The following is a 144,179-nucleotide window of genomic DNA, read 5'->3' on the forward strand; positions in this document are numbered from 1 at the left end:
AATGACAAGTACAGTAAGCAACACTGTCACTGTGCTTCATATATATGTGACTGACATGTTTCTATCTATCTAATCTATGTGTGAAGCTCTATTCTTTCTGTTATAAATTGTCGGGTACCGGTGTATGCCGCTGATGAATTGCCGGCTTTTCATGTCATTCTACATTATTCTTAGTTGTTTTCCTTCATGTAGAATTAACCTACAAGGAAAGAAAGGGTTTATTTTCATTCCGATATTAGTGTCCCATTGACTTGCATTGGTTTCCGGTATCGGAATCGGCGATATCCGATACTTTTTGGGTATCGGCCCGATCCAATCCGATACGATATTTCCTGATATCGGAAGGTATCGCTCAACACTAGTAATGAAATCTATTCATGGCTATGTTTGTATGGAAGTAGACCATGGTGGCCCAAATCTATTAGTTACTCTTGCCCAATGAGATCTAGTCATGACTATGTCCATAGGGAAGAAGACCATGTTGGTCCAACTCTACTGCTTACGTTTGCCCAATGAGATCTAGTCATAACTACATTCATATAGGGGAAGACCATAGTGGCCCAAATCTACTAGTTACTCTTGCCCAATGAGATCTAGTCATGACTATGTTCGTATGAAGAAGATCATGTTGGTCCAACTCTATTGGTTACTCTTGCCCAATGAAATCTAGTCATGGCTATGTTCGAATGGAAGAAGACCATGATGGCCCAAATCTATTGGTTATTCTTTCCCAATTAAATCTAGTCATGACTATGTTTGTGTGGAAGAAGACCATGTTGGTTCAACTCTATTGGTTACCCTTGCCCAATAAGATCTAGTTATGACTCTGTTTATATAAATAAGACCATGTTGGTCCAACTCTAATGGTTACTCTTGTCCAATGATATCTAGTCATGACTATGTCCATATGAAAGAAGACCATGTTGGTCCAACTCTATTGCTTACTCTTGCCCAATAAAAGCTATTCATGGATATGTTTGCAAGCAAGGAAGAAGACCATGGTGGCTCAAATCTATTAGTTACTGTTGCCCAATGAGATTGAGTCATGACTGTGTACATATGGAGAAAGACCAAGGTGGCCCAAATCTACTATTTACTCTTGCCCAATGAGATCTAGTCATGACTATGTTCATATGAAGAAGATCATGTTGGTCCAACTCTATTGGTTACTTTTGCCAAATGAAATCGAGTCATGTCTATGTTCAAATGGAAGAAGACCATGGTGGCTCACAGATTACCTACGTGGCTAATGGACTTGGTTCTGCAAATTGATTTGCACCAACTCTAATTCTAACTTTTGAATTAGCAGGTAGAGACAAAAGATCGAAAGTCAGGGACATGAGGAACATCCTAGTAATACCAAACCTGGTTGTTCCACCTCTAGGTACCTACCATCTACTTTGAGCTACAAGGACCAAACCCATAAAGCCATAATACGCCTTGATAAATAGAAATAAATAATATCACATTTCTATGATTTACTGTAATTGATACTAAGTCATACTAAATGGTGCAGTGCCATTAATTAACACTTAGGCTTCAGAAATGTGCCTTAAATTGGTCATGTTTTCAATGTTATTATTCCTCTCCCACAACTAAATGGATCCTGGACATTTTTCTTGCCCGTCTCGGCTTGGTTTTATGCTTCCTACTTGAATTACGGAATATGTTTCCTCCCAAGACTCTAAAGCAGATACTTATAAAAATTAAAATCAAATTAATTTGTCTACATTAATCTCAGTAATGACTGTCTAGAAGGCACTGAGCCGCACATTCAGAATGCACTTTACATATTATTAAGGACAGGAAACATTCCGCTCACCCCTTCGCCCATGACAAATGTTTCTAAAGGAAGTAAACTACGGGCTGACAAAATAGATACTCGTTAGCAAAAAACATGTCAGATAAATCTTTAGTACTATTTTTAGAAAGTGGATTTGTCAAGTTTTGGACTAATACTTGGTTGGACGTAGAAATCACTTAATGAAATATCATTAGACGCTACTGAAACGTGACTGCGTACATGCTACGGGTCCGGACGTCATTGCCTAGTTTCCTGGAAGCTCACGTCACGGATCAACTCCTATATAAGAAGACCACGGTGGTCCAACAACCTTGGTGCACATGTTTTAGAATCCAGCCCATGGTGTAAAACTGTCTCTAGCTAAATGAGATCTTGTCATGGCCATGTCTCTATGCAAGGAGATCATGGTGGCCAAACAAGGCAAATATTTTGTTGCCTTGTGGTTTCAGTTCCAAACCATGCCGTAAAATTCTTTCATGCCTGATCACAACTAGTCATGACCATGTTACTATGTAAGAAGATCATTGTGGTCCAACCCAACTCGTTTTCTCTTGCTTATTATGATCTAGCCGTGGCTATGTTCCTATACAAGACAACCAAGGTGACCCAAATCTATTGGTTACTTTTGCCGAATGAGATCTAGTCATGGCTATGTTCTTATGGAAGAAAATCACTGGTCCAGGCCTCTTATTTTCTCTTGCCCAATGAGATCTAGTCTCAACTATCTTCCTATCGAAGAAGATCATGGTAGCCAAAACCTTTTGGTCATTTTTTATTCAAATAAAAGCTAAACACGGCTATGTTCCTATAGCAGAAAATCAATGTGGTCCAAAACTCTTGTTTTTACTTGCTCAATGAGATCTAGTTAAGGCTATGTTCCTATCAACGAAGACCATACTGGCCCAAACCTTTTGGTTTATCTTATCCAATGAGATCTATTAATTGTTACAGTGTTACTATTGCAGTTGAAGCCTCTTAATTTTCCTGGCATAACTAGATCTAGTCAAAGCTATGTTCCTATTGAAGATGACCATATTGGCCCAAACCTTTTGGTTCATTTACTCAAATGAAATCTAGTCATGACTATATTCCTATAAAAAAAAGGTCATTTTGGTCCAAGCCTTTTATCTTCTCAAAGAGAAGAGATCTAACCAAAGTGGTCAAAAATTCTTTGGAAGAAAACCATGGGTGCTGAAATCTTTTGAATTTTCTTGATTAATGGGACCTAGTCATGGCTATGTTCCTATCAAACACAATTACTGTGGGCCAAAGCTTTTCATTTATCTTATCAATGAGATCTAGTTGTCAAGCCCATGCTACTATTGTGGTCGAAATTTCTTCATTTTCCTTGCCCAATGAGATCTAGTCAAAGCTAAGTTTCCTATTGAAGATGACCATGGTAGCCCAAACTGTTTGGTTATTGAGACCAAGTCATGACTATATTCTTATAAAACAAGATCATTTTGGTCCAAGCCTTTTATTTTCTCTTGCCTAATGAGATTTAGTCATGGCTATGTTTGTATTGAAGAAGACCATGCTGGTCCAAATCATGTGGAAGAAAACATTGGTGGCCCAAATCTTTTGAAGTGTCTTGATCAATGAGATCTAGCCATTGCTTGGTTTCTCTGAAGAAGACCATAGTGGTCCAAATTATTTAATTGCAAATGTTTTTGCACCTTTTGGTTTCGATTCCAAAATTGACTCTTGCCCAATGAGATATTTCCATGTTTATGTTCATACGGAAGAAAACTAAGGGCTGTCCAAACCCTTTTGTTTTTTATTGCTCCGTATGATATAATTATGAATATTTTTTTGGTAAGATGAGCATGATGGCCCAAACCTCTTGGGTTGTCTCAATTAAATCTATATTGCTGTGTTTCTACAAAAGAAGAATATGACGGCACAAGACACCTCTCCACATTTCTAAAGTACTAATTTGAAGCCTCTATTTCAAAGCATAAAAGAAAAATTAGAGATGTGATCATCAGCCAAAATGTCATATTATAGGGGCAAAACTAGTATACTGACTTAGTACCTCTTGCATAAGGGAACAAGAAATCTACAGAGAAGTTGGAGGAACCAGAAGAAATGTTTAGCTTCTCTACGACGGATGGAAAATAATTGTGCCATCTTGTTCTTTGATGGACCCTTGGTTGCATTTTTGCTTTAGATCTCCTCAATGTTTCCACTTGATCTTCATGTAAGGATACAAAGATTTCACATTAGCCATGACGCCAAATTCTTCTCTCCTTGTACTTGTTATTTCCATGGTCTTGGAACGACAGATATGCAAAATTGGTAACGTCTACCAATATAAGTTTTACTCATTTGACCCTGACATGGTCCTGACCACAGGACCTTCAGCAGCCATTTGGAATGAAATTAAGTTCTACTAATATCATCTTCAATTTTACATTTCCATTTTTTAAGTGGTTCTGTGTCAGGATATTGCCATTTTATGGTGTCCTCAAATCTTTCAGAGCCAAAAACAATTACGAGAACGTCAATAAATGTCATTTTCTGGCTCAAATCACATGCCGAGTCAGTGGGGAATGCAATATATCAGAGACGGAGAACATTGAGCGAGTGCATGGGGTGCCAATAAAATCGTTTCTACTGGGGACTAATGTAATAATAATGGTCATCGTATTATTGGTCATTTTGCCTGAAAGCCAATTGAGGTATTACAGGTTTGTATGAGCTTGTGGCATTTAAAGGAAATGTCTTGCTAAGTCTATATAATTAGGGTTATCATTTTGCAAAAAAAAAATAATAATTCGACCTGAATTTTGGAGAGTACTGGACATATAAAGGCTTTCAGTCTGTTACAAATGATCATGAGTGATTTTGGTTTAGAGTTAGTGTTGTATATAAGCAAATATTGGGTCAGAAAAAATAGATGAGGTCCAGCTGCCTTACTATTGTGGGTGCTACAACTGCCACCCAACCATTGGTGGTGGCATCAATATTTTGTGGGTGCAAGCAGAAAACAGAGGTATGACAGCAGGTAGGGGTTGTAGATGGGACACATAAGTGAGGATGTCCTCCAGCAAACCATGAGCCCCATTGCGCCTAGGTATAAGGCATCCATGCATATTAGTTTAATGTCGGACAGACTCGGTAGGTGGGACCGGCTGACCCTCTAATGTGCACTGAGGTGTTCAAATATCTGTCGTCAGGAGACAAAAGGATTGGGCTTTGGAGCATGAATGAGTATGGAGGTTTAGGATGAATAGCTGCAGTATTCCAGCTTTTTAAAGTGTATGGCTGGCTCTGGTTACTAAGAACGTTAAAAAACAAAAGACCAAAGAGATAAATTCATGATTGCAAGCCCTGAAGCAAACCAAGTGGATGTTCCATTGAAATCAATGGTTATGGTTGTCCTCCGGAAGACAGGAGAGATAAATTCATGATTGTCAGTCTTGTAGACAATGAAGTGACTGCTCTCTATTGAATTAAATGGGTATGGTATCCTTCAAAAGAACAAAGAGATTGTTTTAAGATAGCCAGTCCTGTAGGCCAGAGGTCCCCAACCGCCGGTCCGCGGACCAGGACCGGGCCGTTGGGGTTTTTCAGCCGGTCCGCGGGGAGAGGGGGCCCCTCCAGCCTCCAGCAGGGCCGCCATCAGGGCATGACTGCCCTGACTCCAGTATGGGGCCCGGCCGGTAGGAGCCCCCTCGGAGCCCCCCTCTTGTGCGTCTCTCTCCTCGTGGGGCCCCCGGCCGCATGCTAAGCGCCGGGTCCGGGACATCTTAGCGCTGCGCTGCTGCGGCAGCACCTTCATGATTCCCCTGACTTCCGGTCATGTGACGGCGCCGTCACATGGCCGGAAGTCAGGAGAACCTGGTGTCAGCGATTTGGACGAGCGCCAAGATTCTGCAGGGATCGCATGGGGGTAAGTATAACAAGTTTTATTTTTTTTTAAATACAATTAACTAGGAGTGGGGGGAATGGGAGATGCACATGGGGGGAGGGGAGAGATGAGAGATGCACATGGGGGAGGGGAGAGATGAGAGATCCACATGGGGGGGAGGGGAGAGATGAGAGATGCACATGGGGGAGGGGAGAGATGAGAGATCCACATGGGGGGGAGGGGAGAGATGAGAGATGCACATGGGGGAGGGGAGAGATGAGAGATCCACATGGGGGGAGGGGAGAGATGAGAGATGCACATGGGGGGAGGGGAGAGATGAGAGATGCACATGGGGGGAGGGGAGAGATGAGAGATGCACATGGGAGGGAGGGGAGAGATGAGAGATGCACGGGGGGGTGAGAGATGCACGGGGGGGATGAGAGATGCACGGGGGGGATGAGAGATGCACGGGGGGTGGATGAGAGATGCACGGGGGGGTGAGAGATGCACGGGGGGGATGAGAGATGCACGGGGTGGATGAGAGATGCACGGGGTGGATGAGAGATGCACGGGGGGGTGAGAGATGCACGGGGGGGTGAGAGATGCACGGGGGGGATGAGAGATGCACGGGGGTTGGATGAGAGATGCACGGGGGGTGAGAGATGCACGGGGGGGATGAGAGATGCACGGAGGGGATGAGAGATGCACGGGGGGTGGATGAGAGATGCACGGAGGGGGATGAGAGATGCACGGGGGTGAGCTGTACATGGGGGGGTGAGAGATGCACATGGGGGGGTTATGTTTACATAACTTTGTTGCCTTATGAAGGGCGGGGGGGGCCCCCAAAAATTTCTTGCACAGGGGCCCACTACAGTCTGTGTCCGCCCCTGGGATGAAGTAAATGCAGCTGAACAGCAGCTGTCAGGACAGCTGCCCTGTCCTGCTGCAGGGCGTGATGGGGCCTCAGTGATGCGGCTCCTGGCACAGCACATTATGTGGGGCTCCTGGCATAGCTCCTGGCGGGGACCTGGTCTACACTATATGATAAGTATGCACTAAACTCCAAATCCCTCCATTACCCCGCCCCCATATGACCAAAGCCCCGCCCACCCCACCCCCTCCTTGCTGGGCCATGGAAAAATGATCTTGCTTCAAGCCGGTCCCTGGTGCAAAAAAGGTTGGGGACCACTGCTGTAGGCAACAAAGTGACTGCTCTCTATTGAAATGAAGGGGTATGGTATCCTTCAGAAGACCAAAGAGATCATTTTATGATAGCAAGTCCTGCTGCCAACCCAGTGGCTGCTCTCTATTGAAATCAATGGGTATGGTGGTTCTCTTTCATGATTACCAATCCTGTAGGCAACCAAGTGGCTGCTCCATATTGACATGATTGGGTTTGGTGGTATGTTGGAAGATGGAAGAGATCATTTGCCAGTCTAATAGGCATCCAAGTGGCTGCTCTCCATTGAAATCAATGGTTATAATGGCCCACCGAAAGACCAAAGAGATCGTTTCATGATTGCCAGTCTTGTAGGCAGTGAAGTGGCTTCTCGCAATTGAAATGAATGGGTATTGTGGTCCTCCAGAACACGGAAGATATCATTTCATGATCGCAAGTTCTGCAGCTAACCAAGTGGCTGTTCTCCATTGACATCAATGGTGGTCCTCTGGGAGACCAAAAAGATCATTTCATGATTGCCAGTCCTGAACGCAACAAACTGCTTGCTCTCCATTGAAATGAATGCTTATGGTCTCCTCCAAGTCAAACTATTCACCAGCAATGATCTTCATGAAACCAGACTTTCCGTGAATTGGTAAGGTGGATATCCACCTATGAATTATTTGAGATGAGTCCAAATGAACTACACATAGCACCCTACTTTTGGCATATGGAAAATGCTCCTGGAATAACATATTCAAAGGCCAATGATGAAGGCCAAAGTATTGACCTTTTGGCCTCCGTTGAGCAAGGATACCTCAATATACTTTTCTCAACTTTATTGGAAAATGGAGGTATGGTCTGAAGCATACGCCCCCATCAGAGGGCACAAATGTTGTGTGCAGAAAAGCCTAAGATATGGTGACAGCACGTGGCTTCCCGAGGGCCACCTGCCATAACAATTCTCCTTCCTGCCTTACAGTCTTATAACAAAGTGAACACTTTGCAGAACTGTCTGGGTTTTTATGGGATTACTGAATAATTCATAGTGTTTGACAATGGATTATAAAAGATAAGGAAATATTATTTGTAATCTCGCTGCGTGTATCATTAGTGTTTCCGTTTCCCTACATTGTTATTGTTTCATAAGCTCGGCATCGCCCGTCGTAATGTTTGCAGAATTTTCTGCAGCCCAAATCACTGTCCCTTCTCATTCGGAGTGTGTGATTTTCTCTCATATCGATTCTGCTCGACGGCGTGAGCTTCCATTTGTTTGTAAAGGTAATGATGAATTTGCTCAGTCATGACGGGAATTGTCTTCGCAACAAAAATTGCAAGAGACCGCATTACCATAAAGTCTTACTGAACGACGTATTACATTACTGAGTTTCATTTCTTGTAGTTGTCAAAGTCCGTTGGGTACTTTTCTGCCCGGAAGAAGCTAAGGTTAAGAATACCTAAGTATGGCAGCCTAAGCCAAGGAGTCAAGTTGTGCAATTGGCGAAGGGACCCTATGTATTACCATTAGATAGATGAAGACCAAACCAAAGCACTGAGTCTGTCACTCCAGTGACTCGCATGGTTAGTAGGCGCCGTCCTACTCATTTTGTTCGCCGCTCTGCTCCTCTCAATGTCAGGCCGTCTCACTGAGTTGGTTTTTGAAACTCCCAGAACTGCTGCATCTTCCTGCTGCCTCCACCTGGCTATGGGGAGGCACGGCCAGACTCTGCAGGAATTTAACCCTGCTATGTCCTGCAGCGTTTTACTTCCCTGGCCTATCCCCTGCCAGCAGGGGATATATTGGGCAACTCCTCCCTCCACACCTTGCCTAAACTTAGGTCCCTAATTTCAGACTGTTTCTAGTTTCCTGTCTTGGTGTATTCCTCTTTTGACTCTCCTGTTACCTACTTGTCTTGTGTACTGGTTTTGTCTGACCTCTCCAGTCCTGACCCCGGCTTCGTATTCTGAACCTGTGCTGCCCGCCTTGACCTCATACTTCCTGACCACATCTCTGTTTATTCTCTCTGTGTTGACCCTTCAGTCATTTTCTGCAGGTCTGCGCACTGCCCTGGAGTGGCACCTGAAGACTACCTTAATGGCCCAAGCCTATCCTCACCATCAGATGCTCTAGTGAAGACCAGGTAGCCACTTAGTCTCACCCCTCTTGGGTAAGCCGGGCCCGTGGCGCAGTGGATCCACATCCACCCACATCACAGTGTCTAAGGAATTTTCAGATCTAAACTCTTTCCAGATGCTACAGACTTTGGAAAAACCCAAATAGTAGTCACCAAATGGTGGAAGATACTTGAGAGCATCCACAGCTCATCTTTTGATTAGTCAGCAATGATGGCAAGATGAAGTCACGCCAGGACGGCTAATCAAAAAAAAAAGGGTGCAGATGCTGAGAGGTTGGAGACATTTCTCAGATCTACTGTGCAACAGCCATTAAAAAAGTTACTAAAAAAATAGGTCATTTTTTGAAGATGCATTCCCTTTAAAGGGCTGGATATTGCCGTGAAGTATATCGAACCTAAATAGATGACACTGACGAAAGTTTTCTTCTAGAGGAGCACTAATTTTGAGGAAGGTAAGTGATGGGTTTTCAAAAATGTGTTATTGAGCCAAGAAACATATAGCAACGTCCCTGGTAGTTGCTCTTACTTCACCTTCATGGCCTCATGAAGACCCTGAGGCCAAACTGCATCGGTAGTGACCTCTCTAGTTTTACATTGATAAGGTGGATAAGAACAAAAGTCATGAAAATTAGAACTTCAAGGAGTCTCCTGTAGATCGGATACCAATATAATAAGCTCTTAAGGACAATTGCCGCAACATCCAGATACCAAGTACGGTAAAAAAGTCATCTTCATAAATAAATGATGAGTTCGGTGACATCACACATAGGACTCGCTATTTTTTTATTCTGTTGCTATAAACTAGACAGGTTCTTCAATAATATAAAAATTGCATTGATTTTTTTTGCAGAAACTGGACAACAACGTCTCAACAACGGAAGAAGAAACAGGTTTCCAAGATGAGATATGACTCGTCTACAAGATGGTCTCTGGCTGCACTTGCACTGGTCACTCTGGTCATAGGACGGACCTCTTCGCTCTTTGGTCCACACTTTGTAAAGCTTTGTGTGTGTGGCACCCCAGGAGTCTGGTTGCCACATTGGGGGTGATGCCATGCCTAGAAGCAAGGAGAGGTCCCCTTATCAGGTAAAACCAGCATCCAACACATTTCCTGGCTCCAGACCAGAAGGGGGAGCTCTAACCCGGTTTCAGGGGAGCTTCCCCTTTAAATTGGAGCCCGGAGGCGGGGGTTAGGAGAGTCAGTTGGAGTGAGAAAAGTCAGTTGGAGACGGGAGAGAGACGAGGGAGAACCTGGGGAGGGGAGCTGTGACCAAGCTCGCCCCAGAGAAATGCGCCAGAAACCGGACACCGGAGTCCGTGGTTGCTCTGGTACTGAAGTACCGGCAGCTAAATCCAGATGGCAGGACACTGCAGGTCTCCTGGCCCCACCAAACACCCGGCGGCTCAGCAGCATACTAGAGCCCGGAGCCGCCACGAAGGAGCAACACCTGTAAAAGGCTCGAGCTACCTGCCATACGGGCTAGGATTTAACGATTGCTCAGGAAAGAGGGCCGCAGCATAGCTTTAGGCAGCAGGGCCAAAGAGGACAGCGCAGAAGGAAGGCCTACAACCCCACCTGGCGAGGTGGATCTCCAAATTGCTTCTAGGCTGCCCGGATCTACATTACCTTCTGTTACCATTGTCACCGTCTGCACCATCAAACATCAAGTAAAGGTAGAGGAAACCACCATTCCTGTGTCATCTGGTCATTATCTGCACCCTCAGTCCTGCACCCCAACATCCACAATCCCCTATATAAACAGTACCGGTAGCCCTGGGACCCCGCTCTACCAGTGGGGAGCAAATCCATCCCAGCTGCGTCACCAACGGCCCCAGCGGTCTCTTTCAGCAGCGGCGGCCACCTATAGCCGCATACCACTGGTGATGTCACAAAACTTTTCCCCTAAACAAACTATCCTTTTTTTTAATGACCGCCTAGGGCCCCGGACCGGGTCATACCCCCGTGACAATCCCAAGGAACCGACTGACCCGGTGGAGAGTACCCCATGGTCCTAGGGGGCTCGTCATGTGCTCCACAGTCACAATCCATTTATACTTGCTATGGGCGTGACTCTCTCAACATGGCGGCTTTCCCCTCCATTCCTTACAGGTCGCCCCATATTTCTCAGAACGGATCAATTGCAGAAGTGATCTCCCCTGCCCGCCTTTCCTCTGCCCAGTCACACTGGTTCAACTAGGGCATGGCACCCACTGCCTCCTCTCACCAGCTATTAAGGAGGATATCTCTATGGAGGCTCTACCATCTATAAGCCATCATTCAAGAAGAAAAATACAATCCCTAATGACATGATCCTTTCCCCAAATTAACACCCTTCTTGCCTTTTCCCCATCTTTTCCCACCCTGTTTTTTGCCCCTCCACCTCTGTACCAATATATTTGAATGAGGAAACCTCTCAGACCTACCAGTTTTTAGAAGGTCTCAGACAGGTCGTGCAGGGCAAAGAAGATTTGCTAACTCTTTCGGAAGTTCAGGAGGTCTTTGGTCAGACCTCATCTGGAATACTGTGTACAGTTTTGGGCACCACATTTTAAAAAAGACATTGACAAACTGGAGCAAGTTCAGAGAAGAGCGACCAGAATGGTGACTGGTCTGCAAACCATGTCCTATGAGGAACGGTTACAGGATCTGGGAATGTTTAGCTTGCAAAAAAGAAGACTGAGAGGAGACTTAATAGCTGTCTACAAATATGTCAAGGGCTGCCACATTGTAGAAGGATCATCTTTATTCTCATTTGCACAAGGAAAGACTAGAAGCAATGGGATGAAACTAAATGGGAGGAGACACAGATTAGATATTAGAAAAAACTTTTTGACAGGGTGATCAATGAGTGGAACAGGCGGCCACGAGAGGTGGTGAGTTCTCCTTCAATGGACGTCTTCAAACAGAGGCTGGACAGACATCTGTCTGAGATGGTTTAGTGAATCCTGCATTGAGCCGGGGGTTGGACCAGATGACCCAGGAGGTCCCCTCCAACTCTAACATTCTATGATTCTGTGAGGTCTTGTCATTATACCAGGAGACTCAGGAGAGTTTTCAAACATTTTTTAAGTTAACGTAAGGAGGGTCTAATCATACTTTCCTCTCGTTGGTACTATTCTTTGTGGCCAACCAAGGAACTCTATTGACGTACATTGACTTTGATGAGCCTCCGTGAAATCATGGGGGTACCCAACTTTAGGACAATGTCTGATCTTCTGACCTTAGGGAGATATATAGTCTGTGTAAGGGGATGAATGAGTGAGAAGACACACACAGTAATGCCTAAACCGAGTGTCTGCAAGTGAACATCATCATCAGCTGACCGAAGATGATAAGAAAAGAGAAAGCAGAGAGAATTGCACTAGCAGGAACTGAAGAGCGAAATACATGTCCCCTGAGAGAAAAGATTAAAGGAGACACCAGGTCAGGTGACAGCTGTGGCACAGTTAAGAATTATACAAAGCCCAGGAAGGCAGAGAAGGGGAGGAGTTAACTCCTGAAACTGTAGCAAGACAAACGTGTGAGCAATGGAGTTGGCTTATTGCCGCCATTATGAGAGACCAGACCTGAACGAAGGCCCGAGAGACCAGACCTGGGTGAAGACCTGAGAGACCAGACCCGAGTGAAGACACGAGAGACCAGACCTGAGTGAAGACCAGAGAAACACCAGACCCGAATAAAGACCTGAGAGACCACACCCAATTGAAGACCTGAAGACCAGACCTGAGTGAAGACCAGAGAGGCCTGGCCCGAGTGAAGACTCAAGAGACCAAACCTGAGCAAAGACCCGAGAGACCAGATCCAAGTGAATACCTGAGAGACCAGACCAGAGTGAAGACGCAAGAGAGACCAAAGCCGAGGGAAGACCTGAGAGATCAGGCCCGGAAGTGAAAGACCCAAGTTGGGAGATCTGAGTTGTGTGAGCAGGGCCAGAACCAGGAGAGTCGAGTGGGCTGCAGAAGAGGGAGCTGTATTACTGTGTTCTTATTGTGCCATAATTTACTGTATTGCCACTGTTCACTTCTATCTTTGATATTGTGCCGTAGGCACTAGAGATATATTTATTCATGTTAAATAAATAGTTGTTGGTTAAGTCCACTGTCTCCTCGTTCTCTGCGCTGTTGCATCCGTGTAACTGTTACCATCTGCAACCTAAAATATCTAACACCCTACGAGCAAAATTAGCACAAGGTTATCCATGGAGAAGTAACCTGAAGATTCTGAGGTCCGATTCAAAAGGCCCCTAAAGGACTGTGCAGATATTGCAGATTTGTTGCTGTTTTGTTGCGTTTTTCTCTTCACCGATTTGTCACAAAACCTAAAGGATTTCCTGATGCCAGCAAAGTGAATAAGAATCCTGAAGTTTCATACACACGTTGCTTATTTTTTCCTTGCAGATTCGGTGCAGATGTAAATCTGCAGCATATCAATTCTTTCAGTGTTTTTGCTGCAGATTTTACCCATACTAATGAGTAAAAAACGCACCAAAACACATAAAAACGTGTCAAAAACATAAAAAATGTGCAAAAAACGTAGAAACACGTATCAAAAACACATAAAAACACGGTAAAAACACATAAAAACTCATCAAAAAGACATAAAAACTGTAGCATCGGCGTCTCTGCCCCGTTCTAGGCAGAGACGCCGTCCCTCTCACCTCCCCGCTCCTGGCGCGGCGTCCTCCAGCGCTGCTCTCCCCGCTGCTTCCGGCGCGCGCTCCTTCCCCGGCAGTGTGCTTAGGGCGCGCGCGCGCGCGCTCCCCATCTCTTAAAGGGACCGCGCGCGCCGTCCTAAGAAGTCCCCGGCCAATTGCCGGAGGACCTCCCATATAAAGGGCACCTCCTCCAAAATGGAGGTGCCCGAGCAATGTTGTTTGCACCTGTGTCTCACCTGTGCTTCAGCCCTCAGGTCCCGTTGCCAGTTACCTGCCAGTTACCTGCCAGATTCCTGCCAGCTTGCTGCCTTTGTCCTGCCTGATATCCAGTCACCTGCCTGCTAGCCTGAGGTCCGACGGTCTGCCTTCCAACTCCTGTCAGTCTGTCTATGGACCAGCTTGCCCGCTCACCTGGGAGCGCACACCTGTTACCTGCCTGCTAGCCTACCTGGAGGCTCCGCCGTCACGTGCTGTGACCATCTGCCTTTTCAGAGACTCCTGCCCGCTCACCTGGGAGCGCACACCTGTTACCTGCCTGCTAGCCTACCTGGAGGCTTCGCCGTCACGTGCTGTGACCACCTACCATTCCAGAGACTCTCGCTTGCTCACCTGGGAGCACACATCTACCATCTGCCTGCTAGCCTACCCGGAGGCTCTGCCATCACAGGTCGTACCTACCCTTTACCCAGAGACTGCCCCGGTCACTTGCCGTAACTCCCTGCCCGTTCATCCAGAGACTGCCCCGGTCACTTGCCGTAACTCCCTGCCCGTTCTTCCAGAGACTGCCCCGGTCACTTGCCGTGACCTCCTGCCCGTTCTTCCAGAGACTGCCCCGGTCACTTGCCGTGACCTCCAGCCCGTCCACTCAGAGACTGTCCCGGTCACCTGCTGTGACTGCCTGCCCGTCATCCCTGATTGCCACCCGCTCCCTTACAAGGACCGCCCCCTTGTATAGTAGCTCAGAGGTTCCGCCTCCCAGACCCGTTACAGTAACACGGTAAAAACACATAAAAACTCATCAAAAAGACATAAAAATGCATCAAAAACACATAAAAACCCAGCAAAAACACATAAAAATGCATCAAAAACACATAAAAAAACACATCAAAAAGACAAAAATGCATCAAAGAAACATAAAAACGGGGCAAAAACACATAAAATGCATCAAAAGCACATAAAAACACATCAAAAAGGCATAAAAATGCGTCAAAAACACATAAAAACACAGTAAAAACACATAAAAACGCATCAAAGAAACATAAAAATGCGACAAAAACACAAAAAATGAATCAAAACATAAAAATGCATCAAAGAAACATAAAAACGCGGCAAAAACACATAAAAATGTATCAAAAAGAACTTAAAAAGGTGTGAAAAACAAATAAAAACGCATCAAAAACACATAAAACGGGACAAAATCACACCTATTTTACGCTGCATTTTTCCTGCCAATAGATGAAGAAATGGTGCAGAAATTTCTCACACATAAAGGCTTGTTCACACACTTTTCTTTTTTTGCATTATTGTCTCTGTTTTAGTGCCAAGTTTTTATATATTATTTATTAGCTTTTTTGCATATTTTATGTTTTACAACAGACCCTAAGGCTATGTTCACACATTGTGTTTTTGCTGCATTTTTTTCTGCCGCAAAGTCTGATCTCTTGCCAAGAGGTTTGTTGAGGATTTTTCTTGCTTTTTTGCTTGCTTCTTGGTGCATTTTTTGCTGCGTTTTTTTCACTGTCCTTTTGTCTCTTTATGCATGTACATAAAGTTCAGTGAAAAAATAATAATTTTATTCTGGTTTTGGCACAAAAAATGCTGAAAAACCTGACACCTTAAAGAAAAATGCTAAAAAATAAAAAGGAAAAAAAAAAAAGCCGTACCAACAGCATTAGAAACATTACAGTTTTTTTCACACTTTTTTAACATTACGTGACTTTTTTTTTGCCACGTGTTGCTTTTTTCATGTTTTTTTTTGCTATTAAAAAAAGCATGCATTTAAAATAAAAGAGCAATATGAAAGAAAAAAAAGCTTTAAAATCATTTTTTTAAATAAGAGAATAAAAAAAAAAAGGACACCTTAAACAAAGACGCCTACGGAGAGATGGCAGACAAAAAAAAAGAAAAGTAAAATGGCTCAAAAATAGCAAAAAAAAACAAAAATGCTGCTTTTTTTACACTTGAATAATTTGCTAAAAACTGTAAAGTAAAGCGAGACATTAAAAAAAAAGGAATTAAAATGTCAGTGCAAAACTCCAAGTGTGAACGCAGCCTGTAAGGGGTGTAACATTAGAGGGTGGTCCCGTGTACGGAGGTCGCTCGTCACGGCTGCTGCTGTTGTTCTTAATAAACAAAAAACCTTGACAAAAGTCCAGAGATGCTAAAAGCTGTGAAAAGCCTGGAACGCGTGAGCGTCAGCAGCCAGCGGCCGGGAGTAAAGCCCAGCAGACAGCACTGGAAGCCAGGAGTCAGCTGAGATCAGACAGCGCTGAGTGGCAGGGGTAGTGACCGTGGGTGTGATTCTGAGTGGGACTCGACCTACATTACGCTGCTCGACCTGCACAGCTCTGCCGTTCTCTCCCCTTGCACTTTTCCAAACAGTTTTTGTAATATTTTCCTGCCTAGACATGACCTCGATATTCCACCGAGCGACGCTCAGAAGAGAGCCTGCGGACGACAGCGATATGTCGAGCGAGGAAGAGCCGCTTTTCCAGTCTGGTCCTCACGATGGGAGCAGAATCAACGTGAGTAAACTACTTTTTTTTAAAAAAAAAAAATTACGTTTTATCCTGAGCGTCTTCGTTCACGAATATAATCCTAGAAAGGCAGTAAAGACTGACACAAAAAGCAGATAAGTTGAGTTAAAAAGTGTTTCTGGAATTGGAAAAATAAAAAAAAAAGCATCTTCAGGTTGCTCGTGGTCAAGCAGCTCTATTGAAGTGAGTGGTGAAGCCGCAATACCACACACAGCCTGTAAGACTGGGGTGGCGCTATTTTTCTAAGAAGGCAGTTTTTGAGGGTTTTTTTTTTAAAAAAATTTGCTGATGTTTGTACAATTTTATAGTACTTTTGTTAATAAAAAAAAATAATAATGCAATTTTTGATCTCCCATCCAAGTGAAAGGGGCTATGAACTGCGGTGACCTCTCCCCTAAGAGCAGCTTGCAATGGGCCCCTGTTCTCAGGGTAGATGTGGGTGCAGATGTCTTTGTTACATCTTGGAAATTGCTTTTATTCAGTTGCTGTAGATGTGTAAAATGTAAAAAAAAAAGCAAAGAAATCTTGACTTGAGCTGCGTCCCGGAGAATAAAACATGGCGTCCTCTAAGTAGATGCATCAATGACTCTGGGAAGTGAATTAGTAAAGATTCCAGATAATTCCATCTGACAGTCGCTCTATGAAAAGCTTTAACCTTGTCGTTTTCATCAAGGATTAATCTACAATAAACCTAATTGTTACAATGTGTCGTCAGGTCAGCGCTGGAGAGAAGGCTCCGGGGCCGGTGTGCCGGAGAGGCAGGATCCTACATGGTGGCTTATAGGCTTCTTGTATACAGATGTGTAACATTAGAAAGGTTGGCGGGAATGGGACTTATAGGAATAGTCCCACCTGGACTAGAGCCATCCCAATAATCCGCAGATCACCGTATGGGCGGCTTCTCCCCGGTGTCTGCAGTTTTGCGGCGTATGAATAATTTCCACATCAGTGCGGTAACTTGAAACTCACACCAACCACCATTTATAATACTGGCGTCTTTCTGTGTACCTTATGAGGTTTTTGAGGGGTGTAAGGCAGCTACCGGACATATAGTTGATGGGAGGTATGTGTCACAGAGAGGACTGTCCTCTGTGATGTAATCCTGGTGTTGCTCTAGTGCACATAGCACTCAGAGGATTGTTTGGTGCATCCCGGGCCAGGTTTTACGGGCAGCCATGAGAGACGGGCGGGTCTGGCTGCGGTTAAGGCTCCTTTGTTTGACACATGGTCTGTGTATGGAGGGAGAAGGCCTCCCGTGTGTTGTTATCTGCAGACTGAGCCAGTGTACTTGATGCTATCCAGCCTGTGTGCCCACAGGAGTGGCTAATAAGAGACTTTGCCTAAATAACTGTTTTCTTTATTTTGCCTGCACTAAAGGCTGTTTGTTTTCATTTTGCTTATGGACGGTTTATGAGGCAATAAACCAGCATGGACATTTAAATGAAAAACGCTCCCTGTTTAGCTCCCCCCGACGCACCCAAGTGAGTAGAAACCCCACAATTGGTGTTAAAAGTGTGGGCAGTGTTCCCAGCAGAACACTGTGTGACTACTACAAGACATTTTGCATTTCCTGGGTGAAGTCTGCCACAAGCCAGCAAGCGACGCCAGACAGAATGGAGGAGCTGCTTAAACATCTGATGCAAGCGCAGCAGACACAGCACCAGCAATTGTTACAGCAGCAACAAATGGAGCAACAGGAGACCACTAAGCTGCTTATGCAGCAGACCCAGGTCCAGTAGTAGCAGCAATAGGATCAGCATCGTCAACAGCAGCAGCAAATCGAGTTACTCGCAGAGGTAATTCGTGGCACGGTGACTGCTCCGACAAGGTCAGTGGAAGATTTTTCCATCCGAGCAGTGGGCCGAGGTGCTGGCGCCCTACTTGACGCAGGAGCCCCAGAAGGCTTACTCTAACTTGGCTTTGCAGGACACCAAGGAGTATGGCAAGCTGAAAACAGAAATTCTGGCGCGCTTGGGGGTGACAATGACTGTCAGGACACAGCAGGTCCACCTCTGGGCGTACTGTGACAAACCCCCTCGCTCCCAAATGTTTGACCTTCTGCACCTGGTCCAAAAATGGCTGCAGCCGGAGTCCTCTACCTCTGCGCAGATGGTAGAGAGAGTGGTGATGGACTGGTTTGTGCATTCCCTGCCAAGGCCTATACAGACTTGGGTTGCCCAGGGTGATTCCCTGAATGAGGATGAACTGATCGGACTGGTTGAGAGGTATCAGGGGGTTGAGGGTTCTTTGGGAATGCAGCCCACTCCATACTGGGGATCCCAACAGGGGGCGGATGCCCAAAAGGGGGTGGGGCGTACAAGGTTCAAAGGGACGGGGGAGGTAATGCCAAAGGTCCCTACTGGTGATATCATATGCTGGAAATTCTATGGCTCGGGCCATATAGCCGCCCGTTGTCCCCTGACCTCCGAGCAAATGGACTGCAGCCTGGGATGCTGCTGTTCATACTATGCGTATCTGGCCAGCAGTGTGAACTGTCCACCCAGCGAGGGCCACGAGCTTGTCCCGTGAAGATAAATAGTTGGCAGGTAACTGGACTGCTAGACTCAGGGAGTCTGGTGACCCTTGTGAGGGCCACACTTCCTCTCCAGCTGATCCCAGGGAAGAAGGTTGACATCCACTGCATTCATGGTGATGCTAAAGACTATCCTGTGGCCAGAGTGAACATTGAAACGGCCCACTGTACTGAGTCCCATGAAGTCGGCATCGCCCAGGACTTGTTGAACCCCATTATTATAGGCCGGAACTTTTGTTTGTTTTGGGATCTGTGGGGGAAGGGTTCAGGGTGCGGTGGCTCGGATATGAAACCGGCTAAAGAGGTATCACTACGCCCAGAATCAGACGGGTTTCCCTTCTCTGTCTTTGTGGGCAATGAAGAGGCAGTGTCCCCTGAGACCGACATTCCTGAGTTAGGGGTGACCGAGAATTTTGGGATCTCCCAACCTAGGGACCTAACTCTGAGGGAAGCATTTAACAATGTCACAGTCATAAATGGGATTGCACAGGAGCCGAGGGCTGACAGAAGATTTCCCTATTTTATGTTGAGTGAGGAATTGTTGTACCGAGATACGAAAGTGAGGGAGTAGCTTGTTGAACAGTTATTGGTGCTGGGGCCCTATACACGGAGGGTGTTGGACATAGCCCATTCACATATCTTGGGTGGCCATCTGGGATTGGAAAAAACTCAGGAACGGATAATTCAGAGGTTCTATTGGCCCAGATGTCACCGGGGAATCTTAAAGTACTACAGGTCCTGCCCTACGTGCCAGTTAACCGCCCCCACCTCTCACTTTCAAAGTCCCCTTGTGCCATTGCCCATCATTGAAGTGCAGTTTGAGAGAATTGCTATGGACTTGGTTGGTCCCCTGGTTAAATCTGCTCATGGGCATCAATATATATTGGTCATCCTGGACTATGCCACATGCTATCCTGAAGAGATTCCCCTGAAAAACTCCTCGGCAAAGTGTATAGCTCGCAAATTGGTCCATGTTTTTTCCTGGACAGGATTACCAAGGGAGATCCTGACTGACCAGGGAACACCCTTTATGAGTAAGGTGATGAGGGAATTACGTAAGGCCCTGCAAATCTCCCAACTGAGGACATCATGGAGAGGTTCAAAAAAAACCCTAAAGAGTATGCTGAGGAAGGCCATAGAAAAGGACGGTATAAATTGGGACTGTCTCCTACCATATCTGTTGTTCTCTATCCAAGAGGTTCCACAGGCCTCCACTGAGTTCTCCCCATTTGAACTCCTGTATGGCCGACATCCGCAGGGTCTCCTTAATATAGAAAAGGAAACCTGGGAATCTGAAGTCACAGCCCACAGGAGCGTCATCAAGCATGTTGCACTGATGCAGGAGAGGACTGCGAAGGTGATGCCCATCATAAAAGGACATCTCCTCCAGGCACAAGAGATTCAGGCCAGGGTCTACAACCGGTCAGCCAGAGTGAGGCAGTTCAATTCTGGAGACCAAGTCCTCGTGCTAATTCCTACCATGGAAAGTAAATTCTTGGCCAAGTGGCAAGGGTCTTATGAGGTGGTGGAAAAGCTTGGGGAAGTGAATTATAAGATTCACCAACCAGGAAGACGTAAACCATACCAGATCTACCACCAAATCTCATCAAGCCATGGCAAGACAGAGAGCCTGTTGAAACTTTGTGCTTGCTGGTCAAGCCAGAAGGTGAGGTTGGAGGAGTCACAATGGCGGAGAAGCTGACGAAGGCCCAAAAACAGCAGTGTCGGGAATTGCTGCAGAAGAACAGGGACCTGTTCTCGGAATGGCCTGGGTGCACAAAGGTCATAGAACATGAGGTTCTGATGGAGCCACATGTGCGGGTGAACTTAAAGCCCTATCGAATTCCTGAGGCCCAACGAGAATTAATCTCCAAGGAAGTGGTGCGTATATAGAAACTCGGGGTCATTGAGGAATCCAAGAGCGGATAGTCGAGCCCGATTGTCCTGGTTCCAAAACACAATGGCGAATGGAGATTCTGCAACGACTATGGGAGGTTGAATGAGGTCTCCAAATTTGACGCATATCCCATGCCGCGTATCGATGAGCTGATCGAGAGACTTAAGCCAGCAAGGTACATAACCACCTTGGATTTATCGACAGGATATTGGCAGATCCCCATGTCACAGGAGAAAACTGCATTTTCTATGCTGGAAGGTTGATTCCAATATGTCCGGATGCGGTTTGGACTGCAGGGGGTCCCAGCCACCTTCCAGAGGGCCATGGACCGTATCCTGGCACCCCATAAGAAAAACGCCGTGGCATACCTGGACAATATTGTAATCTTCAGCCCAGACTGGGGAAGTCATCTGGAAAAGGTCCAGGCAGTGTTTGATACTATTAGGAAGGCGGGGTTTTCAATAAATCCAAAAAAATATGCCAAGGGGAAAGAAGAAGCCAAATACCTGGGATATGTAGTGAGTAGAGGCGAGATCAAACCCCAAACCAGTAAAGTGGATGCAATCCAAACCTGGCCAAGACCACTCTCAAAGATTCAAGTGAGAGCCTTTCTAGAAATCGTGGGATACTACAGGAGGTTCATCCAAAACGTTGCCATGATGGCCACACCCCTGACTGACCTCCTCAAGGGAACGAAATCAGCATTGGCCAAATGAAGTGCAGAGGCAGAGATGGCCTTTCAAGAACTAAAAGAGGCTCTGTGTAAGCAACCAGTTCTGATTGCCCCTGAGTTCAAGAAAGAATTTATACTCCAGACAGACATCACAGATGTCGGTTTGGGACCAGTCCTTTTTCAGGAGATACAAGGGGAGGAGCACCCGGTTCTTTACCCAAGTAGGAAGCTATCCGCATGTGAAATTAATTATTCCATCATAGAAAAGGAATGCTTGGCCATAAAGTGGGCTGTGAACATGTTATGTTACTATCTGTTGGGACATAAGTTTAAGTTGGTATTAGACCATGCCCCACTCAGGTGGATGAGGGAGAAAAAAGGGAAAAATGTTATGGTTACCCGCTGGTTTTTAGCCCTACAGGATTTCAGCTTCGTTGTGGAACATAGAGTTTGGAAGCTAAAAGCTACATGGTAATGCCGATGCCCTCTCGAGAATCCTCTGTCTAGAAGTAGAAGGTGCCAACCCCCACGACTTTAGGCAGAGGGGGGAGGTATGTAAGGCAGCTACCGGACATCTAGTTGATGGGAGGTATGTGTCACAGAGGTGGTTGTCATCTGTGATGTAATCCTGGAGTGTTGCTCTAGTGCACATAGCACTAAGAGGATTGTTTGGTGCATCCAGGGCCAGGTTTTACAGGCAGCCATGAGAGATGGGCAAGTCTGGCTGTCTACATTCTTCATCCCCGGGTGTAGTTAAGAGGTTAAAATGGAGTCCTTTGTTTGACACATGGTCTGTGTATGGAGGGAGAAGGCCTCCCGTGTGTTGTTATCTGCAGACTGAGCCAGTGTACTGGATGCTATCCAGCCTGTGTGCCCACAGAACTGGCTAACTGGAGACTTTGCCTAAAGGCCTGTTTACTTTGTTTTGGCTGCACTAAAGGCTGTTTGTTTTCCTTTTACTTATGGTCAGTTTATGAGGCAATAAACCAGTGTGGACATTTCAATGAAAATGCTTCCTATTTGCCTCCCGATGCACCCATATAAGTAGAAACCCCACAGGGGTCATTTGGCCACTTGAGGTGGTAACTTCTGAATGACTTCTGCATACTTGCCAAATTTTGCAAAAAGGGTGAGGTTTTGGGAAACCACCCAAAGTGAGCATTCCTGGGCGTTTAGGTGTCAGACTTGGTTCTTCCAGGGGATTCTAGAATGTAGGTAAGAATACCTTTGCCTGCGTCCTTGCCTATGAGTAGGTACTGTGTACTTGGGCCCTAATATACCAATCCTATAAGGTCTGCTTCTTATTTTTGGCAACAATGGCATGGCGAAAAAATGGTGAGACAACTTTGTATTGTCTTCAGTTGACAATGCAAAAATGCAAGAGCGTGCAGATCCGTCTTTGCCATCATTCGGCCCAGATTTGTATTAACATATAATCATCTTGAAACTCCCACTGACCAGGAGAACAAAGGGGCTTCTTACCCTTCATGGTAGTATAGGGTCTGGAGAAAATGCTAAACTGCACCTTGCTTCTTGTGCACAGTGGGTCACCATCATTCTTATACCACTGGAATATCTAAAGGGCATTATTGGAAAACCCCTAAAACTCTTTAGGATCCTCCTGTTATGGGTGTTACTCTTAATGACCCAGGATTTTTGCACTTCCCAGCATCTGCTCCATCAGAATGCATAGTATGGCTCGTGCCCCGCCTGCACCATACTATTACAGAACAAGACGTCAAGAGTTTTACAATATCTCCAAAAATTGTAGGACATGGATGAGAAACTTGAACGTTTGCAATGGTAGTCACCTAAAAGTAGCACACAATTGGCCTCTAAAGACCAGGTATCCGGGAATTGTTAACCTCTAGCTACACACTGGTACCTAAGACTTTTCAAAAGTAGTTATACAATATGCAGATAGTTTCCCAAGTTCAGTACTCGGTCACTGGACAAATGGTATTTGGGCAATGTATGTCTGCATTGGACAACAACCAATCTACAGTTAGTTCAAATTAGTGGAATTTAGCACAAAAGCGACCAATGGAAGATGCATAAATGGAAAATTTTAAGGGTTCCCTACTTATATTAAATCAAGCAAAACTTTTTGATGAGAGCCTTAATTCACTCTTTAGTATATTTTTCTCATTCTTTTTTTCCTTTGTTATTTTTGCTGACTACGATGGTGACAATCAAAAATGATTTTCAGCTTTGCCAAAGCAAAATATCCAGGTGGACGGAATCCTGCCGAGCAATCAGCTACATTTTGTCTTGCCAGGATTACAGAGCCCAGGCATACAATGTAATACATGGCTAAGACGGAAATGTTTTTGGATACAAAGTAGTAGCAAATATTTGCCAAGACATCACTCATGAAAAAAGACCTTCATTAAGTAATGTCAAACCTTTTCATGGAAACACTGAAGGTGACAATGGTCTACACATTCATATCTAGAGTGGTCAGTCACCGCTGAAGGCAAGGTCTTGCACAGATTATTGCCACTTGTCTCTGAAGGATTTCTAAAGAATTATTACAATCAGAAACACCTTTTCTTTAAAAGAACTTCCCTTAAAAGTGAATAAACATTTAGCAATACGGCACCATTCAAGCTGTTACAGTTGATTAGTCTGAGAATTTTGGTGTAAGGCTCTTCTCCCGAGACTGATCAAATGGAACTCAGTTGACCTTAGTTAAATTCATTTCAGTCTAGTTGAGTTGGGTTGGGTAGAACTGACATGGTTTAGATGGATGAGATAATTTTACTTGGATTGCATTAAGTTGAGCTGGATTGAGTTGATTTAAATTGTGTTTAAATTGTTTTGAGTTGCATTGACATAAGTTATATTCAGCTAGGTTGAACTAAGTTTGGTTCAGTTGGATTAAGTTTGATTGAGTTAAACAGAACTTAGCTGCATTGAGTTGAAATTAGTTGGGTCTAGTTGTGTTTAGTTGGATTGATTTTGATTTAGGTTGGATTCAGTTGGGTTGAAAAAAGTTGGTTGATTTGGGTTGTGTTAAATTGAGTTGTGTTTAGTCGGTATGAATTGAGTTGGTTTCAGTTGTGTTAATTTTGATCTAGTTGGATTCAGTTGGGTTGGGTTAAATTGTGACAAGTTGAACTGAGTTGGGTTCAGTTGTGTTGTATTGGCTTGATTTGGATTCAGTTGGGTTGAATTGACCTAAGTTTGACTTAAAACTAAAATAATTTAACCCGGATTGTTTAAATTGAGTTAGTTAGAAATTAAGGATGAGCAAATCTGACAAAATTCGAATTCAGCTCAACTTATTCTGGGAAATTTAATTTGTATTTAATTAATTCTACTGGAGTGAAGTGGGCCTGTGTGTCAGGACAAGTGTTGGATGGGTGAATATATGTTTATTTTTTAAGCCCTTCCCAGCCCTCTATAATCAAGTAAAATTAAGTTGAATTCGGTTTAATATAATTGGGTTTTGTTCATTTGAACTGAGTTGGTTTCATTTGGTTCAATTGGAGTAATTTTATTGAGTTGAGTTGCATTAAGTGGAATTGAATTGGGTTCAGTTGTGCTCAGTTGGATTGGTTTTGATTGAGTTTGATTCAGTTGGATTGGAAACAGTTACAGAAATGTAAATTGATTTGGATTCATTTGTGTTAAGTTGGATTGAGTTGAATTCAGTTGGGTTGAATTGAGTTGTGTTAAGTTAAAAATAGTTGGGTTTAGTTAATTTGAATTGAGTTGCATTGACTTTCAGCAAGTTGGATTCAATTGAGTAAAACTAAGTTTGATTAAATTTTAATCATTTGGATTGAGTTGGATTGCATTGGCTTGCATTAAGTTTAATTGGCTTCAGTTGGGTTAAGTTGGATTGGTTTTGATTGAGTTTAAAGCAGTTGGGTTGAATTGAGCTGAGTTGAGTTTAGTATAGTTGGGTTTTGTTAATTTGAATTGAGTTGGGTTCAGTTTAGTTGTGTTGGGTTGAATTGACCTAGGTTGAGTTGGACTTATTTGACTTGGATTCTTTTAGGTTGAGTTGGTTAGAGTTTGATTGAGTTGGGTTCAGTTGAGTTCTGTTGAGTTGAATTGACCTAGGTTGGGTTGGACATAGCTCATTTGACTTTGATTCTTTTAGTTTGTCTTGGATAGAGTTTGATTGAGTTGGGTTCAGTTCAGTTGAGCTGTATTGGGTTGAATTCACCTAGGTTGAGTTGGACTTGGTTAATTTGGCTTGGATTCTTTTAGTTTGACTTGGATAGAGTTTGATTGAGTTGGGTTCAGTTGAGTTCTGTAGGGTTGAATTGACCAAGGTTGGGTTGGACTTAGTTCATTTGACTTAGATTCTTTTAGTTTGTCTTGGATAGAGTTTGATTGAGTTAGGTTCAGTTGAGTTCTGTTGAGTTGAATTGACCTAGGTTGGGTTGGACTTAGTTCATTTGACTTTGATTCCTTTAGTTTGTCTTGGATAGAGTTTGATTGAGTTGGGTTTCAGTTGAGTTATGTAGGGTTGAATTGACCAAGGTTGAGTTGGACTTAGTTAATTTGACTTGGATTCTTTTAGTTTGACTTGGATAGAGTTTGATTGAGTTGGGTTCAGTTGAGTTCTGTTGAGTTGAATTGACCTAGGTTGGGTTGAACTTAGTTCATTTGACTTGGATTCTTTTAGTTTGTCTGGGATAGAGTTTGATTGAGTTGGGTTTCAGTTGAGTTCTGTAGGGTTGAATTGACCTAGGTTGAGTTGGACTTAGTACATTTGACTTGGATTCTTTTAGTTTGACTTGGATAGAGTTTGATTGAGTTGGGTTCAGTTGAGTTCTGTTTGGTTGAATTGACCTAGACTCAGTTGGACCTAGTTCATTTGACTTGGATTCTGTTAGGTTGAGCAGGATAGAGTTTGATTGAGTTGGGTTCAGTTGAGTTCTGTTCTGTTGAATTGACCGAGGTTGAGTTGGACTTAGCTCATTTGACTTGGATTCTTTTAGGCTGAGTTGGATAGAGTTTGATTGAGTTGGGTTCCGTTGAGTCTGGTTGATTTCATTTAACTTGAGTTGAGCAATTTCCCAGAAAGTCATTTTACAATCTATCATTCAGCACCATGTGGGACTCCCCTGTCAAAGTGGGGAGAGCCCTCTCCTCATGAATGCTGACTTTGAGCCCACTGTATTCTTTCATCACTTCAATTATTCCAAATTAATCTAAGTATGATTATTATTAAATTGTCGATTATTTGTAATTAAGTTGTAGAACACTAGTTGGAAGTCAGTCTGCCGCACTTCTTTGGTCACGTAACGTTGGGTCTCTTGTCTTGAAGACTCATTCCAACGCTTGCAAAGCTCCACAAAGTATTGAGTTTAGCTTCTCTTTGCAGTACATAAAGTGTAATATACATTGAGGTAATCACTCCAGTGCACATTAGTGTTTTTCCCCTTTGGCAAGCTTACATTAAACAAAGAACAGATTGTAGTTTCATTTATTGGTATATAAATAATTCAGCCTCGGGCTACTTTCCATCATATCATCCAAGACACAGTTCATTGAATATGAGAGACCGCCTGAGGTCTTGTGCCAGGAACGTAAATACATTATTAACATCAAGACAACAACAGCCATTTCCTGTAATACATCACAGAGAACCGTGCGACCAAAGAATTATAGAAACATTCGTTTAGGGCGTCCACAATTATCATTTCACTGATCGACCCCTTCTTAGATCGGCGTTGTCGATGTTAGGAGTTAAAAAAAGGGCAGATTTAGCTAAATATGCAGTACTACTTATGACCACCGGGGGCAGTGCAGAACCATTCAATTGAATCCAAAGTGAAGTCTATTCTAGGGCAGAATTCCCACATACCTCCCCCCTCTGTGCAAAGCTGAATATATGGTTTGCATTTTCATAAAGGCTCCTGTATGCACACAGGGTACATAAGAGACAGTAGAAGATTACATCTCTGGTCCCTATTTACGCAGGTGGAGGGGAGCAAAGAGCATTACGCTAAATGATAGCAATCACTTAGGATCTGAAGCCGCTTCTAATATGTATTTATGCTGCAGGTGTCTACGATAACAATGCTGTCAAATAACTACTCTGTCTGTCATATCGCCCGTGATGTATTCAAACCTAACAAATCACCGTCAAACCTTAGAATGGAAATTGTAGCTTAGAACAGTTTATTACATGGTGACATCAAATCAACAGATTTTACATGTCTGCTATAAAAAAAAAGAAAATATTCACAATTATATCAATGTGTCTGCCTTAATTTTATCAATAACAGCGCCACCCATGGCTGTAAGGTTGTATTTGGTATTGCAACATGAAAAAGTCCAGGAGTAGCTCATTAATATAAATAGTATAGATTCACGGATACACATTAGATGAACAAACTATTTTTTATTGTGTGTCCCAACCCTCCCCCATCAGTAGATGTTGGGGAAAGAAGGACCAGATGGAGGTAGACATGCACGCTCAGCTAACCGAGCGTACATGCGTATGGGAGGTCAGGACTGGAGGAATAGTCATCGGCCACAGGAGCGTACGGCCAACGGTGTAAAACCATAGAAGGAAGGTCGTGTAGCGAATAAATATGAAATGTATCGAGGATCGATTGCTGCAATTGCTTTCATTGGACAATTTAAGGGAAATGTCCTAATTGTACAGGCAATAGAAAAGGCAGAAAAAAAAAAGATGCGGACCCTTACTGAACCCCCTATAGGTCTAAGGCCCAGCCGCACAGACTTAAGTATAAAGTATCACCTAGATTAAAGGGAAGCCCTCATCACAAAATGACCTATTGTTTAAATCAGTTTTTTGTGTTACAAATAGTTTAAAAAAATGGCAGTGTCTTCTTTCCATTACACAATATTATATATCAAAAAACAAAATTAGTAACTTTGCAATTTTCTCATTGGGCACTGAGGCTATTTTAGACTCATACTCCCTCTCCTTTCAGCAATTTCATAATCATCAGAGACTGGATTGTAATGACTGATAACACCTCTATATACAGTAGATAACACAGGATCCACCATTCACAATAGGTGATGTCACAGCTCACCTTCTCCTCCTGTACAATGACTGACAACACCTCTATATACAGTAGATAACACAGGATCCACCATTCACAATAGGTGATGTCACAGCTCACCTCCTCCTCCTGTACAATGACTGATAACCCCTCTATATACAGTAGATAACACAGGATCCACCATTCACAATAGGTGATGTCACAGCTCACCTCCTCCTGTACAATGACTGACAACACCTCTATATACAGTAGATAACACAGGATCCACCATTCACAATAGGTGATGTCACAGCTCACCTCCTCCTCCTGTACAATGACTGATAACCCCTCTATATACAGAAGATAACACAGGATCCACCATTCACAATAGGTGATGTCACAGCTCACCTCCTCCTGTACAATGACTGATAACACCTCTATATACAGTAGATAACACAGGATCCACCATTCACAATAGGTGATGTCACAGCTCACCTCCTCCTCCTGTACAATGACTGATAACCCCTCTATATACAGAAGATAACACAGGATCCACCATTCACAATAGGTGATGTCACGGCTCACCTCCTCCTGTACCATAACTGATATCACCTCTATATACAGTAGATAACACAGGATCCACCATTCACAATAGGTGATGTCACAGCTCACCTCCTCCTCATGTACAATGACTGGATAACACCTCTATATACAGTAGATAACACAGGATCCCCATTCCCAATAGGTGATGTCACAGCTCACCTCCTCCTCCTCCTGTACAATGACTGATAACACCTCTATATACAGTAGATAACACAGAATCCACCAATCACAGTAGGTGATGTCACAGCTCACCTTCTCCTCCTCCTGTACAATGACTGATAACACCTCTATATACAGTAGATAACACAGAATCCACCAATCACAGTAGGTGATGTCACAGCTCACCTCCCCCCCTCCTGTAGAATGACTGATAACACCTCTATATACAGTAGATAACACAGAATCCACCAATCACAGTAGGTGATGTCACAGCTCACCTCCTCCCACTCTTTTCACAATGACCTTTTCACACGCTCATTAGATGCTTCCATACAAAAGATGGGATCTGTGTGTGTTCATTGCTGCTAATGTACCAGTGCATTTCTTGAAACAGCAGGGAATTTGATTCTAAAAAAGCCCCGGTGGCCGGTGTGAGAATAGCAGGATTTCTGTTTTTTTTATTTTCAACATAGATTGTGATTTGTAAAAAATTAATTAAAAAAAAGAAAAAAAACATTGCCAAAAATCCCATTTTCTGATAGTTAGCTTTCCTTTAAGATCTTCACTATGACCTGACTGAGCTTTGAGAGCAGAGCACAGGAGGACGCAGGATCCCGTCAGGTTGTCCTGTGAGTCACGATATCACTGAGTCTCCGGACTGTCATAGAGGGAACATCGGGTAACAATACGTCTCTCTGAGAGCAACATCTGGTGGAGCCTGAGACGATGAATCACCCCAAGATTAACTAATACAAGGAATGAACGGGAGTGTGAATTATTGATGGGGACATGGTGTAACCCTCACATCTCTCTGCAGGTGATAAGGAACATCAACACATTCGCCAGGACTAAGACATTGGCGCAAGGATTTCTAGACATGGCCCTTTTCACGGCAAACGCTTCCCAGATGAAACACCTCCTACAGCAGGGACCGGAGACACCGTTTTATTATTTCCTCTTCTCACTTCTGGTAAGTCCATTGTAGGACCTTTGTGATCTAGTCTGAGGTCTAATGCCCAATGTCCTTCCTATAACTTCTTATTCCAGGCTTGTATAACTTCGGCAACTCTCATTCTGTTCCCATCATTTTGGAAATATTGGCCCGGGAGTCCCATTCCACTGTGATGTTTAATCGAGGCTTAGACATTCTGGATTTTCGGCATTTTAGTAATGATGGATATGTTTGTCCTAAATACCAACCAGAGCATGGAGGTGGTCATCTCCATCAACATCATCTGATGGTAATCCCAACGACATCACTGGTGGGCATTGCCCTAAACAAAGGCAATGCCTGTTGACCCATGGGGCTTTAAAGATGTCGTCCTATCAAGACAACCACTGTCCATATGCCACATTACTGCACATGCTCATCGGAAAGGGAGAGCAATGCTCTACAAAACAGAAATTGAGGCTGCACTGTAGAAGCTTCTGGCAAACATGCTTGCTGACCCATGGGGCTTTCATCTAAATGGCCACCATGTAATTCTACGTTTCCACTGCAGCATCCCTCACCGGGAGCAGACAGTGCGTTTTGCATCCTAGTCCTGGTCTTTAGCTGGTTGCATCCTTGGACCTCACTACTGCTCTTCCTGAGCTATAATTGTCAACCTTCACATCTAAGCCCAAAAAATTTCCAAGTTAGATCTTTACAACACCCCTTCTCGACTCTTTTGTGCCTCCTTCATGGAAGAAACCTTCTGGAAGCTTGGCTTCAAGAATATTTTAGAAGGTTTCAGCAGAGCCTAAGAAATTTGGAAAAGTCTTTTGGAAGTCAAGGAGGTCTGTACTCCTTTCAGGACATCCTAGAAGAGTTGTCTTCCTTAGGATAAATAATGACTAGGAAGTAGTGTTGAGTGAGTATGAATTGTTAACCCCTTCGGAAAGCACGCTAGGGTGCTCGCCGAGTATTTGAGGCATGCTCGGCATTGATGAAAGTGTCTCCGCAGCTGCATGTGTCACATCTGTCAGACGCCTGTGACATATGGCCAGTCATGACCCGCTGTTGACCCTCTGATCTTCTGGAAGCTCAACTTCAAGAAGGTTTTAGTAGGTTTCAGCGGACACCAAGAAACTTTCCAAGTCTTTTGGAAGTCCAGGAGGTTTCCACTTCTTTCAGAACATCCTAGGAGAGTGGGCATTCTTAGGATAAATGATGGCTAAGAAACCTTCGTCCAGATTTGGCCAATCATCCTTGGCCAGTCATGAAGCTATGTTGACCCTCTGCTCTTCTGGAAGCTTGGCTTCAAGAAGGTTGTAGTAGGTTTCAGGGGAACCTGGGAAATTTGCCAAGTCTTTTGGAAGTCCAGGAGGTCTCCACTTATTTCAGGACATCCTAGGAGAGTGGGCTTCCTTACAATAAATGATGACTAGGAAGCCTTCGCCCAGATTTGGCCAGTCATGAGACTTTATTGACCCTCTGGTCTTCTGGAAGCTTGGCTTCAAGAAGGTTGTAGTAAGTTTAAGGGGAGCCCAGGAAATTTGTCAAGCCATTTGGAAGTCCAGGAGGTCTCCACTTATTTCAGGACATCCTAGGAGAGTGTGCTTCCTTACAATAAATGATGACTATGATGCCTTCGCACAGATTTGGCCAGTCATGAGCCTTTGTTGACCCTCTGCTCTTCTGGAAGCTCGGCTTCAAGAAGGTTGTAGTAGGTTTCAGCGGAGCCCAGGAAATTTGCCAAGTCTTTTGGAAGTCCAGGAGGTCTGTACTTCTTTTAGGACATCGTAGAAGAGTTGGCTTCCTTAGGATAAATGGTGACAAGGAAACCTTCGCCCAGATTTGGCCAATCATCCTTGGCCCTCGGCTGCCCATTACTATAAGATACAGTGATGGCTGGCTCAATATTGGCCCCTGTGGGTTAGTTGGCCCTTTACTAAGGCGAGATACACATTTTTCCTCCTTTCTATCCTCCGTATAATCTTCTCAGCTCCTAGTAAAGCACAGATTCATGGATCAGAAAGAAAAAAAGCTCCCGCCGCTTGACGAGAGGCGTCGTAATGGAAACGCATTAAAATAAAGTAAGTTTTATAGCCGGGTATAAAAATATAACATCTCTTAAATATTTATCTGCCTTTGATGGAGCCAGATTCTTGATTGTGCCATGAAATAAGCTCAATACGTTGACTTTACCATCCGACGCCCGGTGCATATGACCCTTCTACAAACACTTCAATCAGATCCGACAGAAATTTCCGGCATCGGAGCATAAAACGACGCAGGTTATGGCGGCGGAGGGTGTAAATCACTGACGGTTCACTCTGTAATTAGACAATGGTTGATTGCCAGTTTTACACATGTACTCATAATGCAGAACCAATTAGAAAGGCTTAGTGGAAAGGCATAAGTACATTGAAATAATCTAGTCATTGTCCCCCTTGGGCATGATTTAGCAACTAAATATTTCCGCAGCCTTTAATGTGACGACTAGCCGTGGAAACACAGAATACATAATCGTGTGGGGTGTTTGTACTGGAAACAGTCACTTTAATCAAGATAAACAGCGCCATTCCTGGGAGGACGCCGGTGCGTCTCCAAGCGCCATCATTGTACTGTACACTTTGTCTTCCCGGGCATCACAAAATGTAAGAGCTCTGTTAGCTGTCAGTGAATGGGAAGACCCTCGCCTAGTCCCGGGCTGCGTCAGCTCCTGCCATCCTTGGATCTTGTATTTGTAACATGAGATCTCGGCCAGAGAACGCGCCAGAAGGAGCAAGGAGCGAGGAGATCGCCTGTCTCCAACTGGTGGGCTCCGGCTCCAAGCCATGACGGTATAACTTAGGGATGGCACTGCTAGGTGGCCTCTGTGTGTCATTATTACGGGTTTATAATATGCTGTCATTCAGTAGTCACAGTATGGCAGTATGATGTGACCACTGTATGGAATGATTAAATATTAACAGTACGGAAGTAATATGAGGTCACTTCCTATATGGCACTGTTATATATTCACAGTATGGTAGTATTATGAGGTCACTTCCTATATGGCACTGTTATATATTCACAGTACGGAAGCAATATGAGGTCACTACCTATATGGCACTGTTATATATTCACAGTATGGTAGTATTATGAGGTCACTTCCTATATGGCACTGTTATATATTCACAGTACGGTAGTATTAGGTGTCCTCTTCCTATATGGCACTGTTATATATTCACAGTACGGTAGTATTAGGTGTCCACTTCCTATATGGAACTGTTATATATTCACAGTACGGTAGTATTAGGTGTCCACTTCCTATATGGCACTGTTATTTATTCACAGTACGGTAGTATAAGGTGTCCACTTCCTATATGGCACTGTTATATATTCACAGTACGGTAGTATTAGGTGTCCATTTCCTATATGGCACTGTTATATATTCACAGTACGGTAGTATTAGGTGTCCACTTCCTATATGGCACTGTTATATATTCACAGTACGGTAGTATTAGGTGTCCACTTCCTATATGGCACTGTTATATATTCTCAGTACGGTAGTATTAGGTGTCCAATTCCTATATGGCACTGTTATATATTCACAGTACAGTAGTATTAGGTGTCCACTTCCTATATGGCACTGTTATATATTCACAGTACGGTAGTATTAGGTGTCCACTTCCTATACGGCACTGTTATATATTCACAGTACGGTAGTATTAGGTGTCCACTTCCTGTAAGGCACTGTTATATATTCACAGTACGGTAGTATTAGGTGTCCACTTCTTATATGGCACTGTTATATATTCACAGTACGGAAGCAATATGAGGTCACTACCTATATGGCACTGTTATATATTCACAGTATGGTAGTATTATGAGGTCACTTCCTATATGGCACTGTTATATATTCACAGTACGGTAGTATTAGGTGTCCTCTTCCTATATGGCACTGTTATATATTCACAGTACGGTAGTATTAGGTGTCCACTTCCTATATGGCACTGTTATATATTCACAGTACGGTAGTATTAGGTGTCCACTTCCTGTAAGGCACTGTTATATATTCACAGTACGGTAGTATTAGGTGTCCACTTCCTATATGGCACTGTTATATATTCACAGTACGGTAGTATTAGGTGTCCACTTCCTGTAAGGCACTGTCATATATTCACAGTACGGTAGTATTAGGTGTCCACTTCCTATATGGCACTGTTATATATTCACAGTACGGTAGTATTAGGTGTCCACTTCCTATATGGCACTGTTATATATTCACAGTACGGTAGTATTAGGTGTCCACTTCCTATATGGCACTGTTATTTATTCACAGTACGGTAGTATAAGGTGTCCACTTCCTATATGGCACTGTTATATATTCACAGTACGGTAGTATTAGGTGTCCATTTCCTATATGGCACTGTTATATATTCACAGTACGGTAGTATTAGGTGTCCACTTCCTATATGGCACTGTTATATATTCACAGTACGGTAGTATTAGGTGTCCACTTCCTATATGGCACTGTTATATATTCACAGTACGGTAGTATTAGGTGTCCAATTCCTATATGGCACTGTTATATATTCACAGTACAGTAGTATTAGGTGTCCACTTCCTATATGGCACTGTTATATATTCACAGAACGGTAGTATTAGGTGTCCACTTCCTATACGGCACTGTTATATATTCACAGTACGGTAGTATTAGGTGTCCACTTCCTGTAAGGCACTGTTATATATTCACAGTACGGTAGTATTAGGTGTCCACTTCTTATATGGCACTGTTATATATTCACAGTACGGTAGTATTAGGTGTCCTCTTCCTATATGGCACTGTTATATATTCACAGTACGGTAGTATTAGGTGTCCACTTCATATTTGGCACTGTTATATATTCACAGTACGGTAGTATTAGGTGTCCACTTCCTATATGCCACTGTTATATATTCACAGTACGGTAGTATTAGCTGTCCACTTCCTATATGGCACTGTTATATATTCACAGTACGGTAGTATTAGGTGTCCACTTCCTATATGGCACTGTTATATATTCACAGTACGGTAGTATTAGGTGTCCACTTCCTATATGGCACTGTTATATATTCACAGTACGGTAGTATTAGGTGTCCACTTCCTATATGGCACTGTTATATATTCACAGTGCGGTAGTATTAGGTGTCCACTTCCTATATGGCACTGTTATATATTCACAGTACGGTAGTATTAGGTGTCCACTTCCTATATGGCACTGTTATATATTCACAGTACGGTAGTATTAGGTGTCCACTTCCTGTAAGGCACTGTTATTTATTCACAGTATGGTAGTATAAGGTGTCCACTTCCTATATGGCACTGTTATATATTCACAGTACGGTAGTATTAGGTGTCCACTTCCTATATGGCACTGTTATATATTCACAGTACGGTAGTATTAGGTGTCCACTTCCTATATGGCACTGTTATTTATTCACAGTTCGGTAGTATAAGGTGTCCACTTCCTATATGGCACTGTTATATATTCACAGTACGGTAGTATTAGGTGTCCATTTCCTATATGGCACTGTTATATATTCACAGTACGGTAGTATTAGGTGTCCACTTCCTATATGGCACTGTTATATATTCACAGTACGGTAGTATTAGGTGTCCACTTCCTATATGGCACTGTTATATATTCACAGTACGGTAGTATTAGGTGTCCATTTCCTATATGACACTGTTATATATTCACAGTACGGTAGTATTAGGTGTCCATTTCCTATATGGCACTGTTATATATTCACAGTACGGTAGTATTAGGTGTCCATTTCCTATATGGCACTGTTATATATTCACAGTACGGTAGTATTAGGTGTCCATTTCCTATATGGCACTGTTATATATTCATAGTACGGTAGTATTAGGTGTCCACTTCCTATATGGCACTGTTATATATTCACAGTACGGTAGTATTAGGTGTCCACTTCCTATATGGCACTGTTATATATTCACAGTACGGTAGTATTAGGTGTCCACTTCCTATATGGCACTGTTATATATTCACAGTACGGTAGTATTAGGTGTCCACTTCCTATATGGCACTGTTATATATTCACAGTACGGTAGTATTAGGTGTCCACTTCCTATATGGCACTGTTATTTATTCACAGTACGGTAGTATAAGGTGTCCACTTCCTATATGGCACTGTTATATATTCACAGTACGGTAGTATTAGGTGTCCATTTCCTATATGGCACTGTTATATATTCACAGTACGGTAGTATTAGGTGTCCACTTCCTATATGGCACTGTTATATATTCACAGTACGGTAGTATTAGGTGTCCACTTCCTATATGGCACTGTTATATATTCACAGTACTGTAGTATTAGGTGTCCATTTCCTATATGGCACTGTTATATATTCACAGTACGGTAGTATTAGGTGTCCACTTCCTATATTGCACTGTTATATATTCACAGTACGGTAGTATTAGGTGTCCACTTCCTATATGGCACTGTTATATATTCACAGTACGGTAGTATTAGGTGTCCACTTCCTATATGGCACTGTTATATATTCACAGTACGGTAGTATTAGGTGTCCATTTCCTATATGGCACTGTTATATATTCACAGTACGGTAGTATTAGGTGTCCACTTCCTATATTGCACTGTTATATATTCACAGTACGGTAGTATTAGGTGTCCACTTCCTATATGGCACTGTTATATATTCACAGTACGGTAGTATTAGGTGACCATTTCCTATATGGCACTGTTATATATTCACAGTACGGTAGTATTAGGTGTCCACTTCCTGTAAGGCACTGTTATATATTCACAGTACGGTAGTATAAGGTGTCCACTTCCTATATGGCACTGTTATATATTCACAGTATGGTAGTATTAGGTGTCCACTTCCTGTAAGGCACTGTTATTTATTCACAGTACGGTAGTATAAGGTGTCCACTTCCTATATGGCACTGTTATATATTCACAGTACGGTAGTATAAGGTGTCCACTTCCTATATGGCACTTTTATATATTCACAGTACAGTAGTATTAGGTGTCCACTTCCTATATGGCACTGTTATATATTCACAGTACGGTAGTATAAGGTGTCCACTTCCTATATGGCACTTTTATATATTCACAGTACAGTAGTATTAGGTGTCCACTTCCTATATGGCACTGTTATATATTCACAGTACGGTAGTATTAGGTGTCCACTTCCTATATGGCACTGTTATATATTCACAGTACGGTAGTATTAGGTGTCCACTTCCTGTAAGGCACTGTTATACATTCACAGTACGGTAGTATTAGGTGTCCACTTCCTATATGGCACTGTTATATATTCACAGTACGGTAGTATTAGGTGTCCAATTCCTATATGGCACTATTATATATTCACAGTACGGTAGTATTAGGTGTCCACTTCCTGTAAGGCACTGTTAAATATTCACAGTACGGTAGTATTAGGTGTCCACTTCCTGTAAGGCACTGTTAAATATTCACAGTACGGTAGTATTAGGTGTCCACTTCCTATATGGCACTGTTATATATTCACAGTACGGTAGTATTAGGTGTCCACTTCCTATATGGCACTGTTATATATTCACAGTACGGTAGTATTAGGTGTCCACTTCCTATATGGCACTGTTATATATTCACATTACGGTAGTATTAGGTGTCCACTTCCTATATGGCACTGTTATATATTCACAGTACGGTAGTATTAGGTGTCCTCTTCCTATATGGCACTGTTATATATTCACAGTACGGTAGTATTAGGTGTCCACTTCCTATATGGCACTGTTATATATTCACAGTACGGTAGTATTAGGTGTCCACTTCCTATATGGCACTGTTATATATTCACAGTACGGTAGTATTAGGTGTCCACTTCCTATATGGCACTGTTATATATTCACAGTACGGTAGTATTAGGTGTCCACTTCCTGTAAGGCACTGTTATATATTCACAGTACGGTAGTATTAGGTGTCCACTTCCTATATGGCACTGTTATATATTCACAGTACGGTAGTATTAGGTGTCCACTTCCTATATGTCACTGTTATATATTCACAGTATGGTAGTATTAGGTGTCCACTTCCTATATGGCACTGTTATATATTCACAGTACGGTAGTATTAGGTGTCCACTTCCTGTAAGGCACTGTTATATATTCACAGTACGGTAGTATTAGGTGTCCACTTCCTGTAAGGCACTGTTATATATTCACAGTACGGTAGTATTAGGTGTCCACTTCCTATATGGCACTGTTATATATTCACAGTACGGTAGTATTAGGTTTCCACTTCCTATATGTCACTGTTATATATTCACAGTATGGTAGTATTAGGTGTCCACTTCCTATATGGCACTGTTATATATTCACAGTACGGTAGTATTAGGTGTCCACTTCCTGTAAGGCACTGTTATATATTCACAGTACGGTAGTATTAGGTGTCCACTTCCTGTAAGGCACTGTTATATATTCACAGTACGGTAGTATTAGGTGTCCACTTCCTATATGGCACTGTTATATATTCACAGTACGGTAGTATTAGGTGTCCACTTCCTATATGGCACTGTTATATATTCACAGTACGGTAGTATTAGGTGTCCACTTCCTATACGGCACTGTTATATATTCACAGTACGGTAGTATTAGGTGTCCACTTCCTGTAAGGCACTGTTATATATTCACAGTACAGTAGTATTAGGTGTCCACTTCTTATATGGCACTGTTATATATTCACAGTACGGTAGTATTAGGTGTCCTCTTCCTATATGGCACTGTTATATATTCACAGTACGGTAGTATTAGGTGTCCACTTCCTATTTGGCACTGTTATATATTCACAGTACGGTAGTATTAGGTATCCACTTCCTATATGGCACTGTTATATATTCACAGTACGGTAGTATTAGGTGTCCACTTCCTATATGGCACTGTTATATATTCACAGTACGGTAGTATTAGGTGTCCACTTCCTATATGGCACTGTTATATATTCACAGTACGGTAGTATTAGGTGTCCACTTCCTATATGGCACTGTTATATATTCACAGTACGGTAGTATTAGGTGTCCACTTCCTATATGGCACTGTTATATATTCACAGTACGGTAGTATTAGGTGTCCACTTCCTATATGGCACTGTTATATATTCACAGTACGGTAGTATTAGGTGTCCACTTCCTATATGGCACTGTTATATATTCACAGTACGGTAGTATTAGGTGTCCACTTCCTATATGGCACTGTTATATATTCACAGTACGGTAGTATTAGGTGTCCACTTCCTGTAAGGCACTGTTATTTATTCACAGTACGGTAGTATAAGGTGTCCACTTCCTATATGGCACTGTTATATATTCACAGTACGGTAGTATTAGGTGTCCACTTCCTATATGGCACTGTTATATATTCACAGTACGGTAGTATTAGGTGTCCACTTCCTATATGGCACTGTTATTTATTCACAGTACGGTAGTATAAGGTGTCCACTTCCTATATGGCACTGTTATATATTCACAGTACGGTAGTATTAGGTGTCCATTTCCTATATGGCACTGTTATATATTCACAGTACGGTAGTATTAGGTGTCCACTTCCTATATGGCACTGTTATATATTCACAGTACGGTAGTATTAGGTGTCCATTTCCTATATGGCACTGTTATATATTCACAGTACGGTAGTATTAGGTGTCCATTTCCTATATGGCACTGTTATATATTCACAGTACGGTAGTATTAGGTGTCCATTTCCTATATGGCACTGTTATATATTCACAGTACGGTAGTATTAGGTGTCCATTTCCTATATGGCACTGTTATATATTCACAGTACGGTAGTATTAGGTGTCCACTTCCTATATGGCACTGTTATATATTCACAGTACGGTAGTATTAGGTGTCCACTTCCTATATGGCACTGTTATATATTCACAGTACGGTAGTATTAGGTGTCCACTTCCTATATGGCACTGTTATATATTCACAGTACGGTAGTATTAGGTGTCCACTTCCTATATGGCACTGTTATATATTCACAGTACGGTAGTATTAGGTGTCCACTTCCTATATGGCACTGTTATTTATTCACAGTACGGTAGTATAAGGTGTCCACTTCCTATATGGCACTGTTATATATTCACAGTACGGTAGTATTAGGTGTCCATTTCCTATATGGCACTGTTATATATTCACAGTACGGTAGTATTAGGTGTCCATTTCCTATATGGCACTGTTATATATTCACAGTACGGTAGTATTAGGTGTCCACTTCCTATATGGCACTGTTATATATTCACAGTACGGTAGTATTAGGTGTCCACTTCCTATATGGCACTGTTATATATTCACAGTACGGTAGTATTAGGTGTCCATTTCCTATATGGCACTGTTATATATTCACAGTACGGTAGTATTAGGTGTCCACTTCCTGTAAGGCACTGTTATATATTCACAGTACGGTAGTATAAGGTGTCCACTTCCTATATGGCACTGTTATATATTCACAGTACGGTAGTATTAGGTGTCCACTTCCTGTAAGGCACTGTTATTTATTCACAGTACGGTAGTATAAGGTGTCCACTTCCTATATGGCACTGTTATATATTCACAGTACGGTAGTATTAGGTGTCCACTTCCTGTAAGGCACTGTTATTTATTCACAGTACGGTAGTATAAGGTGTCCACTTCCTATATGGCACTGTTATATATTCACAGTACAGTAGTATTAGGTGTCCACTTCCTATATGGCACTGTTATATATTCACAGTACGGTAGTATAAGGTGTCCACTTCCTATATGGCACTGTTATATATTCACAGTACGGTAGTATTAGGTGTCCACTTCCTGTAAGGCACTGTTATTTATTCACAGTACGGTAGTATAAGGTGTCCACTTCCTATATGGCACTGTTATATATTCACAGTACAGTAGTATTAGGTGTCCACTTCCTATATGGCACTGTTACATATTCACAGTACGGTAGTATTATGAAGTCACTTCCTATATGGCACTGTTATATATTCACAGTATAGTACTATTATTGTCCACTTCCTATATGGCACTGTTATATATTCACAGTATGGTAGTATTAGGTGTCCACTTCCTATATGGCACTGTTATATATTCACAGTATGGTAGTATTATGAAGTCACTTCCTATATGGCACTGTTACATATTCACAGTACGGTAGTATTATGAAGTCACTTCCTATATGGCACTGTTATATATTCACTGTATAGTACTATTATTGTCCACTTCCTATATGGCACTGTTATAACTTCACATTATTGTTAACTAGTATTATGTGACCACTGTCTACATGGTACTGTTATATACAACACTGAATGTAACAGTATAAGACACTGACCATATTCAGACCCGCAAATCAGCAGGCCGATCAATAATCGTGTACTTATTATATGGACCAATGTGGAATGGCAGACCATTCGATAAGACACATAAATAAAGAGAACCACCGAATGATAGGTCCAATCGAACAAAAGTAATTAATTAAATACCTTTATTAGAGTTATGGTTAAAGTGACACTACATGCACAAGGAAAGCCGCATTACAGTGACCATACAATGTTGTTATATTGCAATGTGTGCTGGACTATAGAATATGCTGGTGAATACCAGGGTAGGTAAATACAAAACAGATGATCAGTTATACTATAGATGGAAAAAAGAGGAGCAAAATACTGGACCCCCTGACGAAAGACGTGTGTCCGAAACGCGCGTCGGGGTTACGCCGCTTGGTGCCGTTTACATACGCTGGACCAGTGTGCAGGTATATACTCTTAACTCTTTTATGATCTGAGTCAGTATTTTGATTACCTTGATTATTACATAGATGTGTATGGGGCACATGAATGGTCATTGATATGGAGTACATAGGAATTTTCCTCTCCATATTGTTAAATATGAATACATGATTTGGCCATTCATATGCTACCTGGAGTTGTTTATTTGGTGATCCAAACCTATTTTGCTCCTCTTTTTTCCATCTATAGTATAACTGATCATCTGTTTTGTATTTACCTACCCTGGTATTCACCAGCATATTCTATAGTCCAGCACACATTGCAATATAACAACATTGTATGGTCACTGTAATGCGGCTTTCCTTGTGCATGTAGTGTCACTTTAACCATAACTCTAATAAAGGTATTTAATTAATTACTTTTGTTCGATTGGACCTATCATTCGGTGGTTCTCTTTATTTACATGGTACTGTTATATATTCACAGTATGGTAGTATTATGAGGCCATTTCCTATATGGCACTGTTATATATTCACAGTATGGTAGTATTATGAGGCCATTTCCTATATGGCACTGTTATATATTCACAGTATGGTAGTATTATGAGGCCATTTCCTATATGGCACTGTTATGACTCCATTATATGCCAGTATTATGTGAACACTTTATGGCATGGATATAAACAGTTTGGCAGTAATAGGAAGGCACTAACAGCCGCCATCTATTACTGATCTTTCATAGTACTGGGTTTCTTATATGGGTAAAGGGACCCTTTAGACCCCCGCTAGGCTCCAGGACCCTGGTGAGAATGCAGCTCATGCAGCCGGACTATATGGCAGTGCTATGCATCGGTATGTCAGCATTATAGCGGTAGTATATGATGGCCCTGTTATACTGCATCTTCATAGTGCAGAGGTCTTGTGAGCGCACAGGTCCCTGGGTTATGTACATACTATGGCAATATTTTTCCAGTATGACTCTCAAAATTGTTTATCCTGAAAAATGGGTTGGGGCCCCTCCACACAAGCTCTGCCCAGGACCCTCCGCCGACCTGCTAGTGGTATAATCCACGTAATGGCCACCATGCTGGCTAAGAAATTAACCAGACAAGAGTTATGGATTTTGGTAACTACTGTAAGCGCAGAGTATTTAAGCAGATTTTTATGCTGGAGGAAAAAGTTTAGTGCATCGACCTGAAGTATGTAACTAATGAAAATATCATCCCGTCCGTGTCAGGGGGCAGCTGGACGTGAGCTCACGTGGCCTCTAATGAGCCTAATTAGCGACATTTACATCTCTATGACTGCGGCTCGGCTGTAATTGCTTTGTCGGATCTCATCTTCCTCACTGTCTCATACGAGGCGGGAGCAGCGGCCGTCTCACGTGCGTCGCACTCTCACTTCCTCAAACTCTTCTTGCTTCATTGGAAAGTCGAGAAAACGCACAGAAAGCCACAAGGCGATTAACAGATTAATTAACGGCTCATACCTGGCACATCGCATGGAGGAGAAGACTGCGGAAGCTGAGGTTCCGGGGACTGGGGGGTTCATTGCTCATCTCCTACATACCCTGGTGCCCCCCTCGTGTATTTATATGGGTAGTGGATGGTCTCTCTCCTTTGACTTTTCATAGGGGCTCCTAAAATTCCCAAGAAAATGAACCACTGGGAAAGGAGAGGTGGCCGGGCATATGGTCTCTCTCCTTTCGATTTTCATGGCTTCTCCTAAAATTCCCCCAAAAGTGTGGCACTTGGAATGGAGAGGTGGCCGGGCATATGGTCTGTCGCCTTTCACTTGGAATAATGGGTGCTCCTAAAATTCCCAAGAAAATTAGTCACTGGGAATGGAGAGCTGGGCACACATATGGTCTCTCTCCTTTGACTTTTCATGGGTGCCCCTAAAATTCCCAAGAAAATTTGCCACTGAGAATGGAGAGGTGGACACACATATGGTCTGTCGCCTTTCACTTTTCATGGGTGCTCCTAAAATTCCCAAGAAAATGAATCACTGGGAATGGAGAGGTGGCCGGGCATATGATCTCACTCCTTTGACTTTTCATGGATGCTCCTAAAATTTCAAAGAAAGCGTGCTACTGGGAATGGAAAGGTGGCCGAGCATAAGGTTTCTCTCCTTTCACTTTTCATGGGTGCTACTAAAATTCCCCCAAAAAACGCCACTGTGAATGGAGAGGTGGCTGGCAGCCGTGGTTATGGTTTCTTTCCGTTCACTTTTCAGGGGTGCTCCTAAAATTCCCCCAAAATTGTGCCACTGGGAATAGATAGATGGTCACACATATGGTCTCCCTCCTTCCACTTTTCATGGCAGCTCCTAAAATTCCCAAGAAAATGTGTCACTGGGAATGGAGAGGTGGCCGCACATATGGTCTCTCTCCTTTCAATTTTTATGAGAGCTCCTAAAATTCCCCAAAAAATTAACCACTGGGAATGGAGAGGTGGCCGCACATATGGTCTCTCTCCTTTCATTTTTCATGGCAGCTCCTAAAATTTCCAAGAAAATGAACCACTGGGAATGGAGAGGTGGTCGGGCATATGGTCTGTCTTCTTTCAATTTTTATGGGAGCTCCTAAAATTTCCAAGAAAATGTGTCACTGGGAATGGAGAGGTGGCCGCACATATGGTCTCTCTCCTTTGACTTTTCATGGGAGCTCCTAAAATTCCCAAGAAAATTAACCACTGGGAATGGAGAGGTGGCCGGGCATATGGTCTGTCTTCTTTCAATTTTTATGGGAGCTCCTAAAATTTCCAAGAAAATGTGCCACTGGGAATGGAGAGGTGGCCGGGCATATGGCCTCTCTCCTTTCACTTTTCATGGAAGCTCCTAAAATTCCCAAGAAAATGTGTCACTGGGAATGGAGAGATGGACACACATATGGCCTCTCTCCCTTCACTTTTCATGGGAGCTCCTAAAATTCTAAAAAAAATATGAAAGTTATCAAATTTGCCAAACAATTGCCCAGTGCCCACCACTGGGGAAGGTGAGGAGGTGGCGCATGCGCAGCTCTACTTCATTCACTTGTAGGACAGTTCTAATATATTGGAGCTCCATTTCCAATGATTGGAGAGGGCCGAACGCACTTCTACTTACAGCGGAGCCGCATTGATGGGGGGGTCCGAGAATTGGCTAGGCAATAAATGTCCAAGATGGATCAACCCTTGGACGTTATCTCAACTCAACCAGCTGAGTTGAGATAACGAAGCTCGAAGCTGAAAGTTAATATACAAATGTCTCTTTTCGCCCTAGAAAATATTTGATATCCTGACAAAAAAAAGTCTTTACATTTCTTTATTACCCGAGTAACTCAACCTCCAAGATGTCGCCTCCGAGGAGATCAAGCGAAGGGGACTTTTAGCAAAAAAAAATATTGTACTTTACGGCTCTAGTTTACAACCAGATCAATTATCGCGGCATACTTTAGGAATCTGAGAGAAATTAAAAAGGGCACGTTGGCACGGAGCTAATGTAATTAGCCATAAATAGAGCGGGCATTAATGACAGTAAATATAATAGTTACATAGCGGAATGATTTTAGATGGGACATTAAAATCTGTTCCTCGATTTTGTCAAGAATTATATCACCAGACTCCCCCCATTCATTACCGGCCGCCAAACCCATTCAGAGGCGAACGGCCATTTCATCGGCATAAAAATCACGTTACAACGTTACCAAATTGGAATTTTAAATCTTGGCCGTCATTAAACATGAAAGCCGGATGATAAAGAATGGAGTCCAGGAAAAACATCGCCCTGTCCCCGGGCTGAGAGGCCGTCTACTGGTGACATCCAGAATGTGAAGATACTAAAGGGGCGACCATTATTAGACGCCATGGGGCCATCATCAGGTCACCCGGTCACAGAGGCTGTGCCTTCTCCTCTGTACATGAGTAACGTAATGTATGAATGGTGAGTGCAGCTCTGGAGGATAATACAGGAGGTAACTCAGGATCAGTAATGTAATGTATGTACACAGTGAATGCACCAGCAGAATAGTGAGTGCAGCTCTGGAGGATAATACAGGAGGTAACTCAGGATCAGTAATGTAATGTATATACACAGTGACTGCACCAGCAGAATAGTGAGTGCAGCTCTGGAGTATAATACAGGAGGTAACTCAGGATCAGTAATGTAATGTATATACACAGTGACTGCACCAGCAGAATAGTGAGTGCAGCTCTGGAGTATAATACAGGATGTAACTCAGGATCAGAAATGTAATGTATGTACACAGTGACTGCACCAGCAGAATAGTGAGTGCAGCTCTGGAGTATAATACAGGATGTAACTTAGGATCAGTGATGTAATGTATGTACACAGTGACTGCACCAGCAGAATATTGAGTGCCGCTCTGGAGGATAATACAGGATGTAACTCAGGATCAGTAATGTAATGTATGTACACAGTGACTGCACCAGCAGAATAGTGAGTGCAGCTCTGGAGTATAATACAGGATGTAACTCAGGATCAGTAATGTAATGTATGTACACAGTGACTGCACCAGCAGAATAGTGAGTGCAGCTCTGGAGTATAATACAGGATGTAACTCAGGATCAGTAATGTAATGTATGTACACAGTGACTGCACCAGCAGAATAGTGAGTGCAGCTCTGGAGTATAATACAGGATGTAACTCAGGATCAGTAATGTAATGTATGTACACAGTGACTGCACCAGCAGAATAGTGAGTGCAGCTCTGGAGTATAATACAGGATGTAACCTGGGATCAGTACAGGATCAGTAAGCGCCCTGACTTATGTCGAGAATCCCTCCAGATTGAGCCATTGTAACACTAACATCCTATTGGAAAACTCCTCATACTGCAATTCCCTGTTTGGTGCCTTATCTGCTGTGTATTGCTCATTATATGAGGGCTCCGTTCCCCGTGCATCCTCCGCATTCAGTATATACATATATTTGATATGTCTCTGTCAAGTTTCATATGTGCCGCAGCCTCTAATAACAGATGGCAGCCCATTCCCCCTATCATGGCTTAATGCATCGTGCTAGGATTTTTTTGCCGTCCCCTCCTCCCCTCCTTGTGCTACTTAGTCCGAACATATTCAGAGCGTCGCTGCCACATTGATTTAGCGCGTACGACTCATTTTCTTGTCTATACACATTTCAGCGGAGAAACATAAGAAGCCATTATGAAGGGGACTGTATATATACTTTACATAAAAATGACGGCTGTGTCTCGGAGCCGTACCCGGCTGTGATCTCACCGTCCTTTCTTGTCACAACATTCGCTGCGCTCGTGGCAGCTGGCGGAAAATATCTTAACTTGATATGAAAATGTACAAATGAAATAACTTGAAGTTCACAGCAAAAAGCAAAGGAGTGAGATCCTGGGAAATAGGACGTCAGCTCCGACTTTTGTGGGAGTCCAGAAGAAGCTACTGAGGTTCTCCTTTGGGCGAAACAGCTCCTCTCAGCCAATAAGAAGCATCAAAAATGCTTGTGGGCGTGTCCCAAGTAGTGTAACCACTCCCACGAGGAGCAATCCCAATTCTTTCTAACTTGCTAATCTGAAGTGACTAGTTAGACAACTTTCTTTACCTATCAGATACTTGGCAAAATTTGGAATTCAGCCAATCAGGAGCAGAAAAATTGTGTCCAAATTAAGTAAGAAGTCATTTAAACACTCCCATGAGGAGCAATCTCAATTCTTTCTGACTTGCTAATCTAAAGTGACTAGTTAGACAATGTTCTTTACCCATCAGACACTTCTCAGAAGCCTCAAAAATGCTCATGGGCGTGTTCTAATTAAGCAGGAAATAGTTTAAATACTCCCATGAGCAGCAATCCAAATTCTTTCTAACTTGCTAATCTAAAGTGACTAGATAGACAACTTTGTTTAACTATCAGATACTTGTCAAAATTTGGAATTCAGCCAATCAGGAGCAGAAAAATTGCTAATAGGCGTGTCCAAATTAAGTAAGAAGTAATTTAAACACTCTCATGAGGAGCAATCTCAATTCTTTCTGACTTGCTGATCTAAAGTGACCAGTTAGACAACTTTCTTTACCCATCAGATACTTCTCAAAATTTAGAACTCAGTCAATCAGGAGCAGAAAAATTGTCAATGGGTGTGTCCCAGTTAAGCAGAAAACAGTTTAAACACGTCCGTGAGGAGCAATCCCAATTCTTTCTGACTTGCTGATCTAAAAGTGACTAGTTAGACAACTTTCTTTCCCATCAGATACTTCTTAAAAAGTTTGAACACAATCAGAAACATCAATAATGCTCATGGGCGTGTCCCAGTTAAGCAGGAAGTAGTTTAAACACTCCCACGAGGAGCAATCCCAATTCTAACTTGCTAATCTAAAGTGACTAGTTGGACAACTTTCTTTAGCCATCAGACACTTCTCAAAATTTTGAACTCAGTCAATCAGGAGCAGAAAAATTGTCAATGGGTGTGTCCCAGTTAAGCAGAAAGTAGTTTAAACACGTCCATGAGGAGCAATCCCAATTCCTTCTAACTTGCTAATCTAAAGTGATTAGTTAGACAACTTTCTTTACCCATCAGATACTTGTCAAAATTTTGAACTCAGCCAATCAGGAGCAGAAAAATTGCTCATAAACGTGTCAAAATTAAGTAAGAAGTCATTTAAACACTCCCATGAGGAGAAATCTCAATTCTTTTTGACTTGCTAATCTAAAGTGACTAGTTAGACAACATTCTTTACCCATCAGATACTTGTTAAAAAGTTTGAACACAATCGGAAGCATCAAAAATGCTCATGGGCGTGTCCCAGTTAAGTAGGAAGCAGTTTAAACACTCCCACGAGGAGCAATCCCAATTCTAACTTGCTAATCTAAAGTGACTAGTTGGACAACTTTCTTTACCTATCAGACACTTCTCAAAATTTTGAACTCAGTCAATCAGGAGAAGAAAAATTGCTCATGGGCGTCTCCAAATTAAGAAGGATGTCATTTAAACACTCCCGTGAGGAGAAATCTCAATTATTTCTAACTTGCTAATCTAAAGTGACTTAGATAACGTTCTTTACCTATCAGACACGTCTCAAAATTTGGAACTCAGCCAAAAAAGTATTCTAAATGCTCATGGGCGTGTCTCTGTTAAGCCGGAAGTCATATAAACACGCCCATGAGGAGCAATCCAAATTCTTTCTAATTTGCTAATCTATAGTGACTCGTTAGACAACTTTCTTTACCCATCAGACACTTTTCAAAATTTGGAACTCAGCCAATAAGAAGCATCCAAAAATGCTCGTGGGCGTGTCCCAATTAAGTAGGAAGTAGTTTAAACACTCCCAAGAGGAGCAATCCCAATTCTAACTTGCTCATCTAAAGTGATTAGTTGGACAACTTTCTTTTGCCATCAGACACTTCTCAAAATGTTGTACTAATGAGCTGAACCCTCATATTGAATCAGGTGGACATCCCCTTTAAATTTTGGTTAAGTGGTGACTATTTTATCGATTGCCATCATTTTTCTGTTCATGTAAGAAGAGGTTGGTATCACTATACCCTTGACTTGCTGATTTTAGTTCATGCCTGTATTCTGGGACATTTTTTTGTACAACACTCTATGGTGTCGACCCTCTGTTGTTCCTCCTGGAAACGTATAAAAACATAAAATATCTGGGTTATACCAATTGGGGAGGGTGTCTATAGCTTGTAATACTGTCCAATCAGTGCTTGCTGACTATGTAGATACAGTCCCCTCCCCTTTGATTAGAAGGAATGGTAACGCCCATGTGTCAAATTACTTTACAGCAAATGAACGGCACAATGCAGAATTATTAGAAAAGATGTTTTAGATCTTTTTTTTTTTTTTTATGGAAATGCAAAAAGCAACTAAAGCAGACATGTGGGGGGTGCAGTTACACCCACGCACTGGATGCTACAATAAATGGCACATGGTGGGTGGGCGACCCGCTGCAGATTTTGCACTGGGAGCCAGGAACGGTTACATGACTTATTCAGCTCTGCTACATCTGTATATCAGAGAGGCGAACTCCCGGCACAGATTCATCGTGGCACCATCGATTTACCACCAGGAGCTATGTCAGCTCTGCTACATCTGTGACGAATAGATCTAGAAATGACATTGCATCCTGTTATTATTGCATCCCATTGGCGGCCCGTCCCTGTTCTGCGTTCCCACCGATGTTATTGTCTGCGCCGTAAAGGTTAAATAATACAATATAAAGTGATTGTTGGATCTGACACGTTGTAATATATTCAGCCATTTGCCGTTTTCCAGAAATATATCCGTGTTTTGTTCACATAAAGGATATTGTGTGACTTAATTATGCTGGTGTCAGACGCCGGGGACATGGCTGTCGTTTCACAGAATCAAAATGAATAATCACGAATGACAGACAGATGCCAATTACATGCTGAAATATATCGAAATATAATAATGTGCACAATAGTGCCGCAATACAGTGAGAATTCAACCGTGCAGCCGCCAGAGAATTCAACGCCCCTGATACAATACACCGGGCACGTCAAGATGAGAAACTAGAAATCTGGACGATGGCAGAGAAATTAGCCCAATAATACTGCTATACTATGACATAGTGTAAATGAATGATATATTGACTTTATAATAGCGCCACAGAGTAAATACAGTGACTGAGTAATACTACCATACAGTGCGTAAATTATACTACGGTACAGTATCTGAATATCGCCATATAATACTGAAATTATACTTTCATACACTTACAGAATTATGCCCCCACACAAAGACAGAATAATGCTGCCATAAAGTGATTAAATAATATTATCATACAGTAACTAAATAATGCTGCCATACAGTGACTATTTAATGACTAAATAATAATTCCATACAGTGACTGAATAATACCTCTATACAGTGAGTGACTTATACTACAGTATTTAAATGTAGCCATATATATGCATACTGTGATACAGATACAGAATAATGTCACCCCACCGCACAAAGACAAAATAATACTGCCATACTATGACATAGTGTAACTAAATAATGTATTGACTTTATAATAGTGCCATACAGTAAATAACACTGCTATACAGTGACTGTATACTAATATGCTATAGTACAGCATATGAATATCGCCATATAGTATTGAAATTATACTGTTATACTGTTACAGAATAATGCCACCACACAAAGACAGAATAATATTGCCATAAAGTGATTAAATAATATTATCATACTGTAACTAAATAATGCTGCCATACAGTCACTACATAATACCACTATTTAATGACTAAATAATAATTCCATACTGTGACTGAATAATACCTCTATATAGTGAGTGAATTATACTACAGTATATATATATACACACACGCACATACTGTCATCCGGTTACAGAATGATGCCACCACACAAAGTCAAAATAATACTGCTATAAAGTGAGTAAGTAATACCTCCACACTGTGGCTGGATAATAACATCACACAGTGGCAGAATAATAATGCCATCAATTGATTAAATATTATCATATTAGAGTAACTAAATAATACTGCCATACAGTGACTAATACTATACAATAACTAAATACATACAAATAATACCACCATACAATGACTTAAGTAAATGATACTTTTATACAGTAATTAAATAATACCACCATACAGTGACTGAAAAATACTGCCATACAATGATTAAGTAATAATGCCATAAAGTGGCTACATAATGCACCTATACAATGACTAAATAATAATACCATACAGTGACCGAATAATACTGCCATGAAGTGATTGTAGGATACTACAACTCAGAACCTGATTAATACTGACAGATAGTAACACAACTATATTGATAAACAGTTACTGAATAATACCCTTATACTGTGACTACATAATACTGCCATAAAGTGATTAATATGGCCATACAGTGACTGAGGAATCCGGACATACAGTGGTTATTACTACCAAGCAGTGAGTGAATAATGAAGCAATACAGTGACGACATAATGATAGAAAGAACTCGAGAAGAAGAGAACAAGATGAAATCTCCAAGGATCTGTTGCCAACTTTGTTTAAAAGAAAGGCAGGAATCTGACCTCCTAATGTGCCGTGAAACCAACCTCATACCGCCATATAGTGAATAAATAAAACTGCCATACAATCTGTCACTAAATGGAAACAACCCTGGAGAGCCGAATTAGTAAAGGGGCTAAAACCAACATCCTTAGGGATAAGGAAGAATGAAGAGAATCTAAAGTGATGAAGGGGAAGAGAAAACTCAAGTCATAGGAGTGGTATGAGATTATACACAGCGCCACCCTTATATCTAGGCTGTGTCTGGTATTGCAGGTCATCCCCAGATTGGCCCATAGAATAGAGTGCTGTGGTCTGATTTATGGTGTGAGATTTGGGAACTTTCCCGGGGTGTTACTTGCAGTGACCCCATTTAAGCCTCACCCCTTATCTCTGGCGGGGGCATCCACCCTGCACATAGAGGGGTCCACCTGTGCGCTGCCACCTCCCATCTGCCTATCATTGCTTCCTTACAGTGTATCTCGGTTCTCCTGCAGCTGATTGTGGCAGCGCTTCTCATCTACAAGGGATCCAAGAACATAGAATGTGACGACCCCGAGCAGCGGCTGAGTGACAGGTACGAGGAAGAGGGGACTGTGCCGAATATCGAGATACAGAGATAGAGGGATAGAGAGATAATAGATAGATAATAGATAGATAGATAATAGATAGATAGATAATAGATAGATAGATAGATAGATAATAGATAGATAGATAATAGATAGATAATAGATAGATAGATAGATAATAGATAGATAGATAGATGATAGATAGATAATAGATAGATAGATAATAGATAGATAAAAGATAGATGATAGATAGATGATAGATAGATAATAGATAGATAATAGATAGATAGATAATAGATAGATAGATGATAGATAGATAATAGATAGATAGATAGAGGGATAGATAATAGAGAGATGATAGATAGATAGATAGATAATAGATAGATAGATGATAGATAATAGATAGATAGATAATAGATAGATAGATGATAGATAGATAATAGATAGATAGATAATAGAGAGATGATAGATAGATAGATAATAGATAGATAGATAGATGATAGATAATAGATAGATAGATAATAGATAGATGATAGATAGATAATAGATAGATAGATAATAGATAGATGATAGATAGATGATAGATAGATAATAGATAGATAGATAATAGATAGATAATAGATAGATAGATAGATAATAGATAGATAGATAGATAGATAGATGATAGATAGATAGATAATAGATAGATAATAGATAGATAATAGATAGATAGATAGATAATAGATCGATGATAGATAGATAGATAATAGATAGATGGATAGATAATAGATAGATAATAGATAGATAGATAGATAATAGATAGATAGATAGATGATAGATAGATAATAGATAGATAGATAATAGATAGATAATAGATAGATGATAGATAGATAATAGATAGATAATAGATAGATAGATAGATAATAGATAGATAGATAGATGATAGATAGATAATAGATAGATAGATAATAGAGAGATGATAGATAGATAGATAATAGATAGATAATAGATAGATGATAGATAGATAGATAATAGATAGATAATAGATAGATAGATAGATAATAGATAGATAGATAGATAATAGATAGATAGATAGATAATAGATAGATAGATAATAGATAGATAGATAGATAAATAGATAGATAGATAATAGATAGATAATAGATAGATAGATAGATAGATAGATAGATAGATAGATAGTAGATAGATAGATAGATGATATATAATAGATAGATAGATAGATAATAGATAGATAGATAGATAGATAATAGATAATAGATAGAGTGATAGATAGATGATAGATAGATAGATAGATAGATAGATAATAGATAATAGATAGAGTGATAGATAGATGATAGATAGATAATAGATAGATAGATAGATAATAGATAGATGATAGATAATAGATAGATAATAGATAGATAGATAGATAATAGATAGATAGATAATAGATAGATAGATAGATAGATAATAGATAGATGATAGATAATAGATAGATAATAGATAGATAGATAGATAATAGATAGATAATAGATAGATGATAGATAGATAATAGATAGATAATAGATAGATAGATGATAGATAGATAATAGATAGATAATAGATAGATAGATAGATAATAGATAGATAATAGATAGATAGATGGATAGATAATAGATGGAGATAGATAATAGATAGATAGATACATAATAGATAGATAGATAGATAATAGATAATAGATAGAGTGATTGATAGATAGATAGATAGATAATAGATAGATGATAGATAATAGATAGATAATAGATAGATAATAGATAGATAATAGATAGATAGATAATAGATAGATAGATAGATAATAGATAGATAGATAGATAGATAGATAATAGATAGATAATAGATAGATAGATAATAGATAGATAGATAATAGATAGATAGATAATAGATAATAGATAGATAGATGATAGATAATAGATAGATAGATAGATAATAGATAGAGTGATAGATAGATGACAGATAGATAATAGATAGATGATAGATAATAGATAGATAGATAATAGATAGATGATAGATAGATAATAGATAGATAATAGATGATAGATAATAGATGGATGATAGATAGATAGATAATAAATAGATAGATAGATAATAGATAGATGATAGATAGATACTAGATAGATAGATAGATAATAGATAGATAGATAGATAATAGATAGATGATAGATAATAGATAGATAATAGATAGATAGATAATAGATAGATAGATAATAGATAGATAGATAGATAGATAATAGATAGATAATAGATAGATGATAGATAGATAGATAGATAGATAGATAATAGATAGATAGATAGACAGATAATAGATAGATAATAGATAGATAATAGATAGATAGATAGATAGATAATAGATAGATAATAGATAGATAATAGATAGATAGATAATAGATAGATAATAGATAGATAGATGGATAGATAATAGATGGAGATAGATAATAGATAGATAGATACATAATAGATAGATAGATAGATAATAGATAGATGATAGATAATAGATAGATGATAGATAATAGATAGATAATAGATAGATAATAGATAGATAGATAATAGATAGATAGATAATAGATAGATAGATAGATAATAGATAGATAATAGATAGATGATAGATAATAGATAATAGATAGAGTGATAGATAGATGATAGATAGATAATAGATAGATAGATAGATAATAGATAGATGATAGATAGATAATAGATAGATAATAGATAATAGATAGATAGATAGATAATAGATAATAGATAGAGTGATAGATAGATGATAGATAGATAATAGATAGATAGATAGATAGATAATAGATAGATGATAGATAGATAATAGATAGATAATAGATGATAGATAATAGATGGATGATAGATAGATAGATAATAAATAGATAGATAGATAATAGATAGATAGATAGATAATAGATAGATAGATAGATAGATAATAGATAGATGATAGATAGATACTAGATAGATAGATAGATAATAGATAGATAGATAGATAGATAGATAGATAATAGATAGATGATAGATAATAGATAGATAATAGATAGATAGATAGATAATAGATAGATAGATAGATAGATAATAGATAGATAATAGATAGATGATAGATAGATAGATACATAATAGATAGATAGATAGATAATAGATAGATAATAGATAGATGATAGATAATAGATAATAGATAATAGATCGATGATAGATAGATAGATAATAGATAGATGGATAGATAATAGATAGATAATAGATAGATAGATAGATAATAGATAGATAGATAATAGATAGATAATAGATAGATAGATAATAGATAGATAGATGGATAGATAATAGATGGAGATAGATAATAGATAGATAATAGATAGATAATAGAGAGATAATAGATAGATAGATAGATAATAGATAGATAATAGATAAATACATAATAGATAGATAGATAGATAGATAATAGATAGATGATAGATAGATAATAGATAGATAATAGATAGATAATAGATAGATAATAGATAGATAATAGATAGATGATAGATAGATAATAGATAGATAGATAATAGATAGATAGATAATAGATAGATAGATAATAGATAGATAGATGATAGATAATAGATAGATAGATAGATAGATAGATAATAGATAGAGTGATAGATAGATGATAGATAGATAATAGATAGATAGATAGATAGATAGATAATAGATAGATAATAGATAGATAATAGATAGATGGATAATAGATAGATGATAGATAGATAATAGATAGATAGATAATAGATAGATAATAGATGATAGATAATAGATGGATGATAGATAGATAATAGATAGATAATAGATAGATGGATAGATAATAGATAGATAATAGATAGATAATAGATAGATAGAGATAGATAGATAGATAATAGATAGATAATAGATAGATAATAGATGATAGATAATAGATGGATGATAGATAGATAGATAATAAATAGATAGATAGATAGATAGATAATAGATAGATAGATAATAGATAATAGATAGATAATAGATAGATGATAGATAATAGATAGATGATAGATAGATGATAGATAGATAATAGATAGATGGATAATAAATAATAGATAGATAATTTTTCATGTGTATAAATAATTGAATTAAGAGTTAATTTCATGGACATTAATATAAAAGTGCCGCCATGTAGCGCTGTTACTAGGTTCAGTGTTAGATTTTCTTGCACAGTTCATCTGGTGATCAGTGAAGCCCCCGCTAGGTGTTTGTCAGGTCTCTCCACAACAGGGGGCTAATAAGAGAGCAGACTGACAGATCCACGACTCTCTTTCACCCCCCATAGCTCAGGGACGAGGGGGAGAGACAGAAAATACAATTATATCCCTGCCTGTACTAAGTGATACTCGTCCTCTACAACATCAGCACCAGCTGCTCATACTGTGGAGAAGACGTGATAACTGCCCCCCGCATCCCCCAGTGTCACCCCAAATGTCATTATCCTGTACCCCGAGTGTCAGCGTCATTATCCTGTAACCCCGAGTGTCAGTATCCTGTACCCCGAGTGTCAGCGTCATTATCCCATACCCCGAGTGTCAGTGTCATTATCCTGTACCCCGAGTGCCAGCGTCATTGTCCAGTACCCCGAGTGTCATTATCCTGTACCCCGAGTGTCAGTGTCATTATCCTGTACCCCGAGTGTCACTATCCTGTACCCCGAGTGCCAGCGTCATTATCCCATACCCCGAGTGTCAGTGTCATTATCCTGTACCCAGAGTGCCAGCGTCATTGTCCAGTACCCCGAGTGTCAGCGTCATTGTCCAGTACCCCGAGTGTCATTATCCTGTACCCCGAGTGTCAGTGTCATTATCCTGTACCTCGAGTGTCAGTGTCATTATCCTGTACCCCTAGTATCAGCGTAATTATCCTGTACCCCGAGTGTCATTATCCTGCACCCCGAATGTCATTATCCTGTACCCCGAGTGTCAGCGTCATTATCCTGTAACCCCGAGTGTCATTATCCTGTACCCCGAGTGTCAGCGTCATTATCCTGTAACCCCGAGTGTCATTATCCTGTACCCCGAGTGTCAGTATCCTGTACCCCGAGTGTCAGCGTCATTATCCCATACCCCGAGTGTCAGTGTCATTATCCAGTACCCCGAGTGCCAGCGTCATTGTCCAGTACCCCGAGTGTCTTTATCCTGTACCCCGAGTGTCAGTGTCATTATCCTGTACCCCGAGTGCCAGCGTCATTATCCCATACCCCGAGTGTCAGTGTCATTATCCTGTACCCCGAGTGCCAGCGTCATTGTCCAGTACCCCGAGTGTCATTATCCTGTACCCCGAGTGTCAGTGTCATTATCCTGTACCCCGAGTGCCAGCGTCATTATCCCATACCCCGAGTGTCAGTGTCATTGTCCAGTACCCCGAGTGTCAGCGTCATTGTCCAGTACCCCGAGTGTCATTATCCTGTACCCCGAGTGTCAGTGTCATTATCCTGTACCCCGAGTGTCAGCATCATTATCCTGTACCCCTAGTATCAGCGTAATTATCCTGTACCCCGAGTGTCATTATCCTGCACCCCGAATGTCATTATCCTGTACCCCGAGTGTCACTATCCTGTACCCCTAGTATCATTATCCTGTACCCCGAGTGTCAGTGTCATTATCCTGCACCCTGAGTGTCATTATCCTGCACCCCGAGTGTCAGTGTCATTATCCTGTACCCCGAGTGTCGGTGTCATTATCCTGTACCCCGAGTGTCATTATCCTGCACTCCGAGTGTCATTATCCTGTACCCCGAGTGTCAGTGTCATTATCCTGCACCCCCGAGTGTCAGTGTCATTATCCTGTACCCCGAGTGTCATTATCCTGCACCCCCGAGTGTCAGTGTCATTATTCTGTACCCCGAGTGTCAGTGTCATTATTCTGTACCCCGAGTGTCAGCATCATTATCCTGCACCCCCGAGTGTCAGTGTTATTATCCTGTACCCCGAGTGTCATTATCCTGCACCCCCGAGTGTCAGTGTCATTATCCTGCACCCCCGAGTGTCAGTGTCATTATCCTGCACCCCCGAGTGTCAGTGTCATTATCCTGTACCCCGAGTGTCATTATCCTGCACCCCCGAGTGTCAGTGTCATTATTCTGTACCCCGAGTGTCAGTGTCATTATTCTGTACCCCGAGTGTCAGCATCATTATCCCGCACCCCCGAGTGTCAGTGTTATTATCCTGTACCCCGAGTGTCATTATCCTGCACCCCCGAGTGTCAGTGTCATTATCCTGTACCCCGAGTGTCATTATCCTGCACCCCCGAGTGTCAGTGTCATTATCCTGTACCCCGAGTGTCAGTGTCATTATCCTGTACCCCGAGTGTCATTATCCTGCACCCCCGAGTGTCAGTGTCATTATTCTGTACCCCGAGTGTCAGTGTCATTATCCTGTACCCCCAGTGTCATTATCCTGCACCCCCGAGTGTCAGTGTCATTATCCTGTACCCCGAGTGTCAGTGTCATTATCCTGTACCCCGAGTGTCATTATCCTGCACCCCCGAGTGTCAGTGTCATTATCCTGTACCCCGAGTGTCAGTGTCATTATCCTGTACCCCGAGTGTCATTATCCTGCACCCCCGAGTGTCAGTGTCATTATTCTGTACCCCGAGTGTCAGTGTCACTATCCTGTACCCCCAGTGTCATTATCCTGTACCCCGAGTGTCATTATCCTGGACCCCGAGTGTCAGCGTGTGATTGAAGACCCTCATGTATGGCAGTGGTGATAACATTTGAGCCCCTTCCCCCAGAATATCTGCATTACAGATGACCGGCCTGTAATGATTCATGGGGGGTCTGGATATTGGGGCATTTGTTCTCCTTTTCTTGTTTTTTCCGCATTTTTCTATCTGCGGCTTTTTTTCTGGAAGAATTTTACAATGAATTTTCTGGAGAAGATTCCAATTACCCATAAACATTGCTGCAGAGGCAGTTTAATTGCACCTCTCCTATCCTGGAATCTAAACGAATCACTAGATTTCCCGGTCATCAGGAATCAGGATGCAGCAACGCCACAATTACCTATATATAGAAATTCTAATTACAGCCTCGCACCAACCTCATTAACCAATTACAAGTGCAGCAGCCAATTAGACTATCAATCACAAAGTCATCTGTGACAAGTCTAACGAGCTGACAGATAACAATGTACAATCATCTGAAGGTACGCAGCCCTCGCCGCAACAATGTCACTTCTTCAGTAAAACAACTTTATTTTCAGGTATCATCAGATGTGACAGGTGCTGCCCACGCATGTCTGCCATTGTTTTCGATGTCTCCCGTTGTTTGTAATTTCTCCCATTGTTTGCCATGTCTGCCATTGTTTTCCATTCTGTCGTTGTTTGACATTTCACCCGTTGTTTGCCATTGTTTCCCATGTCTGCCATTGTTTGCCATGTCTGCCGTTGTTTCCCATGTCTGCCATTGTTTGCCATGTCTGCCGTTGTTTGCCATGTCTGCCGTTGTTTGCCATGTCTGCCGTTGTTTTCCATGTCTCCCGTTGTTTACCATGTCTGCCATTGTTTTCCATTCTGTCGTTGTTTGACATTTCTCCCGTTGTTTGCCATTGTTTCCCATGTCTGCCATTGTTTGCCATGTCTGCCATTGTTTGCCATGTCTGCCGTTGTTTGCCATGTCTGCCGTTGTTTGCCATGTCTGCCGTTGTTTTCCATGTCTCCCGTTGTTTACCATGTCTGCCATTGTTTTCCATTCTGTCGTTGTTTGACATTTCTCCCGTTGTTTGCCATTGTTTCCCATGTCTGCCATTGTTTGCCATGTCTGCCGTTGTTTGCCATGTCTGCCGTTGTTTGCCATGTCTGCCGTTGTTTGCCATGTCTGCCGTTGTTTGCCATTCTGTCGTTGTTTGCCATTTCTTCCATTACTTTTGAATGTATGTGTTTCTTTGGCTGGTCAAGAAGGGCAGCAACTCAGTGTTGGGGAACAACGATGTTTATTAATATGCTAATTACAAATTGTACTAAGCCAGCAAGTTGTTGATTTACAAGAGCAGGAGGATACTAACTATGTAAATTGATTAAATGTTCAAACAATGGGACCTGCGCCCTGCACCTTTCTCACTGACCTGTGAATGATTACCTGAACCACAGAAAAATATAAAAAGGGATTTCTATTGTGCTGCAAATAAGAATCAAAGATCAGAGAGACACTTCAGGACAGTAGTTTGGTAGCATGGCTCCATACAGAGAGACACAGATTTGGATTCTACAGGATTCCAGCCTAAGGGTACACGGCCCTGACTGGAAGGATACGGATCTGATCCATTGACCATCAGAGAACCCATGGATACATTTGAGGAAACCAGGTTGGGAAAATGAGGTCACCTGAACCCATGGATATGTTGTTTGGGGCTGTCAGATGGGTCCCTCTGGTCGCCTGGAACCCATGGAGACGTTCAGAGAAGCCAGATTGGGACCAGCCGGTCATCTGGCCCCATGGAAACTCTCAAAGAGGTCAGGGTGGGACCCTCGGGTCTCCTGGCCTTGTACCTTAATGGACTGTTAGCTTCCTAAGCTACCTCCTCTCTGTGGGGGCCCACCAGAAGTGGGGGGACACTTGTTGAGGTAGTTGTCCCTGGAAGTCCCAAAGTCACAGACGATATATGGGCCAGCAGAAGGGTGAGACTGTGTAATTTTTGCACCATCTTGGGTATTAGCTGGGACTGTTCTATATGTTTATTGTCTGTTTGGTGGTTCAATAAAGTATTGCCATGTTGTTTTACCCTCACCCTGTGTTGTCTGAGTAGCATTCTGCCCACGGAAGACCCCGGGTCTTCACACATGGTTGTTATCTAGTGGTGGCGCTAGAGAGACAGTTTTCTTTTTTTCTGATAGAGAGGTAATGTTACACACACGCCGCTAGGTTCAGATAGGGGCGAGACAGGTTATATGAATTCTTTGGAATCCTGGGGGAACCGTTACTCAAGGCGACCATAGACCATATGCTGCAGCTTCTCTCAGGCACACAGGGGTATTGACCCTCAGGCACAGACACTTCGTTGTTTCACTTGCTGACCAGACACACTTGACAAGAGTCCTCATAAACAGTAGAACAGTAGCATTTAATAAGAAGCCGCACAGCCAGTGCAAGTTAAGTCTTATGAGTAACAGGCTCCAGTGACAAACAGTACAGTGTTACGGATCCGGGTGGTGGAACCTCTGTGCTGCGGTGCAAGGAGGGACCCAGAGGGGCGTAACTAAGTGTCCACTCGGACAGACCTAGGTCGTACGCGGCTAACGACTCCGTGACCAGGGAGGGACCGAGCAGAGGGACCAGGTGCTACTCTGGGGACGACCTTGTAAGAGAGCAGGTGACTCCCACGGGTCAGATGGCTGAGACTGACCAATACTGCAGATGGGCACAGCAGGCAGGCTGACGAGAGATCCGGGTAGATGAACTGGCAGAGACAGCAGGCGAAAGGCGGGAGCCTCTAGGTAGGCTGTCAGGTGGTCACGGCAAGTGACAGGCAGGAGCCTCCAGGAAGGCAGACAGGTGGTCACGGCAAGTGACGTGCAGGAGCCTCTAGGTAGGCTGTCAGGTGGTCACGGCAAGTGACGGACAGGAGCCTCCAGGTAGGCAGACAGGTGGTCACGACAAGTGACAGGCGGGAGCCTCTAGGTAGGCTGTCAGGTGGTCACGGCAAGTGACGGGCAGGAGCCTCCAGGTAGGCAGACAGGTGGTCACGGCAAGTGACGAGCAGGAGCCTCTAGGTAGGCAGTCAGGTGGTCACGGCAAGTGACAGGCGGGAGCCTCTAGGTAGGCTGTCAGGTGGTCATGGCAAGTGACGGGCAGGAGCCTCCAGGTAGGCAGACAGGTGGTCACGGCAAGTGACGGGCAGGAGCCTCCAGGTAGGCTGACAGGTAACAGGCAGGTGCTTCCAGGTAAGCAGGCGGGCAAAGCCCATAGATAGACTGGCGGACTGAACGGAAGACAGACTGTCGGGCTGGAGGGTAGTCAGGCTGGCGGACTGGATTGATAGTCAGGCTGGCGGGCAGGGCTAGAAGACAGGCAAGCAGCGGGACCTGAGGGCTGAAGCAGAGGTAAGTATACTGTGCATCAACTATTGCTCGGGCACCTCCATTTTGGAGGACGTGCCTTATATATGGGAGGACCTCCGGCAATTGGCCGGGGACTCCTTAGGGCGGCGCGCGGCCCCTTTAAGAGGGAGGGAGCGCGCGCCCTCAGCACAGTGCCCGGGAAGCAGGAAGAGGAGCGCTGGAGGACGCTGGGCAGGGAGTGCGGCGGTGAGAGGGACGGCGTCTCTGCCTGGCAGGGGGCAGAGACGCCGATGCTACAGTACCCCCCCCCCTTTACGCCCCCTCTTTTTAGGCCAGAAAGAAATTTTTCAAGGAGAAGCGGGGCATGAATGTTCTCCCTGGGTTCCCAAGTTCTCTCCTCTGGGTCAAACCCCTTCCAATCCACCAGAAAAAAGGTTTTTCCTCTTACCCTCTTGGTGGCCAGAATGTTCTCTACCTCAAAAACGTCCTCAGCGGAAACCGGAGCAGGGGGAGTACCTGGATTGTTGGAAAAAGAATTAAAGACAACTGGTTTGAGGAGAGATACGTGGAAGGAGTTGGGAATCCGTAAGGTGGCCGGGAGTTTTAACTTGTAGGCCACTGGGTTGATTTGTTTGAGGACTTCAAATGGACCGATGAACCGAGGACCCAACTTATAGGAGGGTATTTTGAGCCGAACATGTTTGGAGGAGAGCCAAACCTTGTCTCCCGGACGGAATTGAGGCGGATCCAGAAGTCTCTTGTCAGCATATCTCTTCATCCGCTCGGAGGACTGAAGAAGTGCGGACCTAGTATTCTCCCAAATGGAGGAAAATTCGCTGACCAGAGACTCTGCGGCAGGGTTGTCCACAGAAACGGAGACGGGAAACGGAATCCGGGGATGTTGACCGTAGACTACAAAGAACTGGGACTTGGAAGTCGATTCACTCTCATGGCTGTTGTAGGAGAATTCAGCCCATGGTAGGAGGTCCACCCAATCGGTATGGTGGGCATTAACAAAGTGCCGGAGGTAGCTGGTAAGGATCTGGTTGATACGCTCCACTTGGCCATTGGACTGTGGATGGTAAGCGGAGTAGAAATCCAGGGTGACATCCAGCAGCTTACACATAGCTCTCCAGAAGCTTGAGGTGAACTGAACCCCTCGATCCAACACAATGTGGAGGGGTAGGCCATGGAGACGGAAAATGTGAAGGAAGAAGCCTTTAGCCAGCTCTGATGCAGACAAGAGACCAGGCAGAGGGATGAAGTGGGCCATTTTAGAAAAGCGGTTGGCGACCACCCAAATGACTGTACAGCCGGCAGAAACAGGGAGATCTGTGATAAAGTCCATAGCAATGTGTTGCCAAGGGGCAGCAGGTACGGGAAGAGGCAGGAGGTGACCGGCTGGAAGATGTCTGGGAACTTTGTTGCGAGCACAAGACGAACAGGCTGAGACGAAGTCTACCACATCCTTGCGCAGGGTAGGCCACCAGTAATGCCGGGTAATGAGCAGGAAAGTTTTCTTCTGACCGGCATGGCCGGCTAGTTTAGATGAATGACCCCAGTGAAGAATCTTCTCCCAATCTGGAACTGCTACAAACGTCTTACCGGGTGGGAGACGAGTCAGATCTAAGGGGGCCATACTCATCACTTTGGAGGGGTCGATGATGTGCATAGGTTCCTCCTCTAGATCGGAGGACAGGAACGATCGGGACAAGGCGTCAGCTTTAACATTCTTGTCCGCCGGGCGGAAATGTAGGATAAAGTCAAAGTGAGAGAAGAACAAAGACCACCAGGCCTGACGCGGATTGAGTCTTTGGGCATTCTGGAGATATGCAAGGTTTTTGTGATCAGTATAGATGATCACTGGGTATAGAGCCCCTTCAAGCAGGTAACGCCACTCCTCCAGCGCCAATTTGATGGCTAGCAGTTCTCGGTCTCCTATGGAGTAGTTGCGTTCAGACGAGGAGAAGAGTTTGGAGAAGAAGCCGCAGGTTACCATTCTCCCGGATGAAGATTTTTGGGTGAGCACCGCTCCGGCCCCGGAGGAGGAAGCATCAACCTCCAGGAAGAACTGTTTGTTGCAGTCCGAACGGTGCAGCACTGGGGCAGAGAAGAAGGCTTGCTTTAAGGAAAGGAAGGCCTCCTCAGCCTCGGGCGGCCATACCTTGGGATTTGCTCCCTTACGGGTGAGCGCAGAGATGGGAGCAGTCCGGGAAGAGAAGTGCGGGATGAAGAGACGGTAGTAGTTGGCGAAGCCCAGGAATCGCTGAATCGCCTTCAACCCCTCCGGGCGGGGCCATTTTAAGACGGCAGAGAGCTTCTCGGGGTCCATTCGTAGACCTGTCTGGGAGATAACATAGCCCAGGAACGGAAGGGAGGTCTGCTCGAAGAGGCACTTCTCAAATTTGGCATAGAGATAATTCTGCCTGAGCCTAAGCAGCACCTGACAAACATCTCTCCGGTGTGTGGGAAGGTCCGGAGAGAAGACCAAGATGTCATCCAGGTACACCACCACACAGGAATATAGAAGATCACGGAAGATGTCATTGACTAATTCTTGGAAGACAACGGGAGCATTGCAGAGACCGAAGGGCATTATACAGTATTCATAGTGACCGTCCCCGGGTATTGAATGCCGTCTTCCACTCGTCTCCTTGATGGATCCGGACCAGGTTATACGCCCCACGTAGATCCAGCTTGGAAAAGATCCTAGAGCCCTTAAGGCGGTCAAACAACTCGGAGATGAGCGGCAGGGGGTATTTGTTTTTGACCGTGATTTGGTTGAGTCTTCGATAGTCTATACAGGGGCGTAGTGAACCATCCTTCTTCTTGACGAAGAAGAATCCGGCTCTAGCCGGGGAGGTAGATTTCCGGATGAACCCCCTAGCCACATTCTCCTTAATGTATTCCGACATGGCCCGGGTTTCGGCCGACGACTACGGGTAAATACGCCCACGGGGTGGAGTGGCACCGGGAACCAGGTCGATCGGGCAATCATATGGCCTATGAGGTGGCAGTGTCTCTGCTTCCTTTTTGTGGAAGACATCTGCATAGGGCCAGTAAGGTGCCGGTAAACCGGGTAGATTAGCCGGGGTGAGGGACGGATGAACCGGGCGGACCGGGACCAGGCAGGTCTTATGGCAATCCTGCCCCCAACGGAGAACTTCACCGGATTGCCAGTTCAGCACGGGTACATGTCTCTGAAGCCAGGGTAGACCTAGCAATAGGGAGTGAAAGAGACCAGAAAGCACACGGAAGGAGATCCTCTCAGAGTGCGGCATTCCCACCTGCAGGGTTATAGGTTCTGTGACGAGCAGGATGGTCACTGGAAGGAGTCTTCCATCCACGGTGGCGACTGCCAATGGTTCAGCCAGAGGTTTGGTGGGAATGTGATATTTCTCTACCAGGGACTGGGAAATGAGGTTCCCAGCAGCTCCGGAATCTAGGTGTGCAATTTCAAAGTAGCGGTTCTCTCCCCAGGAGATGGAGACAGACAAAGTCAGGGAAGGAGAGGGTTTACTTTTGCCTAGGACGACCTCTCCGAGCGGTCCTAGGTACTGGCGTTTCCCGGCTTCACCGGGCAGGAACGGATGAAGTGCTCCTTACTGCCACAAGAGAAACAGCTCCCCTCGGCTCGGCGTGACTCTTGGCGAGATTTGACCATCTTGGTCTGGTCGACCTGCATAGGTTCGGGCGAGCGTGCCCGGGGAGTTGCTAAGTGAGTGACGGGTCTCTGGAAAGTAGGAGCAAGACGAGGAAATCTTCGCTCCCCGGTAGTCTCTTTGGCATGTTCCAGGAAACGGATGTCGATCCGGGTATCTAGCGACACCAGGTCATCCAAGGTGGTAGGAATGTCCCGGCCGGCTAGCTCATCCTTAATGCGGCCGGAAAGGCCCTCCCAGAAGACGGACACCAGGGCCTCGTTGTCCCAGGCAAGCTCAGAAGCGAGGGTACAGAACCGTATGGCATATTGGCCCACGGTGAGACTCCCTTGGCGGATACGAAGCAGAGAGGTGGCAGTAGAGGATTTTCATCCTGGTTCATCGAAGACTTTCCGGAAAGCAGCGAGGAAAGACGATGGATCGCACACCAGGGGATCCTCTCTCTCCCACAGAGGATTTAGCCATGCCAGTGCTTCTCCAGTGAGGTGAGACATAATGAACGCCACCATGGCCTGGTCAGAGGGAAACTGATGTGCCAAAAGTTCAACATGCAGGGTGCACTGGTTTATGAAACCCCAAGCTAGAGCGGGGTCGCCTCCAAAACGAGGAGGTGCAGAAAGCCGGGGACCTGGGTTGGATGCCGTGGTATTGGTGGGCAGCGGCGCTGCCGGAGCAGGAGTCGCACGACTCGAGGCGGACACAGGTGGAACAGTCAGTGTGTCCAGGCGGGAGTTGACACTCCGCAGGAAGTTCAGGATAGTTTCCTGTTGGGATCTCTGACGAGAAACCTCCTGGTACAGGTCAGAGAGCGAGAGAGCTTGGGGGCCACCGGGTTCCATGGCCCGAGCAAACTGTTACAGATCCGGGAGGTGGAACCTCTGTGCTGCGGTACAAGGAGGGACCCAGAGGGGCGTAATTAAGTATCCACTCGGACAGACCTAGGTCGTACGGCGGCTAACGACTCCGTGACCAGGGAGGGACCGAGCACAGGAACCAGGTGCTACTCTGGGGACGACCTTGTAAGAGAGCAGGTGACTCCCAAGGGTCAGATGGCTGAGACTGACCGATACTGCAGGTGGGCACAGCAGGCAGGCTGACGAGAGATCCGGGTAGATGAACTGGCAGAGACAGCAGGCGAAAGGCGGCAGCCTCTACGTAGGCTGTCAGGTGGTCACGGCAAGTGACGGGCAGGAGCCTCCAGGTAGGCAGACAGGTGGTCACGGCAAGTGACGGGCAGGAGACTCTAGGTAGGCTGTCAGGTGGTTACGGCAAGTGACGGGCAGGAGCCTCCAGGTAGGCAGACAGGTGGTCACGGCAAGTGACAGGCGGGAGCCTCTAGGTAGGCTGTCAGGTGGTCACGGCAAGTGACGGGCAGGAGCCTCCAGGTAGGCAGACAGGTGGTCACGGCAAGTGACGGGCAGGAGCCTCCAGGTAGGCTGACAGGTAATAGCAAGGTGCTTCCAGGTAAGAAGGCGGGCAAAGCCCATAGACAAACTGGCGGACTGAACGGAAGACAGACTGTCGGGCTGGAGGATAGTCAGGCTGGCGGACTCGACTGATAGGCTGGCGGGCAGGGCTAGAAGACAGGCAAGCAGCGGGACCTGAGGGCTGAAGCAGAGGTAAGTATACTGTGCATCAACTATTGCTTTGGCACCTCCATTTTGGAGGAGGTGCCTTATATATGGGAGGACCTCCAGCAATTGGCCGAGGACTCCTTAGGGCGGCGCACGGCCCCTTTAAGTGGGAGGGAGCGCGAGCCCTAAGCACAGTGCACGCCGGCAGCAGAAGCAGGAAGAGGAGCGCTGGAGGATGCCGGGCAGGGAGCGCGGCGGTGAGAGTGTATAGAGAATGCACTGCATTATATACTCTATAGAGAGGGTGAATATAGAGGGTACACTGCATTATATACTCTATAGAGGGGGTGGATATAGAGGGTGCACTGCATTATATACTCTATAGAGGGGGTGGATATAGCGGGTGCACTGCATTATATACTCTATAGAGGGGGTGGATATAGAGGGTGCACTGCATTATATACTCTATAGAGGGGGTGGATATAGAGGGTGCACTGCATTATATACTCTATAGAGGGGGTGGATATAGAGGGTGCACTGCATTATATACTCTATAGAGAGGGTGGATATAGAGAGTGCTCGGCATTATATACTCTATAGAGGGGGTGGATATAGCGGGTGCACTGCATTATATACTCTATAGAGGGGGTGGATATAGAGGGTGCACTGCATTATATACTCTATAGAGGGGGTGGATATAGCGGGTGCACTGCATTATATACTCTATAGAGGGGGTGGATATAGAGGGTGCACTGCATTATATACTCTATAGAGGGGGTGGATATAGAGGGTGCACTGCATTATATACTCTATAGAGGGGGTGGATATAGAGGGTGCACTGCATTATATACTCTATAGAGAGGGTGGATATAGAGAGTGCTCGGCATTATATACTCTATAGAGGGGGTGGATATAGCGGGTGCACTGCATTATATACTCTATAGAGGGGGTGGACATAGAGGGTGCACTGCATTATATACTCTATAGAGAGGGTGGATATAGAGGGGTGCACTGCATTATATACTCTATAGAGGGGGTGGATATAGCGGGTGCACTGCATTATATACTCTATAGGGGGGTGGATATAGCGGGTGCACTGCATTATATACTCTATAGAGGGGGTGGATATAGCGGGTGCACTGCATTATATACTCTATAGAGGGGGTGGATATAGCGGGTGCACTGCATTATATACTCTATAGAGGGGGTGGATATGGAGGGTGCTCTGCATTATATACTCTATAGAGGGGGTGGACATAGAGGGTGCACTGCATTATATACTCTATAGAGAGGGTGGATATAGAGGGGTGCACTGCATTATATACTCTATAGAGGGGGTGGATATAGAGGGTGCACTGCATTATATACTCTATAGAGAGGGTGGATATAGAGGGGTGCACTGCATTATATACTTTATAGAGGGGGTGGACATAGAGGGTGCACTGCATTATATACTCTATAGAGAGGGTGGATATAGAGAGTGCTCTGCATTATATACTCTATAGAGGGGGTGGATATAGAGGGTGCACTGCATTATATACTCTACAGAGGGGGTGGATATAGAGGGTGCACTGCATTATATACTTTATAGAGGGGGTGGATATAGAGAGTGCACTGCATTATATACTCTATAGAGGGGGTGGATATAGAGAGTGCTCTGCATTATATACTCTACAGAGGGGGTGGATATAGAGAGTACACTGCATTATATACTCTATACAGAGGGTGGATATAGAGGGTGCTCTGCATTATATACTCTAAAGAGGGGGTGGATATAGAGAGTGCTCTGCATTATATACTCTATAGAGAGGGTGAATATAGAGAGTGCTCTGCATTATATACTCTATAGAGGGGGTAGATATAGAGAGTGCTCTGCATTATATACTATATAGAGGGGGTGGATATAGCGGGTGCACTGCATTATATATTCTACAGAGGGGGTGGATATAGAGGGTGCACTGCATTATATACTCTATAGAGGGGGTGGATATAGAGGGTGCACTGCATTATATACTCTATAGAGGGGGTGGATATAGAGAGTGCTCTGCATTATACACTCTATAGAGGGGGTGGATATAGAGAGGGCACTGCATTATATACTCTATAGAGAGGGTGGATATAGAGGGTGCTCTGCATTATATACTCTATAGAGGGGGTGGATATAGCGGGTGCACTGCATTATATACTCTATAGAGGGGGTGGACATAGAGGGTGCACTGCATTATATACTCTATAGAGGAGGTGAATATAGAGAGTGCTCTGCATCATATACTCTATAGAGAGGGTGGATATAGAGAGTGCTCTGCATTATATACTCTATAGAGGGGGTGGACATAGAGGGTGCACTGCATTATAAACTCTATAGAGGGGGTGGATATAGAGGGTGCACTGCATTATATACTCTATAGAGAGGGTGGATATAGAGGGGTGCACTGCATTATATACTCTATAGAGGGGGTGGATATAGCGGGTGCACTGCATTATATACTCTATAGAGGGGGTGGATATAGCGGGTGCACTGCATTATATACTCTATAGAGGGGGTGGATATAGAGAGTGCACTGCATTATATACTCTACAGAGGGGGTGGATATAGAGGGTGCACTGCATTATATACTCTATAGAGGGGGTGGATATAGAGGGTGCACTGCATTATATACTCTACAGAGGGGGTGGATATAGAGAGGGCACTGCATTATATACTCTATAGAGGGGGTGGATATAGAGGGTGCACTGCATTATATACTCTACACAGGGGGTGGATATGGAGGGTGCACTGCATTATATACTCTATAGAGGGGGTGGATATAGAGGGTGCACTGCATTATATACTCTATAGAGGGGGTGGATATAGAGGGTGCACTGCATTATATACTCTATAGAGGGGGTGGATATAGAGGGTGCACTGCATTATATACTCTATAGAGGGGGTGGATATAGCGGGTGCACTGCATTATATACTCTATAGAGGGGGTGGATATAGAGAGTGCACTGCATTATATACTCTACAGAGGGGGTGGATATAGAGGGTGCTCTGCATTATATACTCTATAGAGGGGGTGGATATAGAGGGTGCACTGCATTATATACTCTACAGAGGGGGTGGATGTAGAGAGGGCACTGCATTATATACTCTATAGAGGGGGTGGATATAGAGGGTGCACTGCATTATATACTCTACACAGGGGGTGGATATGGAGGGTGCACTGCATTATATACTCTATAGAGGGGGTGGATATAGAGAGTGCTCTGCATTATACACTCTATAGAGGGGGTGGATATAGAGAGGGCACTGCATTATATACTCTATAGAGAGGGTGGATATAGAGGGTGCTCTGCATTATATACTCTATAGAGGGGGTGGATATAGCGGGTGCACTGCATTATATACTCTATAGAGGGGGTGGACATAGAGGGTGCACTGCATTACATACTCTATAGAGGAGGTGAATATAGAGAGTGCTCTGCATCATATACTCTATAGAGAGGGTGGATATAGAGAGTGCTCTGCATTATATACTCTATAGAGGGGGTGGACATAGAGGGTGCACTGCATTATAAACTCTATAGAGGGGGTGGATATAGAGGGTGCACTGCATTATATACTCTATAGAGAGGGTGGATATAGAGGGGTGCACTGCATTATATACTCTATAGAGGGGGTGGATATAGCGGGTGCACTGCATTATATACTCTATAGAGGGGGTGGATATAGCGGGTGCACTGCATTATATACTCTATAGAGGGGGTGGATATAGAGAGTGCACTGCATTATATACTCTACAGAGGGGGTGGATATAGAGGGTGCACTGCATTATATACTCTATAGAGGGGGTGGATATAGAGGGTGCACTGCATTATATACTCTACAGAGGGGGTGGATATAGAGAGGGCACTGCATTATATACTCTATAGAGGGGGTGGATATAGAGGGTGCACTGCATTATATACTCTACACAGGGGGTGGATATGGAGGGTGCACTGCATTATATACTCTATAGAGGGGGTGGATATAGAGGGTGCACTGCATTATATACTCTATAGAGGGGGTGGATATAGAGGGTGCACTGCATTATATACTCTATAGAGGGGGTGGATATAGAGGGTGCACTGCATTATATACTCTATAGAGGGGGTGGATATAGCGGGTGCACTGCATTATATACTCTATAGAGGGGGTGGATATAGAGAGTGCACTGCATTATATACTCTACAGAGGGGGTGGATATAGAGGGTGCTCTGCATTATATACTCTATAGAGGGGGTGGATATAGAGGGTGCACTGCATTATATACTCTACAGAGGGGGTGGATGTAGAGAGGGCACTGCATTATATACTCTATAGAGGGGGTGGATATAGAGGGTGCACTGCATTATATACTCTACACAGGGGGTGGATATGGAGGGTGCACTGCATTATATACTCTATAGAGGGGGTGGATATAGAGGGTGCACTGCATTATATACTCTATAGAGGGGGTGGATATAGAGGGTGCACTGCATTATATACTCTATAGAGGGGGTGGATATAGAGGGTGCTCTGCATTATATACTCTATAGAGAGGGTGGATATAGAGGGTGCACTGCATTATATACTCTACAGAGGGGGTGGATATAGAGGGGTGCACTACATTATATACTCTATAGAGAGGGTGGATATAGAGGGTGCACTGCATTATATACTCTACAGAGGGGGTGAATATAGAGAGTGCTCTGCATTATATACTCTATAGAGAGGGTGGATATACAGAGTGCACTGCATTATATACTCTATAGAGAGGGTGGATATAGCGGGTGCACTGCATTATAAACTCTACAGAGGGGGTGGATATAGAGGGTGCACTGCATTATATACTCTATAGAGGGGGTGGATATAGAGAGTGCTCTGCATTATATACTCTATAGAGGGGGTGGATATAGAGAGTGCTCTGCATTATATACTCTATAGAGAGGGTGGATATAGAGAGTGCTCTGCATTATATACTCTATAGAGAGGGTGGATATAGAGAGTGCACTGCATTATATACTCTATAGAGAGGGTGGATATAGAGAGTGCTCTGCATTATATACTCTATAGAGGAGGTGGATATAGAGAGTGCTCTGCATTATATACTCTACAGAGGGGGTGAATATAGAGAGTGCTCTGCATTATATACTCTATAGAGAGGGTGGATATACAGAGTGCACTGCATTATATACTCTATAGAGAGGGTGGATATAGCGGGTGCACTGCATTATATACTCTACAGAGGGGGTGGATATAGAGGGTGCACTGCATTATATACTCTATAGAGGGGGTGGATATAGAGAGTGCTCTGCATTATATACTCTATAGAGGGGGTGGATATAGAGAGTGCTCTGCATTATATACTCTATAGAGAGGGTGGATATAGAGAGTGCTCTGCATTATATACTCTATAGAGAGGGTGGATATAGAGAGTGCACTGCATTATATACTCTATAGAGGGGGTGGATATAGAGAGTGCTCTGCATTATATACTCTATAGAGGAGGTGGATATAGAGAGGGCTCTGCATTATATACTCTATAGAGGGGGTGGATATAGAGAGTGCTCTGCATTATATACTCTATAGAGAGGGTGGATATAGAGAGTGCTCTGCATTATATACTCTATAGAGAGGGTGAATATAGAGAGTGCTCTGCATTATATACTCTACAGAGGGGGTGGATATAGAGAGTGCTCTGCATTATATACTCTATAGAGGGGGTGAATATAGAGAGTGCTCTGCATTATATACTCTATAGAGAGGGTGGATATAGAGGGGTGCACTGCATTATATACTCTATAGAGAGGGTGGATATAGAGAGTGCTCTGCATTATATACTCTATAGAGGGGGTGGATATAGAGAGTGCTCTGCATTATATACTCTATAGAGAAGGTGGATATAGAGAGTGCACTGCATTATATACTCTATAGAGAGGGTGGATATAGAGAGTGCTCTGCATTATATACTCTATAGAGGGGGTGGATATAGAGGGTGCATTGCATTATATACTCTATAGAGGGGGTGAATATAGAGACTGCTCTGCATTATATACTCTATAGAGGAGGTGGATATAGAGAGGGCACTGCATTATATACTCTATAGAGAGGGTGGATATAGAGAGTGCACTGCATTATATACTCTATAGAGGGGGTGGATATAGAGGATGCACTGCATTATATACTCTATAGAGGGGGTGGATATAGCGGGTGCACTGCATTATATACTCTATAGAGAGGGTGGATATAGAGAGTGCACTGCATTATATACTCTATAGAGAGGGTGGATATAGAGAGTGCACTGCATTATATACTCTATAGAGGGGGTGGATATAGAGGGTGCACTGCATTATATACTCTATAGAGGGGGTGAATATAGAGAGTGTACTGCATTATATGCTCTATAGAGGGGGTGGATATAGAGGGTGCACTGCATTATATACTCTACAGATGGGGTGAATATAGAGAATGCTCTGCATTATATACTCTATAGAGGGGGTGGATATAGAGGGTGCACTGCATTATATACTCTACAGAGGGGGTGGATATAGAGAGTGCACTGCATTATATACTCTATAGAGAGGGTGGATATAGAGAGTGCTCTGCATAATATACTCTATAGAGGGGGTGGATATAGAGAGGGCACTGCATTATATACTCTATAGAGGGGGTGGATATAGAGGGTGCACTGCATTATATACTCTATAGAGAGGGTGAATATAGAGAGTGCACTGCATTATATACTCTATAGAGAGGGTGGATATAGAGAGTGCTCTGCATAATATACTCTATAGAGGGGGTGGATATAGAGAGGGCACTGCATTATATACTCTATAGAGGGGGTGGATATAGAGGGTGCACTGCATTATATACTCTACAGAGGGGGTGGATATAGAGAGGGCACTGCATATATACTCTATAGAGAGGGTGGATATAGAGAGTGCACTGCATTATATACTCTATAGAGAGGGTGGATATAGAGTGCACTGCATTATATACTCTATAGAGGGGGTGGATATAGAGGGTGCACTGCATTATATACTCTATAGAGGGGGTGGATATAGCGGGTGCTCTGCATTATATACTCTATAGAGAGGGTGGATATAGAGAGTGCTCAGCATTATATACTCTACAGAGGGGGTGGATATAGAGGGTTCACTGCATTATATACTCTACAGAGGGGGTGGATATAGAGGGTGCACTGCATTATATACTCTATAGAGAGGGTGGATATAGAGAGGGCACTGCATTATATACTCTATAGAGGGGGTGAATATAGAGAGTGCTCTGCATTATATACTCTAAAGAGGGGGTGGATATAGAGGGTGCACTGCATTATATACTCTATAGAGAGGGTGGATATAGCGGGTGCACTGCATTATATACTCTATAGAGAGGGTGGATATAGAGAGTGCTCTGCATTATATACTCTATAGAGAGGGTGGATATAGAGAGTGCTCTGCATTATATACTCTATAGAGAGGGTGGATATAGAGAGTGCTCTGCATTATATACTCTATAGAGGGGGTGAATATAGAGCGTGCTCTGCATTATATACTCTATAGAGGGGGTGGATATAGAGGGTGCACTGCATTATTATCTCTATAGAGAGGGTGGATATAGAGAGGGCACTGCATTATATACTCTATAGAGGGGGTGAATATAGAGAGTGCTCTGCATTATATACTCTATAGAGGGGGTGGATATAGAGGGTGCACTGCATTATATACTCTACAGAGGGTGGATATAGAGGGTGCACTGCATTATATACTCTATAGAGGAGGTGGATATAGAGAGTGCACTGCATTATATACTCTATAGAGGGGGTGGATATAGAGGGTGCACTGCATTATATACTCTATAGAGGGGGTGGATATAGCGGGTGCACTGCATTATATACTCTACAGAGGGGGTGGATATAGAGAGTGCACTGCATTATATACTCTACAGAGGGGGTGGATATAGCGGGTGCACTGCATTATATACTCTATAGAGGGGGTGAATATAGAGAGTGCACTGCATTATATACTCTATAGAGGGGGTGGACATACAGAGTGCACTGCATTATATACTCTATAGAGAGGGTGGATATAGAGAGTTCTCTGCATTATATACTCTATAGAGAGGGTGGATATAGAGAGTGCACTGCATTATATACTCTATAGAGGGGGTGGATATAGAGGGTGCACTGCATTATATACTCTATAGAGGGGGTGAATATAGAGAGTGCACTGCATTATATACTCTATAGAGGGGGTGGATATAGAGAGTTCTCTGCATTATATACTCTATAGAGAGGGTGGATATAGAGGGGTGCACTGCATTATATACTCTATAGGGGGGTGAATATAGAGAGTGCACTGCATTATATACTCTATAGAGGGGGTGGATATAGAGAGTGCACTGCATTATATACTCTATAGAGGGGGTGGATATAGAGGGTGCACTGCATTATATACTCTATAGAGGGGGTGGATATAGAGGGTGCACTGCATTATATACTCTATAGAGGGGGTGAATATAGAGAGGGCACTGCATTATATACTCTATAGAGGGGGTGGATATAGAGAGTTCTCTGCATTATATACTCTATAGAGAGGGTGGATATAGAGAGTGCACTGCATTATATACTCTATAGAGGGGGTGGATATAGAGGGTGCACTGCATTATATACTCTATAGAGGGGGTGAATATAGAGAGTGCACTGCATTATATACTCTATAGAGGGGGTGGATATAGAGGGTGCACTGCATTATATACTCTATAGAGAGGGTGGATATAGAGAGTGCACTGCATTATATACTCTATAGAGAGGGTGGATATAGAGAGTGCACTGCATTATATACTCTATAGAGAGGGTGGATATAGAGGGTGCACTGCATTATATACTCTACAGAGGGGGTAAATATAGAGAGTGCTCTGCATTATATACTCTATAGAGGGGGTTGATATAGAGAGTGCACTGCATTATATACTCTACAGAGGGGGTGGATATAGAGAGTGCTCTGCATTATATACTCTATAGAGAGGGTGGATATAGAGAGTGCTCTGCATTATATACTCTACAGAGGGGGTGGATATAGAGAGGGCACTGCATTATATACTCTATAGAGGGGGTGGATATAGCGGGTGCACTGCATTATATACTCTATAGAGAGGGTGAATATAGAGAGTGCACTGCATTATATACTCTACAGAAGGGGTGGATATAGAGAGTGCACTGCATTATATACTCTACAGAGGGGGTGGATATAGAGAGTGCACTGCATTATATACTCTATAGAGGGGGTGGATATAGAGAGTGCACTGCATTATATACTCTATAGAGAGGGTGGATATAGAGAGTGCTCTGCATTATATACTCTATAGAGGGGGTGGATATAGAGAGGGCACTGCATTATATACTCTATAGAGGGGGTGGATATAGAGGATGCACTGCATTATATACTTTACAGAGGGGGTGGATATAGAGGGTGCACTGCATTATATACTCTATAGAGAGGGTGGATATAGAGAATGCACTGCATTATATACTCTATAGAGAGGGTGAATATAGATAGTGCACTGCATTATATACTCTTCAGAGGGGGTGGATATAGAGGGGTGCACTGCATTATATACTCTATAGAGGGGGTGGATATAGCGGGTGCACTGCATTATATACTCTATAGAGAGGGTGGATATAGAGAGTGCGCTGCATTATATACTCTATAGAGAGGGTGGATATAGCGGGTGCACTGCATTATATACTCTACAGAGGGGGTGGATATAGAGGGTGCACTGCATTATATACTCTATAGAGGGGGTGGATATAGAGGGTGCACTGCATTATATACTCTATAGAGGGGGTGAATATAGAGAGTGCACTGCATGATATACTCTATAGAGGGGGTGGATATAGAGGGTGCACTGCATTATATACTCTACAGAGGGGGTGGATATAGCGGGTGCTCTGCATTATATACTCTATAGAGAGGGTGGATATAGAGAGTGCTCTGCATTATATACTCTACAGAGGGGGTGGATATAGCGGGTGCACTGCATTATATACTCTTCAGAGGGGGTGGATATAGAGAGGCCACTGCATTATATACTCTATAGAGGGGGTGGATATAGAGGGTGCACTGCAATATATACTCTACAGAGGGGGTGGATATAGAGAGGGCACTGCATTATATACTCTATAGAGAGGATGGATATAGAGAGTGCACTGCATTATATACTCTATAGAGAGGGTGGATATAGAGGGTGCACTGCATTATATACTCTATAGAGGGGGTGGATATAGAGAGTGCTCTGCATTATATACTCTATAGAGGAGGTGGATATAGAGTGGGCACTGCATTATATGCTCTATACAGAGGGTGAATATAGAGAGTGCACTGCATTATATACTCTATAGAGAGGGTGGATATAGAGAGTGCACTGCATTATATACTCTATAGAGGGGGTGGATATAGAGGGTGCACTGCATTATATACTCTATAGAGGGGGTGGATATAGAGGGTGCACTGCATTATATACTCTATAGAGGGGGTGGATATAGAGGGTGCACTGCATTATATACTCTATAGAGGGGGTGGATATAGAGAGTGCGCTGCATTATATACTCTATAGAGGGGGTGGATATAGAGAGTGCTCTGCATTATATACTCTATAGAGGGGGTGGATATAGAGGGTGCACTGCATTATATACTCTATAGAGGGTGGATATAGCGGGTGCTCTGCATTATATACTCTATAGAGAGGGTGGATATAGAGAGTGCTCTGCATTATATACTCTACAGAGGGGGTGAATATAGAGAGTGCACTGCATTATATACTCTATAGAGGGGGTGGATATAGAGAGTGCGCTGCATTATATACTCAACAGAGGGGGTAGATATAGAGAGTGCGCTGCATTATATACTCTATAGAGGGGGTGGATATAGAGAGTGCTCTGCATTATATACTCTATAGAGTGGGTGAATATAGAGAGTACACTGCATTATATACTCTACAGAGGGGGTGGATATAGAGAGTGCTCTGCATTATATACTCTACAGAGGGGGTGGATATAGAGGGTGCACTGCATTATATACTCTATAGAGGGGGTGGATATAGAGAGTGCACTGCATTATATACTCTATAGAGAGGGTGGATATAGAGAGTGCACTGCATTATATACTCTATAGAGAGGGTGGATATAGAGGGGTGCACTGCATTATATACTCTATAGAGGGGGTGGATATAGCGGGTGCACTGCATTATATACTCTATAGAGGGGGTGGATATAGAGAGTGCACTGCATTATATACTCTACAGAGGGGGTGGATATAGAGGGTGCACTGCATTATATACTCTATAGAGGGGGTGGATATAGAGGGTGCACTGCATTATATACTCTACACAGGGGGTGGATATGGAGGGTGCACTGCATTATATACTCTATAGATGGGGTGGATATAGAGGGTGCACTGCATTATATACTCTATAGAGGGGGTGGATATAGAGGGTGCACTGCATTATATACTCTATAGAGGGGGTGGATATAGAGGGTGCACTGCATTATATACTCTATAGAGGGGGTGGATATAGAGAGTGCTCTGCATTATATACTCTATAGAGAGGGTGGATATAGAGGGTGCACTGCATTATATACTCTATAGAGGGGGTGGATATAGAGGGGTGCACTGGATTATATACTCTATAGAGAGGGTGGATATAGAGGGTGCACTGCATTATATACTCTACAGAGGGGGTGGATATAGAGGGGTGCACTGCATTATATACTCTATAGAGAGGGTGGATATAGAGGGTGCACTGCATTATATACTCTACAGAGGGGGTGAATATAGAGAGTGCTCTGCATTATATACTCTACAGAGGGGGTGGATATAGAGAGTGCTCTGCATTATATACTCTATAGAGAGGGTGGATATAGAGAGTGCACTGCATTATATACTCTATAGAGAGGGTGGATATAGCGGGTGCACTGCATTATATACTCTACAGAGGGGGTGGATATAGAGGGTGCACTGCATTATATACTCTATAGAGGGGGTGGATATAGAGAGTGCTCTGCATTATATACTCTATAGAGGGGGTGGATATAGAGAGTGCTCTGCATTATATACTCTATAGAGAGGGTGGATATAGAGAGTGCTCTGCATTATATACTCTATAGAGAGGGTGGAAATAGAGAGTGCTCTGCATTATATACTCTATAGAGGGGGTGGATATAGAGGGTGCACTGCATTATATACTCTATAGAGCGGGTGAATATAGAGACTGCTCTGCATTATATACTCTATAGAGGAGGTGGATATAGAGAGGGCACTGCATTATATACTCTATAGAGAGGGTGGATATAGAGAGTGCTCTGCATTATATCCTCTACAGAGGGGGTGGATATAGAGAGTGCTCTGCATTATATACTCTACAGAGGGGGTGGATATAGAGGGTGCACTGCATTATATACTCTATAGAGAGGGTGGATATAGAGAGTGCACTGCATTATATACTCTATAGAGGGGGTGGATATAGAGGGTGCACTGCATTATATACTCTACAGAGGGGGTGGATATAGAGAGGGCACTGCATTATATACTCTATAGAGAGGGTGGATATAGAGAGTGCACTGCATTATATACTCTATAGAGTGGGTGGATATAGAGGATGCACTGCATTATATACTCTATAGAGGGGGTGGATATAGCGGGTGCACTGCATTATATACTCTATAGAGAGGGTGGATATACAGAGTGCTCTGCATTATATACTCTATAGAGGGGGTGGATATAGAGGGTGCACTGCATTATATACTCTACAGAGGGGGTGGATATAGAGAGTGCTCTGCATTATATACTCTATAGAGGGGGTGAATATAGAGAGTGCACTGCATTATATACTCTATAGAGAGGGTGGATATAGAGAGTGCACTGCATTATATACTCTATAGAGGGGGTGGATATAGAGGATGCACTGCATTATATACTCTATAGAGGGGGTGAATATAGAGAGTGCACTGCATTATATGCTCTATAGAGGGGGTGGATATAGAGGGTGCACTGCATTATATACTCTACAGATGGGGTGAATATAGAGAGTGCTCTGCATTATATACTCTATAGAGGGGGTGGATATAGAGGGTGCACTGCATTATATACTCTACAGAGGGGGTGGATATAGAGAGTGCACTACATTATATACTCTATAGAGGGGGTGAATATAGAGAGTGCACTGCATTATATACTCTATAGAGAGGGTGGATATAGAGAGTGCTCTGCATAATATACTCTATAGAGAGGGTGGATATAGAGAGTGCACTGCATTATATACTCTATAGAGGGGGTGGATATAGAGGGTGCACTGCATTATATACTCTATAGAGGGGGTGGATATAGCGGGTGCTCTGCATTATATACTCTATAGAGAGGGTGGATATAGAGAGTGCTCAGCATTATATACTCTACAGAGGGGGTGGATATAGAGGGTGCACTGCATTATATACTCTACAGAGGGGGTGGATATAGAGAGGGCACTGCATTATATACTCTATAGAGAGGGTGGATATAGAGAGTGCACTGCATTATATACTCTATAGAGAGGGTGGATATAGAGAGTGCACTGCATTATATACTCTATAGAGGGGGTGGATATAGAGGGTGCACTGCATTATATACTCTATAGAGGGGGTGGATATAGCGGGTGCTCTGCATTATATACTCTATAGAGAGGGTGGATATAGAGAGTGCTCAGCATTATATACTCTACAGAGGGGGTGGATATAGAGGGTGCACTGCATTATATACTCTACAGAGGGGGTGGATATAGAGGGTGCACTGCATTATATACTCTATAGAGAGGGTGGATATAGAGAGGGCACTGCATTATATACTCTATAGAGGGGGTGAATATAGAGAGTGCTCTGCATTATATACTCTATAGAGGGGGTGGATATAGAGGGTGCACTGCATTATATACTCTATAGAGAGGGTGGATATAGCGGGTGCACTGCATTATATACTCTATAGAGAGGGTGGATATAGAGAGTGCTCTGCATTATATACTCTATAGAGAGGGTGGATATAGAGAGTGCTCTGCATTATATACTCTATAGAGAGGGTGGATATAGAGAGTGCTCTGCATTATATACTCTATAGAGGGGGTGAATATAGAGCGTGCTCTGCATTATATACTCTATAGAGGGGGTGGATATAGAGGGTGCACTGCATTATTATCTCTAGAGAGGGTGGATATAGAGGGTGCACTGCATTATATACTCTATAGAGGGGGTGGATATAGAGGGTGCACTGCATTATATACTCTATAGAGGGGGTGAATATAGGGAGTGCTCTGCATTAAATACTCTATAGAGGGGGTGGATATAGAGGGTGCACTGCATTATATACTCTACAGAGGGTGGATATAGAGGGTGCACTGCATTATATACTCTATAGAGGAGGTGGATATAGAGAGTGCACTGCATTATATACTCTATAGAGGGGGTGGATATAGAGGGTGCACTGCATTATATACTCTATAGAGGGGGTGGATTTAGCGGGTGCACTGCATTATATACTCTACAGAGGGGGTGGATATAGAGAGTGCACTGCATTATATACTCTACAGAGGGGGTGGATATAGCGGGTGCACTGCATTATATACTCTATAGAGGGGGTGAATATAGAGAGTGCAATGCGTTATATACTCTATAGAGGGGGGTGGATATACAGAGTGCACTGCATTATATACTCTATAGAGAGGGTGGATATAGAGGGTGCACTGCATTATATACTCTATAGAGGGGGTGGATATAGAGGGTGCACTGCATTATATACTCTATAGAGGGGGTGAATATAGAGAGGGCACTGCATTATATACTCTATAGAGGGGGTGGATATAGAGAGTTCTCTGCATTATATACTCTATAGAGAGGGTGGATATAGAGAGTGCACTGCATTATATACTCTATAGAGGGGGTGGATATAGAGGGTGCACTGCATTATATACTCTATAGAGGGGGTGAATATAGAGAGTGCACTGCATTATATACTCTATAGAGGGGGTGGATATAGAGGGTGCACTGCATTATATACTCTACAGAGGGGGTGAATATAGAGAGTGCTCTGCATTATATACTCTATAGAGGGGGTGGATATAGCGGGTGCACTGCATTATATACTCTATAGAGGGGGTGGATATAGAGAGTGCACTGCATTATATACTCTATAGAGAGGGTGGATATAGAGAGTGCTCTGCATTATATACTCTATAGAGAGGGTGGATATAGAGAGTGCTCTGCATTATATACTCTACAGAGGGGGTGGATATAGAGAGTGCTCTGCATTATATACTCTACAGAGAGGGTGGATATAGAGAGTGCTCTGCATTATATACTCTACAGAGGGGGTGGATATAGAGAGGGCACTGCATTATATACTCTATAGAGGGAGTGGATATAGCGGGTGCACTGCATTATATACTCTATAGAGAGGGTGAATATAGAGAGTGCACTGCATTATATACTCTACAGAGGGGGTGGATATAGAGAGTGCACTGCATTATATACTCTACAGAGGGGGTGGATATAGAGAGTGCACTGCATTATATACTCTATAGAGGGGGTGGATATAGTGAGGGCACTGCATTATATACTCTATAGAGAGGGTGGATATAGAGAGTGCTCTGCATTATATACTCTATAGAGGGGGTGGATATAGAGAGGGCACTGCATTACATACTCTATAGAGGGGGTGGATATAGAGGATGCACTGCATTATATACTCTATAGAGAGGGTGAATATAGAGAGTGCACTGCATTATATACTCTACAGAGGGGGTGGATATAGAGGGGTGCACTGCATTATATACTCTATAGAGGGGGTGGATATAGCGGGTGCACTGCATTATATACTCTATAGAGAGGGTGGATATAGAGAGTGCACTGCATTATATACTCTATAGAGAGGGTGGATATAGCGAGTTCACTGCATTATATACTCTACAGAGGGGGTGGATATAGAGGGTGCACTGCATTATATACTCTATAGAGGGGGTGGATATAGAGGGTGCACTGCATTATATACTCTATAGAGGGGGTGAATATAGAGAGTGCACTGCATGATATACTCTATAGAGGGGGTGGATATAGAGGGTGCACTGCATTATATACTCTGCAGAGGGGGTGGATATAGCGGGTGCTCTGCATTATATACTATATAGAGAGGGTGGATATAGAGAGTGCTCTGCATTATATACTCTACAGAGGGGGTGGATGTAGCGGGTGCACTGCATTATATACTCTTCAGAGGGGGTGGATATAGAGAGGGCACTGCATTATATACTCTATAGAGGGGGTGGATATAGAGGGTGCACTGCATTATATACTCTACAGAGGGGGTGGATATAGAGAGGGCACTGCATTATATACTCTATAGAGAGGGTGGATATAGAGAGTGCACTGCATTATATACTCTATAGAGAGGGTGGATATAGAGGGTGCACTGCATTATATACTCTATAGAGGGGGTGGATATAGAGAGTGCTCTGCATTATATACTCTATAGAGGAGGTGGATATAGAGAGGGCACTGCATTATATGCTCTATAGAGAGGGTGAATATAGAGAGTGCACTGCATTATATACTCTATAGAGAGGGTGGATATAGAGAGTGCTCTGCATTATATACTCTATAGAGGGGGTGGATATAGAGGGTGCACTGCATTATATACTCTATAGAGGGGGTGGATATAGAGGGTGCACTGCATTATATACTCTATAGAGGGGGTGGATATAGAGGGTGCACTGCATTATATACTCTATAGAGGGGGTGGATATAGAGAGTGCGCTGCATTATATACTCTATAGAGGGGTTGGATATAGAGAGTGCTCTGCATTATATACTCTATAGAGGGGGTGGATATAGAGGGTGCACTGCATTATATACTCTATAGAGGGGGTGAATATAGAGAGTGCACTGCATTATATACTCTATAGAGGGGGTGGATATAGAGGGTGCACTGCATTATATACTCTATAGAGAGGGTGGATATAGAGAGTGCACTGCATTATATACTCTATAGAGAGGGTGGATATAGAGGGTGCACTGCATTATATACTCTATAGAGAGGGTGGATATAGAGAGTGCTCTGCATTATATACTCTATAGAGGGGGTGGATATAGAGGGTGCACTGCATTATATACTCTACAGAGGGGGTGGATATAGAGAGTGCACTACATTATATACTCTATAGAGGGGGTGAATATAGAGAGTGCACTGCATTATATACTCTATAGAGAGGGTGGATATAGAGAGTGCTCTGCATAATATACTCTATAGAGAGGGTGGATATAGAGAGTGCACTGCATTATATACTCTATAGAGGGGGTGGATATAGAGGGTGCACTGCATTATATACTCTATAGAGGGGGTGGATATAGCGGGTGCTCTGCATTATATACTCTATAGAGAGGGTGGATATAGAGAGTGCTCAGCATTATATACTCTACAGAGGGGGTGGATATAGAGGGTGCACTGCATTATATACTCTACAGAGGGGGTGGATATAGAGAGGGCACTGCATTATATACTCTATAGAGAGGGTGGATATAGAGAGTGCACTGCATTATATACTCTATAGAGAGGGTGGATATAGAGAGTGCACTGCATTATATACTCTATAGAGGGGGTGGATATAGAGGGTGCACTGCATTATATACTCTATAGAGGGGGTGGATATAGCGGGTGCTCTGCATTATATACTCTATAGAGAGGGTGGATATAGAGAGTGCTCAGCATTATATACTCTACAGAGGGGGTGGATATAGAGGGTGCACTGCATTATATACTCTACAGAGGGGGTGGATATAGAGGGTGCACTGCATTATATACTCTATAGAGAGGGTGGATATAGAGAGGGCACTGCATTATATACTCTATAGAGGGGGTGAATATAGAGAGTGCTCTGCATTATATACTCTATAGAGGGGGTGGATATAGAGGGTGCACTGCATTATATACTCTATAGAGAGGGTGGATATAGCGGGTGCACTGCATTATATACTCTATAGAGAGGGTGGATATAGAGAGTGCTCTGCATTATATACTCTATAGAGAGGGTGGATATAGAGAGTGCTCTGCATTATATACTCTATAGAGAGGGTGGATATAGAGAGTGCTCTGCATTATATACTCTATAGAGGGGGTGAATATAGAGCGTGCTCTGCATTATATACTCTATAGAGGGGGTGGATATAGAGGGTGCACTGCATTATTATCTCTAGAGAGGGTGGATATAGAGGGTGCACTGCATTATATACTCTATAGAGGGGGTGGATATAGAGGGTGCACTGCATTATATACTCTATAGAGGGGGTGAATATAGGGAGTGCTCTGCATTAAATACTCTATAGAGGGGGTGGATATAGAGGGTGCACTGCATTATATACTCTACAGAGGGTGGATATAGAGGGTGCACTGCATTATATACTCTATAGAGGAGGTGGATATAGAGAGTGCACTGCATTATATACTCTATAGAGGGGGTGGATATAGAGGGTGCACTGCATTATATACTCTATAGAGGGGGTGGATTTAGCGGGTGCACTGCATTATATACTCTACAGAGGGGGTGGATATAGAGAGTGCACTGCATTATATACTCTACAGAGGGGGTGGATATAGCGGGTGCACTGCATTATATACTCTATAGAGGGGGTGAATATAGAGAGTGCAATGCATTATATACTCTATAGAGGGGGGTGGATATACAGAGTGCACTGCATTATATACTCTATAGAGAGGGTGGATATAGAGGGTGCACTGCATTATATACTCTATAGAGGGGGTGGATATAGAGGGTGCACTGCATTATATACTCTACAGAGGGGGTGAATATAGAGAGTGCTCTGCATTATATACTCTATAGAGGGGGTGGATATAGAGGGTGCACTGCATTATATACTCTACAGAGGGGGTGAATATAGAGAGTGCTCTGCATTATATACTCTATAGAGGGGGTGGATATAGAGAGTGCACTGCATTATATACTCTATAGAGAGGGTGGATATAGAGAGTGCTCTGCATTATATACTCTATAGAGAGGGTGGATATAGAGAGTGCTCTGCATTATATACTCTACAGAGGGGGTGGATATAGAGAGTGCTCTGCATTATATACTCTACAGAGAGGGTGGATATAGAGAGTGCTCTGCATTATATACTCTACAGAGGGGGTGGATATAGAGAGGGCACTGCATTATATACTCTATAGAGGGAGTGGATATAGCGGGTGCACTGCATTATATACTCTATAGAGAGGGTGAATATAGAGAGTGCACTGCATTATATACTCTACAGAGGGGGTGGATATAGAGAGTGCACTGCATTATATACTCTACAGAGGGGGTGGATATAGAGAGTGCACTGCATTATATACTCTATAGAGGGGGTGGATATAGTGAGTGCACTGCATTATATACTCTATAGAGAGGGTGGATATAGAGAGTGCTCTGCATTATATACTCTATAGAGGGGGTGGATATAGAGAGGGCACTGCATTATATACTCTATAGAGGGGGTGGATATAGAGGATGCACTGCATTATATACTCTATAGAGAGGGTGAATATAGAGAGTGCACTGCATTATATACTATACAGAGGGGGTGGATATAGAGGGGTGCACTGCATTATATACTCTATAGAGGGGGTGGATATAGCGGGTGCACTGCATTATATACTCTATAGAGAGGGTGGATATAGAGAGTGCACTGCATTATATACTCTATAGAGAGGGTGGATATAGCGGGTTCACTGCATTATATACTCTACAGAGGGGGTGGATATAGAGGGTGCACTGCATTATATACTCTATAGAGGGGGTGGATATAGAGGGTGCACTGCATTATATACTCTATAGAGGGGGTGAATATAGAGAGTGCACTGCATGATATACTCTATAGAGGGGGTGGATATAGAGGGTGCACTGCATTATATACTCTGCAGAGGGGGTGGATATAGCGGGTGCTCTGCATTATATACTATATAGAGAGGGTGGATATAGAGAGTGCTCTGCATTATATACTCTACAGAGGGGGTGGATGTAGCGGGTGCACTGCATTATATACTCTTCAGAGGGGGTGGATATAGAGAGGGCACTGCATTATATACTCTATAGAGGGGGTGGATATAGACGGTGCACTGCATTATATACTCTACAGAGGGGGTGGATATAGAGAGGGCACTGCATTATATACTCTATAGAGAGGGTGGATATAGAGAGTGCACTGCATTATATACTCTATAGAGAGGGTGGATATAGAGGGTGCACTGCATTATATACTCTATAGAGGGGGTGGATATAGAGAGTGCTCTGCATTATATACTCTATAGAGGAGGTGGATATAGAGAGGGCACTGCATTATATGCTCTATAGAGAGGGTGAATATAGAGAGTGCACTGCATTATATACTCTATAGAGAGGGTGGATATAGAGAGTGCTCTGCATTATATACTCTATAGAGGGGGTGGATATAGAGGGTGCACTGCATTATATACTCTATAGAGGGGGTGGATATAGAGGGTGCACTGCATTATATACTCTATAGAGGGGGTGGATATAGAGGGTGCACTGCATTATATACTCTATAGAGGGGTTGGATATAGAGAGTGCTCTGCATTATATACTCTATAGAGGGGGTGGATATAGAGGGTGCACTGCATTATATACTCTATAGAGGGTGGATATAGCGGGTGCTCTGCATTATATACTCTATAGAGAGGGTGGATATAGAGAGTGCTCTGCATTATATACTCTACAGAGGGGGTGAATATAGAGAGTGCACTGCATTATATACTCTATAGAGGGGGTGGATATAGAGAGTGCGCAGCATTATATACTCAACAGAGGGGGTAGATATAGAGAGTGCGCTGCATTATATACTCTATAGAGGGGGTGGATATAGAGAGTGCTCTGCATTATATACTCTATAGAGGGGATGAATATAGAGAGTACACTGAATTATATACTCTACAGAGGGGGTGGATATAGAGAGTGCTCTGCATTATATACTCTACAGAGGGGGTGGATATAGAGGGTGCACTGCATTATATACTCTATAGAGGGGGTGGATATAGAGAGTGCACTGCATTATATACTCTATAGAGAGGGTTGATATAGAGAGTGCACTGCATTATATACTCTATAGAGGGGGTGGATATAGAGAGTGCGCTGCATTATATACTCTATAGAGGGGGTGGATATAGAGAGTGCTCTGCATTATATACTCTATAGAGGGGGTGGATATAGAGGGTGCACTGCATTATATACTCTATAGAGGGTGGATATAGCGGGTGCTCTGCATTATATACTCTATAGAGAGGGTGGATATAGAGAGTGCTCTGCATTATATACTCTACAGAGGGGGTGAATATAGAGAGTGCACTGCATTATATACTCTATAGAGGGGGTGGATATAGAGAGTGCGCTGCATTATATACTCTATAGAGGGGGTGGATATAGAGAGTGCTCTGCATTATATACTCTATAGAGGGGGTGAATATAGAGAGTACACTGCATTATATACTCTACAGAGGGGGTGGATATAGAGAGTGCTCTGCATTATATACTCTACAGAGGGGGTGGATATAGAGGGTGCACTGCATTATATACTCTATAGAGGGGGTGGATATGGAGGGTGCACTGCATTATATACTCTATAGAGAGGGTGGATATAGAGGGTGCACTGCATTATATACTCTATAGAGGTGGTGGATATAGAGGGTGCACTGCATTATATACTCTATAGAGGGGGTGGATATAGAGAGTGCTCTGCATTATATACTCTATAGATTGGGTGGATATGGAGGGTGCTCTGCATTATATACTCTATAGAGGGGGTGGATATGGAGGGTGCACTGCATTATATACTCTATAGAGAGGGTGGATATAGAGAGTACACTGCATCATGTACTCTATAGAGTGGGTGGATATAGAGAGTGCACTGCATTATATACTCTATAGAGAGGGTGGATATAGAGAGGGCACTGCATTATATACTCTATAGAGGGGGTGGATATAGAGAGTGCTCTGCATTATATACTCTACAGAGGGGGTGTATATAGCGGGTGCACTGCATTATATACTCTATAGAGGGGGTGGATATAGCGGGTGCACTGCATTATATACTCTATAGAGGGGGTGGATATAGAGGGTGCACTGCATTATATACTCTATAGAGGGGGTGGATATAGCGGGTGCACTGCATTATATATTCTATAGAGGGGGTGGATATAGAGGGGTGCACTGCATTATATACTCAATAGAGGGGGTGGATATAGAGAGTGCACTGCATTATATACTCTATAGAGGGGGTGGATATAGAGAGTACACTGCATTATATACTCTATGGAGAGGGTGGATATAGAGGGTGCACTGCATTATATACTCTATAGAGGGGGTGGATATAGAGGGTGCACTGCATTATATACTGTATAGAGGGGGTGGATATAGAGGGGTGCACTGCATTATATACTCTATAGAAAGGGTGGATATAGAGAGTGCTCTGCATTATATACTCTACAGAGGGGGTGGATATAGAGGGTGCACTGCATTATATACTCTACAGAGGGGGTGGATATAGAGGGTGCACTGCATTATATACTCTATAGAGGGGGTGAAAATAGAGAGTGCTCTGCATTATATACTCTATAGAGAGGGTGGATATAGAGAGTGCTCAGCATTATATACTCTACAGAGGGGGTGGATATAGTGGGTGCACTGCATTATATACTCTATAGAGGGGGTGGATATAGAGGGTGCACTGCATTATATACTCTACAGAGGGGGTGGATATAGAGGGTGCACTGCATTATATACTCTATAGAGAGGGTGAAAATAGAGAGTGCTCTGCATTATATACTCTATAGAGAGGGTGGATATAGAGAGTGCTCAGCATTATATACTCTACAGAGGGGGTGGATATAGTGGGTGCACTGCATTATATACTCTACAGAGGGGGTGGATATAGAGGGTGCACTGCATTATATACTCTATAGAGAGGGTGGATATAGAGAGTGCTCTGCATTATATACTCTACAGAGGGGGTGGATATAGCGGGTGCACTGCATTATAAACTCTATAGAGGGGGTGGATATAGAGAGTGCTCTGCATTATATACTCTATAGAGGGGGTGGATATAGAGGGTGCTCTGCATTATATACTCTACAGAGGGGGTGGATATAGCGGGTGCACTGCATTATATGCTCTATAGAGGGGGTGAATATAGAGAGTGCACTGCATTATATACTCTACAGAGGGGGTGAATATAGAGAGTACACTGCATTATATACTCTATAGAGGGGGTGGATATAGAGGGCGCACTGCATTATATACTCTATAGAGGGGGTGGATATAGAGAGTGCACTGCATTATATACTCTACAGAGGGGGTGGATATAGAGAGTGCACTGCATTATATACTCTATAGAGGGGGTGGATATAGAGGGTGCACTGCATTATATACTCTATAGAGGGGGTGGATATAGAGGGTGCACTGCATTATATACTCTATAGAGAGGGTGGATATAGAGAGTGCACTGCATTATATACTCTATAGAGAGGGTGGATATAGAGGGTGCACTGCATTATATACTCTATAGAGGGGGTGGATATAGAGAGTGCTCTGCATTATATACTCTACAGAGGGGGTGGATATAGAGGGTGCACTGCATTATATATTCTATAGAGAGGGTGGATATAGAGGGTGCACTGCATTATATACTCTATAGAGGGGGTGGATATAGAGGGTGCACTGCATTATATACTCTATAGAGAGGGTGGATATAGAGAGTGCACTGCATTATATACTCTATAGAGGGGGTGGATATAGAGGGTGCACTGCATTATATACTCTATAGAGGGGGTGGATATAGAGAGTGCTCTGCATTATATACTCTATAGAGAGGGTGGATATAGAGAGTGCTCTGCATTATATACTCTATAGAGGGGGTGGATATAGAGAGTGCACTACATTATATACTCTACAGAGGGGGTGGATATAGCTTGTGCACTGCATTATATGCTCTATAGAGGGGGTGAATATAGAGAGTGCTCTGCATTATATACTCTATAGAGGGGGTGGATATAGAGGGTGCTCTGCATTATATACTCTACAGAGGGGGTGGATATAGCGGGTGCACTGCATTATATACTCTATAGAGGGGGTGGATATAGAGAGTGCTCTGCATTATATACTCTACAGAGGGGGTGGATATAGAGGATGCTCTGCATTATATACTCTACAGAGGTTGTGGATATAGCGGGTGCACTGCATTATATACTCTATAGAGGGGGTGGATATAGAGAGTGCTCTGCATTATATACTCTATAGAGGGGGTGGATATAGAGAGTGCTCTGCATTATATACTCTATAGAGGGGGTGGATATAGAGAGTGCACTGCATTATATACTCTACAGAGGGGGTGAATATAGAGAGTACACTGCATTATATACTCTATAGAGGGGGTGGATATAGAGGGTGCACTGCATTATATACTCTATAGAGGGGCTGGATATAGAGAGTGCACTGCATTATATACTCTACAGAGGGGGTGAATATAGAGAGTGCTCTGCATTATATACTCTATAGAGAGGGTTGATATAGAGGGGTGCACTGCATTATATACTCTATAGAGAGGGTGGATATAGAGGGTGCACTGCATTATATACTCTATAGAGGGGGTGGATATAGAGGGTGCACTGCATTATATACTCTATAGAGGGGGTGGATATAGAGGGGTGCACTGCATTATATACTCTATAGAGAGGGTGGATATAGAGAGTGCTCTGCATTATATACTCTACAGAGGGGGTGGATATAGAGGGTGCACTGCATTATATAGTCTATAGAGGGGGTGGATATAGAGGGGTGCACTGCATTATATACTCTATAGAGAGGGTGGATATAGAGAGTGCACTGCATTATATACTCTACAGAGGGGGTGGATATAGAGGGTGCACTGCATTATATACTCTACAGAGGGGGTGGATATAGAGGGTGCACTGCATTATATACTCTATAGAGGGGGTGAAAATAGAGAGTGCTCTGCATTATATACTCTATAGAGAGGGTGGATATAGAGAGTGCTCTGCATTATATACTCTACAGAGGGGGTGGATATAGAGGGTGCACTGCATTATATACTCTATAGAGAGGGTGGATATAGAGAGTGCTCTGCATTATATACTCTACAGAGGGGATGGATATAGCGGGTGCACTGCATTATATACTCTATAGAGGGGGTGGATATAGAGAGTGCTCTGCATTATATACTCTATAGAGGGGGTGGATATAGAGGGTGCTCTGCATTATATACTCTACAGAGGGGGTGGATATAGCGGGTGCTTTGCATTATATACTCTATAGAGGGGGTGGATATAGAGAGTGCTCTGCATTATATACTCTACAGAGGGGGTGGTTATAGCGGGTGCACTGCATTATATGCTCTATAGAGGGGGTGGATATAGAGAGTGCACTGCATTATATACTCTACAGAGGGGGTGGATATAGAGAGTGCTCTGCATTATATACTCTATAGAGAGGGTGGATATAGAGGGGTGCACTGCATTATATACTCTATAGAGGAGGTGGATATAGAGAGGGCACTGCATTATATACTCTATAGAGGGGGTGGATATAGAGAGTGCTCTGAATTATATACTCTATAGAGGGGGTGGATATAGAGGGTGCACTGCATTATATACTCTACAGAGGGGATGGATAGAGAGGGTGCACTGCATTATATACTCTATAGAGAGGGTGAATATAGAGAGTGCTCTGCATTATATACTCTATAGAGAGGGTGGATATAGAGGGTGCACTGCATTATATACTCTATAGAGGGGGTGGATATAGAGGGTGCACTGCATTATATACTCTACAGAGGGGGTGGATATAGAGGGTGCACTGCATTATATACTCTACAGAGGGGGTGGATATAGAGGGTGCACTGCATTATATACTCTATAGAGGGGGTGGATATAGAGAGTGCTCTGCATTATATACTCTATAGAGGGGGTGGATATAGAGAGTGCTCTGCTTTATATACTCTATAGAGGGGGAGGATATAGAGAGTGCTCTGCATTATATACTCTACAGAGGGGGTGGATATAGCGGGTGCACTGCATTATATACTCTATAGAGGGGGTGGATATAGAGAGTGCACTGCATTATATACTCTACAGAGGGGGTGAATATAGAGAGTGCACTGCATTATATACTCTACAGAGGGGGTGGATATAGAGGGTGCACTGCATTATATACTCTACAGAGGGTGGATATAGAGTGTGCACTGCATTATATACTCTACAGAGGGGGTGGATATAGAGAGGGCACTGCATTATATACTCTATAGAGGGGGTGGATATAGAGGGGTGCACTGCATTATATACTCTATAGAGGAGGTGGATATAGAGAGGGCACTGCATTATATACTCTATAGAGAAGGTGGATATTGCGGGTGCACTGCATTATATACTCCATAGAGGGGGTGGATATAGAGGGTGCACTGCATTATATACTCTATAGAGGGGGTGGATATAGAGGGTGCACTGCATTATATACTCTATAGAGGGGGTGGATATAGAGAGTGCTCTGCATTATATACTCTATAGAGGGGGTGGATATAGAGAGTGCTCTGCATTATATACTCTATAGAGGGGGTGGATATAGAGGGTGCACTGCATTATATACTCTACAGAGGGGTTGGATATAGAGAGTGCACTGCATTATATACTCTATAGAGAGGGTGGATATAGAGGGTGCACTGCATTATATACTCTATAGAGGGGGTGGATATAGAGAGTGCACTGCATTATATACTCTATAGAGAGGGTGGATATAGAGAGTGCACTGCATTATATACTCTATAGAGAGGGTGGATATAGAGGGTGCACTGCATTATATACTCTATAGAGAGGGTGGATATAGAGAGTGCTCTGCATTATATACTCTATAGAGGGGGTGGATATAGAGAGGGCACTGCATTATATACTCTACAGAGGAGGTGGATATAGAGAGTGCTCTGCATTATATACTCTACACAGGGGGTGGATATAGAGGGGTGCACTGCATTATATACTCTATAGAGAGGGTGGATATAGAGAGTGCACTGCATTATATACTCTATAGAGAGGGTGGATATAGCGGGTGCACTGCATTATATACTCTATAGAGAGGGTGGATATAGAGGGTGGACTGCATTATATACTCTATAGAGAGGGTGGATATAGAGAGTGCTCTGCATTATATACTCTATAGAGGGGGTGGATATAGAGAGTGCTCTGCATTATATACTCTATAGAGAGGGTGGATATAGAGAGTGCTCTGCATTTTATACTCTATAGAGGGGGTGGATATAGAGGGTGCACTGCATTATATACTCTATAGAGAGGGTGGATATAGCGGGTGCACTGCATTATATACTCTATAGAGGGGGTGGATATAGAGAGTGCACTGCATTATATACTCTATAGAGGGGGTGGATATAGAGGGTGCACTGCATTATATACTCTATAGAGGGGGTGAATATAGAGAGTGCACTGCATTATATACTCTATAGAGGGGGTGGATATAGAGAGTGCACTGCATTATATACTCTACAGAGGGGCTGGATATAGCGGGTGCTCTGCATTATATACTGTATAGAGAGGGTGGATATAGAGAGTGCTCTGCATTATATACTCTACAGAGGGGGTGGATATAGCGGGTGCACTGCATTATATACTCTACAGAGGGGGTGGATATAGAGAGGGCACTGCATTATATACTCTATAGAGGGGGTGGATATAGAGGGTGCACTGCATTATATACTCTACAGAGGGGGTGGATATAGAGAGGGCACTGCATTATATACTCTATAGAGAGGGTGGATATAGAGAGTGCACTGCATTATATACTCTATAGAGGGGGTGGATATAGAGAGTGCTCTGCATTATATACTCTACAGAGGGGGTGGATATAGCGGGTGCACTGCATTATATACTCTATAGAGGGGGTGGATATAGAGGAGTGCACTGCATTATATACTCTATAGAGAGGGTGGATATAGAGAGTGCACTGCATTATATACTCTATAGAGAGGGTGGATATAGAGAGTGCACTGCATTATATACTCTATAGAGGGGGTGGATATAGAGGGTGCACTGCATTATATACTCTATAGAGGGGGTGGATATAGCGGGTGCACTGCATTATATACTCTATAGAGGGGGTGGATATAGAGAGTGCTCTGCATTATATACTCTATAGAGGGGGTGGATATAGCGGGTGCACTGCATTATATACTCTATAGAGGGGGTGGATATAGAGGGTGCACTGCATTATATACTCTATAGAGAGGGTGGATATAGCGGGTGCACTGCATTATATACTCTATAGAGGGGGTGGATATAGAGAGTGCACTGCATTATATACTCTATAGAGGGGGTGGATATAGAGGGTGCACTGCATTATATACTCTATAGAGGGGGTGAATATAGAGAGTGCACTGCATTATATACTCTATAGAGGGGGTGGATATAGAGGGTGCACTGCATTATATACTCTACAGAGGGGCTGGATATAGCGGGTGCTCTGCATTATATACTGTATAGAGAGGGTGGATATAGAGAGTGCTCTGCATTATATACTCTACAGAGGGGGTGGATATAGCGGGTGCACTGCATTATATACTCTACAGAGGGGGTGGATATAGAGAGGGCACTGCATTATATACTCTATAGAGGGGGTGGATATAGAGGGTGCACTGCATTATATACTCTACAGAGGGGGTGGATATAGAGAGGGCACTGCATTATATACTCTATAGAGAGGGTGGATATAGAGAGTGCACTGCATTATATACTCTATAGAGGGGGTGGATATAAAGAGTGCACTGCATTATATACTCTATAGAGAGGGTGGATATAGAGAGTGCACTGCATTATATACTCTATAGAGAGGGTGGATATAGAGAGTGCACTGCATTATATACTCTATAGAGGGGGTGGATATAGAGGGTGCACTGCATTATATACTCTATAGAGGGGGTGGATATAGCGGGTGCACTGCATTATATACTCTATAGAGGGGGTGGATATAGAGAGTGCTCTGCATTATATACTCTATAGAGAGGGTGGATATAGAGAGTGCTCTGCATTATATACTCTACAGAGGGGGTGGATATAGAGAGTGCACTGCATTATATACTCTACAGAGGGGGTGGATATAGAGAGTGCACTGCATTATATACTCTCTAGAGGGGGTGGATATAGAGGGTGCACTGCATTATATACTCTATAGAGGGGGTGGATATAGAGAGTGCGCTGCATTATATACTCTACAGAGGGGGTGGATATAGAGATTGCGCTGCATTATATACTCTATAGAGAGGATGGATATAGAGAGTGCTCTGCATTATATACTCTATAGAGGGGGTGGATATAGAGAGTGCTCTGCATTATATACTCTATAGAGGGGGTAGATATAGAGAGTACACTGCATTATATACTCTATAGAGAGGGTGGATATAGCGGGTGCACTGCATTATATACTCTATAGAGGGGGTGGATATAGAGGGGTGCACTGCATTATATACTCTATAGAGGGGGTGGATATAGAGAGTGCACTGCATTATATACTCTATAGAGGGGGTGGATATAGAGAGTACACTGCATTATATACTCTATAGAGAGGGTGGATATAGAGGGTGCACTGCGTTATATACTCTATAGAGGGGGTGGATATAGAGGGTGCACTGCATTATATACTCTATAGAGGGGGTGGATATAGAGGGTGCACTGCATTATATACTCTATAGAGAGGGTGGATATAGAGAGTGCACTGCATTATATACTCTATAGAGAGGGTGGATATAGAGAGTGCACTGCATTATATACTCTATAGAGGGGGTGGATATAGAGGGTGCACTGCATTATATACTCTATAGAGGGGGTGGATATAGCGGGTGCTCTGCATTATATACTCTATAGAGAGGGTGGATATAGAGAGTGCTCTGCATTATATACTCTACAGAGGGGGTGGATATAGAGAGTGCACTGCATTATATACTCTACAGAGGGGGTGGATATAGAGAGTGCACTGCATTATATACTCTATAGGGGGGTGGATATAGAGGGTGCACTGCATTATATACTCTATAGAGGGGGTGGATATAGAGAGTGCTCTGCATTATATACTCTATAGAGGGGGTGGATATAGAGAGTGCTCTGCATTATATACTCTACAGAGGGGGTGGATATAGCGGGTGCACTGCATTATATACTCTATAGAGGGGGTGGATATAGAGAGTGCTCTGCATTATATACTCTACAGAGGGGGTGGATATAGAGAGTGCACTGCATTATACACTCTATAGAGGGGGTGGATATAGAGAGGGCACTGCATTATATACTCTATAGAGGGGGTGGATATAGAGAGTGCTCTGCATTATATACTCTATAGAGGGGGTGGATATAGAGAGTGCTCTGCATTATATACTCTATAGAGGGGGTGGATATAGAGAGTGCTCTGCATTATATACTCTATAGAGGGGGTGGATATAGAGGGTGCACTGCATTATATACTCTATAGAGGGGGTGGATATAGAGAGTGCACTACATTATATACTCTATAGAGGGGGTGGATATAGAGGGTGCTCTGCATTATATACTCTATAGAGAGGGTGGATATAGAGGGGTGCACTGCATTATATACTCTATAGAGAGGGTGGATATAGAGGGGTGCACTGCATTATATACTCTATAGAGGGGGTGGATATAGAGAGTGCACTACATTATATACTCTATAGAGGGGGTGGATATAGAGGGTGCTCTGCATTATATACTCTATAGAGAGGGTGGATATAGAGGGGTGCACTGCATTATATACTCTATAGAGAGGGTGGATATAGAGGGGTGCACTGCATTATATACTCTACAGAGGGGGTGGATATAGAGGGTGCACTGCATTATATACTCTATAGAGGGGGTGGATATAGAGAGTGCACTACATTATATACTCTATAGAGGGGGTGGATATAGAGGGTGCACTGCATTATATACTCTACAGAGGGGGTGGATATAGAGGGTGCACTGCATTATATACTCTATAGAGGGGGTGGATATAGAGAGTGCACTACATTATATACTCTATAGAGAGGGTGGATATAGAGGGGTGCACTGCATTATATACTCTATAGAGGGGGTGGATATAGAAGGTGCACTACATTATATACTCTATAGAGGGGGTGGATATAGAGGGTGCTCTGCATTATATACTCTATAGAGGAGGTGGATATAGAGAGGGCACTGCATTATATACTCTATAGAGGGGGTGGATATAGAGGGTGCTCTGCATTATATACTCTATAGAGGGGGTGGATATAGCGGGTGCACTGCATTATATACTCTATAGAGGGGGTGAATATAGAGGGTGCTCTGCATTATATACTCTATAGAGAGGGTGGATATAGAGGGTGCACTGCATTATATACTCTATAGAGAGGGTGGATATAGAGAGTGCTCTGCATTATATACTCTATAGAGGGGGTGGATATAGAGGGTGTACTGCATTATATACTCTATAGAGGGGGTGGATATAGAGAGGGCACTGCATTATATACTCTATAGAGAGGGTGGATATAGAGAGTGCTCTGCATTATATACTCTATAGAGGAGGTGGATATAGAGAGGGCACTGCATTATATACTCTATAGAGAGGGTGGATATAGAGAGTGCGCTGCATTATATACTCTATAGAGGGGGTGGATATAGAGAGTACACTGCATTATATACTCTATAGAGGGGGTGGATATAGAGAGTGCGCTGCATTATATACTCTATAGAGGGGGTGGATATAGAGAGTGCTCTGCATTATATACTCTATAGAGGGGGTGGATATGGAGGGTGCTCTGCATTATATACTCTATAGAGGGGGTGGATATAGAGGGTGCTCTGCATTATATACTCTACAGAGAGGGTGGATATAGAGGGGTGCACTACATTATATACTCTATAGAGGGGGTGGATATAGAGAGTGCTCTGCATTATATACTCTACAGAGGGGGTGGATATAGAGAGGGCACTGCATTATATACTCTATAGAGAGGGTGGATATAGAGGGTGATTATATACTCTACAGAGGGGGTGGATATAGAGAGGGCACTGCATTATATACTCTATAGAGAGGGTGGATATAGAGGGTGCTCTGCATTATATACTCTATAGAGAGGGTGGATATAGAGAGTGCACTGCATTATATACTCTATAGAGGGGGTGGATATAGCGGGTGTACTGCATTATATACTCTATAGAGGGGGTGGATATAGAGGGTGCACTGCATTATATACTCTACAGAGGGGGTGGATCTAGAGAGTGCTCTGCATCATATACTCTATAGAGAGGGTGGATATAGAGAGTGCACTGCATTATATACTCTATAGAGAGGGTGGATATAGAGAGTGCTCTGCATCATATACTCTATAGAGAGGGTGGATATAGAGGGTGCACTGCATTATATACTCTATAGAGGGGGTGGATATAGAGAGGGCACTGCATTATATACTCTACAGAGAGGGTGGATATAGAGAGTGCACTGCATTATATACTCTATAGAGGGGGTGGATATAGAGGGTGCACTGCATTATATACTCTATAGAGGGGGTGAATATAGAGAGTGCACTGCATTATATACTCTATAGAGAGGGTGGATATAGAGGGGTGCACTGCATTATATACTCTATAGAGGGGGTGGATATGGAGGGTGCTCTGCATTATATACTCTATAGAGGGGGTGGATATGGAGGGTGCACTGCATTATATACTCTATAGAGGAGGTGAATATAGAGAGTGCTCTGCATCATATACTCTATAGAGAGGGTGGATATAGAGGGGTGCACTGCATTATATACTCTATAGAGGGGGTGGATATAGAGAGTGCACTGCATTATATACTCTATAGAGGGGGTGGATATAGAGAGTACACTGCATTATATACTCTATAGAGGGGGTGGATATAGAGGGTGCACTGCATTATATACTCTATAGAGGGGGTAGATATAGAGGCTTGCGTAACCTGGTAAGTGAGGGGTTAATGGAGGTATCGATGGAGGTGGTCATGGGGTGGGAAGGTCTCTCACATCCTCTCTATACTCATCTAACATCATCTATTTTTATGTCGATTATTTGTATTTAGATTTTTAAAAGTTTTTTTTAAAGTTTTGAAACTTTAAAGATGACAACTTTGTTGTGAGACTTTTCCTCCTTGCTGACTTCCCCATTCCTCAGATCGGCCTCATTGTCTCTTATTGTTAGTGCACCAGTTGACCCTGAAGGGTCCAGAGCGGCCGCAGCCCCCGTCACTCCAGATCTCTGACCTGTGAATGTGCCATTATACATATCCATTCTCTATGATAACACACAGCCCGGGAATATTCACCCCTCCCCCACTCGCCGCCACATTAGGCACCATCATACAGAACAGACAGATCTATGCGACGCCTGATAGAAATGCATTGGCTTTTCCGCTAAAGAGCCTCTGACGGATCGGCCCTGACAATTTTTTAGTAATTGTTTATTTATTCATTAACTTATGCTGCGGCGTTTGGCATCGTATAGGGAGGACTATCTCGCCATGGAAAAGCGAGCGGCTGGACAGATGGCGTCCGACAGAAGAGAACGGGCGGCAATTAAAAGGAGATTCACTGTAGAAACATCATTAGGTATACAGCGACACCAGACCCTCCATATCCTCCGCCATCGCCCCGCGCCGTCTTGTGCTAGTCAGGGCTACAAATGCTCTGCTGCCTGAAAAAACGCATCCATGTTGGGACATGAGGGGTTAATAGAAGCAGATCTCCCCATTCAGGTCCTCTGGGGGACCCGGCGCCTCCATGTATGGATTTTAATAGGAAATGTGTAATATTTCACTTCACCTGCGGAGGCGCTGCAGGGAAAAAGGAAACCTCCTTCCAGGATGGTTCATAGATCACAGGTGATCGGAGGGATCTGTGCAAAGATCCTTACTGCAAGGGATCGTCAGCGAAGACAACCCTGGTGGGCTGCACAGGACTATATGGAAATGGGAGCTTATATTAGGGTTTTTTTTTTATTGTCCACGTGAAAAAAGTAAAATAAAATAGAGAAAATGTATTAAAAAGGTATAAATATCTATATCTATCTATCTATTATCTATTATCTGTCTCTATCTATTATCTACAGTTGAAACCAGAACTTTCCATCCACTATATAAAAAGACACATATGATGTTCTTCTTCGGGTCATTGTCCATTTGGAAGACCTATTTCTTCCCAAGCTTTACCTTCCTGGCTGAAGTCTTGAGATCTTGCTTCAGTATTGCCACATAATCTTCTTCTCTCATGATGCCATCTATTTTGTGAAGTGCACCAGTCCCTCCTGCAGCAAAACAACCCCACAACATGATGCTGCCACCCCCATGTTTCACAGTTGGGATGGTGTTCTTATTCTTAGGCTTCCAAGCTTCTCCCTTTTTTCCTCCAAACGTAGCGATAATCATTATGCCCAAAAAGTTCAATTTTAGTTTTATCAGACCACAGGACAGGTCTCCAAAAATTAAAGTCTTTGTTCCTTTGTGCATTTGCAAACATTAATCAGGCTTTTTTATGTTTCTTTTGGAGTAATGGCTTCTTCTTGGCAGAGTTGGCCTTTCAGCACATGTTGATACAGTACTCGTTTCACTGTGGATAATGACACAATCTTACCAGCTTCCGCCATCACCTTCACAAGGTCTTTTGCTTTTGTCCTTGGGTTGATATGCACATGTCGGACCAATGCGCGTTCATCTCTGGGACACAGAACCCATCTCCTTCCTGAGCGGTATGATGGATGGACATTCCCATCTTGTTTGTACTTGTATATAATTGTTTGCACAGATGAACGAGGCACCTTTAGGTATCTTGAAATTGTACCCAAGGAGGAGCCAGACTTGTGCAAGTCCACAATTCTCTTCCTGATATCTTGGCTGATTTCTTTAGACTTTCCCATGATGCTACACAAAGAAGCAGTGTGTTTCAGGTGTAAATTAAAATACATCCACATGGGTGTCTCTAATTATCTCAGATGTTGCCAAAAAAAAATATCAGAAGCTTCCAAGCACATGACATCATCATATGGGCAGTCCAGAATTGTTTAAAGGCATAGTTATCTTGGTGTATGTAAACTTCTGACTTTGCAGTAAGTAATAAAAATGCCTTAAAACATTCTCTCTCTCTCATTATTCTGGTATTTTGCAAAAATTACAAATGCTGGTAATCCTAATTGACCTAAAATGGGAAAGGTTTATTCTGATTTCATGTTAGATATTGAGAAAAACATCATATGTGTCTTTTTATAGAGTGTATGGAAACTTCTGGTTTCAAATGTATATATTATCTATCTCTCGCTCTGTCTGTCTATAGATATACATATATATACGGTCTATCCTTTAATGGAAAGCAGCACCAGTGACATTGAGGCGGAATACATTGTTGCAATATTGTCTGCAATGTATCAACTCCGATCAGGACATGGAACTGTTACATTGTTTCTCCAGTGTTGTCAGTCTTGAGGGAAGGCGTCCTGCCCCCCACGATTGGTGAAGGGGGCCAGCTTGGCCTGGAGACCCCTTTACAGCCCCTCCTAGTCCCAGTACTGGCCTGTCTGCCGGTAACCTGGTATCTAATCTTTCTAGTATCATCTCCTACCACTTTGATTGTCTGACTGGTCATCTCATTTACATATAATTAGTCCAGCAGAAAACTTAATGAGAATAATTTGCATATATAAATATGGCTCTAAGATGCCGGCACGGCCGCGGCCCTCCCGGACAAGACCTGTCCTGATTAGTTATGTCAGTAGTGTGCAGTCACCAGAGCGGCCATAATGAAAATTCTTAGTAAAAACTGATATAGAAATCTGAAAATGGAGTGCAACTCCCATCGGAGCATCGGGGATGTACTGTAACCCCACACAGTGCCCCTAGAGGAAGAACGGAGCACTGCACCAACTACATTCTGGACCCACTCAATTGTGCTTGATTCATTTCTTAAAGGAATTGTTCAATTAATAAAATATATACTTAAAGGGGTTGTCCAGTTCTTTTAGTACTAAATGTCCGAGCATGGCCAAAAAAAACAAAAACAATTTAACTAATCTAACTTTGCTTCTTTGGGGTCCAAGTTTTCTCTCTTGGTGGGACTTCTGCAGCCAATGATACATTCTGATTGGCTGCAGTGGTCACCACTGGAAGAGAAGACTCAGAGCCCAGCAGGGGATTCAGAGCCAGTCAGAGCAGAATTAACAGATGAACGTGGTTTCTCTTTTTTAGGCAATTCCTGGGATGTTTGGAACAAAAATGAAGTGGACAATCCCTTTAATTTATACAACTTTTTTAATAAACTTTGAAGATGCCACAATCTTAAAATATCGGCTCCAGTTGTGAGATCTAATGGCTCCACTTCTTGTCTTGTGATTGTCATGTGTCGGCACGTGACCCAAGAAATGTCTGAAGGGGGCTGGCCGGCTGCTTATTTCAATAGCTAAGCCAGACCCTTTTTTTTATGACAGCCAATGCATAGACAGAGAAGGGGGCTGGCTAGTGAAGTGAGTAGTCAGCCAGCCCCCTTCACAGATTGCCCGTGTGTAGAAATGGAGCTTCAAGAACTTAGGTCTAGAATGGATATGATATCTGCTCCAGTCCCGAGATCTAGTAGCTCCATGAATGGTCCCATGAATGAAATAGGACAGAGTTTCCTGTATTGGCACGTGATCGGAGCAGGTTGTGAAGGGGGCTGGCTGACAGCTCAGTTCAATAGCTAGGTCAGCCTCTTTATAACAGGTGATACATAGAAAGAGGAGGCAGCTGGCCAATTGTTCATTTCAATAGATAAGTAATCCTCTTTATAACAGGTGATACATAGAGAAGGGGGATGGCCCATTAGATAATAAGTCAGCTGCCTCTTTATAACAGATGATACATAGATAGAGGAGGGGGCTGGCCAGGTGCTCAGTTCAATAGCTAAGTCATCCTCTTTATAACAGGTGATACATAGATAGAGTAGGGGGCTGGCCGGTTGCTCATTTCAATAGATAAGTCATTCTCTTTATAGCAGGTGATGCATAGATAGAGGAGGGGCTGGCCGGCTGTTCATCTCAATAGCTGTGTCATCCTCTTTATAACAGGTGACACATAGATAGAGAAGGGGGCTGGCCAGCTGCTCATTTCAATAGCTAAGTCAGCCTCTTTATAACAGGTGATGATATATAAATAGAGAAGGGGGCTGGTCAGCTGCTCTTCTCAATAGCTATGTCATCCTCTTTATGACAGGTGACACATAGAGAAGGGGCTGGCCGGCTGCTCAGCTCAATGGCCAAGTCATCCTCTTTATAACATATGATGCATATATAGAGGAGGGGGCTGGCCGATTGCTCATTTCAATAGATAAGTCATCCTCTTTATAACAGGTGAAACATAGAGAAGGGGGATGGCCCATTAGATAATAAGTCAGCTGCCTCTTTATAACAGATGATACATAGATAGAGGAGGGAGCTGGCCAGCTGTTCATTTCAATAGCTGTGTCATCCTCTTTATAACAGGTGATGCATAGATAGAGAAGGGGGCTGGCCGGCTGCTCATTTCAATAGCTATGTCATCCTCTTTATGACAGGTGATGATATATAAATAGAGAAGGGGGCTGGCCGGCTGTTCATTTCAATAGCTGTGTCATCCTCTTTATAACAGGTGATTCATAAATAGAGAAGGGGGCTGGCCGGCTGCTCTTCTCACTAGCTATGTCTTCCTCTTTATGACAGGTGATGCACAGCCAGCAATGAGCCCACACAAAATGATGCAAGTCCTGGTCCTGTATCTGTACGTGTATGTCTTACTCTAATGTAGCACAACGCCCCCTGGTGTCCTCGCCTGGCATTATACTCGCAGGCACATGCAGCAGCCGGCGATCGCTCCGGCTTACCCATCTGTGTACGCACCAGATATCCATAAATGACCGGTAATAAGAAGCCTTTTGAGGCCTGAATCCGCCGCGTTCTGGAATAATCCGGGACTGCGAGCCCCTAACTTGATAAAGCTCTCATCAATCATTATTTAAAGGGATTCAACAAGTGGATATGGTCACTTTGTTAACAAAGAATTAAGTCTGAATCTCAAAGCAAATCAGTCTCCGCGCGCGCCCAGCGGGGAGCCAACGGCTGGCAGATATTAAGAGCCACCAGATTTAGAGATACTTAGAAATATTTAGTATATTTCTTCGAACAGCGAATGTAAAGCTTGCCAAAGAAAAGATTAGTCTGTTGAAAGATTTGCTGCGCCTGGACGGGGCTTTTCTCATTATTATTTGCAGCCGGGGAGAAAGGTAAAATCCAAAGTGATAAAATATTTGTATATAAAGGTCCTTATCACCGAGCAATGGACAATTATATAAAATATCGGAGGAAGAGTAATGGCCGCCTCTTAGTATACGGTATATCGGCCCCAATAACATTGACAAGTAATTATCCAATCCCGACCTTCTTCTCTCCGGCAGAAGACGATACATTTGTTTCCGATGAGACGTTTCGCCGTCTTCTCCTCCGTATATCAGGATAATGGTTTAATTCATTGACCCAGCTGGGATCCGACGCGCCAGATTAGAAAGGATAAAGCCTCGGACTTCAGGATAAAGCTCATTTTCTTTAGCTTTTCTTCCTCGTCCCCTTTTATTAAATGCAGAGGGGTCTTTTTTTTCCAGTTTTATCCTGCAAATACTGAGGTGTAGGAGTTAAAATATTAAATATACTTTAATGCGGATCAAGTGATTGGCAAGGATCAGGTTATGCAGCTGGTTTGTTATCGTCACAGCGCCATACATCCAGCGGTGGCCATGCCTGGTATTGCAGCACAGCTCTGTTGCTTTTTCTTTGCTAGATTTTATGAAATTGTATAAATCATCAACGTTAAATCTCCAAAATCCCATAAGGGTCCCAAAAAATAGATGCATGGTTTAGCACCAGTCCTCATTGCCAATTAAGACCTCATTCACACGTCCGATTTTAACGTACGAGTGCATCCATGTTTTGCTTTCTATGGGGCCATTCACATGTCTGAAAATTAAGGAGACCAGTCCGAGGGTGGGATCAAAATCTGCAATGCAAGTCAATGGGTCCGTGAAAAAAAAGCAGACTGCACTCCGATGACATTCGAGTGCAGCCCGATTTTCCCAGACTGTGAGAAAGGAGAAGGTGGAGATTTTTTTTTTTTTTTTTTAACACACTCTGATCAGAATAACTGGTGAGAATGAGGCTTTTATACTGTACATACCCAGCTGCAATACCGGACACAACCTACGCACAAGATTGGCGCTGTTTTGAGGGAAAAAGAACAGACCCTTCTTTATTAACGTCACACAACCCCTTTCATTTAAAGGGGTTTTCCTAAGTGATTGCATATTGCTAACATATGTTCTCACTTTATGAATGGGGCCGATGGGGTTAGGGTTAGGGTTCTTTGCAGCTTTCTTTGCAGCTTTCCCTGTGCACATAGATATAAAAGAATGATATATCCCACTGATAGGCAAGGGGCGGACATATTATTGCACAGAGGAGGTCAGGGGGCCACTGCCACCTCCATAGCAGGAGGAATTGTGCATAATTGGACAGTAAAGGGCCCATGTATAGGGGCCCTTTTCTGTCTGTGCCCGCCATTTCTTTTTAAGATGGGAATATCTCCCCTAGGGGTCACCCCGACCCTGTCCCCGATATTGCACCCTATTATCTCCATATACTTCCCGTTGGGTGACCTCAGCCCTATGCAGAACCCAGGTGACGCAGAACCCAGGTGACGCAGAACCCAGGTGACGCAGAACCCAGGTGACGTTCCCTACTATTCCCCTTACTTCCGGTCTTCGGACGCTTCCTAAAACTCTACAGGAAAAGCAAAATAAGCCCATTTATCTCCCGAACTGCTAAACTGCCAACTTTTAGTCTTCATGGTCTGCAGAGTGAGAGCGGCCCCGTCTCGGGGGGCCACGTTATCATTACAATTAGAGGCTAGAGCTAGTTGTGTGCCGGCGCGTTGCCTTTGATCATTGATCTCCCTTCATCTCCTCTCGTAGAGTCCACCTGCTGAATAACATTGTGACCGGGCTAATCTTAATTATCACAGCTGTCAATGTGTTCATCACTGCCTTCTGGTTCTCTCCTCTTCACTCGACCCCCGAGGACCACCACTTTCTCGCTGTAGAAGCGCCTGCCGAGTGTTAACAGGATCCGTCTAACCTTCTGCGAAGACCGAAGGGTTTTCCGAACGACGTAGGATACATTTACGAGGCTCAAGAAGCCGTCCGGGAAGGCGGAGGATTACCGGATCTCCGGGAGGCGTCGGTGGAGATAAGACTTTGCTCCAATGTAAGACGCAAAAAGTATCAAGTTATATTGTTACAACTTTGATGAATCGGAATCCAGAATTGATACAAATATTGACTCATTGTTACACCCAAAGTCAACGTGCCGCCGAGATTGGACGGGGAAATCGAGGATCCTACGTTGGGCGTAACCCTTGAAGAACCCAACCTTAACTTTGCCCATGCTGGTTCTCTACTGGATGATTAAAGTTATACTTGGTCCTCCTGGGATTCGCTACTTTTTTTGTGTTCTCCACCATAACAATATTGGAAATGTGCATTTGTCCTGGAGCGTATATCATTAAAATCATTCCAACAATTCTTGTCTTTAATTTTTTTTTAACTGTCACAGGTTTTTGCCACCTAATCTGAGAGTAGCATGATGTAGGGGCAGAGCCCCTGATGCCAGGGATATGTTACTTGCTGGTTTGCTGGCTGTAGTTTTGATAAAAAAAACGACAGGAGATTATCACTAGCGGACTAGTAAAGCGGCTGCCATGTAGTCCAACCACGCCCCCACTCTTGATTGGCAGCACAGTGTCCACAGAGAGCAGCCAATCAGTGGGGTTATACAGGGCTCAGCATTCAGAGCTCTGCTAGATCTACAGCAGAGAAAACAAGAATTTTATCAAAACTGTAGCAAGCAGCCCAGTAAGTGACACATCACTGGAATCAGGATCTCTGCCCATACATCATGCTGCTCTCAGATTAGGTGGCAAAAACCTGGTGATAGATTACCTTTAAAAATAAATGGAATTGCGGGAATCATGGTCTCTGCCCCTACATCATGCTGCTCTCAGTCCCTGTTATTTGGCTCCGGCTTTCTTAATTTCTTTGGATCAATGTCAGACAAGCAGAAGAAACAAGAGAGCACCTGCCCAATAGTGGCCTCTGATTGGCTGCAAGGCCACCGGAGACAGAGGTGGGACTCGCATTTATTACACATTTATGTTGTCTAAAATGGAATTATCCTTAAAGCTACATCTGATTATTTTTTCATTATCTTAAAGGGGTTTGAAAAACGTAGGCAATGATGAAATATGACCAAGTGGGGAAGCAATGGTGTCATCATTCTAGTGATCCCCACCGGTCTTTGTTGATTTTCCTGATGATGACCTGTCATAGATCCACATGATCACTTGAGTCAGTCACTAGTCTCTTATGCATCACCACTGAAGCCAGTGATTGGCTCAATAGTAACATGGACGTACAGTACAGTAAAACTGACCAAGACCGGTGGGGTGCACCAGGGAACATTTTTTTTATTTTCTTCCCAGAAGCTCAATTTTTTTCAAAAGCCTGGACAACCCCTTTTAATGGGAGGTGCCTATAGCAAGTCTGTGCAGAATTAAGGGGAAGTCTTTTGTACAGCAGTTAGAACTTCCTGTGACTATTACATGTCCTAAAGAAAGTGCACACTTAGATATACGTAAGTGTCGGGGAAACAGAGGAGAACTAAAGTTATACAGTAAAGATGGTCTCATAAATTTCTAAAAGACCTAGCACATTCCACGACAAGCCACCATCTGAGCTCACGAAGGAGAGGTATATAGGCATAACCTTGATATCAGACACTCTGGAGACAGTGGTCAGTGATGAATATTGAGGTTTGTATCGATCTGATATTTATGGGAGATATATTTTTGGTGTCTTAGCGAAGGGATGAACATCACAAACTTAATATCGAATATCGGCCAGATGGATGATGCTATCCATGCCATGTTTCATCTCTATAGAATTGTAAAACCATGATAGGAAACATGGCAACAATATCTCCTGCCTAGGACCTTCAGGGGTGATAATATCCTGAAAGTTGGGGATCTCAGAATCTTCTAAAGAACTAGCACATCCCACAACCAGCCCCCATATGAGCTCACTATGGGGAGGTATGTGGGTGTCACCTTAATCTATTAAAAATAAGAGTTTGGGTTTTGGTCATTTGTGAGTCCTGGAAGTTACAGCTTGCTGTAGTTCTGTCCATTTACCTCCCTCCGCTAAGCTCTGAGTCATTTCTTTGACGTCAGGTTTAGTACTTTTCCTCTTTTACAGCTTGCTGTAGTTCTGTCCATTTACCTCCCTCCGCTAAGCTCTGAGCCATTTCTTTGACGTCAGGTTTAGTACTTTTTCTCTTTTACAGCTTGCTGTAGTTCTGTCCATTTACCTCCCTCCGCTAAGCTCTGAGCCATTTCTGTGACGTCAGGTTTAGTACTTTTTCTCTTTTACAGCTTGCTGTAGTTCTGTTCATTTACCTCCCTACGTTAAGCTCTGAGCCATTTCCGTGACATCAGGTTTAGTACTTTTTCTTTTGTTATCACTTTTATTTTAAGAAATACAAGAAATAAACATGAAGTCATAATAAACCCTAAATCTAAGGCTCGTTAAACAAGATCTCTGCATTTACTGCAATGGAGAAATGCTTTAATGTGACTTGAAATGACCAAACAAGAAGAAGCAGTAATATCGTACGGCACATTAGTCAAACATCCCGGCTCAAAAGTCTTCTAAAGAGCTCCTGGATCAGCAAATAACGGGGCCGTCAAACCGCACGACGGTGGTGTTAGCTGTACGTGCGCCAAGCTAATTTTCCCAAAATGACTGTGTCAGGTTCAGCCAAATACTCATTTAATGAGCAAAAATCAAAAGTAAATATTGACCATCTGCTCTACGGCTTTATATATTGTTTTCCTAAGATCTCATCCTTCCTTTTGTTTGCCAGCATCGTTGCACTAGATATTTAGAAAATACATTTTTTTTTTACTCCAACGCGCAGGAAGCGAAAGGCGGTGATTATCATACATGCGGCTAGTTTAATGGTGTTACGTGATGAATGGGCTTCTTGGAGAGGGGATATGTATATGAGTATAGGCTCAGCAGCTGCAGGGTGCTCGCAGGGAATTAACCGATTAAAGTTGGGCGAATTCAATTTCCGACTCATTGGATATCACAGCAATTTAGCTCTGTGCATGCACCTACAAGAACCTGACGGCCCCCCGTATACCACCCGCCCCGGGCACCGCGTCGCACTCAGCAGGCAACTGGTAGGAAAACATATTTAGATAAGTGTCGAGTATTTAGCTTGAAATATCCACCGGTAATTGGAAGTTACAATTTCTCAATTTAAGGAAAGAAGGGAAAGGGACATTTTTTAAAAAAAAAGACTTTTCCATCTAAATTTATGTTTTGTGCAATAAATGAAACAATGGATAATTTATGCATATTACAGTGAGAATTCCCAGCATCTTTTAAGAGCCCGGATAAATCTTGGATAACATTCGTAGTCCCAGGAGATCTGATATCTGGATGATTCATTGTGCATGCCATCCTCATGCTCAATAGGGAGCTCTGCCAGTGGCCACGTTCATGATCAATAGGGAGCTCTGCCAGTGGCCACGTTCATGCTCAATAGGGAGCTCTGCCAGTGGCCACGTTCATGCTCAATAGGGAGCTCTGCCAGGAGCCACGTTCGCGCACAATAGGGAGCTCTGCCAGTAGCCACGTTCATGCTCAATAGGGAGCTCTGCCAGTGGCCACGTTCATGCTCAATAGGGAGCTCTGCCAGTGGCCACGTTCATGATCAATAGGGAGCTCTGCCAGGAGCCACGTTCACGCACAATAGGGAGCTCTGCCAGGAGCCACGTTCACGCACAATAGGGTGCTCTGCCAGGAGCCACATTCATGCTCAATAGGGAGCTCTGCCAGTGGCCACGTTCATGCTCAATAGGGAGCTCTGCCAGTGGCCACGTTCACGCACAATAGGGAGCTCTGCCAGTGGCCACGTTCATGCTCAATAGGGAGCTCTGCCAGTGGCCACGTTCACGCACAATAGGGCGCAATGCCAGGAGCCACGTTCATGCTCAATAGGGAGCTCTGCCAGTGGCCACGTACACGCACAATAGGGCGCTCTGCCAGGAGCCACGTTCATGCTCAGTAGGGAGCTCTGCCAGTGGCCACATTCACGCACAATAGGGCGCTCTGCCAGGAGCCACGTTCATGCTCAGTAGGGAGCTCTGCCAGTGGCCACATTCACGCACAATAGGGCGCAATGCCAGGAGCCACGTTCATGGACGTTCATGATTCAGCATAAGACAACCCCATTTGGAGGAGACTTTGGAGGTGATCACCTATTGATCTCATTGATATATACCCCAAGTCTATAATGATGATGCCATCATAATCTTGACATAATCTTCCAATTTTTACATCCAACCTTTGGGCTTGGTGTTGCCAGCGTCATTCATGATGTCTGACCGAGAGGTTGAACTGTAAGAGAAGCTTCTTTAGAAGCAATGGCTGTAAAGTCTGTCTGATATCATCTGGCTACTTTGGACAGACTTGGCACTAGTCACTCCATCTAGCAGGTATCAGAGGAACCCTAAACTCCTCCCTAAAATCATTATACAGGGATCTGGACTTACAACTGGGCCCCCTGGGCTGCATCCACAGAGTAGCTGCTGCTCAGTGGAGCGAACCTGAAACAAAAGTAGTCAAACTAGATGCCTCTTACTCCATTGTCAGCACCAACAGATCCAGGTAAGGATATAAAAATGGTAAAGTAAAACGCTGTGTGACCATCCATAGACCAATGCCAAGCCTATTGGATGCATATGTGGCAGCAGAAGAACAGCCTTGTCCTTCCTTACCTTGACATATCCCTAGATGTGTGGCACAAGATCATCAGCCTTGGATCAAACATTTTCTCAATACTCTACATGCAGGTAGTTATGATATGTGTCTGCACAAGGTCACTCAATGGTTATGTGAATTGAAGCTTTTTACAAACTTGTCATAATTATCTAATTAGTATTAGAAGAACCTGGAGTGATTAACCAATTTTGAGCAACTACAATGGTGGACAAGTCTATACGTAGCTTCTGGCCATAAGGAGCTCCACAAGAATCCACCTTGTAGTTTGGGAGGTAAAGCTCGGAAACTTTTTAGGCTCTGGGTGCAGTGTTACCAGTGCAACTGATGAGGTTTGTGTGACGACATAGCATTTAGTCTTAATTATGTCAGACATATATTCTCTGTAGGCCAGCAGACTTGTCTGAACGTTGACTATTGAATTTATGTGTTTTTCTCCGGTGGGTCAAGAAACATAGACTATTGTCATATGAGCCTGAACCCTGACTCTTGAGTTGATGTTTGATGCAGCATATTGTGTTGCTATCTTTGGAGGACAGGGACACAGGGTCATTGAACAATCAATGTTAGCTAATATGTTGATTACCCATTGTATAAGTTTGTTTAGCTTGTTGACCTGCAAGACAGTGGAAGACAAACTATAAAGATTGATTAAAAACTCAAACAATGCAAGTTAATCTCATCCCACCTATCCTCTAACCTATGGTTGATGACCAGAACCACAGATGTGGGTATAAAAAGGATCTATATCCTTCTGCAAAGAAGACTCTACAGAACAGCAGCCAGGACACATGACTCCATCAAGAGGGACACAGATTTGACATTCTACAGGATGCCCGCCTAAGGGACCACTGACCTAGCTGGGAGAATAGACATCTGCTACATTGACCATCACTGAACCCATGGAGATGTTTGGGGAAGCCAGGTTGGGACCCTCCGATCACCTGGCCATGTACCTCAATGGACTGTCAGCTTCCTAAGCTTGTCATTACCTCCTCTCCGTGGGTGCCCGCTAAAAGTGGGGTGCCACTGGTGGGGGTAGTCGGCCCTGGAAGCCCTGAAGTTGCAGATGCTCTAATCCGGGCAAGTCAGTGGAAGGGTGAGACTCTGTCATTTGCACCATCTTGTGGGACTGGGACTGTACTATATGTTATTGTCTGTTTGGTGGTTCAATAAACTATTGCCATGCTGTTTTACCCTCACCCTGTGTTGTCTGAGTAGTATTATGCCCACGGGAAAGGAAAGCGGGCATTTAGTGGGATGAGCCATGGTCCATGTGGTCTCAGGTCAGTGGACAAAAGCACCCACTGACCCCTGTTTCTCCACAGTTTGGTTTAGAGGTCAGACCATATCCCTACAAGTAGATTGTTATGAAGAAGGTGGACATGGCTCATCCATCTGGTGGAAGTATAGAATCAGGATCGGTTTGGTATCAGGTGCATGAGTAGAGTTTTTCTTCTTCATTGGTGGCTCATAGCTCGTCTCCAAAATCTTATGCCATCTTCTGAATCTGGTGGAGCCGCTCTAAATACAATGAAGACCTCTAGAAAGGGGCAATTATCTGAAGCTTCAAGGCTCCTCATTTCCCGCACCTGACGCGATTCAATGTAGCTTTTTCCCCATTCCGCTTTACAAAGCTCCTATCGAGGATCAGCCGCTGCCAAGATCAATTAGGACTGTGACATTTCTCCGGCATCTCGGCAGCCGGTTGCCCATGGTGCACGCTCTGAACACATTTACTCAAGTTTTCACTCCATGGATTAATAGTAATATCTGCTCATTAGTCTGTACATCTAAACATAAGGTAATGACGTGCCGATGCTCATTTCGGAGTAGAAAAATCATAATCGGCTGGTAAAATATGGCTGATTCCAAGGGTATTTGGGCAAGCTGCGTGGCTATCGGCACACAAAGAGCAAGTAGACCATACAGTCGGCACTCTTCCCTTGTAAAGGCTAATTAAAATAGACTTATTGTAAGGCTGGCACCCCTGCTAAAGCAATTAGCCAGAAAATATACCTTTGGAGATAATTCATAGCAGGCATTAATACCAAAAGAATTGAGCGAGAGAGAGCTTATTGTCTCGATAATGTCTCTGTGATAGGATTATGCGTGTCACCAAACACGCCGACCTCTAGCTAAGCAGAATCCCAGCAGTATGTGGGCACAAGCAATGATATGTCTGCAGGAGGGAAGTAAATCAGTCTTCAGCCGAGACGTGGTGTGAGACAAATTACACAACGGAGCCTAGAACTCATCAGAACATCCCCCGGCGTCCTCAAGATACCGGAGACCCAAAAACTTCAGATCCAAGTTCCCAATGCCCACCGTCGGCAGGAGCTTCATGCAAATGTTAGACATCTTGCATTACTTAATAAGTGGCCTCCTGTCAAATGAACCTCCCCCCCCCCCAGCCCCACGATACACATCTTCAGGCTTTACTCTGAAGTTTAGTGATTTTCCCTCCAGATCTGTCAACGTCAATTAGTTCAAAACCAAGACAGTTGCATAAAATGTTATAATCTGGTCTCTCGGTCTTCTTCTCAGACTACAAGCCTTTTACACGCCAGTTTTGATGGAGAAAGATGCTCGAATTCGTGGCCTCTTACTGGATTTTGTGCACAGTCTGGACCCCTCTTGGTCAAGTTCTACCCAACTTTCAAAAAGTTAGGGGAAATAACCTAAAGTAGCGTAAAATCACCAAAAGTTGCAAAAATTTTGCACAATTTGCACAAAAATTTATGATGTTTCAAACAGTTTTAACTGCAGAATTCTGGCCAAAACGTTTTGATGAACCGGATCCTGTGTGGCTACATCTGCACATTTCACTGGTTCTCTATTCCCTTCTACCCCCTGAATTTTGAATGTCTCCCACCTACTTGCCTGCAGTCTCCTGGATGTCTTCCGCCTGACTGTGTTTCCCTGTTCTCCACCTGTCTGCCTTGTCCTGACGTCTCCCGCCTACCTGCCTGCGGTCTTCTGGACATGTTGTGCTTGCCTGCGGTTTCCTGCACTCCACCTAACTGCCATCTCCTGATGACTCCCGCCTACCTGTCTGCAGTCTCCAGAACATCTTGTGCCTGCCTGCGGTTTCCTGTACTTCGCCTACCTGCCTGCAGTCTCCAGGATATCTTGTGCCTGCCTGCGGTTTCCTGTACTTCGCCTACCGGTCTGCGGTCTCCTGGACATGTTGTGCTTGCCTGCGGTTTCCTGCACTCCGCCTACCTGCCTGCCATCTCCTGACGTCTCACGCCTACCTGCCTGCGGTCTCCTGGACATCTTGTGCCTGCCTGCGGTTTCCTGCACTCCGCCTACCTGCCTGCGGTCTCCTGTCCCTCAACTTTCTGTATCCTGCATGCCCCACCTATCGGCTGCATTGACGCTCGTGACCCGTGTGCCCATTCAGACCTTGGGCTTGGAGGATCCACCGCACCTGGTGACTATATAATGGTATACACGCTAATAATAATACTAATAATAATAATAGACCCCAGATATTTCATACCGCAGTGGTCCCCAACGTAGACTCGGGAGTGATTACACATCGAGGACGCTTTTGTAGTACTACATCCCGACGTATTAGCTGGGAGTTGTAGTTCTGCATTAGCTGATGTTGAAGACCACTAGTACGGTCCACGCACTGGTGGTTCTGGCAGTCGTTCTCTGAGGTGCTGGATCTGGTGACACTTTAATGCTCCTTATTCAGATGGTTACCGGCTGTTTCTGACTGGCCGGATCCATCCTAATTGATTCATCCTTGTAATTTACAGATAATTCTGTTTCTTCAATTACATGCAAATTGTGAGATGAAGACTAATAATGTCAGAATCTCTCTAGTTTTCTTCACGTCTCAAGCAGATGATACATTGTATAAGTGTCAATATCAGAGAGAAGGCTGAATGATGTCGTGCTTGGCCGGCATTTTGGTGCTTTAGGCAGATGAAGCCAATGACGCCCCCAACACTCTCCCTGAATCATAGACTTAATTAACAGGACCCCTAACACACACCCCTCCCCTCCGATGGGTCACGTAACAAGCACTGATGGATAGTCATGGAAACTAATATAGCATAACTATAATGGAGGCCGTTTGGTTTGCATTTACATGTCCAGCATTTGGCGGATACCATAATGGAAACTAAACAGACCTCATTATAGATAAAGGGATACATCTGATGGTTTTTGCATCCGTCAGGTGACAAATACAGCTTGCTAAAAAACTGAAGGTGGTTCTGGTGCTGCATTCATGTACTGATGGTGATTTTGGTGATGTATTCAAGTAGTGATGATGGTTCTGGTGAAGTATTTATCACCAAAACCATCATCACTACATGAATACTAAACCAAAATTATCATCAGTACATAAATAGAGCACCAGAGCCATTAATAGTAAATGAATACCACACCAGAACCACCATCAGTATATGAATATCACACCAGGAGCACCATCAGTACATGAACACATCACCAGAACCACCATCAGCACATGAATATGTCACCAGAACCAGCATCAGGACATGAATATGTCACCAGAACCACCATCAGAAGTTTTTGAAAAATTGAGATGTACCTATAGAATTTCTGTTTAGCAGAAGATTGAGGAAATTGACCTATAATTTATGAACTTTACTGCAAGTTGAAACTCGTATAGAAGGGGCCCCTGGTAAATCCTAGTATTGGTCATCACTTCACCAGAGACCAAGTGTAATGAGAAAGTTAAGGACAAGGAAAGGTTCTCACTTCATATTTTCCTTGCCATCATTTCTCCTATTATAGAGCCGTATGAGGCAATGATAGGTTCACATGGAAATCCCCATTTTCCTTCCTGTAACAAATACGACTTTCTAATAGAAAAGTAAAAATGTAAGTTGTTCTCATGTCTAGCTTCTGTCCTGATGCTTTGACCTATTTCTAATGATTCCTATTGAGTTTTTGCTGCTGTGGTGGAGATGCAGCTGAGAATCCTGGATCTCATGTAGCACCATAACTGATAAAATCTGTTTTAAGGCTGGGGTCACACAGTGAACTTGGCCATTATACAGATTGAGCAGCCAGAAATTGCTGGTACATTGTAGCATAATGCAAGTGAATGGGGTCTCAATGTGACCCGCCTGTACCGAGACAAGCAAGTAACAATATCCAACATTTTGTAACTTGCTTGCTGCGCTACCTTGCCGGTCGCCCTTAATCAATATAGCGATCATTGGCCAAAGTCTTATTGCTCTCCTGCCTTGCTTGTGCTTCCTTCCTCTTCCCACCAGACATTGATGGTTTGGTTGAAAATTGCTACTTAAACCCCGCCAGGCCTTGACTGCAAGATGCCCATGCCAAAGTAGCATGATGAGACTCTTAGTAGTGCCCTCACTATGAAATGTTTATGTGTCCTCCTTACAAGTCATATAGAGTCACCTACTTAGCTTACGGCTTAAACACTGGAAGAAGCCAATTAGTTATCTGAAAGCTGGAAGATAACGAGAAAACGAATAATAGTAGATCTATACCTGGGACATAACACTGAGAGATGCTAATGTGAAGCTAGTGCTCCCCGACCAGTCCCATCATCACCATAATTATCACTTACGTGGACGCGGTTACATTGTTGCGCTCCGTCTGATTACAATGATTCTTTCAGCTCCGACACTAACTTAATTAGAGGCCGCATCCTTCATCCGTATTTTCCAGCTGCTACCTGACCTTTAATTGCACAGGTATTAGCATTCACAAAAGAAGCGGAGACTAGACAGAAGGAGCGAAATTAGGAAATGAAATAGTCGCCTCCACTGAAAACTATTCAAAGAAGAGAGATTGGTGCAACGGATCCAAGGCGAAGTCGTAAAAAGTCACAAGGTTGGGAGAGTTTGGGCTCTAAGTCTGGAATGAGCCAAACCAATGGCCATTTCTTTCTGCAAAAATTGCACCAATGTGAACTCGCCGGATACAGAGTTAAAGGGATTTGCAGAAACCATGTTTTTGTTTTGTCTGTTTGCTACAAAGAGACTTTTTTGGAATTGGGGTTATAAAAGGCGGCATTAATTAAGAACTATATAGTGATATAGTGGTAGGTGGCCAGCCATGTCTTAGTAGGTTTGCAGTTGTGCCGTACTTCTTCCATTTTTGGATGATGGATTGAACAGTGCTCTGTGAGATGTTCAGAGCTTGGGCTATTTTTTTATAACCTAACCCTGCTTTCCTCTTCTCTACAACTTTATCTCTGACCTGTCTGGTGGGCTCGTTGGTTTTCAGCTTTATCCCTGACCTGTCTGGTGGGCTCCTTGGTTTTCATTATGCTGTTTGATCCCTAATGTTCTCAAACAAACCTCTGAGGCTTTCAGTGCATTATATGGTGGTATTATTTAGGAACTATAGAGTGAGGATATGAGGTCACTACAGAGCGGTATTTTTAGGAAAGGTATGGTGGTATTATTCATATATTACATTGTGGTATTATGTATGAACTATATGGTAGTGATATTAGGGCATTTTGAATGAGTGATATGGTGCCATTATTTTTGGCAATATATAGCGGTTTTATTTAGGGGCTAATATGGTGACATTATACAGGAACTACATAGTGGTACTATTTAGATACTATATAGTGGTTTTATTTTGGGGGTATATGGTGACATTATTCAGAAACTGTATAGTGGTATTATTTAGGTACTATATAGTGGTTTTATTTAGGGGCTATATGGTGTCATTATTCAGGAACTGTATAGTGGTATTATTTAGGTAAAATATAGCGGTTTTATTTAGGGGCTATATGGTGACATTATTCAGGAACTACATAGTGGTATTATTTAGGTAGTATACAGCGGTTTTATTTAGGGGCTATATGGTGACATTATTCAGGAACTACATAGTGGTATTTATTTAGGTACTATATAGCGGTTTTATTTAGGGGTTATATGGTGTCATTATTCAGGAACTATATAGTGGTCTTATTTAGATACTATATGTTGGTTTTACTTAAGAGCTATATGGTAGTAGTTTTAGAGCATTATATGGCAGTAATATTTATGTACCATCTGATGATATTATGAGGGTACTACATAGTGGTATAATTTAGAAACTACATGGTGGTATTACTTAGGATCTATTTTAGGGCACTTTATGGTGGTATGTTTTGGGCAACACATAGCAGCTGTATTTAGAGACTATATGGTGGTATTTTAGGACACTACATACCAATATTATTTATAAAGCATATTATGGTATTATTAGAAGACAATATGGTGGTAATATTCAGAGATTATAAGGTGGTTTTGTTAGAGCACTATATGGCAGTAACATTTAAGAACTATATAATGGTATTATGTTACCTGCACGGTGTGATAATTTAGAAACGATATGATTTTATTATTAGGGCACTACATGGCGGTGTTATTTAGGATCTATACGGTGGTATTATTTAGGCACTATATTGCAGTACTATAAGGCAATTATGGTGTCATTATTTTCTGCACATGACGTTTTATACTTGGAGCTATAAAAGAGATATGAGATTCTTCAGACAGTAACAGAAAAGTGCAATAATATCCGATATGCCGGCTCCATCCGAACAAAAGAGAGACTTTGCCGTAAATTGTTTGAGCCTTCGAAGATTCTCCATCCGCTGTGAACAATGGGGGGCACATCAGTGGTGACAGCGGACCCCTCAATGGCGTCATCCAGCGGTCGCCGCTCGACATCTCAGACTCCGACGTCGGGTCAGAAATGTATAAATATTGGGGCTGGGACTTGTGTATCTCACGGCGAGGGTTAAAAAATGGAGACGCCAGGATTTCCTATTCATTTCCCTGCAGCCCTACATAATGAGAACAGCACCCGCCACGCCTGGTGGCTTCCATTGTACGCCAGGCTATTAGAGCAGCTGTATATTCACATCCTCACATTCTGCGAATGCCGCGCTGCGTACGTGTGCGGTGACAGCGCTGTGTCTCCGGGTGACCTTACTTCTAGCACACCATTCACACACTTGTTTCAATGTTATGTTCTCATAAGAGAATGGAAAAAGCATAAACCACACGTGGAATAAAGAACACAAGTCACAGACGAGTGGATACATGGAAGATAACGATGCATTGTTACTCTGTGACACGCGGCGGTATTATTTATGGTGTTTGTTTACAAATAGAATGATACAAATAATGAGACGAGTATAAAGAATCTCCAAAATATATCTCCAAAGTGTGCAGACTTCTCGGCACTCACCGAGGCGGCGGGATTGTTTGGCCGCTTGCACCTGTTCACACTCGCTTTATTCTCTTCAGAGTTTTTGTTTTTCAAGGTCCATGTAGTATCTGAATGTGCCGTATGGATTGCTAAGTAGCCAATTAATCTATATTCACATATTGGACTTATCATAATAATATTATACCACTTAGGACCAAGAAATAAGATGGTCCCAAAAGCATTTATGTATGCGCCCCTCCCCCATCCTGACTACAGGGGGCGCACATCCCAATCAATACTATAGGGAAGGCGGCAGAGGCATCTGGGGTATGCTGTCAGGACGGGGGGCAGTTTAGGACCAATATGGGGGTATTTTGTATCCATTACATGTCAGCGTTTTTCAGGACTGATATGGCGGCATTATTTGGGAGGCGCATGACAGTTTCATTAATAAATGGTAATATTAATAGGAAATGGCAGTATTATTTATGTACTATAAGGTGGTATTATTAGAGCACTACATGGCAGTATTATTAAGGTATTCTTTGGTGGTATTATTAGGACACTACATGGCAGTATTATTTAGATACTATAAGGTGGTATTATTAGGACATTACATGGTAGTATGATTTAGATACTATATGGTGGTATTATTAGAACACTACATTGCAGTATTATTTTAATACTATATAGTTGTATTATTAGGATACTGCATGGCAGTATTATTTAGATACTATATGGTGGTATTATTAAGACACTGCATGGCAGTATTATTTAGATACTAAATGGTGGTATTATTAGGACATTACATGGTAGTATGATTTAGATACTATATGGTAGTATTATTAGAACACTACATTGCAGTATTATTTTAATACTATATAGTTGTATTATTAGGATACTGCATGGCAGTATTGTTTAGGTACTATATGGTAGTATTATTAGGGCAGTACATGGCAGTCTTATTCACTCCTATATGGTGGTATTATTTCAGCCCTATATTCAGATATTATTTAGGAAGTATATCGTGGTATTATTAGAGCATTATATGGTGGCATTATTTAGAGGCTATACGATTTATTAGAGCACTATAATGGCAAAAATATTTAACAAGTATATTGTGGTATTATGGTCCCCATATGGTGGCATAATTTAGAAACCATATGGTTTATTATAAAGGCGCTATATTGCAGTATTATTTAGGATGTACATTTTTGTATCAGGCAGATTAGCTCAATTCAGCCAGCAGATTCGATCAGTTGTGCCCTAATTGCCATTAGTTGTGCTGCGCAGCCTCTCCAGGCACCAAACTATAATAAATGCAGTGAAGTGAAGGATATAAAAAATAACAAAACACATTGTACTCACCTGTCCTAGGTCTTTACTTGTCACCTCCAGCTCCATGGGCCTCCATGTGGGTCTTCGTTTCTAACTGGTAGCAATTGAACTCAAGTCCTGGTGCCTGAGGAGCCCAAAGGCCAAATAAGAAGACATTTGTGTAGTAAATGGCTCATAAATAAATGGGGCTCAGCAGCATCAAGTTACAGTTCTGGTAAAGTTAGTGCTGGCGTCAAGCGGCTGCTGAAAGCAGCCTTATTTTTATCGTTCCTTCGATCCATCACTTTAGTGCACAAATTTTAGTTTATCTTAGAAATGGAAGTTAAATATTGTAGTCTGCTTAAAAAAGGGGATTGGAGATGATGGGGGTGGGTACAGATGGAGTGCTGAAGTAGGACACAAACACTGGTGCCAGAGGAACCCATAGATCACATAAGAAGACCCCAGTGTAAAAAATGGCCCAAGCAATTGGGGCTCTGTAGCATCCAGTTACATTTCTAGTTAAGTGAGTGCTGGTGTCAAGCAGCTGCTGAAAGCAGTCATATTTTTGTCGTTGCTTCCATCCATCCTTTTAGTGCACGAATCATCAAATATTTTAATTAATGCTAGAAATAGAAGCAAAATATTGTAATTTATTGAAAAAAAAACTCCTTTAACCCCCTTTTCTAAGCCATTGGTTTTCCTATAGGGGGATGTGTTTAAGTAGAATTAGTAGCCAAACCTTGGTGCCTTAGGAGCCCATAGGCTACAAACGAAGACCCCCAGTGTAATAAATTGCCCAAGGAATTGGGGCTCTGTAGCATCCAGTTACATTTCTAGTTAAGTGAGTGCTGGTGTCATGCAGCTGCTGAAAGCAGTCATAATTTTATTGTTGCTTCCATCCATCGTTTTAGTGCAGGAATCATCACATGTTTTAATATATCTAGGGTGCTTTCACATTGAGTTTAGGGACACGCTCAGTGGCCCCATCAAGGCATACATGCGAACCCTCCCAAAACGGGATTCGGACATATGCTTCAACAGTGGCATAGACTGTAATTGTGGCAACAGAGCGAACATGCGCTCTGACGTGCATCATTTTCGGGAGCCCATAACCACATAAGAAGACCCCAGTGTAATAAATTGCCCAAGAAATTAGGGCTCTGTTGCATGTAGGTACAGTTCTCGTTAACTGAGTGCCGACGTCAAGCAGCTGCTGAAAGCAGTCATAATTTTATCGTTGCAGAAAAATGTTTATGATAGAAACGGCCAGCGAAATATTGTGACTTGTAAGAAAACTAATCTCTTCTTATCCCTCTTTTCTAAGCAAAAAAAAATAAAAATGTGTAGCCTGATCGTAGGTAATTCCTGACCCGTCCGCTGATCTGATGTTCATATTTCTTTGTCGGAAGGACGACCCTTCTCTGCAAACACTTCTCCAGTCGCCGCGCTCGCTGAGATGACTTTCAATCTTATTATGCCATAACATAAGCAATCGTCAGCTCGGGGCCGTATTTATACCTCTCCTGCCTGAAATTGCTTTGAGACCGCACCGCACTCGAAATCTGGAAATAAGAAAGTAATTGTGTATATTGGAAGCGACGTCGGCCCTTTGAACCCTGTGCACACACGACCTTTGTTTTTCCTACGTTCCGTCGCTTTTTGCATTTTTTGGTTTGTTTTTTTTGATTGACGACCAATTCTCACCAGTATTTTGGGAGGGGGGATAAAAAACGTTAACACGATGGGGACGGGTGTTAAGTCTCCGACATTTGCAGCAGCGGCCGGGATCTAAGGCGTTAGTCTGATGCTTTGCGTTCTGCTGATGTGCAATTTCGCTTTTTTTTCTTCTTCCCCTCCGGATGTTGACGCCAAATTTGGTTGACTAGCAGGAGGTAACAGTTAAAGGGATTCACACGGTGCAGCTTCTGTTAACTCCTTAGTTGTTCCGGAGGTGTGATATTCCATGAAATCCGTGTTAAGTTACTAAGAAATTCATTATGAGGAGCTAATTAGTGGGAAAAAAACTGCAATACCGCACACAGCCAGTGCATAAGGGTGGTGCTGTTTTCTGAAAGAAGGAGCAATGATTTTCAACTCTTGTACAACACCCTTTAAAGAATCACTCCTGTAAGAGAAGAGTAACTCGGACGAGGATCGCAACGCAATGCTTGGACTGCGTAACACCATGTATTTCTATGCAGCTGTTACGCTCGGGTTGGGAGAGGATTGCTTTGCGATCCTCGTCCGAGTTCTACGGCCATTTGAATCTTTCCTTACACTGGGCAAGTACTTAGGGGGTATGAAACAGGGTATTAAAATATACAGACATCATTTTTTTTATTGAAACACATGTGTTTTGGGCTCAAAATGATTTTTGCAATTGGGTTTCATTAAAAATTTGGTACCGTTTGCCAGCCGCAGAATGAGTTAACTGAGAATCTGTCAGTGAGCTCGTTCCGACAGGGAATTCCTAACTTTTTTCTCTGTCTTTTTTTAAGCTTCTCTCAGTTGATTTATGAGTAGAGATGAGCGAAACCGAACTTAAAAGTTCGGGGTTGATACCGGACAGTTAGTGTCCGGTACTAAATGTCGAATACAGGCTTCTCCCAGAAGTCCATTGGAATGTACGGAGTTCCGGGCGAAGGCCATCGGAACGTTCAGAGTTCCAGGGGAAGTCCATTGGAATGTTCAGAGTTCCAGGGGAAGTCCATTGGAATGTTCGGAGTTCCAGGGGAAGTCCATTGGAATGTTCGGAGTTCCGGGGAAAGTCCATTGGAATGTTCGGAGTTCCGGGGAAAGTCCATTGGAATGTTCGGAGTTCCAGGGGAAGTCCATTGGAATGTCCGGAGTTCCGGGGGAAGTCCATTGGAATGTCCGGAGTTCCGGGGGAAGTCCATTGGAATGTCCGGAGTTCCGGGGGAAGTCCATTGGAAAGTTTGGAGTTCCAGGGGAAGTCCATTGGAATGTTCAGAGTTCCGGGGGAAGTCCATTGGAATGTTCAGAGTTCCGGGGGAAGTCCATTGGAATGTCCGGAGTTCCGGGGGAAGTCCATTGGAATGTTCGGAGTTCCAGGGGAAGTCCATTGGAATGTTCGGAGTTCCGGGGGAAGTCCATTGGAATGTTCGGAGTTCCGGGGGAAGTCCATTGGAATGTTCGGAGTTCCGGGGGAAGTCCATTGGAATGTTCAGAGTTCCGGGCGAAGTCCATGAGAGAGAGAACATTCCAGATCAAAAGTTCGGGTCCCCATTGTTTTCAATGGGGTTCGGGTTCTGATTTAAGTTTAGGTGCAGTTTTGGTCCCTGAATCAAACTTTGGAATAAAGTTCAGGTCGGGTACCAGAACCCAAACTTCCATGGTTCTGCTCATCCCCATTTATGAGCACATCAAAGTTCAGTTCAATGTCGATGTCATCAGCGCTCATCAATAAGCACAGGGGAGTTTAGAAAAAGACAGATAAAATGGCTTTACAAACTCTCCTCTCAGAAGGAACTCACTGACTGATTCTCAGTTAACTCATTCTGCAGCCAGAAATGTACAAAAGGAACAAACAGCCGAACAGTCCAAATATTTTAACAAAAAAAAAATCAATTGCAAAAAAAAAAATGTATTGAAAGTTTAATGAATGCAAAAGTTTCTGCACCCTTACAAGAAGGACACTTCTAATACACTGCTGAGTGTTTGATGCAATTGTATCGGCTACAAGCAAACTCCAAAAATCTTCCCCTGTACTGATACATTGTAGCAAATTATCATGCAAGGAGAGAGGTTTGTGTTCTACGAATCGCAACTAACGACTGATGACGTCTTCCAAGACATTAAGGTCATAAAGGCTAATTTTGCAATCTGTAATCATGGAGACGCATAGGTCACATAGGAGCTGTATACTCAAAACGGTAACAAATTCTTTTTTTTTTGCATTGGAACAATGCAAAAGGGCTGCAAAAGTATTCATACCCCTTAATATTTGCATTAGGCAAATGGAGGATAGTGCAGTCCGGAACGCATAAATATGAGATATATGTAAATAGCGCGGGTCGCGCACATCGTCGCGTCGAAGGAATGATCAGTAATATTTCATGCCGTACACCCACTGTATAATTGAAGGGGGGAAAGCGTATCATTATTTTATGCAAAGAGCATAAAAGCCTTTCCATAGCGCGCAGTCAGATGTATAAATCATCACTTTCCGTCGCAGGAATAAGTGTGAACGTTCCGGCGGTAAGCAATATTCCGAATGCAAACAATATTAAAACTCTTTAATCTTCCGTTCACGGCACAAATCAGCTTCCTACCTTGCATAAATCTCAGCGGGGGGCGATACCGAAGTAAAAGCCTTTTGTCTTCCTTTCTTACATTTTATCTCCAGTTTTGTTCCCGGAATGTAAGTGAAATAAATATCATGTAGTAACAAGACTCGCGGTAGAGCCGCCGCGCAGGCGGGAGACGCGTCCTTCATGAAATAACCAAGAAGCTGAAGCAAGTCCTTCATGGACCGGACTGACGGAGCAGAGCTGAGGGCCGTCAGCCTCCGAAATCCTCCTCCAAAACCACTTCAAAAATTCTTGGAAAGCTCGTCCTTCTCATATGGAAAATCCAGGAGGAAAAACTGTATCAAAACCGCTTCAGAAAATAAAAAACTCCTGTAAAAAATCCCCCCCCCCCACACAAAAAAAAGGAGCGTTTCCAGAAGTGGTCTCTGATTGAAAAACGTGTAAACCAAAATAATAGCGCCATACAGTGTCCAAATAATAGAGTCATGTAGTGCTTAAATAAAATACCACACAGTGCCAGGAAAATGAATAAATAATAATGCCATGCAGTGCCAATAAAACAACAGCATGTAGAGTCAAAATAATGATGCCATACAGTGCCAATATAACATTACCATGTAGTGTCTACATAATAATACCATAGAGTGCCAATAAAACAACATCATGTAGTGTCTAAATAATAATGCCATACAGTGCTAGGAAAATAAATAAATAATGCCATACAGTGCCAATAAAACAGCACCATCTGGTGTCTTAATAATAATGCCATACAGTGCAAATGTAACATCACCATGTAGTGCCTAAATAATAATGCCATACAGTGCCAATGTAACATCACCATGTAGTGCCTAAATAATAATGCCATACAGTGCCAATGTAACATCACCATGTAGTGCCTAAATAATAATGCCATACAGTGCCAATGTAACATCACCATGTAGTGCCTGAATAATAATGCCATACAGTGCCAATGTAACATCACTATGTAGTGTCAAAATAATGTCAGAGTGTAATATTATGAACATCATGTAGTGCACAAATGATAATGCCAATAACACCACCAAAGGGTGCATGATAATGAGGCTATACTGATTCCTAAAAACACCACAAATTGCCTAAATAATATAGCCATATGTTACCCTAATAAAAAGCTAAATATTGTTTAAATAATGTTAAATAGTAAAGTAATAATAGCACCATATAGTGCATAAATAATAGCACCACAATACAGTGCCTTAAAAACACCATATAGGGCAGAAATAATACCACTATACAGTGCCTTACTAACATCATATAGGGCATGAATAATATCGCTATACAGTGCCTTAATAACATCATATAGTGCTTAAATAATACTACAATACGACACCTCAATAGCACCACATAGTGCATAAATACCACCACAATACAGGGCTGTAATTAATATCATGTAATGTCTAAATAATATTGTCATAAGGTGTTCTAATAATAATGACACCAAGTAGTACCTAAATAATACCACCATACAGTGCTAAAATAATATTACTATATGGTGCTTATGCAATAGTGTTATACAGTGTCCTAATAATACCATGTAGTGCTTTAATAATGGTGCCTTTTAGTACCCTAATAAAAGGCTATATTTTTCTTAAATAATAATGCTATACAGTGCCTTAATAATGGCACCATGTAGTCCAGGAGTAATAATGCCATAAAGTGTCTAAAAATTAACAATATGTAACACCTAAAAAATGATACCATACTGTACCCTGATAATGACGCCGTACAGTGCATACATATGACGGTTCAGTGGTTAAGTTATCATGCCATACAGGGTCCTAATAATACCGCCTGACCATACAGTGACCTGAAATACCGCTGTACTATGCCTAAATAACACCTATAACATGTTCTGGGGTGTTAAGCATAAAAGACTTGGAGAAACTGGTGGAGTTACAAGGTGGGGTCCAGGGTATTAAAAGGGTCCTTTTGCGCCCCCTATAACCCGACCCTCTTCATACCATACGTACATGTCTTTTATTACATGTTATAATTGCGCCATTAATTATTAATTAAATTATAATAAAATGTTTCTCTTTTTCCGGTTCTGTAGGTGACACTGAATCTGGTTGTGCCATTTTATGGCGGCACAGGTCCCCGTATGCGGAGCCGCACAGGTTAATCTTCACAGCCTCCGTATTAGGAGCCCAATAAGAGGTTTCCACATTCTCAGCATGACCTCACGTGAAAGGGGTCGCATTATTTTCTGGCGTGTGTGTTGTAGACATAAAAAACACCAAAGAAAGACTCAGCGAGGGGTCGTAGTGCAAAATGCCGCGTGCAGCAGGTCCCTGCCGACGGCTCGTTTTATGTTCTGAAGCACCTGCTTTTACTCTGAACATGTAAAAAGGGGGATGTGGAAAAAGTAGGGGGCAAGCGAAATAAGTGATGTCCACCTACACAACGGTGCCTGAATATCTATGAAAAAAACAGGCAATTTTGCCTGCGCCATTAAATGTCTGGCCCCGCAGGGCCCCTTTGACTCCAAACTAGATAACATCCCATGATCCTACCCTTCTCCGGCTCTGACCTAATCATAATTATCTCCTTACAAAATAGGAGCCCCCCTTTGGTCATCACAGAGACAGCACTTTGATGTTCTGGAATGCTATGTCCACAGTCCACTCCTCAGATCCTGACATTGCCCCTATCACACGCACCTTTGTCCGGTTATTGGCCTATAATTTGAGTGGCTAGGTCACTGCTCGCTACAAAGTCAACATACTCCTGACCTGAAATACTCTGTTTCTCTGGGAGAGGTCTGTCTTCTTTATTCCCTACTCACAGATACAACCCTTTCCTTACTAATGTCACCATGCAAGTAAACAGGTGACTGCCCCCTTACAAAATCAGCGCACTTGTCTGGTGAAATATTTTATGCTGCTGTGGATTCTAGTCCTATCACTCGTCCACAGTCCACTCCTCAGATCCTGACAGTGCCCCTATCACACGCACCTTTGTTCGGTTATTGGCCTATAATTTGAGTGTATAGGTCACTGCTCACTACAAAGTCAACATACTCCTGACCTGAAATACTCTGCTTCTCTGGGGGAGGTCTGTCTTCTTTATTCCCTACTCACAGATACAACCCTTTCCTTACTTATGTCACCACTTGAGTAAACAGGTCCCTGCCCACTTACAAAATCAGCGCACTTGTCTAGTGAAATACTTTGTGCTGCTGTGGATTCTGGTCCTATCACTCGTCCACAGTCCACTCCTCAGATCCTGATGTCGCCCCTATCACATGCACCTTTGTCTGGTTATTGGCCCATAATTTGAGTGTATAGGTCACTGCTTCCTACAAAGGCAACATACTCCTGACCTGAAATACTCTGTTTCTCTGGGGGAGATCGGTCTTCTTTATTCCCTACTCACAGATACAACCCTTTCCATATTAATGTCACCACGTGAGTAAACAGGTCAGTGCCCACTTACAAAATCAGCGCACTTGTCTAGTGAAATACTTTGTGCTGCTGTGGATTCTGGTCCTATCACTCGTCTACAGTCCACTCCTCAGATCCTGATGTCGCCCCTATCACATGCACCTTTGTCTGGTTATTGGCCCATAATTTGAGTGTATAGGTCACTGCTTCCTACAAAGGCAACATACTCCTGACCTGAAATACTCTGTTTCTCTGGGGGAGATCGGTCTTCTTTATTCCCTACTCACAGATACAACCCTTTCCATATTAATGTCACCACGTGAGTAAACAGGTCAGTGCCCACTTACAAAATCAGCGCACTTGTCTAGTGAAATACTTTGTGCTGCTGTGGATTCTGGTCCTATCACTCGTCCACAGTCCACTCCTCAGATCCTGACGTCGCCCCTATCATACATACCTTTGTCTGATTATTGGCCCATAGTTTGAGCGGATAGGTCACTGCTCGCTACAAAGTCAACATACTCCTGACCAGAAATACTGGGGGACCAAGGTCATTCTGCATTACCTTCTGTTTTCTTCAATCCCTAGTCACTCATACATCCTTTTCTTTACTAATGTCACCACGTGAATAAACAGGTCACTGCCCTATTACAAAATCACCGCACTTGTCTGGTGAAATACTTTGTGCTGCTGAAGGCCCCTGCATCTTCAACTATCTTATGACTTTCCAAATGTCTCCCTTACCCTCCTCACATCATACTGTGCGTTTAATGACCAGACAGGTCACTTTCTCCTGTCGAGATCAACTCACTTGTCTCCTGCTGCTTCTATTCCTTCCAGGCTATGATTGGCTACACGGTGTTCTATCCCCTCCCCTTTTAAACAAGCTCCTCCCAAACTTACTGCACAGGCAGAAAACGACAGAAACTTCACAGTTTTATCTGATTAAACAAATCACCAGACACAAAAATTCTAAAAAAAAATAAAAATATGGAGACAAAAACAAATTTGCTGTTTTACTTCTCTGTGGGTTAATAGGACTCCTCCAGCAGCGCGCCCATCATTGGAGCGATCGCGCACGCCTCCCGTGCAACACAATGTAATTACAAGCAGCATAACAAGAATTAACTAGACAAAGGACGCGGTCTAAAACGCGATGGTTTCCATAGAGACTGAACGCCGCAAGGAGAGATCACGTCCCAGACCTTACTACTTAGAGGAGCCGTAAATTACAGAACGGGCTGTCACCTGCGAGCACAACACATCATATCTATTTAATGACATGTTGGAGGTGTTATGTGTTCATTCCGCTCAGGTCGAAGCCTCGAAAGGAAGGAGGAGACAGAAGAGAGGAGGAATCCGCCGATGAGAGCAACGAAGCAGGTGACAGAAGAAGAGGAGGAATCCGCCGATGAGAGCAACGAAAGAGGTGACAGAAGAAGAGGAGGAATTCGCCGATGAGAGCAACGAAAGAGGTGACAGAAGAAGAGGAGGAATCCGCCGATGAGAGCAAGGAAGGAGGTGACAGAAGAAGAGGAGGAATCCGCCGATGAGAGCAACGAAAGAGGTGACAGAAGAAGAGGAGGAATCCGCCGATGAGAGCAACGAAAGAGGTGACAGAAGAAGAGGAGGAATCCGCCGATGAGAGCAACGAAAGAGGTGACAGAAGAAGAGGAGGAATCCGCCGATGAGAGCAACGAAGGAGGTGACAGAAGAAGAGGAGGAATCCGCCGATGAGAGCAACGAAAGAGGTGACAGAAGAAGAGGAGGAATCCGCCGATGAGAGCAACGAAGGAGGTGACAGAAGAAGAGGAGGAATCCGCCGATGAGAGCAACGAAGGAGGTGACAGAAGAAGAGGAGGAATCCGCCGATGAGAGCAACGAAAGAGGTGACAGAAGAAGAGGTGGAATCCGCCGATGAGAGCAACGAAGGAGGTGACAGAAGAAGAGGAGGAATCCGCCGATGAGAGCAACGAAAGAGGTGACAGAAGAAGAGGTGGAATCCGCCGATGAGAGCAACGAAGGAGGTGACAGAAGAAGAGGAGGAATCCGCCGATGAGAGCAACACCCAGAAAGTAATATCCCGAATCATTAACGCATTTGCGCCTTTTTTGGCCACTTTTGGAATTTTTTGTTGACTTTTCATTTGCACTTTTTTTTTTCTGTTACTTTGCGCCTTTTGTAAAGTCAATTTATATGATCGCCTGTTTGTTTTGTTTTTTTTTACGTCCATTATTGTCAGTGAGGTTTTGGGTTTCGGGATGCTTTCAGCTAATTCATCAATTACAACTTTAATTTGCTAGTAGTGGTGAGCGAGCATGCTCGTTACTGGAGATTTACGAGCATGCTCGAGTGTTTTCCGAGTATCTTCAGCGTGCTCGAATGTTATGCGTGAGTCACTGTGTGCGCATGATTTGCGACTGCTTGACAGCTTTAATACATGTGAGGAATGACTGTTTCTTAGGCATTCCTCCCATGTATTAAAGCTGTCAAACAGTCGCAAATAGTGCGCACGGAGTGACTAAACCATAACGGCCGAGCACGCTGAAGATACGAGGCGAGCACCCAAGCATGCTCGCCGAAAGGGTTAACAGAACATACTTGCTCATCACTATTTGCTAGTAATGAGTTCCAGTCTACCCAGGAGCAGATATTTTGGTGCAAGATAATAAAAAAGAAAATGTTTCAAATTTATGAACATTGCGTGCCATTTTGAACAATGTGGAAGAATATCTGTTAATGAATACAAAGCAAAAAGAGAGAAAAGTGACCTTAAAAAAATTGCAAATGATGAATCAGGTCCTTAGTGTTAATAGCAGCCCAGGTAAGGAAAATGCTACCACCGTACCTTTAATAGGGGGTCACAGCTCACGGAAGAAGAGTCCTGGTCATGGCCATTTGCCAATTGCCAACTGAACTTTGACTCGGTCCTTTGATGTTTCCACAGTCTCATCACAAAGCCCTGCTCAGGCCCGGCTGTCTTCTTGGGTCCGGTCTTCATTGGTCCTTCTTTGACATATTCCGGCACCTGGCATCTTTGGCATCTCCTGCACGGATGTCCCTACTTTATTGCATTGCATACCATCATAACATCACAGTTTAGTCAGTGTCGGAAGACGTCGAAGATTTCAGGCACTGGAAGATGCCAAAGATTCCGGACACTGGAAGATGCCAAAGATTCCGGTTACTGGAAGATGCCAAAGATTCCGGTTACTGGAAGATGCCAAAGATTCCGGGCACTGGAAGACACCAAAGATTCCAGGCACTGGAAGATGCCAAAGATTTCGGTTACTGGAAGATGCCAAAGATTCCGGGCACTGGAAGACCCCAAAGATTCCGGGCACTGAAAGATGCCAAAGATTCCAGGCACTGGAACATGCCGAAGATTCCAGGCACTGGAAGATTCCAAAGATTCTGGGCACTGGAAGATACCAAAGATTCCGGACACTGGAAGACATCAAAGATTCCAGGCACTGGAAGACGCCGAAGATTCCAGGCACAGGAAGATGCCAAAGATTCCGGACACTGGAGGATGCCAAAGATTCCGGACACTGGAAGACATCAAAGATTCCGAGTACTGGAAGAAACCAAAGATTCCGGGCACTAGAAGATGCCAAAGATTTCAGGCACTGGAAGATGCCAAAGATTCCAGGCACTGGAAGATGTCAAAGATTCCAGGCACTAGAAGATGCCACAGATTCCGGGCATTGAAGATGCCGAAGATTCTGGGCACTGGAAGATGCTGAAGACGTAGCACTGGAAGATGCCGAAGACTGAACCGGTGACCAAACCAAAAAGATGACCGAATTGGTCAGCAATTCTGAGATCAGACTTTTGGAGCCCTGAGAATGGAGCGTTGCAGACCTATTCAGAAAGGAACTGAAGTGTCGATTACAGCACTCCGACCGTCCCGTAGACAATTGTGTGCAAACCGAATATGTATACCACAGCTGCATTCAAGAAGGTGCTGTACAGCTCTGTTCTGGGAGTTCCAAAGTCATGGTCTTGGGTCTCGCTTGGTAAACGATCAGCATATGAATAAAGGATAACTAGATTTTTGGGGAATAACCCTTTAAAGTCAGATCACATATAAGGAGCATTGGGCGGTGTACCTAGGAGGTGCTTCATGCCAGATGGGATTTTGACAAGACACTCTACCTTTGAAGGGCAATTGAGATACTGGGTTGGGGCATCAAACCAAATATTTGTCTCCCAGATGAGGAAAAGTTTAGAAATGACTCAGAGCTGAAATTCAGAATGGCCAAAATGAATAAATGGCATGAGACATCTAGTATTCATAGGCCCATCTTACCCTACATGGTCTACACTAACCCTCGTCCTGCTGAGGTCATCAGGAACACTCATCATGGACATGGCTTTGGCATTATTCCTCAAAGATTTCTAGAAAAATCTGAATAAGGCTCCTGTTGGTATCGGAAATCATAAAGCTGTGACAGATTTGGCAAAGAATAATCCAAATGGCATCAAAATCACCCAGATAACTCATTATGAGGTTCACCAACGTTTTTGGATTTTTGTCATCAAAAGGGATGAAAAGACAACTATGTCTGCAAAAGTAACAAAATCTCAAAAGGGTCAAAGTTAGTAAATGTACAGAGACACAAATACTGCACAGATGACTCCAGGCGGGAAACAATGCCGGGCTCTGACCTTCGCCATGCTTCAGTCGGGCTTATCCATCCATAGCGCAAAATGCAAATACTATTAAACTACCGGTGTAAATAATAAAAAGACCAATACAGTGTGAGACATGATAATATCCTGACTCCATAAGAAGGAAGCTCCACCCCGATACATTATAATAGTCAGCAAATCACTCAGGAAGCTAGGGTCTGAATCATCACAATACATTCTGCATTTATATTCTTATACATAGGGGGCAGTATTATAGTAGTTATATTCTTCTCCATAGGAGCAGTATTATAGTAGTTATATTCTTGTATATAGGGGCAGTATTATAGTAGATATATTCTTGTACATAGGGGGCAGTATTATAGTAGTTATTATCTTGTACATAGGAGCAGTATTATAGTAGTTATATTCTTGTATATAGGGGCAGTATTATAGTAGATATATTCTTGTACATAGGGGGCAGTATTATAGTAGTTATTATCTTGTACATAGGAGCAGTATTATAGTAGTTATATTCTTGTATATAGGGGCAGTATTATAGTAGATATATTCTTGTACATAGGGGGCAGTATTATAGTAGTTATTATCTTGTACATAGGAGCAGTATTATAGTAGTTATATTCTTGTATATAGGGGCAGTATTATAGTAGATATATTCTTGTACATAGGGGGCAGTATTATAGTAGTTATTATCTTGTACATAGGAGCAGTATTATAGTAGTTATATTCTTGTATATAGGGGCAGTATTATAGTAGATATATTCTTGTACATAGGGGGCAGTATTATAGTAGTTATATTCTTATACATAGGAGCAGTATTATAGTAGTTATATTCTTGTATATAGGGGCAGTATTATAGTAGATATATTCTTGTACATAGGGGGCAGTATTATAGTAGTTATTATCTTGTACATAGGAGCAGTATTATAGTAGTTATATTCTTGTATATAGGGGCAGTATTATAGTAGATATATTCTTGTACATAGGGGGCAGTATTATAGTAGTTATATTCTTATACATAGGAGCAGTATTATAGTAGTTATATTCTTGTATATAGGGGCAGTATTATAGTAGATATATTCTTGTACATAGGGGGCAGTATTATAGTAGTTATTATCTTGTACATAGGAGCAGTATTATAGTAGTTATATTCTTGTATATAGGGGCAGTATTATAGTAGATATATTCTTGTACATAGGGGGCAGTATTATAGTAGTTATTATCTTGTACATAGGAGCAGTATTATAGTAGTTATATTCTTGTACATAGGAGCAGTATTATAGTAGTTATATTCTTGTATATAGGAGGAGTATTATAGTAGTTATATTCTTCTCCATAGGAGCAGTATTATAGTAGTTATATTCTTGTATATAGGGGCAGTATTATAGTAGATATATTCTTGTACATAGGGGGCAGTATTATAGTAGTTATATTCTTATACATAGGAGCAGTATTATAGTAGTTATATTCTTGTATATAGGGGCAGTATTATAGTAGATATATTCTTGTACATAGGGGGCAGTATTATAGTAGTTATTATCTTGTACATAGGAGCAGTATTATAGTAGTTATATTCTTGTATATAGGGGCAGTATTATAGTAGATATATTCTTGTACATAGGGGGCAGTATTATAGTAGTTATATTCTTATACATAGGAGCAGTATTATAGTAGTTATATTCTTGTATATAGGGGCAGTATTATAGTAGTTATATTCTTGTACATAGGGGCAGTATTATAGTAGTTATATTCTTGTACATAGGAGCAGTATTATAGTAGTTATATTCTTGTACATAGCGGCAGTATTATAGTAGTTATATTCTTGTACATAGGGGACAGTATTATAGTAGTTATATTCTTGTACATAGGGGACAGTATTATAGTAGTTATATTTTTGTACATAGAAGCAGTATTATAGCAGTTATATTCTTGTACATAGAGGGCAGTATTATAGTAGTTATATTCTTGTACATAGGAGCAGTATTATAGTAGTTGTATTCTTGTACATAGGAGGCAGTATTATAATAGTTATATTCTTGTACATAGGGGGCAGTATTATAGTAGTTATATTCTTGTACATAGGGGGCAGTATTATAGTAGTTATATTCTTGTACATAGGAGCAGTATTATAGAAGTTATATTCTTGTACATAAGTGCAGTATTTTAGTAGTTATATTCTTGTACATAGGGGGCAGTATTATAGTAGTTATATTCTTGTACATAAGTGCAGTATTTTAGTAGTTATATTCTTGTACATAGGGTGCAGTACTATAGTAGTTATATTCTTGTACATAGGAGCAGTATTATAGTAGTTATATTCTTGTATATAGGGGCAGTATTATAGTAGATATATTCTTGTACATAGGGGGCAGTATTATAGTAGTTATTATCTTGTACATAGGAGCAGTATTATAGTAGTTATATTCTTGTATATAGGGGCAGTATTATAGTAGATATATTCTTGTACATAGGGGGTAGTATTATAGTAGTTATTATCTTGTACATAGGAGCAGTATTATAGTAGTTATATTCTTGTACATAGGGGCAGTATTATAGTAGTTATATTCTTGTACATAGGAGCAGTATTATAGTAGTTATATTCTTGTACATAGCGGCAGTATTATAGTAGTTATATTCTTGTACATAGGGGACAGTATTATAGTAGTTATATTCTTGTACATAGGGGACAGTATTATAGTAGTTATATTTTTGTACATAGAAGCAGTATTATAGCAGTTATATTCTTGTACATAGAGGGCAGTATTATAGTAGTTATATTCTTGTACATAGGAGCAGTATTATAGTAGTTGTATTCTTGTACATAGGAGGCAGTATTATAATAGTTATATTCTTGTACATAGGGGGCAGTATTATAGTAGTTATATTCTTGTACATAGGGGCAGTATTATAGTAGTTATATTCTTGTACATAGGAGCAGTATTATAGAAGTTATATTCTTGTACATAAGTGCAGTATTTTAGTAGTTATATTCTTGTACATAGGGGGCAGTATTATAGTAGTTATATTCTTGTACATAAGTGCAGTATTTTAGTAGTTATATTCTTGTACATAGGGTGCAGTACTATAGTAGTTATATTCTTGTACATAGGAGCAGTATTATAGTAGTTATATTCTTGTCCATAGGAGAGGATAGACGTGTGCTTGAGAGCTCTCAGCAGGGCGGAGGCTTCTGACCCAGGTGGAGGGGAGGGGAGCTGGGCTGATGATCCAGGGAAAGCCCCTGGTCTGGAGTCTGGCCTGCAGCCTGCACCTGATGGTAATGGAAAGCTGGAGATGGTGGCTGGTGAGTCTTCTAAACCTGCTTGTTATGTTGGAGGATTAAATCCTAAAGTTACAAGGCAAAGTATATTTAAGCTGGAATTGCTTATCAGCAAACTAAAAGAAGAAATTAAGAAAGAGACTGATCCTAAGGTAAAACTGATGAAGTGCGAGTGTCTGGATGATTGCAGCCGAGAGCTGCTGATCAGGAAAGAAAAACTCGAGAAAGGTTTAATCTCTGTGCCCAGAAAGGAGACTTGGGCTAAAGAGAAAGAAAAAGAATCCAGAGCCCAGACTGTGAGCAGAAAACGCTTTATTGGGAATAAGGACATTAAATATAAAACTGTGTACAGCATTGTGGAGCAAGGAAGCCCAGTGAGAAGTGCAGCGCTGATATCAGGGGCACAATGTGAGGGGTCCGAGACACCAGAAAGTGCTGCAGAGGAAAGTGTGCCAGCAAACGAGGGGTTAACTGCAGTGACCTCTCTATGCAGCAATGAAGTGAGCTCAGCTGCTGAGAGTGAGAAAGAAAGTGCACCCTGTACTGATACTGTGAGTGAGACCCCCCTCAGCACTGTGAGTGAGACCCCGCTCACTGGTGCTAGTGAATGTCTGTCTGCAACAGATAATACAAATATTATAATGGACTCTGAGCCCTCCATGTCAGTGACTGGAGATAATACTGTGCAGCAATCAGTGGTAATGGACTCTATGTCATGTGTGTCAGCGGATGGAGACCACACTGCAGTGGTAATGGACTCTCAACCCTCCATGTCAGTGAATAGAGACAATACTGTGCAACCATCAGTAGTAGATCTGGGTGTTGTTGCAGCACAGTCAGGTGTCAGTAATCATGGAGCTAGGGAGAGCTCCAGCACTAATCCTCCAGCAGCGGTGGAGATCTCCAGCACTGATCCACCTGCGGCTGGTGAAAGCTCCGGCACTGACCCATCTGCGGCTGGTGAAAGCTCCGGCACTGACCCATCTGCGACTGGTGAAAGCTCCGGCACTGACCCATCTGCGGCTGGTGAAAGCTCCGGCACTGACCCATCTGCGGCTGGTGAAAGCTCCGGCACTGACCCATCTGCGGCTGGTGAAAGCTCCGGCACTGACCCATCTGCTGACCATCAGTTCAGGAGACTGTTCTCTAATGTCACCAGACCAGTGAACCCCCCACCTCAGAGGAGAAACGCAGTCAGGATAAAATACACAGGACCAGAGGAGAACATCCCATCCAGAATTTACATTGGGAAAGTTCTCCTAAAAGACTTCATGAAGTTCAATGCGTCTGAGGTCTACGCTCTGATCCATATCCCATCCAGCAGGATCTATGACATCAGCTTTAAGCTCCAGTGCGATCTGGATCTGTTCTGGAACATCTATAATGACACCAGAGAAGATGAGATCTGGGATCACCTCCATTGTATCCAGCTGTCTAAGCCGCAGGAGATAACGGCCACTGTCCTGTTCCAGTCTGAGGTGGTGGCGGTGGCGGATCTGCAGCACTGGCTGAACCGGCAGTGCATAGTGAGAAGTCATCCTGACAAGATCTATGATGAGGAGCAGATATGGAATGGAGGATATACACTGAAAATCCAGCTGATACAAGAGAGCGGTGTGACCAGACATCTGCCGCACTCCTTCTACCTGGGCTCAGAGAGGGGGATCTGCTACTACCCTGGTCAGCCACGTCTGTGCCATAGATGTGGGGGCCGGCATCTCGCCATAAACTGCTCTCGTATCACATGCTCATTATGTGGACAGTCAGGTCATACAAAGGACAAATGCACAGGACCCGTCATCTGTAATCTGTGCTCAGAACCAGGGCATACGTTCCGGGACTGCCGGCATGCAGAACACAATAAATATAATGGCCAGACCTCCTCAGAAGTTATTCAGGAAGATGTCACCAGAGGTTCTGATGTCCCAGAAGCCGGTATGGATGAGGACAGAAGTCACAGTATCAGTGAACCTGATCCAGAGTCTGAGGTACTAACGGATGCTGCACTACTAGGACCACCAGCCACTGAAGAACCACCTAAAGGCCCACCAGCCACTAAAGAAAGACCTAAACCGCCATCAGCCAATATAATAAGACCTAAGCTTCGATCAGCCACTAAAGTAGGGCCTAAAATGCCAGTTGTTAAAGAGAGGCCTAAGGTGTCCAGAAAGCCTGTCACCAAACCAGCCAAGCGTCAGCCCAGTACATCTGTGGAAGCAGTTAGTCCGCCTGCACTGTCCAGTGTGGATGAGAAGGCTTTGTGACCGTAAAAAGAAAAAATGCATCTGTGGATCCCACCAGAAAAGTCACAACAGTACAGAAAACCTCTGAGCCTCCAGTGCTGGCGATAAGTCCTGGACGTTACAATGTGCTGGGAGAAGACCAAGATGAAGAGTCACAAATGGAGCAAAGTCCTTCATGCGTCCTCGAAAACGTCTCTGATGAGGGGGATCCTGACCCTCCAGTGTCCACAAAGAGATGGGGCACTACAGGTGACAGCAGTGGAAGGAGGAAGAAGACCAAAAAGTCTAAGTGATCAGGATGCGGCTGAGAATAAACTCCATTAATGTGAACAGTGTGAGGACTGCGAGCTGGCGGCAGGCGATTTACCAGCGTCTGTCTGACGAGAGATCTGACATCTTCTTCTTGCAGGAGACGTATTTGAAGAGCAATGCTCATGTGTATGCAGCCAACAGAGACTGGAGACTTGGGCCGTCATACTGGTCCTTCGGCCTGGAGAGAAATGACGGTGTGGGGGTCCTCTTTAATACCATGAATGTCCAGGTGGACAGAGTCCTGGAGATCTGTCCGGGTCGCTGTCTGATGCTGGACTTTACATTGGACTCCATCCATTATAGAGCGATAAACATTTATGCTCCGCAGACCAGGAATGAGCGGAGGGAACTATTTGACCACATGAAGCCATATTGCTTTACATCTAAAGTATTTATATTGTGTGGGGACTTTAATAATGTGTCCTGTAATGTGGACAGATCCAGCAGTCATAAGCAACTAAGATATGATGAGACGTTCCTTAATAATATAGTCCAGCAGGCCCACCTAGTAGACCCCTATGGGTCTCATCATACCAGTAAGACGTACACTTACCATAAGGGTGGTAATGCCAGTAGGATAGACCGGGTGTATATAAAGAGGGAGGTGAGATGCTCTCAGTACAGGATCAGCCCCCTGGAGTATTCGGACCATTGTATGGTGAGTGTGACGCTGGATCTGGCCCAAGCTGTGGTCTGTGGAAAGGGGTACTGGAAGGTGAACAGCTCTGTGGTCCAAGATCCTCGGTTCAGAGAGGCCTTCACCACATTCTATAATGAACGTAGGACCACCCAGTGTATGTGTGATGACACAGCTGAGTGGTGGGAGATCATGAAGAGTGACATCAAGCAGTTTATTATACGAGCAGCCAGGAGACATAGTAATATGGATTATATGAGATACACAGCCCTGAGACTGCACCTCAGCTGGCTATACAGCAGGATGAATGGTGGTGAGGAGGTGGACGGACGGAGCGTCAGCCATATAAAGCAGCGGATGAGGGAGCTGCAGTACGATCGCCTCAAGTCTCTCAAGGCGGAGGGACAGTTTGATAGTTGGGGCGTCCATAACCCAGATCCCTTTATTGCCTGTAAGAACAGGGTTAGTAAGAAGCTGATCACTGGCTTGTTAGATGAGAATGGGGTGGAGCAGTCAGAGCCGGAGAAAGTCCACAGGATCATTGGGGATTATTATAGAGATCTGTATAAAGGGGCTCATATTAATAAGGATGACATTAAAGCTTATCTGAAGGGGGTGTCCCTACCAACGTTAGACCTGGTGCAGGCAGATAGTATGGCCGATCCCATAACTGAGGATGAGGTGAAGAGGAGCATTGACTCCTTAAAGGCCAACAAGAGCCCAGGACTGGACGGCCTGACCAGCGAGTTTTACAAAGAGTTCAGGGACTTGTTGGCTCCGGACCTGGTGCAGGTCTATAATGATTGCCTCTCTGCAGGGAAGCTCCTACAATCCCAGTATAGATCTGTTCTGGTTCTCTTAGCAAAGAAGGGAAATCTAAAAGATATAAAGAACTGGCGTCCACTGTCTTTGCTAAACACTGACTATAAAATCCTGGCCAAGATCTTGTATTATCGGCTGAGTGAGGTGGCGGGTGAGCTGATCATCGCCAACCAGACGTGTGGTGTGAAGGGTCGGACGATAGAGGACTCATTGCTGCTGGTGAGAGAAGCTGTGACGTACATTAAGCAGCACAATGTGGGGGCGTATATTGTGGGCTTAGACCAGAGTAAAGCCTTTGATAGAGTCCATCATGACTACCTGTACCAGGTGTTGTTACACTATGGCCTCCCGGTGCGGTTTGTGCAGTGGCTGCAGGTTGTGTATAAGGAGGCTGTAAGCCTGCCGCTGATTAATGGTCACTTGGCTGAGCCCTTCAGGATCATGTCAGGGGTGAGGCAGGGCTGTCCTCTCAGCCCATTGTTGTATGTCTTTAGTCTGGATCCTTTCCTCAGAAAAGTGCAGGATCATAGAGGTTTCACAGGGCTGAGGTGTTGCCTGCAGACTACAGTGGAGGATGTAAAGTTCTGCGCCTATGCGGATGACGTGTCGGTGGTGGTGTCTTCTAGAGAAGACTGTATGGCTCTACAGCAGGAGATGACAGCCTTCTCCAATGTGTCTAACTCCTCTGTGAACATGGAGAAGAGCGAGGCGTTGTGGTTGGGGGGTGACAGTGATGTCTTCTCTGTGCCCTTCAGAACAGTTCAGGGTCAGATAAAGATTTTGGGAGTAGTGTTTGGAGCTGTAGATGATGGGAACGTGAACTGGGAGGAGAAGCTGGTGGTGTGTGAGCAGAAGGTGCAGAGCTGGAGACACTGGAAGCTGACGTATCTGGAGAAGGTCCGCCTGCTGAAGACCTTCTTGCTCCCGCTCTTCCTCTATATCAGTGTGGTGTTCCCTGTGCCCGATGCGTTACTCCCCAGACTTACCAATGTCTTCTTTCACTTCTTGTGGGGTAGCAGAGTGAATGTGGTCAGGAGAAACATTGTCTATCTCCCCCATAAGGAGGGTGGTCTCTCCATGCCCTGTCCTGAGCTCTTCTTTAATCTCATGTTTCTTATGAAGAATTTGTCCTTTTGTAAGAATTCAGAGAAGACGCCATGGTCTTGTTTGTTTAAGAGCCAGATCCAGCAGTTTGTGTCCGTGTGGTCGGTAGGGGACCCCATCAAGAGAATCTCAGGACAACTAAAGAATAATGTTTCTTGGTATGGTGTCCATGTAATAAGTAAGGTTATTAGATGGAGGATCCTGTATGAGGACGTCAGGCAGCTCAGTAGGAAGGAGTTGTATAAGAACGTGCTGTCATCTCACTTTAGTGTCCATGTTCAATTGAGGGGCGCCCCAAGTCTAGATGTAAAACAGGCTGCAAAAAACGTACTAGATCCCAGAATTCCCCCTCATATGAGAGATGTGGCATGGCTGGGGCTCCATGGTAAGATGTACGTCAGAGATAACCTAAAGTGCAGGAATGTATCAGACAGATCCTGTCCTAGAGAAGAATGTCCCCGTATACAGGAGACCATGGAGCATCTGCTTCTAGAGTGTCCCTTCAGTATGCAGGTATGGGAGTGTGTGTCCTTGTCCCTAAAGTTACCGCACCTGGTGGGACAGTCGTATGGTCAGCTGCTGTACGGAGACTTCCAGCCTGAGCTCAGGGCGTACAACCGAAGCTCACTATATGTAATAAATGTGGTGACCATCTATCATCTGTGGTGCGCACGGTGCTGCCTGCTCATCAATAAGGAGGTCCTGTCCTGTGATAGTGTCAGGTATAAGATCCTGGAAAGTCTCAAGTCAGTGTATAAGAAAGATATAAAGATTAACTCAGGTAATGTGAACTGGAGGAACATTCATGTGGCGGGATTTATCAATGTTATCTAATATTATTGTGTAAGTGATGTAACAACACAGTATTTATTTTCTTTAATATTTATTATTTTGTGATTTTAATGTAATTATTCTGTAATATTTGGTTGTCAGTTTTAAATAAAAAGATCATTATAGTAGTTATATTCTTGTACATAGGGGGCAGTATTACAGTAGTTATATTCTTGTACATAGGGAGCAGTATTATAGTTTTACATTCTTGTACTTTGAGGGCAGTAATATAGTAGTTATATTGTTGTACAGAGGTGCAGTATTATAGTAGCTA

General features: G+C 43.0%; 1 protein-coding gene across 2 annotated transcripts; it reads left to right on the forward strand.

Moving 5' to 3' along the window:
• Positions 1 to 15,985: 15,985 nt before the first annotated feature.
• On the forward strand, positions 15,986 to 108,486 carry LOC141175935 (ninjurin-1-like). 2 transcript variants are annotated; one of them, XM_073659928.1, is made up of 4 exons: positions 15,986 to 16,350; positions 30,025 to 30,177; positions 52,399 to 52,499; positions 107,910 to 108,486. In XM_073659928.1, exons 1-4 carry the CDS (start codon positions 16,234 to 16,236, stop codon positions 108,055 to 108,057), a joined length of 519 nt encoding a protein of 172 aa, XP_073516029.1. In that variant the 5' UTR covers positions 15,986 to 16,233; the 3' UTR covers positions 108,058 to 108,486. The 2 variants fall into 2 exon arrangements, with proteins under 2 accessions (XP_073516029.1, XP_073516030.1); XM_073659929.1 differs by having other exon boundaries at positions 52,420 to 52,499.
• The last annotated feature ends 35,693 nt before the right edge of the window (positions 108,487 to 144,179 follow it).

The sequence above is a fragment of the Phyllobates terribilis genome, unplaced genomic scaffold (genome assembly GCF_046119375.1).
Source record: "Phyllobates terribilis strain yellow unplaced genomic scaffold, ASM4611937v1 Scaffold_14__1_contigs__length_39327217, whole genome shotgun sequence".
Lineage (NCBI taxonomy): Eukaryota > Metazoa > Chordata > Amphibia > Anura > Dendrobatidae > Phyllobates > Phyllobates terribilis.

Excerpts from the sequence above, each read along its gene's own strand:
- LOC141175935 (XM_073659928.1), top strand. The coding sequence starts at position 16,234 with ATGACCTCGATATTCCACCGAGCGACGCTCAGAAGAGAGCCTGCGGAC. Across the intron at positions 16,351-30,024 it reads ACGATGGGAGCAGAATCAAC|GTGATAAGGAACATCAACAC; the intron begins GTGAGTAAACTA and ends ATCTCTCTGCAG. Across the intron at positions 30,178-52,398 it reads ATTTCCTCTTCTCACTTCTG|TGTATCTCGGTTCTCCTGCA; the intron begins GTAAGTCCATTG and ends GCTTCCTTACAG.